Source organism: Ahaetulla prasina, chromosome 10 (genome assembly GCF_028640845.1).
Source record: "Ahaetulla prasina isolate Xishuangbanna chromosome 10, ASM2864084v1, whole genome shotgun sequence".
NCBI lineage: Eukaryota > Metazoa > Chordata > Lepidosauria > Squamata > Colubridae > Ahaetulla > Ahaetulla prasina.
The window spans coordinates 16,688,490-16,824,232 of record NC_080548.1 but is presented as its reverse complement, the minus strand read 5'-3'; the positions used below and the strand labels follow the sequence as shown (position 1 = coordinate 16,824,232).

At 42.7% G+C, this 135,743-nt stretch overlaps 3 protein-coding genes across 6 annotated transcripts in view; all 3 read right to left on the bottom strand.

Moving 5' to 3' along the window:
• Positions 1 to 16,868: 16,868 nt before the first annotated feature.
• Positions 16,869 to 58,083, bottom strand: FAM76A (family with sequence similarity 76 member A). 4 transcript variants are annotated; one of them, XR_009156605.1, is made up of 10 exons: positions 57,919 to 58,083; positions 54,476 to 54,540; positions 50,393 to 50,447; positions 48,973 to 49,125; positions 46,290 to 46,447; positions 44,928 to 45,014; positions 29,749 to 29,884; positions 25,184 to 25,285; positions 23,443 to 24,221; positions 16,869 to 21,607 (listed from the first exon to the last, which is right to left on the bottom strand). XR_009156605.1 is itself a non-coding variant. In XM_058195777.1 (9 exons), the coding sequence occupies exons 1-9, from the start codon at positions 58,066 to 58,068 to the stop codon at positions 24,135 to 24,137; spliced, it is 993 nt and encodes a 330-aa protein (XP_058051760.1). In that variant the 5' UTR covers positions 58,069 to 58,083; the 3' UTR covers positions 16,874 to 24,134. The 4 variants fall into 4 exon arrangements, 3 of the variants coding, with proteins under 3 accessions (XP_058051760.1, XP_058051762.1, XP_058051761.1); XM_058195777.1 differs by having other exon boundaries at positions 16,874 to 24,221; XM_058195779.1 differs by having other exon boundaries at positions 16,875 to 24,221; positions 57,914 to 58,068.
• A 2,302-nt stretch (positions 58,084 to 60,385) lies between these two features.
• LOC131204677 (digestive cysteine proteinase 2-like) lies at positions 60,386 to 76,624 on the bottom strand. The gene is made up of 10 exons (XM_058196178.1): positions 76,552 to 76,624; positions 76,322 to 76,414; positions 73,662 to 73,834; positions 72,256 to 72,496; positions 70,560 to 70,761; positions 68,464 to 68,657; positions 67,476 to 67,567; positions 64,863 to 65,024; positions 62,275 to 62,464; positions 60,386 to 61,009 (listed from the first exon to the last, which is right to left on the bottom strand). The coding sequence occupies exons 1-10, from the start codon at positions 76,577 to 76,579 to the stop codon at positions 60,822 to 60,824; spliced, it is 1,563 nt and encodes a 520-aa protein (XP_058052161.1). The 5' UTR covers positions 76,580 to 76,624; the 3' UTR covers positions 60,386 to 60,821.
• Positions 76,625 to 108,323: 31,699 nt separating this feature from the next.
• LOC131204679 (digestive cysteine proteinase 2-like) overlaps positions 108,324 to 135,743 on the bottom strand; it is a 68,716-nt gene continuing 41,296 nt past the window's right edge. The window contains exons 6-11 of the mRNA XM_058196180.1: positions 126,599 to 126,794; positions 122,587 to 122,780; positions 119,834 to 119,925; positions 115,207 to 115,368; positions 112,847 to 113,036; positions 108,324 to 110,243 (exon numbers count right to left, since the gene is read on the bottom strand). Of these exons, the coding sequence (XP_058052163.1) occupies positions 110,056 to 110,243; positions 112,847 to 113,036; positions 115,207 to 115,368; positions 119,834 to 119,925; positions 122,587 to 122,780; positions 126,599 to 126,794 (1,022 nt within the window). The 3' untranslated portion in view covers positions 108,324 to 110,055. The remainder of the gene's footprint in view (positions 110,244 to 112,846; positions 113,037 to 115,206; positions 115,369 to 119,833; positions 119,926 to 122,586; positions 122,781 to 126,598; positions 126,795 to 135,743) is intronic.

The window sequence follows — 135,743 nt, the reverse complement described above, 5'->3', positions numbered from 1 at the left end:
TGATTGTTTATCCCTTCAAGGGCTGCCTCTCCCTCGCTCTCGAGCGTGCATTCACACATAGAATAGAATAGAATTCTTTATTGGCCAAGTGTGATTGGACACACAAGGAATTTGTCCTTGATGCATAGGCTCTCAGTGTACATAAAAGAAAAGATACCTTCATCAAGGTACAACACTTACAACACTTAATGATAGAATAGAATAGAATAGAATAGAATAGAATTGAATTGAATTGAATTCTTTATTGGCAAAGTGTAATTGGACACGCAAGGAATTTGTCTTTGGTGCATATGCTCTCAGAGTACATAAAAGTAAAGATATGTTCGTCAAGAATCATAAGGTACAACACTTAATGATAATAATGGAATGGAATGGAATAGAATAGAATAGAATAGAATTGAATTGAATAGAATTCTTTATTGGCCAAGTGTGATTGGACACACAAGGAATTTGTCTTGGTGTATATGCTCTCAGAGTACATAAAAGAAAAGATACCTTCATCAAGGTACAACACTTACAACACTTAATGATAGTCATAGGGTACAAATAAGTACCCTGAATGCTGGTGCGGAGGGAATATGTGTGTGTGGGGGGGGAGTGTTGTTTGCTTCTTCAGGGGCAGGTCCGATGCAGGTTCAGCAGGGAGAGAACTGTTCGCTTAACCTCCTTGGCCTGTTGAACTATTCTACTGAAATAAAAGAAATGTGTCTTCCGTGTAATTTAAGAATTCCATGTAATTTAAGAAGCCTTTGTTTATGGGTTTTTTTAATCCTGAGAAAACCATAACGGGAGAGAAGGGGATTCATAGTCACAGACTGATATATTTAGAATGTACTAAAAAGCAGAGACATCACCCTGTCAACAAAAGTGCGTATAGTCAAGGCTATGGTGTTCCCAGTTGCAATGTATGGCTATGAAAGTTGGACCATAAGAAAGGCTGAGCACCAAAGAATTGAGGCCTTTGAACTCTGGTGCTGGAGAAGACTCCTGTGAGTCCCTTGGACTGCAAAGCGATCCAACCGGTCAGTCCTAGAGAAGATCAACCCTGACTGCTCTTTAGAAGGCCAGATCCTGAAGATGAAACTCAAAATACTTTGGCCACCTAATGAGAAGGAAGGACTCACTGGAGAAGAGCCAAATGCTGGGAAAGATTGAGGGCAAAAGGAGAAGAGGACCACAGAGAACGAGGTGGCCGGATGGAGTCACTGAAGCAGTCAGTGTGAGCTTAAATGGACTCCAGAGGATGGTAGAGGACAGGAAGGCCTGGAGGAACCTTGTCTATGGGCTCGCAGTGGTTCGGACACGACTTCGCAACTAACAACCAAAAATAGTTAAAATATTGGATAGGAACATTTTTTTAACCTGAAATTCAGTGGAAGACTTTAGATCAGGGTCCTTGGTGCTCTCTTAAGCTTGGTTGTTTTCTTGCATGTTACCTATTTTGGGTAATGAATTAGGGCATCTTTTGGAACTTCATGTGCAAGAAACCAACCAAGCTCGAATAGCACCTAGGATCCCTCATTTCAACCCTGAGCTACAAATATTCTCCTTTATTGGGACTTTAGATCAATGACTGTTTCTCAGCCAACCCACCTCACTTGGTGGTTGTGGAGATAAAAGTAATAGTCCTACTGATGCAGATTGCCTGGAGCTCTCCAGAGAAGTGGTGAGGGAATAAATCCAATGAATCAATAAAATGCAATTCAACGTTTGTACAATGTCTATTCAAAGGGACAATCTATATATATAAAAGAAAAAACCACTCACACATTAATCACGAAATCTCCAGAACCGTGAAACCTACAAACTTGAAATTTGCCACATATGTTCCTCTTGGCTTCTAGGTGCTCATTAAGAAAGGATTTTTCAAAATGACCATCAGATCATTCGTATTTTCTATACTATTATAACACGCTCTGATGCTAATTAGTTAGATGTTCTACTCTCCCTCCCAACTTGAAAATAACTCTGGAGAGAAGGAGAGAGGAGAGGCCAATCGATAACTACTTTTTTCAAGCTACTATTTTCTGCTACTAGTAGAAAATAACTACTATTTTCAAACTCTGTGTCAATTTATCAAGCCCGATCACATAGTTTCATAGCAGAGCACGGGTATTCAGCTAGTCTGGTTATAAATTCAGCACAAAAGTTCTTATACCACCAAAATATCTACATTAAATTTTTGGTACAGGAGTGCAATCTACATGGGGTGCATTGTGTATTAAGCATACAGAATCTCATTCAGTATGCTTAATTCGCAAAATGTATCAAAAAGAGAAGATGTGGCATGATTAATTCTGCTAGCAGTCTTGCATATTTAAACCACCAGGGGGAAATGTGTTGGACAAACTTATCAAAGATCAAGGAAAACAATTATGTGGAGCAAATCAAGCTGGTTCTCCACTAGATACTATAATCACTCTTTTTTTAAATATATATATATATATATCTAGAATATCCTTAAAATCTTAATGGAAAATAATATGTGGAATTACTCAACATTGAGGTCCATTTAGCATAATGGACTTACACTTTAATCTTTGATTTAGAGGTGGGTTTCAACAGATTCTGTCCAATTCTGGAGAACCGGTAGTGGAAATTTTGAGTAGTTCGGAGAACCAGTAAATACCACTTCTGACTGGCCCAGCCCCCATCTATTCTCTGCCTCCCAAGTCCCAGCTGATTGGAAGGAAATGGGGATTTCGCAGTATCCTTCCCCTGGAGTAGGGTGAGAATGGAGATTTTCCCTGTATCCTTCCCTTGCTACGCCCACCAAGCCACGCCCACCAAGCCACACCAACAGAACCGGTAGTAAAAATTTTTGAAACCTACCACTGCTTTGACTGCAACTATAATTTGGGGTAATATTCCTAAAAGTGTGAGCTTTCAGGTTTGTAAATAAAACATAATTGAAAAGCAAGAGCAATTATATTCAATAAGACTTCCATTTTGCCTTTGGAAGGATACTGTAGTATGAAATCAAAATGTTTGCAAATGTATGCTGTATTAATAGAATAACAGAGGTCTAGTGGTTAAGGCCCCAGGCTAAAAATCAGGAGATGGTGAGTTCTAGTCCCATGAAAAACAGTTGGGTAAATTTGGGCCAGTTCCTCTCTCTCAGCCCAGTCTACCTCACAGCATTGTTGTTGTGGAGAAAATAAGGGTGTTATGTAGGTTTGCCCCCTTGAGTTACTTCTAAAATAATAAAAATCAGGATTTAAAAAAATAAAATAACCATGTCTAGAATTGTGCTATTACTCCAATAAACTAGAAGAGATAAGGAAACACTATATAAATACACAAGGAAGAATCTCACTGCACAATGTATTTTTTCTGGGGCAGGAAAACAAAAACAAAAAAAGATTTTTTGCAGTGATCCAAGTTATTGACACAAGCAAGAAGAATCTGGCATCTATATGTCATTTGTGCCAAGTTTAAAATCTGGTCAACAGATATTAAAATGTCATTTGAAGCAAAAGGCATTTAAAGAGAACAAGTCTTAAATGTGCCAGTGAGCTGCCATTAAGTTGCTTTAAAAAAAAACTAAAATAACATTAGTTGCCCAATGAGTACTAACTTACCTGTGTTTAAAAGATAACCTTGCTAACTTTGATAGAGTTTATTTGTAACAAATGCATATTATTTCATTGCATGCTGGTCTAAGATTGTAATAAAGCTATATGGCAATTAAATTCTTTAATATAGTAATCTTCATGGTTTTGGGGAGAAACATACACCTCCAAGGTGTTTGCTGTAAGATTCAAAATTTAAATGCAGATTAATATAGAAAATGTTTATGATGGCTATTTTCAGATAATATGCCAACTCATGGTTAATCTAAACATAGTTTGCTCAATAATTTGTCTGGATTTGCACAACAATAGATTAATCACACAGACTGGGTGCTTGAATGGGTTGATAATTAGCTTGGCAATGTGTGGTTTGGGGCACTGTGTGAGCAGTCTTATTCTTAATACAGAATCAGCCTAAATGACAATAATTACCATCATAGAATAGAATAGAATAGAATAGAATAGAATAGAATAGAATAGAATAGAATAGAATAGAATAGAATTTTTTTATTGGCCAAGTGTGATTGGACACACAAGGAATTTGTCGGTGCATATACTCTCAGTGTACATAAAATAAAAGATACATTCATCAAGGTACAACATTTACAACAATTGATGGTCAATATATCAATATAAATCATAAGGATTGCCAGCAACAAAGTTACAGTCATAAGTGGAAAGAGATTGGTGATGGGAACTATGAGAAGATTAATAGTAGTGCAGATTCAGTAAATAGTTTGACAGTGTTGATGGAATTATTTGTTTAGCAGAGTGATGGCCTTCGGGGAAAAAACTGTTTCAGAAAAGACCACACAAACCCATGAATCTGGTCTTCACTTTTTGCTTTGATGACATTGATTCACAAATCAATTTAAGAATTGCAGGTAAGGTGGACTGTTCTGTCCCTGCTGTGCATGCCTTGGTGACCTTCAGCTAGATGCCGACGTACCTTGGAAAAAGATAAGTGGATATTTCTGGCTTAATATCAAGGAAAGGCCAAGTTGGATTGGTTGCTCACTTGGTCTACATTGGCTGCTGATTTGCTCTGAATTGAAAACGCTGCCCTATACTTTAAAACCTACAGAATGTGGTATCATCATGTTTGAAGATCTGTCTTCATCCTATATAGCAGGGGTCTGCAACCTTGGTCCCTTTAAGACTTGTGGACTTCAACTCCCAGAGTCCCTCAGCCAGCAAAGCTAGCTGAGGAACTCTGGGAGTTGAAGTCCAAAGTCTTAAAGGGACCAAGGTTGCAGACCCCTGCTATATAGGAAGCCTATGTCACATACTGGGATTTTTCTCTGATATGCCACCCTTGAAAATATAGCTGGCGTTGAAGAGACAGGGCCTTTTTAGTAATTGTCATCACGTTCAGTGAGTTTTCTCTATTTTCTCTCCCTCTCTCTTTTAATGGAACACCTTCCTTCCTTCCTTCCTTCCTTCCTTCCTTCCTTCCTTCCTTCCTTCCTTCCTTCCTTCCTTCCTTCCTTCCTTCCTTCCTTCCTTCCTTCCTTCCCTTCCCTTCCCTTCCCTTCCCTTCCCTTCCCTTCCCTTCCCTTCCATTTTAATTGTCAGGGATGGAGTTCACACTTCCCATTTTCTGCCTTTTAAAAATATTTTTTCTTTAATTTGCAGCAGTCAGATTGTACCTGCTTTTATTATGTAAACTGTTTTGAACGATTCCAGCTGCAAACATTGCTTGACAAGTGAAATAAATAAAAATAAACCTAAATGTTCAAGCCTTAAATTGTACAACCTGGTCTTAAGTGGAGGTATGCAAGACTGCATCCTGCGGAAATTCTGAGTGGTTTGAAATGCTCTATGGTCCAACATGTATCTACTCAGGTAAACTAAGTAGGATAGGCTCCTAATTAATTACATATTAGAACACCAGTTTTATTCAGCCGAGATACAATTCAGTAGACTCTTACTTAGCAATCAGCATTTCCTAAACTAAGGTACTTACTTCTGAGTAAGCATGCACAGGAACTGAATTGTAACAGCCTGAACCGCAACTCACTCTCTGCTACTGCTATCGCTCTACACATGGACTTAATAATCTTCCCATATTGCTTTGCTATGACTCAGCTGTGGATAGAGATGTTTTTGCAAGTGACAAACAAAATAGGTGTCTCTTCTTCCGTTCTGTTTCTGAGATATGCTAAGGAAACAAACATAGACAGATCATACGTGTACATGTGTTGGGACAGTCTTGTCTGTGGAATGTGAAAAACAAGTGCAATGGGGCAAGAGGGATAAAGGATATGAAGAGAGAGGCCAAAGGTTCTTTTCCTCCAATAATATTTGTTCATGGGGAGTGCTAATTCCAGCTCATAAATTTTGTCTTCAAGATAGGGAATGCTTAAAAAACCCACATTTCTGCAATCCCAGGAAACAAGTAATCAAGTTGTGTTCTTGACATCCGTCATTGTTTATGAATCACAGTTTGGTTCTTTAAAAAGGTTCTTCCAGGAGAAGGACAAGTTTCATGGTCTTCAGTTCCAGTTCTTCTGAATAAATTGAGGATAAGAGATGACCAGCTTTAAAAACAAAGGGTGGAATGAATTCCTGTTCATAATTATAATCATTCTAAGGTCCTATTGGAATAGACACCTTCTACACAGGCTGCCTGGAAATGAAATTAAGATAAAAGTTTGGTTAATCTTTTTATGTAGGGAATACCACAGTGGTGCTGAGTGCCATAGAAAAGGCCCAGGGGATTGGGACAATCTATTAAATGGTTTACAGGGGGTAAAAAAAATCCAGTATTTATTTTATTTCTATCTGGTCTGAAAAAGGGTTCTGGGTGAGTAATAAGATAAAACAACACAGTACAAAAAAAATGTAAAAGAGGTTAACAAGGCACCAATAACAACGAAGAGCCAAAAGCACCCTTAGTCAAGATGGTCTTAACTTTTTGGTAATATTGGGGCAGGATTGGGCCATCTGTATTTTCAGGAAGCATGATTTACAGAGAAGATGGCTTTAACAAGGCTAGCTGTTGATCGATACTCTACGAACCTCACAAGAAGGAGACCTTTTATAAGCCTTTTGTAAATAAATGGCTGAGTCCTAGCGGTAAGTGGTATATCTTGGAGCTGTATTTTATTGATTTGGAAGTTTAGTGGAATTAGCAAATTTGGCAGCTCAAGAATTGGGATTACAGGTAGTCCTCGACTTAAGGCCTCAACTGAGCCCAACATTTCTGTTGCTAACTGAGACATTTGTTAAGTGAGTTTTGCCCCATTTTATGACCTTTTTTGCCGCAGTCGTTAAGCGAATCACTACAATTGTTAAGTTAGTAATATGTTTGTTAAGTGATTTTGGCTTCCCCATTGATTTTGCTTGTCAAAAATCACAAAAGGTGATCACATGATCTTGGGACACTGCAACCATCATAAATATGAGCCAGTTGCTAAGCATCTGAATTTTGACCACATGACCATGCTGCAATGGTTGTAAATGTGGAAAATAGTCATAAGTCACTTTTCTCAATGACATAACTTTGAACGGTCACTAAACGAACTGTTGTAAGACAAGAACTACCTGTATGCTACGCTGGTGTGGTATTGAAGATTTATTCCTAATGTTTTGGACCTGAATTTCATTATGAGAGTGCCACATTTTGCACTACTGTATTAGGAAGCTAATCCACGAATTCTGGATTTAGCACTGGTTAAAAACTGTGTTTCACTGGTATAACATCACTTTAATATTTGCCGGTTTTCCTCTTCTACCTCCCCACTTTTTAAGTTTCTAATCTAATGAGGTTTTGGTAACTCAAAACCTTCAGGCAGTTTAAATACATTGTTTACCAATGGCAACCTTGGATTAAGGCTTTTTCCCCCCTGAAATATAACTGGATTGGCAAGATTAAACAAAATACAATCATCTGCTTTTATTCGCTCGTGACTCATCAGATTGAAACTCTCCTGAAAGTGGATATTTACAGATAGATTAAAAGGTAATTGTGAGCTGCTAAAACAAATTTAATTCCAAGAATGTAGAGTCAGATAAGTATAGTCGGGCACTTCTAATGAGATTAAGAAATCAATCATCATTTTTTTAAAAAAGGCACAAAGAAGCCATAACTGAGAAGCTATGTTTAATTTTTTTATCATCTGTACTCAAGGAAGATGTGTTTAAATGAAAAGAAGTGCAATGTGGGAATTACCTAATTTAAGCTTGATCCTCTCTCATCCCACCCTTTAGTAAGTAATAGAAGGTGCTGAAGCATTTCGGGTGGGGTACTCAGCAGAGGAGAATGGGGCACCCAACCCCAATGTTGGGATGGGATGGTCAACATGACCTTGGCTAAACAGGGGTTGATCCTAGTTAATACTTGGATGGGGGAGTTGGGAGTTATCCAGTGGTGGGATTCAGCCAGTTCGCACCACTTCGGGAGAACCAATTGTTAACTTTCTGAGCAGTTTGGTGAACTAGTTGTTGGAAGAAATCATTAGGGCAGAGAACCAGTTAAATTATTTGAATCCCATCACTGGGGTTATCCACAAAAACAGGGCTGTAAATTAGGACTAGAAAGATGAGAATGGATTCTGAATTAGTGGCAAAATAAATTCATATCACTGTTAAGTGACTGGCATGAACACATGAGCTGGGTTCAACCTGAAGGCACCCAGTGCTCTCCTACACCAGATGACAGGGTTTGTTTTCAAACATGTATTTTGTAGGAGCAAAGAATTTCAGTGAAATTCACAGAAGTGGAAAGCAATAGGCGTGAATTTCCCTAACAAGGTGGTCACGGCTGTGTGTGTGTGTATTTGTGAATGCTTTCTTCTTCATTAGACAGTTCTCTACCCCTTGCACCAGAGGTGAAATCCAGCAGTTTATGACAGGTTCTGGAGAACCAGTAGCGGAAATTTTGAGCAGTTTGGAGAACCAGTAGCAGAAATTTTGAGCAGTTTGGAGAACCGGCAAATACCACCTTTGGCTGGCCCCAGAGTAGGGTGGGAATGGAGATTTTGCAATACCCTTCCCCCAGGAGTGGGAATGGAGATTTTGCAGTATCCTTCCCCTGCCACACCCACCAAGCCACGCCCACAGAACCGGTAGTAAAAAAAAATTGGATTTCACCACTGGTAATATCTTGAGATAATTTGGAATTGTGCATATCAGTGTATCAATGTACATTGGTCAGGCTGCTATTTCATGAGAGTCCCAAGTAATTTCTCCAGAAATGTAAATTACACACATCTCTGCAAGCAGTGCAAAACTATTTTGTCTCTCCAAAATAAGGGTGGGTGTAACTGCTCCATTTTGATTCCAGAAAATTATGGTTAGAAGAAGCAGCAGCAATAAAACGCTACTAAGCTTGGCTTTTGTCATTCCCAGCTACTCTGACAGTGTTGTGTCTGGGCTGCGAAAACCCAGATGGCCACCAAGAATGAGAATTTGCTTTTTCTCTTTGGCGCCACCTAATGGTTATATGGATTGTTGCAGCTTTGACACCGTTAGCCCTATTTTAGCTTGCGCTTCATTTCATCAGGAGGAAAAGGATTTTTAATCGGGGCAACGCCCTGATAACAAGTTCCGCTTTGTGATTTTTAAGAGCTCTATGCAGCACAGTCCGTAAAGCAGAAGCTGTAACTAGTATTTCAGTGCCTTTTTTTTTTTTTTTGGCTTTGCTCAGCAACAGCCTTTCTCCATATATGAATCAAGCCAGTCTGCCAATTAGAGCAACATGTCTCTGTATCTTGCCTTCCTGCTTTGCAGCAGAGCCAATGAGTGAGCAGTTGGGAGCAGACGAGAGGTAGAGGAAGACCCAAGGTCTATGGACAAAGGTGGGCTTTCCCTCCAATCTGGGCAAATCACACTGCAAAGGGGTAATGTGTGTGCGTTTGGGTACAAGGAAAGGGGCAGGAGATGGGATTTGTGGTTTAGCTGAACCTGGCTTGTCCCTTGAACGAACCTTGAATTATTGCTGTAGCAGCAAGGACAGAAGAAAAAGTCTCCCCCACCCTTCTCTCGCTCACACACACATCTACCTAAGAGCTATTTTTAACCACAGTTCACCATTACTCAACAGTGGCTCAATAAGGATTTACCAACATAGCTGGAAAAAGAACTTGTTGAACCAGTTGCTGTTGTTGTGAACTGTCTCAGGGAGATTACTATCGAGCAAGGTTGAACTGTTGGGGAGTGCTGGGTGGGGGGAGGAAATGAGGACTTCTGGCACCAGATAGATTGTGGACTAGGTATTTATCCTGACCGTGCTGCTTTAAATCAGCGTTCTAGTGCAGCAGACACCGACCGATGGTCCATGGACCCACTGGTGGTCCGCAAGAAAATTTTGGTGGGCCACAGAAAAATTATTTGCATTTTTTATATTGCACTAAATTCTCAAACTACGGCCCCTGGGACGGATACGTGCAATGAACCTTTCTGTTGCTGCAAAGAGTCTCCCCCTTTGGGGTCTTTTTGTGTGGGTTGGAGGGGGGCAGAAATTCTGACTTGGGGTCTGCTTCGGCCTCCTGGTGCGGGGCTTTGGGTGAAGGCTGGAGGGAAGCGCCACTGATGGTGAAGAGCCAGAGGGCCTTGTTCCAATGGACTGCATCATGGCCTGGAACTGGCTGACCATCTCAGCCCGCTGAGCCTCCAGGCGCCTGTACCTGGCCTTGTATTCCCACAGGTCTTCCCTATGCTCAGTCCTCAGTGAGGTGCTTCTGCTGAGTCTCCTTCTCAGTCAGATCCAATTTGAACTGAGCCAGCTGTTTTGCCAAGTCTTTCTCATGGTGGCTGCTTAGCTCCAAAAACTGCTTCCTGTTGGGGCACTAAGGAGCCTGAGCAGGGAAGCGAGGAATGGCTGGGAAGGGAGGGGCGAGTAGAGGCTGACGAGGTGCCCCTCGATGTGAGTCACATCAACTTGGCCACTCCCACCTAGCCGGTCATTAGGCAGATCATATTAGTGGTCCGCAGAATTTCAAATTATGAATTTAGTCGTCCCTGAGGTCCGAAAGGTTGGTGACCCCTGTTCTAGTGGGATCTTTTGACTGGATGCAAACACATGGATGCATACGAACACACAGGGGGCAAGGGATAGCCAATACTTTGGCTGATCTTGAAAAAGTGAAGGAGGATTGGAGCCGATTTCAACTTGGATGGAAGTCAACAAAAAAATAATAATTCCAAGGCTATTAGTTAAAAAATATGTCAATAGGAACCATGGAAAATCACTTCCATATGTTTGTTGAGGAAACTACATGGACGTACCCAAATGTTTTTAGGGGCCAAGTTCAACTTGACAGGTTTCACCAGATGAATAGAATAGAATAGAATAGAATAGAGTAGAATAGAATAGAATAGCTTTATTGGCCAAGTGTGATTGGATACACAAAGAATTTGTCTTTGGTGCATAAGTATACATAAAAGATAGTCATCATAAATACATTCATCATGAATGTAAGATACATCACTTAGTGATAGCCATAAAATACTAAACAAGAGATGTGTGTACATATGTACACACACACACACATTAGCATATAGATGTATACAGAGATTGCAAACATCTCGGAAGAACCAAACAAGGGTTTACCAAGGAAATTTATTAGAGTTCATTTGAGAGTGGAAACTTAACCACAAGCTCTCCAGAAGCTGAAGCAGATGCCAACACAATGGCTTCTAATTAATGTGCATTATGCTTAGCCATCGTTTCTTTGGTTTTGACTCTTGGGCAGTCTGCAAGCCCAGCTATTTCTCACACACCAGCTCCTTTATTTGGTAAACCATGGATTATGGTTTAGCTTGATACAAGAATCCAGAAAGAGATGACAGTAACTTTATAAGGCAGCCTTTCTTGACCAGATGTGTGCCATAGATGATGTTCAGCAGCTCCCATAATCTTCAGCCAGGCTGTTCTAAGTCACAACAGCTTCCTCTAAGGTTACTATCCTCCGGGAGGGTTGTTTGACAGGTCTCATCATGCAGTTAGTAATGCCCGCTGATCGTGCTCACGCTAGAGATACTCCAATGTTCAAGACTTTACACTGGGGAAGTCTGTTTAGCACAGGAGTCTCCAACCTTGGCAACTTTAAGACTTTGCTGGCTGAGGAATTCTGGGAGTTGAAGTCCACAAGTCTTAAAGATGCCACGGTTGAGACACCTGGTTTAGCAAACCATTTTCAGAAACCAGTTCAAAATTAAACGGTTGACAAGGTGACCAACATTTTTACCATGAATACACTATAATATGATAAATGCATAATAAAAAACATTTGTAACTAACATTTTATATTATAATTATGCTTACATGCCTATTAATTATTTAAATGAGTACTTTTCCATTGAATAAATAAATTTATAAATAAAATTATACATATTTGGAAATTATTAAATAGATAATGAATTAATAAAATGTGAATTATTGTGCTCACCTGTGTATGATTGAATAGAATAGAATAGAATTTTTATTGGCCAAGTGTGATTGGACACACAAGGAATTTGTCTTGGTGCATATGCTCTCAGTGTACATAAAAGAAAAGATATGTTCATCAAGGTACAACATTTACAACACAATTGATGATCAATATATCAATATAAATCATAAGGATTGCCAGCAACAAGTTATAGTCATACAGTCATAGGTGGAAAGAGTTTCTCTGAATTGAACATTCAGAGAAAGAAGTGAGTCTAATGCGTGTATGCGTGTGTGTGTGTATGCCGTGTCGTGTTTCGGTAAGAAGTAAACAAAGTAACTTGCGCACGGCACACTCTCTCAAGCCATTTCTCCTGTGCGGAGTGCATGCATCTCATAATCGCGTCTCGCCGCACTGTATCAAGCCTTGACAAATCGTCATGTCAAATACAAATATGTCACATCACACGCAACGGATCGGATCGGCATTGATTGAATACGGAGATTTCCAGATTAGTCTTCAAATATCGAAAAAGAGGACATGTAGGAGGACCCTTTTCGAGAGAGGACAGAACTTACAAAAGGAGGACTGTCCTCCCAAAATAGAATAGAATAGAATAGAATAGAATAGAATTTTTTATTGGCCAAGTGTGATTGGACACACAAGGAATTTGTCTTGGTGTATATGCTCTCAGTGTACATAAAAAAAAGATACCTTCATCAAGGTACAACATTTACAACACAAATGATGGTCAATATATCAATATAAATCATAAGGATTGACAGCAACAAAGTTACAGTCATACAGTCGTAAGTGGACGATTGGTCACCTTATTATACATTGATGAGCACATCAATTTGTTTGCACAGACTTAGGGTCGGTAGTACATTATCATACATATTTCTTTTAAAGGAAAGTGTAGTTCCAGGATGGCGAACCTGTGGCACGTGTGCCACCTGTGGCATGCAGAATCATATCAGTGGGCACGTGAGCTCAGATCCCATACGCATGCGCGCCCTGGCCAGTTGATTTTTGGGCCTTCTAGGTCCACCGGAAGTCAGGAAAAAGGCTGTTTCCGGCCTCTGGAGGGCCTCCGAGGGGGTGGGGAAGGCTGTTTTCACCCTCCCTAGGCTCCTAGAAAGGCTCTGGAGCCTGGGGAGAGTGAAAAACAGGCCTATTGGGCCCATCATGCCAAAAGCGTGCAAGCGAGGGGGGGGGGTGTCTCGCACACATGCATGGGGGTTGGCACGCATAGAATTATGGGTGTGGGCACATGCGCCCACAATCCCCCCGTAATCCCCCCACTTTTGGCAGGCGATGGCAAAATGGTTAGCCATCATTGGTGTAGTTTATTAAATTTCAGCTGCCTAGCTGCACAAAAGCTTACTGTTGTTGTCACTTCAGTTCCTCCACTACCTACCACACACTGCGTATGTGAATCAAGTTTAAAAAGAGACATCACCTCACAGAAGAACTCGCCCGTTATAAATATCAGCTTCTTAGAAGTCAAACGCCCCACATCGAAAATGGAAAGGAATGATCTAATTTCCACATCCATCCTGCTCATTCAAGTAAACAGGCATCTGATACAGGGCCTTCTATCTTGTCCTGGCCTCTGCTTTCAGGGTCAGCCTGCTCTGTACAATGGATATATGGGCCTGCAAAAGACTGGTCCTTCCTAAGGATCTGGTTTCTTTCTTTCTTTTTCTTTCTTTCTTTCTTTCTTTCTTTCTTTCTTTCTCTTTCTTTCTCTTTCTTTCTTTCTTTCTTTCTTTCTTTCTTTCTTTCTTTCTTTCCTTCCTTCCTTCCTTCCTTTCTTTCTCTATCTATCTATCTATCTATCTATCTATCTATCTATCTATCTATCTATCTATCTATCTATCTATCTATCTATCTATCTATCATCTATCTATCTCCCTCCCTCTCCCACACACACACACACATATGAAAAACACCAACTAGCTTTTGGCTGGGAAGTTTGGGAGTTGAAGTCCATACATCTTAAAGATGCCAGTGTTCAGCATATTTTGCTTCTGGAAATTCTGTGCAAGGAGCTAAATTTTGAAGAATGGAAAACTACACTTTTACTACACTCTCTTGCAGTTTTTTTTTTAAATAACACAGTAACTTGGATTGTTGAACCTTAAAGGGGGAGTATAAATACTGAACATAAAACAAACAAACAAAATAAAAAAAAAATGTTAGAAGGGGACTATCCTAAGGGTTAAATATCAACTTTCCCGAGTGCCAAATAAAGCTAGGTGAAATATGCACAATTGTGTCATACAGTGATACCATGTATTGGTGGTTCATACTTAGGAAAAAACAGCCTTACTTAGGAAAAAACAGTGGCTGAATTCACAAGATGCTTTTGATCTGCTTACTCAAAATATTCATGTTTTGTAGTCACACCACTGTCCAAATAGACAGGGTTTGCACAACACACTAAGCCACAAATAAATCTAACCAAGTTTAGCTTCTGCAAAACAGCTGCTAGATCTATAACTCAGCTTTTAAGTAGCTGAACATATTGCATGGACTCAGCCATGGAATAGTTGCTATTTTTTGCTCTACACGGAAACCCTGCAGGAAAAGTTTCCAGGCCTGGCTCTGGAGAGGCTCATCTACAATAAACGAGGGGTGGGGTGGGGTGGGGGGAAATAAACTTTATTTCTTTTTGCGATTGTCTTCTTCAATTTTCTTATCAATTCATTATGTTCTGTACTGTGAATTCTTGGCTCAATCATGCAAACAGACAAACTGGAACAGACCATTTAGTATCTTAAAAATATGCGAGCTTTCCTTTGGGAAAAAAATACTTCTACAATGAGTGCTGGCAATGAATACATGTGGCATATGTGCAGTGCCTAATGAAGTGTGTACCTATAGACTTTATTCTATATAATCTTGCTGTGAATGGTCCAAGAACATCTGTTTTTCATCGTTTCAGTTCCAAGCTCTAGGTTCTCTCTCACTTGAAGCAAGAACCAGGGAGTGGTCATTGGCTAAGCACCTCTTGGCCTTGAGAAATCTCTAGTCGGGAACCAAAGAAAACAGGATGTGTAACTTCTAGAGCAGGGGTGTCAAACTTGATTTCATTGAGGGCCGCATCAGGGTTGTGTTTGACCTCGGTGTGTGTGTGTGGGTGGGTGGGCATGGCAAGCTCGACTTCGTGTCAGGGGCGTCTGTGGTGGCCCGAGCGCTCTGCCAGCAAAAACTGGTTCCCAAGTTTGCGATAGTTCTAGATACTTTGCTACTTTGGAATCGTTTTTTTTTTTTTATTCAAAAAGTTTTTATTAGTCAAAAAAAGGTTTATACAAATACATATCAGGTATGGTAAATTTTCATTTTTCTTATCTAAAATAAGAATTTTACTCAAATTTTTTAACACATACAACAGCCATATGGCAAGCAGGTGACACGAAGTAGCTAAGTTTACAAATTTTAAATACGTAATAAAGAAGAGTCAAGAATAAACAGAATATCGTACAAAAGAGAATAAGGAAAACCAACACAATCCCAAATATCTTTATCACTTCCTAGTTTTGGATCTCAGAACTCTGGGTTCAGCCTGACCCAACTCCAGGGCCGCAACAGCGGCAGCCGCTTCTGCCCCATGATCTATAACCTCCCCTTCTTCAATTCCTGGGTCATCTGATTCCAGGAGGGCTTTGTGTTCCTCCACATAGGCCGTAGCCTCCGCAATTGTACTGATTTTTTTCGTAATGCCCTCCCGGAAAATCATCAATCCCTCTGGCATCAGCCATCTGAAGCCCACTCCCTTCTGGTACAATTTGCTTGACAAAAAATAATATTTCTTTCTTTTTTCACGTACCTGTCTGGGAATCTGCCTCAGAATGGCTATCTCCCTGCCCCTGTAAATCAGTGCCCCACTCCTATGTTTTCTAAAATTTCATCTCGTCTCTCTTCTCACAAATTTGACATGAACCTCTCTGGGAACTGCATGCGTGCGTGCATATTGCAATTAACTCTATAAACTCGATCCACATCCCAATTCATGAAATCAACACCTCTCCCAAGAAATTCTCCCAACAATTTAGTCACAACATCTCTCAAGTCTTCTTGGTCCACTTCTTCCAAATTTTGAAACCTAAGGAAATAAGACATTTTATCCATCTGTGGTCAAGCACAGCATTGCCTGTCGTCTCCTCTCTTTTCTGCACTGCCGCATCTCACCCTCAAACCTTCCACTTTCTGCTTGTTTTCTGCTGAAACTTGTTGAGTATCCTTTAAATCCTTTTGGATAGTCACAATTTCTGCTCTTATTTCATCAATTTCTTGTCCATATTAGATAACTTTTCCAAAATTCTCTCCATCTCTCCAGCAGTTGGTCTCTGACCTTTTGCCATTAAGGAAAAAAAATACAAAATCCTCAGGCAGGCACAGTATCCTTGTAATTTCCTCCGGATCCACCAGGGGCACTCACAGGAGCAACGAGTCCAGAGTACAGTTAGTCAACCAGGAAGCCGAAGGAAGTGATGTCATCAAAATTCTCATAGTGAAGGCGGAAGCTGGGCGCCACCACTGTTCCCCAGAAGGAGGGGCCTCAAACCTTCCCTCCTAAATTTCTCCATCACCTCTTCTCTCCAGAGCTCCACAAAACCGGTAATCTTCTTATTTTAAGTTCTCCTCTCTCCAGAATAACTCGTGCTCCTTCCAACCGCAGGGGAGAAAACCCCCGCACTCCGGAGCACTCCACCACGCCACCGATATTCCTTCCCTTCTCCTCCTCAATTCTTCTCCGTTCCTGTTCACCACCAGGCTGCTGCAGTTATAAATCCAATGCCCGGTGTCACGGGCACAGCGGCAAGCGGCGACCAAAATAATGGCGCGGCCTGTGGCCTCGAACCCCGCCAAGCCTAGGACGCGCCAGCATCGGTCCCCACAGTCCTGTATGTCGGCTGGGAGACCCCTGGCGAGCCGTCCGTGCGGCAGGTGTCCTTTTCGGAACACCTGGCCCCTGAGGGCCTCGGCGGCGGCCGGATTCGGGCGCTGGAGGCAGGAGAAGCCTTCCAGACGTCCGTTGCCGCTGGACACCGGAAGTCGTCCGGAATCGTTTTTTTAAATTCAAGCTAGAATACAAGGTTACCATCAATTAAGGTCTGCAAATGAAAACTCCAGGGTGGTGTTTTATGATTTAATACGTTTTGTTATTTCTGCTCTCTTTAACCTGTACGCCCAGTTTGCTTATTGCAATCTTACCCATAAGCACCACGTCCATCTCTTTGAAAGGACAGCGTTTGGACTCATCAGTGGGACAAGCATCTTATGCAGTTCCAACACCAGAACTTCTGAAGAACATCTGTTTTCCAGACCATTTTAAGAAAGACCTGAAGGATGGGGAATAGAAATCAGTACCCTGGTGTCCATTGCCGCTTCTTGGCTCTTTCCTTCAATCTCAAGAGGATGACCTGCTTCATAGAGCTTGAAAAGCCCAGTTAAGACCTCAGAATTGGGCAGAATGATCACACTCTAGAATTTTTTTCTCTTTTAATGACCCTATAATCCCTTGCATCGGGGTGGAGTTGAGGCCATTGAATGGAGCTGAGCATTTACTGGCTGAACGCCCTTCCTGATGCCTATGCAGAGTTCACAGCAGGTATTTTCCCTTTGCACACAGAGAAATATCTGCTGCTGCCCGAGGACCGAACTCTCAGCCTCCTGATTGTGAGGCGAGAGCTTCACTCCTAAGCCACCATGCGGCTTGGTCACACTCTTGAATTAAGGGGCACTATATTCCTTTAATGATTACCCCTCTATATTTTTTAATCTTCTGGATGACTCTCACACTTATCGTTTCTTTGTAACCGGACAAGTCAGCTACTAGACAGTACAGTTGGAAGTGTATCCAGCAGACAGCTATTTACATGCATGCCATCCTTTCCCAATGAGCTCACCGCCCTAATCCTGCTATAGCATGGGGCAGACTGCAAAGCTAAGCAATCACAAAAAGCCAGCTCTTGCTGGCTAATGCAACCCATCCTGTCACTGGACGAGAGAGCCAGGGAGCTGCCAGTTGTGTGACAGGTGAAGAGGAGTATACCTTAGCTCAGGCATGATGGGAACTGTAGATTTATTGGTTCAGAACTTATGGAGATGAAAAAAGTTAATCAGGAATAGATTTCTCCCCCCCCTAAATAAGTTGTAGTTCTTTGCTCTAATTCCTGGATTCTGAAGATGTTAAGTAGAGTAGCAATTATGATTATATACAGATTTCTTTAAAAGTCCCTGACTACTTTGTTGAATATTACTATAAAATGATTAGCACAGAGTAGCAAAATAAACAAACAATTCCGTTCAATTAACATTAAGCAAGCATAAAATGGGCTTTAAAAAGTTACTGGGTTTTATGTTAATTCATGTGAATTTAAATAGGCATAATTTTTCAAACAATTGGCACCAGCTAAAGAAGCTTTAATGATTAATGATTCTCTTCTGCACAAGATTAAAAGAGGATTTAAGTCAGGGCAATATTTTCTGCTCTCATTATTTGGTAAAATAGCTTAAAATGCCTTTTCCTCTAAAATTCTATGTTATTCCAAGCACCCCAATATATTACCTACTTGATTTCGTATTTGGCAAGTTTCCTTCAATTATATACAGTGATAAATAGATTAGGTTGACCACAGAATATTAATAAAAACATGAGAGATGTTTAGACATACCCAATTTGGAATATTATTTTGTTGCTATGAAAATGAAAAATGATTACATATTAAAATAATAATTAAAGGATAAATACATCCTCCCTCTGGATTTGATTAAAGTGATACTGTTTCACCTGAATACAAAGACATTAATTATCTACTATCTCAAAATCCTCAAATATTATTTAAGAAGTCTGAAAAGGTAGAATCTATTAATAGCACCTGATATTTTCTTATTCTCCAATAATTCCCTTCTCAACTATGAGGATAAATTTACTCAGCACAAGGAATGGGGATTTTCTAGAGCAGAAGATTATGCTGTTACTTCGAATATACTTTGCAAAAGGATTGGTCACAAGTTTTAAATTGGCTACAAATAATCCAAGTTCAGTCATTCTTATACAAACTCTCTAAAGCTCATCAATTAAGACCATTAATATTTGAACAATGACGTACATCAACTTCATTTAATGCCAAAAGAACTTTGTCAGTGATAAATAATTAGTTAAAAATGATATATCCTCTTGAAAGTCTTTAAAAAAAAACTCTTGAGACACTGATCTGAAGTCCAATGAAGCTTGCTCAAACTCTTTGCAGTATGCAAATTCCTTTTAAATCTGTTTCAGCAAATCATCAAAAAGTGAGGAAAAAAAGAATTGATCAAGGTAATAATCCATAAATGGCACAATGCTCCATTTAAGTGTATTTATTTTTTGGACTGTGTTAGTGATAATAAACACAAATGGAAACAGCCTGAAGCAACTGTGAAAACAAGTAAGCATCCAACATTTCATTATGAATTCTCATTTTGGTTTTTTATCCACAATTCCTTAAGCATATAAATATAAGAAACAGTTCAACTTTTTTTGTTTGTCTTCACAAAATACTGGAAAGCTAAACTCCATTTTTCAGAGGTATTTAAGCGTTATAAATGGTTTTTGCTAAAAAGGTAACCAAACAACAAGTTTAGAAAACTTTACAATGAAGGATACATTATATTCAAATGGTGTCCTTTGTTAACTACATTAACCATTGCCATCATCTGTAAAATATTCTGAACAGAACCGTTGGAAATAATTAAAATGCTGGCATTTCTCCTTAAAGTTATGCTTCAAAATCCTGTTTTTCTATTTCAATCTATTTTTAAATTTTTTATCTTTGTTCGTGAGAACAGAGCTCCTTAATTCTAAGACATCAACCATTTGCACTAACTTCCCACAGAAAGATTTCAGGGGTCATTCTTTTTTTTAAGAAACAAAAAGCAAAAACAAACAAAACCACCAAAGCAAATCTCATAAACCTTACCTGCCCCTTCCTGCAGTTAGGATGCACCAAATATGCCATTGCACTTGATATGGCAAGGAACACGTATAAACAGGCAAGAATGTCCCTAGGTTGAGGCACCTGTTAATTACCTGAGTGCTGCAACGTAGCTTTCTTAGCAACAATACAGAAGTGAGCTTCCTGCTTCAGGGGTGCATTTTAACTTCCCAGTCTAGTCTGCACACACCTGGGATTTTGTGATGGTCTGCCATCAAACTCCCATCAAGCTACACCTCTGCCTAGGTTTTCTGACCTCAACTATAGTAGCCTCTATGCAATCACCCGCTATGACTAGGGACAAAGAACTGTCACTGCTAACCAGTGGTGGGTTTCAAATTTTTTTACTACCAGTACTGTGGGTACTGGTAGTAAACCACTGCTCTAGGAATATGTAATACCAGTACTGTGGGTGTGGCTTGGTAGGCATGGCAGGGGGAGGGTACTGCAAAATCCCTATTTCCTTCCGATCAGCTGGGACTTGGGAGGCAGAGAATAGATGGAGGTGGGGCCAGTCAGAGGTGGTATTTACCGGTTCTCCAAATTACTAAAAAATTCCGCTAACGGTTCTCCAGCACTGGTCAGAACCTGCTGAAACCCACCTCTGCTGCTAACCTATAATCACTCTAGGACCATGACGAACTTATGGCACGCAGAGCCATCTATCTGGGCACACAAGCTGTCTCCCAATTCACCTGTAGCTGCACATGTGCACGTGCCCCAGCTGGTGTTTGGGCCTCCAGTGTGCATGTACGCAATTCAGGTGACCCAGCTGGTCTTCGGAGCTCTCCTGTGCAGGTGCGAGCATTTGTGCGCAAATGCACAGATGGCATTTGTACCAATGGTGAAATGTAAAATTTGTTACTACTGGTTCTGTGGCCATGGCTTGGTGCTGGGGTAATGTGACTGGGAGGGCATGGCCTTTTTTCCCCCCCCACTTTTAAAAGCATTTTTTCTACAACCTCTTTGGACAAAGAGGTTGTAGAAAAAATGCTTTTAAAAGGCTCTGACGATCCCAGCTGAGCTGCGTGATCATCAGAGGCTTTTTTTTTTACTTTTAAAAGTAGAAAAAAAAACCTTCTGATGATTGTGTGGCTCAGCTGGGCACAGGGGTTAGGGAGTTTTGCTACGGGTTCTCTGAACCACCTGCTACCATCGCTACTGGATCGGGCGATCCGGTCTGAACCGGGAGCATTTCACCCCTGATTTGTACGCATTGTTCATGAAAAAACCATGCACATGCGCAGATGGAACTGCGCGTTAGTGCGAATAGCGCGCACGCAAGCGAAGTGTGTACCTGTTCGCGCTAGTTCGCACCTGTTTTACTCGGCGAGTAAAATGTTTGCCACCACTGCTCTAGGAATATGTAATTTCTTTTTGATGGCCCCCACAATTTACCATATCACACAATTTTTCTTCATTTGGTTGGCAAAGGTGGGGACAGCTACTCATCAGTTGTGGACGTCCTGAAAGAGTAAGGTGATGAGGGTATGGATTTCCCTCAGGAACTGTCATTTATGCCCTTCTATCATACTTGCGGCTATCTGCTTCATTCATGAAACATCACTCTGGGCCTGGGGCGTGTGTGATGGGAAGAATGCTGATCAGGAAATGTCACTGTCAAGCTTTGGAAGCTTCATAAGCCAAACTGAGAGACTTTTCAACTGTAGTGCTGGTAGGAAACAATTCAGTCTATTAAAATCCCAAGAAACTTTTGCCATTTTTTTTTAAAGCAATAACAACAGTTACAGAGATAGGCGAAGAAGATTTAACAGGACACAACAAACAATAAATCCTAATTATTAAAAAAAAAGTTTTTAATTTGCTACAGACAATTCCACCCTAACACCAAAGCTCTTTGTGTTTCATGAGGATAAAAAGGTAAAGGTAAAGGCTCCCCTCACACATATGTGCTAGTTGTTGCCGACTCTAGGGGGCGGTGCTCATCTCCGTTTCAAAGCCGAAAAGCCAGCGCTGTCCGAAGACGTCTCCGTGGTCATGTGGCTGGCATGACTCAATGCCAAAGGCACACGGAACGCTATTTTTTCTACTTGCATTTTTATGTGCTTTCGAACTGCTAGATTGGCAGAAGCTGGGACAAGTAACGGGAACTCACCCCGTTACACGGCAGCACTAGGGATTTGAACCGCTGAGCTGCCGACCTTTCGATCGACAAGCTCAACGTCCTAGCCCCTGAGCCACCGCGTCCATGAGGATAGCCATGCCTAAACCAGGCCCAAGTTCAGAGAGAAAGAAAATAAAAGCTTATTTTGTCTGGGCCAATCCAGAAAGCCACACACAAAATATCCAAAACAAAATGCTGCTGCTGTAAGATTCCCTCTTCCCCCAGATGCATATTTTAGCATGTCTTTTGTACAAATAACTTAATACATTCCAGAAAGAACAGTATCACAGCAAAGCACCCACTTTAATGCATGATTGAACTGTCACAACGAAGGGGGGGGGGGAAGAAACACACCACACACCTAAATTGTTCCAGAAATATCATTCTCTTCTTAATTGAGTGGGGTGGGGGAAAGATTGATAAAAAAACAACCCTACTTAAATCTCTATGGATGAATTCTTCCTAAAAATATATATATATATATTTATTAAGTATAAAAATTAGGTTCTATTTAGTATGCTCTTTCTTAGGCAGTGGATTCTTACCAGAAAGAGCAAACAAGATTAAAAAAATAAATAACCTGAAGTACAGCGTCAATTTCTGCATGCTTCCCAGTTCAAAGTTGTCTTCTTTTTTTTAAAGAGATGGGCATCAGAAAATCAACAGCAGCACAGGTTTTTTTTCTCTTGATTTATATATAAAAAGGTGATTAATTCATCTCAAATTGCTGGGTGAGGCATTTCTTTGCAATGATTTTCTTCATTCCCCCCTCCCCCCAATTCAATCAGCTTGGAGCAAACTGAAAACACACTAGCAGCTTCTCATTGCTTTTGAACACTTACCATGCCCCAGAAAATTCAGCCAGGGATCAGAGCTGAAAAACTCATTGAATTCTTTTCATTTCTACCTTTATGGGCATTAAGAGTTCCCTCTTAGCACTTAAAGCCGTCTCATTTTCTTGCCAGCCCCATAAACCTGACTTGAGGGTGGTCTTGGTGACGTTTAGACGAAGTCTCATTCGTCATCTTCAGGTTTCAGCTTTGTGCTTCTGGGAGCAATTGCTCCCAGCACATTGCTCCCAGAAGCACGAAGCTGAAGCCTGAAGATGACGAATGAGACTTCGTCGAAACGTCGCCAAGACATTTCCAATTTTACGCGGGAGAAAACCCGAATAACCAAAGACCTACATACAAACACCCGCGAAAACCTCAGAAAACAAATATATATATATATATATCTCAAGATTTCAGAAAACCTGTCCTCTAGTTTCAGCATTTCCCCCCGAATTCCTTTTATCCTGCTGCCAGGGAAGTCAAAATGATTTTATTTTTCTTCAGAAAAACTGCATAGATGTACACTTGTTACTAATTCGCCTCATGTACCTGAAAAAGTAATTTTTAGCCTGCTTCCGATTCCCGATATCACTCCAAATGGAAGGATCTGTCGAACCGGCCTAAAAAGCTATGCTACCTAAAGAAGCATAAAAAACGTGAGCAAAACACTAATTTGTAACTGCTGGCTTCCATACGAGTATATTCAACTATAGTGCCAAGAAACTCTTGAATTTTTAGAAGCTGGAGAGAGAATTGCTGACTGAAACTCCGTTCTCAATTTATAAACCTGTGAGAAAAAGTCTCAAGCTGTCCTTAAGAATTGAGGGGTAGACACATCCCCAATTTCATTTTAAAAAGGCTTTAAAAATTGCTTTAAAACCGGCTCTCGCCACTTTAGGTCTCTTGTGTAGTACAAAAGCAGAATCCTGTAAAGGATCCAATCAGCAAGGAGGCCCTTTTGCTTCATCAGTCCCCAAGGCAGTGATGGTAAAAGTGGCTGGAGAGAAATATCGGAGCTAAACAGGGCTTGTTCTTGAGCTTGGAGGACCAAACCTCCATATCATTCTCATCACTGTACTATGACAGAAAGAGGAGGTTTTATAAACCAGCACTGGGGCACTCTATTGATTAGCCAACCTCAACGGATTCTGTCACATGCACAAAGAGTAGCAATCCATGTGTGGTTCTGGAACCATGGGGTTTTAAACCCCAGACATCTTAGGGCAAGAGATCTGATGAATTTAAGGGGAAGTTATTGCCCCCGATTTCTCTGATTTTTTGCCCTTGGATAAAGTTGCAGCTTGCTTCAGGAGCTCTCGGTTCTTGGCCTGGCAGGGAGAAAAGGAAGAGAGGTGTGAATAAAATGTGCATTTCGGTATGCTAAACCATGATTAACTACCCTGGAGTAAGCCTAAATGGCTGGATTTGCATACTGCTAATCTGCGGTTTAACACTGCTATGGTCTCTTAAATCAAACCTGATTTCTGATGAATGAAGGCAAATACAGATATCCTAGGACTGTGATGGCAAACCTATGGCATGCGTGCCAGAGGTGGCACACAGCGCCCTCTCTGATGGCACATGAGCCATTGCCCCAGTTCAACTCTGCTGTGCAGGCCTCCTACCAGCCAGCTGGTCTTTGGGTCTCTGCTGTATATGCACGGGGTGTGTGCGGGGAGAGCGCACGCATGCAGGGGAGCACGTGCTCATGCAGGGGGTGCATACCTAGGGCCACACGCGCATGCAGGGGGCCACGCACACATTGTATTTTGGGGGTTCGGGCGTCCTTTTTGGTCCATAAAAGGTTAGCCACTGTCCTAGGATAATGTTGGAGGATCCAATCTAGCTCAGTCACCAGGACCAGAGGTTTAATCTTCTGAGTTTTTAGACTCCTACTGCAGCCCATCCTCAGGGAATTTCTCATTCTGGTGAGAGAGAAGTTCTCTGAAGACGGGCTCCAGCATGAGTCCAAAAGATTGGAAAATTAAACCTCTGGTCCTGATGATTGACCCAAATTGGATCCCGATTCCTAGTGACCGCAGGAACAAGCCCATGCTGGCTGGGGAATTCTGGGAGTTGAAGTCCACACACCTGAGTTGCTAAGACTGGAAACACTTTCATAACACGGGACATTATAAACCACAATGGCTGGGTTCATGCAGTGCATTGAATATCAAGCCAAAACTGAGGAAAAAACAACAACACGTTTTGGCACAGTGTGGTGTAGCAGCCAAGCCTACTGAATCATATGAATACTCATTAAAAAGTCCCTTAATGAAATCAAGGTTACCTGCAAATGTTCTGTAACTTCCTTGTGAGTTTTTTCCATCTGGTTCATTTTCACCCTCATTTGGGATTCCTGGTATTGCAGGTCAGCCTTCAGTTCTGTTATCTGCAAACCAAAACAAAGAAAATAGGGCTGCTGAGATACATTTGCATTGAAGTGATCTAATATAACTTGTCATCCCTCCCCAGGGGAACCGACTAAGTCAGTTCCAGGCTGAAGAATAACAGGGGGTGTTTTATTAACCTCTTAGTATTTTTTTTTTTGAAAACTGAAAACAGGTATCTAGCCTAAAAGGTAAAGGTAAAGGTTCCCCTCGCACATATGTGCTGGTCGTTCCCGACTCTAAGGGGCAGTGCTCATCTCCGTTTCAAAGCCAAAGAGCCAGCGCTGTCCGAAGACGTCTCCGTGGTCATGTGATCGGCATGAATAAACGCCAAAGGCGCACGGAAGGCACCTTCTCACCAAAGGTGGTCCCTATTTTCCTACTTGCATTTTTTACTTGCTTTCGAACTGCTAGGTTGGCAGAAGCTGGGACAAGTCACGGGAGCTCACCCCGTTACGTGGCACTAGGGATTTGAACCGCTGAACTGCCGACCTTTCGATCGACAAGCTCGGCGTCTTAGCCACTGAGCCACTGTGTCCCTTGTATCTAGCCTTGTTGTTAGTTGCGAAGTCATGTCCGACCCATCGTGTCCCCATGGACAACGTTCCTCCAGGCCTTCCTATCCTCTACCATCCTATCTAGCCTATATCCTATCTATCTAGCCTATATCCTACATCCTATCTAGCCTGTATCTAGCCAATTATAGTGGTGGGATTCAAATAATTTAACAACTGGTTCTCTTCCCTAATGATTTCTTCCAACAACCAGTTCACCAAACTGCTCAGAGAGTTAACAACCGTTTCTCCCGAAGTGGTGCGAACTGGCTGAATCTCACCACTGGCCAATTCCCTTCTGATATCTTTCAGACCGGCAGAACACAAGCCATTTCCTTGTCTCTTTTAATACTACCATCCTATTGAGAACAATGGACTTAAAAATTTTAAACACTAGAAATAATTATGAACATAGTATCTGATGGCAGAAAAGTGGGGGGGAAAAGAAGCGGAGTTTGGATTGGTTTGTTTCTCAAAAGTGCCTTAGTTCCATTCCTCTAATCTGTATTTTGGAGCGATAGTGAAAAAATAATCCATTTTGTTATCACTTTCCGGGAACTGAATATTGCCTCTGTCCTTGGGCAGTGCATCCGTGAAATATGTGCCTAAGACATGACGGAGCACCCACACAAAAAGTTAAGAAGTAACAAGAGATAAAGAAATGGCTACAGTGGTGAGATGCCTGTGTATTTTGTTACAGTAAATCATTTTTCAAACACATGAAATATACTAACACTGGAGCCTCATCCTGCTAAATGTCCACTGAAATAATAACACTATATATTTAAAAAGAAGAAGAAGAGGGAGAGGAAGAAAAGAACTTCAGAAGAATGATCTTATCTTATACTGGATATTGACGACTATCAGCACTATTCTAGCCTGTATCTATTTGTTATTTTGAGTTACTGTCCAAAGAAAGGACATGTTTGCTTTTTTTTGCCAAACCAGGCAGATAAATATGTCAGCCAGAATATGTACCATTTTTGAGTGCTGCATTCCCATGATTCTACTGAATCAATTAGTGCTGATTTCAATCCATAAACCTCTTTATGGATGGGTGCCTGGTTACCTGCAGGACCACGTCAACTTAACTCAAGTCAACTTCAATCATGCTGGGACAAGTAGCGAGCTGCCCCCCATTTTTGCAAAGCCCAGAAGTGTTATTCCATGATGGGGCAGGACCTCTGAAATTATCTCCCACCGGAGATTCATCTATCTCCAAAATTGTCTTCCAGAAAAAGTTGAAGTTACAATTTTTCTGAGGAGCTTTTGAGGCCTAATGCCATGGATTGTGTTTAGGGTTTATTCTTAGTCCTGTGATTGCAATGCGAGATAGATACTTAGATACCTGGATGGATGGATGGATAGATAGATTAGATAGATAGATAGATAGATAGATAGATAGATAGATAGATAGATAGATAGATAGATAGACAGACAGACAGACAGACAGACAGACAGACAGACAGACAGACAGACAGATATATAATCAGGATTTTTTGGGTGTATTATATGTCCTAAATAGAGTGATATGGTAGCCTAGAGGTAGAGCTCTCGCCTCACAATCAGGAGGCTGTGAGTTCGATCCTAGGTAGAGGCAGGTATTTCTTTCTGGGCACAATGAGAATGTATCTGCTGAACAAAGCTCTGCATTGGCGACAGGAAGGGCATCCGGCCATTAAACAGTCGGCTAGCAGCTCCATTCAGTTGCCCAGACTCCATCCCACAAGGGATTATCGGGTCTTTAAATGATGATGATGATGATATTAAATATTCCTATTTCTTTTTTTTTTGGATATTATTTACAACTTCTCCATCTTTCCCATACTATGGAGGACTATCACGTTTTGTTCATGTTCAAAATGAGATAGTTTTGGTCATCTTTTGTAATTCAGCATTTCAAAGCTTCTATTTTTCTGTCATTTTGGTCCCTGTTCGTATTTCTACCCCATAGAAAAGAACTGGCAAAACACAACCCAGTGTTTTGTCTACCAATAAATTCCAGCTTTAAACATCAAACACGTTTACTTATTTTTTGGACAATGATCTTGCCTGTTCAATCCTATTCTTTTTTCCCCCACATCGTGATTTCATCAGTCATTTCAATCATCTCACGCAAAGTGATGATTTAAGAGGAAACAGGGAAAAGATAAAAACCAACTTCAAATGAAGCTAGGCTCCTGGTAAATTTATGGACAAGCCCCACATTGTTTTCTTGGCAACAATATAGAAGAACAGATAAAATAGTAATAAAAACGATCGAGGGAAGAAAGGAAACAAAGACATCAAAGGAAGATTCCCCTCCCTGAAACGTGCCCTCCTGGGTTTCGACCGTGACACCAACCTTGACTCTAGGGCAGGGATAAGGGTGTGACTGTTGTCATTTGTGAGTCACTGGCGGCCACTAGGCACAAGAGATTGCTGGGATGTGAGACCTTCTTTGTGAGGTTGGGCCAAAGGGATCTGTGGGGATTGCTGTGCACTTACCTTCCCTCCCTGCACTGTAGCAACATCCTTGCTTGTGCTCCTGGACTTTGACTGGGCTAGCAGTGGAGTTCCCCAGATTTATGGTTCTGGAGGCTTAAATCTGCCTTCTCTGGGCCAGGGAACTGAAGTGGTGCAAAAATTAATGGCCACTGTGCATCTCCAACACAAGGGTGAAATGCTCCCGGTTCGGACTGGATCGCTTGATCCAGTAGCGATGACGGCGGGTGGTTCAGAGAACCAGTAGCAAAAATCCCTGCCCCCACCCCATGCCCAGCTGAGCCATGCGATCATCAGAGGGTTTTTTTTTTAACTTTTAAAAGCATTTTTTCTTTGTCTGAAAAAATGCTTTTAAAAGTAAAAAAAAACCCTCTGATGATTGCGCAACTCAGCTGGGATTGTCAGAACCTTTTAAAAACATTTTTTCTACAACCTCTTCGGGTGAAGAGATTGTAGAAAAAATGCTTTTAAAAGTTAAAAAAAGAAGTTGGCCATGCCCACCCAGTCACATTAGCCCCCCACCAAGCCACGCCCACCGAACTGGTAGTAAAAATTTTTTACATTTCACCACTGCTCCAGCACCTCTGTTGTGCAAGCTGCACCGATTCCAAATTTTATTCTGGGTAGAATTCAAGGGGTTGGTTATTACTTTTAAGCCCTACATGGCACAGAGCCAGGTACTGGAGGACTGCCTCTTCCTAAGGATATTCATCAGTCTTATCAGGTCAAATAGGATGGGCATGTTCCTATTCCATTTCCTTAAATGGTGCAATCTTATGGGATTTAGGAAGTGTGATTTTTTTTTCTGTGACAGCCTCTACTTATGGAACACCTTTCCTCTGAAATTCGGCAGTCCCCCATCCTCCTAGTCTTCCAAATGTGGAACAGGATGAGAGTGATGAGAGTACTTAGTGATGGACTGCATGTGAAAGTTTAACTTTGGTGCTAGGTTTTTAATGTTTATTGTTTTAATACTAGATAGATAGATAGAATTCCTCAGTCAGCAGCATAGCTGGGTTATAATTGCTTAAGGTTGAGAAACACTGGCTTAGAGCAGTGGTGGGTTTCAAATTTTTTTACTACCAGTTCTGTGGGTGTGGCTTGATGGGCGTGGCATGGCTTGGCGGGCGTGGCAGGGGAAGGTTACTGCAAAATCCCCATTTCCTCCCGATCAGCTGGGACTTGGGAGGCAGAGAATAGATGGGGGCAAGGCCAGTCAGAATTTTTACTACTGGTTCTCTGAACTACTCAAAATTTCCGCTACTGGTTCTCCAGAACTGGTCAGAACCTGCTGAAACCCACCTCTGGCTTAGAGTCTCATTGAGATGCTAGAAGATCCTGACCCCTCCTCTTCAAGTAACACTGGGTGAGCAGGACAGCAATACAGGAGAGTCTGCTGTAAAGCAAAAGGAGCTCCATGGGGTTACCTTTTTTTCTTTCTCCAGGATCATCTGATCCTTCTGGTGCAGCATCTTCTTCAAAGTAGCTACTTCTTCCTTCAGCTGGGCTATGATGACAAAATGATCGGTGCCAGGGGAATCCAAGGCGAGATCTGGAGAAAAACTGAAAGAGACCACTGGAGTGACTTCACTGTGCTCATTACTATAACCCAATATCCATCGCAATGGATCCATGAACAAGGGAGAGTTGGACCCATAAAGCTGTAAGTTTGGAAAGTCACCCTTGAACACTGGGCCCTATCTAGCAAAATGAAAATTCAATGTAGAGAAAAGTGAAGTCTTAACACTCAGGCAAGAAGAGCCAAAAGTACACAAAGCTAACCGGAAACATTTTTATTAGGAATCTTTACAAGACCATATGCCAAAGAAATAAAATATTTGATTCTACATATTATAACAGCTGCACGAATAACTTATGCACAAAATCGGAAACAGGAAGAAATAACAACAGATGAAGAAGTGATAGGGGAAGTTTTAAAAGTGTGCCGAAATGGAAAAGCTAACAAAAGAAATTAAAGAGAAAGAAGAGACAGATTATTATACAATCTGTATGAATGGCTTGATACCATTGGTATGAATGGTATGAATGGCTTGATACCATTCATACCATTTATACCATACCAGGAGAAAAATAAAGAAGAAAAATAAAGGGGAGAAATTAGAAGGTACAGAATGTATTAGGAATGTATAATATGTAAATAATAAATATGTAAGAATCTAGAAAAGTAAAGCTATTAATATTAGATAATTTAATGTAAATAAAGAAAAGGGGATAAGAAAGAAAATAAAATAACAAATGTGATATGGGGGAAAGGCATAAAACTGAGAGAAGACCACTAAGAAACGCTGTTTAGAAATAGGAAATATTTATATGTTATACGCTGTGTATCTGTCAGATTGTGTAAAATAAAAAAATAAAAAAATTGAGAAGAAAAGCCAAAAGTATACATATAGAGTGGGTGAAACCAGGCTTAATAGCAGTTGAGGGGCTGCCACAGAGAGGAAAGGGGTCAAACTATTTTCCAAGGCACCCAAAGGCCAGACAAGGAATAATGGATAGAAACTGATCAAGGAGAGATTCAACCTAGAAATAAGGATAAATTTTCTGACCATGAGAACAATCAACCAATGGAACAGAAGTTGCCTTTGGAAGTTGTGGGAGCTTCATCACTGGAAGCTTTCAAGACGAGACTGGACTGCCATCTGTCAGAAATGATGTACGGTCTCCTGCTTGGGCAGAGGATTGGACTAGATGATCTATAACAGGGGTGTCCAAACTACGGCCCGCGGGCCAACTGCGGCCTGCGGGTCAGTTTTTATTGGCCCGCAGCAAATTCTGAAAATATAATTGAATATGGCCCGCCGCCTTCACCATTCTGCCCGGCTTTCCAGGTGGGGTGGCCTGGTGCAATAGAAGGTTGCGCAACGTCTCGGGTCAGTTTTTATTGGCCCGCAGCAAATTCTGAAAATATAATTGAATATGGCCCGCCGCCTTCACCATTCTGCCCGGCTTCCCAGGTGGGGTGGCCTGGTGCAATAGAAGGTTGCGCAACGTCTCGGGTAAAATATGTAATAAAAATCGTAGATGGCTCCTGTTTCTGTACGTGACTCTTCCGTCCCGGCGCGGGGCTGTTGCAAAGAGGGTTGGGGCAGTTCAGCCGCCGAGCAGCAGGGGGAGCTCGCGCAGCAACGGAAAGGTGGCGCCTGCGTAGCTGCGCCGCCAAAATGGGCGACTCTGAGGATGAATTTCGGTGGCGGGATCCGCTGGGGCGGCGGCGGGGGGAAGCGGCGCGCGGGATAGGCACAGGCGCTGCTCCCGCCGCCCCCCCGTCCCCCCGGAGTGCGGACTGAAGCGAGGCGGTGCCCCTCGGCTGCCCGGGAGGAAGAGGCAGCGGGAGGCGGACGGAGAGCCGCTGGTGGTTCCGGCCAAGTTCCGCTCGGAGGCCGGGCCAGGCGGGAGGCGGCCCAGGGCTGGTGAGTCAGGCGGGAGGCGGGGAGTGGGGGGGAAGAGGCTGAGGGGATCGCCGCCTGGGAGCCACTGACTGCCACCTGCTCTCCGCCTAGAGACGAAGGGCCACGGGAGGCCGCCGCCCCCGCTGCTGCTTCAAGGGCCGGAGGACGCCAGCCGCGGACTCAAGGTCCGGGCGGCCCTACTGCTTTTGGAGGCCCCGGCCGCGCCCCGCACGCCCACCAGCTGCTGGAAAGGGGCCCCGGCTAATGCGAGGCCGGGCTGGCTGTGGGAGCTGAGCTCGTTGACGGGCACCCCGGCCGTAGCTCCTTCTCCGGGCTCTTCTCCGGGGTCCTCCCTTCCCCTTGGGGGCAGCTGAGCCGTCGCTCTTTTGCGGCGTTTCTGTCCCCGGAGCATCCCGAGGCCGAGTTCGCCTTCAATCCAAAGGACAGCATCACTGCTCCCACTGAGAGCAATGTTCTTCACATTATAGGTGAGTTAGAAATACACACAGTAATCATGTGTCAATATGTCACCTCTTGTGTGTGGCCCGGGCCACACATGAATTTACTAGGCTGTTTGTTGTCCAGCCGCATGCCTTTCTGAATAATTATATTTAAAAATATTACATTAAAAATCAACATAACACAAACACACACGTACACAAACATAGAGATACACATGCACATATATATAACTCACACACATATAGTATACTTAAGCCTAAACTGTGCATAGGGACTACCCAGACGGCTGAAAAAAGTGATTTCTGACAGGTTCTCACACTTTTGACTGGTCCTCACACGTACAACTATCTTTACATTTTGCACCCTATCTTGTAACCGTGGTGAAGAGAAGCAGTTGTGAAATGAGTGATATGGTTGTTAAAAATGCTGCAATGGGCATAAATGTGAGGATGGTCATAAGTGTGAGGACTGGTCAAAAATTACTTTTTTTAGCCCTCTGAGTAGTTTCTATGCCCATAGCCACATCCACTCAGTCACATGAGCAGTTAGCCACGCCCACCAGTCACATGACCACCAAGCCACACCCCAAAATAAGCCACGCCCATTCCCCCCCCCCCCCGGTGGCCCGGGCCTTTGCTTATTTTTCTGTATTTGGCCCTCACTCAAAAAAGTTTGGACACCCCTGATCTATAAGGTCCCTTCCAACTCTTGTTAATCTGAAATCTGAAATCCTGGTTGCCATCCATCATTGAGTTTTAACGCATTTCTTAGGGCATAATTTCCACACCTCTTATTCAATTGCTTCAGAGAGCATCATAAAAAAAAATAATAACATAAATGAGTTGTGCTGTTCAGGCCCATGTATGGTATCTGGTACAATCTTTTATTTCAACATCTGCTCTAAATAGAGAATCCTCTTCTCTTCTCAACCATTGCTTCTGCAAAGCAAAACTGTGTTTTGCATTTCTGTAACATGAGGTTAACGTTTCAGTGACGCACAGCAAGCTGCTGCAACTCTTAACAGTCTAATAACATAATCCTGAAACTTGATGGTCTTCACAAGACTTCATAAACAGGCATACTGAGTTATATGCATCTAGAAGATGCAGTAAGGTTTCTGGTGAGGATTAAGAGTGGTTTCAACGTCTTCAGGGAGCAGAGACAGTATTTCAGCAGAGATCAGCACCCGGAGGCACCAAATTCTCTCCAGACAGAGAACGGAACAACCCATTTGACTCCGGACAGATGCTCCTATAAGTTCCATATTTTTCGGAGTATAAGATGCACATTAGTTTTTGGGGAGGAAAAAAAAAATTCTACCTCTGCCTACCAGAATCCATCGGTAATCATCATTCTTGCAGCAAACAGCCTGTTCAGCTTCAGTACGTTATCGCCGCCTGATTTAGCACGAACAGCTGATTGGCGGTTGGATCGGCCTCCCAGAATACTGCCAATCAGCTGTTCCAGGCTGTGGGGATTGCTAGAGCCCATCACCGCCTCCTCACGTCCCATTTTTGGCCTTCGTGCGTCGCATTTTTGGCCAGTTCCAGGTGGCGGGGAACAGCGGTGGCGAAGGGCGGAAATGGCTGGCAGGCGGGTGGGCGGGGCTTTGGCAACATTTGGTGTATAAGACGCACTGCAATTTTCATCCACTTTTGAGGGTGGGTGGGTGGAAGTGCGTCTTATAGTCCAAAAAGTACACTAACTGCAAAACTGGAAGCTTTTGCAATTTGGTTGTGAGTTGAGTGGTTGGGAGGTGTGGGATTCCATCTAAGTTCACAGCTGTGGAACAGTAAAAAAAATGGGCAAAACAACCAGCCAATCTGCATTTCTTAATCACATGTTGATATAATTTCTGTACAGTCTGAGAGAGATTCCTTTTCACAACAGATAAGGACTTATCTTAGTGATTTTTGGCAGAAAGCTTAACGAGGGATGATATAAGTAACTTTAAATCGGATGAAGGGGAAAGTTATCTGGAAAAGATGAATCTTCCTATACAACTGCATTGCCAAAATCCTACCTGAATTAAATAATCTACTCAGACCTTCTGTGGGAATGCTGCTTGCTTTGCGCTAAAAGATTCCCGATAATGGGTTGAATTTACAAACCAAACTTATGAAGATAACTTGGATAGACTGAGTACTTGATGGTAACCATGGAGATGCAAATATGACATGTGTTTGCAATTACAGCTTTAAAAGACATAAGAGTGACTGAAGTTTGTTTATTTATTTTTATTTTATTTATTTATTTATTTATTTTGTCACAACAGTATATATAAGCATAAGCATGAAAGTAACTATATAATATATAAGCATATATATGTATATGTATATGTATATGTATATGTATATGTATATGTATACCGGCACCCCGGTACAGTCAGTTGCAGCTGCGGCTGACTGTTGGGGGCGAGTTACTGGCCCCGATGGAAAGGATGCGCAACTTGGGTGTTCTCCTGGATGGACGGCTGTCCTTTGAAGATCATTTGATGGCCGTCTCCAGGAGGGCTTTTTACCAAGTCCGCCTGGTTCGCCAGTTGCGCCCCCTCCTAGACCGGGGTGCCCTATGCACGGTCACTCATGCGCTCGTCACATCTCGCTTGGATTACTGCAATGCTCTCTACATGGGGCTCCCCTTGAAGAGCATCCGGAGGCTTCAGTTGGTTCAGAATGCAGCTGCGCGGGTGATAGAGGGAGCCCCTCGTGGCTCCCATGTGACACCACTCCTGCGCAGACTGCACTGGCTACCTGTGGCCTTCCGGGTGCGCTTCAAGGTTTTGGTTACCATCTTTAAAGCGCTCCATGGCATAGGGCCGGGTTATTTACGGGACCGCCTACTGCCACCGACTGCCTCCCACCGACCCGTATGCTCTCACAGAAAGGGACTCCTTAGGATGCCGTCCGCCAGGCAATGCCGACTGCCAACACCCAGAGGAAGGGCTTTCTCTGTGGGGGCCCCCACCCTCTGGAACGAACTTCCCCCAGGACTTCGCCAACTTCCTGACCTTCGAACCTTCCGCCGTGAGCTTAAGACACATCTATTTATTTGTGCGGGGCCGGCTTAGAGTTTAGTTTTAAAATTAGTTTTAAATGGGGTTTTGTAGTATTCTAACGATAGTTTTAAATTCGGCCTAATGTAATAAGTTTTTTAAATGTTGTTTTAACTTGTATTTATTCTTATGTTTTTATAAGGCTGTGAACTGCCCTGAGTCCTTCGGGAGATAGGGCGGTATAAAAATTTGAATAATAAATAAATAAATAAATAATAATAAATATATATATAAGCATAAGCATGCAATAACTATATTAATTGGATATAATGAAAAAAAAACAATAGGACAGGAACGGTAGGCACGTTTGTGCTCTTATGCACGCCCCTTATGGACCTCTTAGGAATGGGGTGAGGTCAATAGTAGACAGTTTTTGGTTAAAGCTTTGGGGAGTTTGAGAAGAGACCACAGTCAGGTAGTGTGTTCCAAGCATTAACAACTCTGTTACTGAAGTCATATTTTCTGCAATCAAGATTGAAGCGGTTAAGTTTAAATCTATTGTTTGCTCTTGTATTGTTGTGATTGAAGCTGAAGTAGTCTTTAACAGGAAGGACATTGCATCTTCTTTAGCATTTTCATTTTTAAATAAGGGTGTAGGAAACAAGCAGGCAGAGCTGGGAGTGGAATTAAACAAGCCATTAGCCTAGAATCATTACCTTCCCTCAAATTTGAGGACAATCTGGGTCCTCAAATGAGGACCCAGATTGTTGGGGGGGCAATAAGTTGACTTTGTAAAATATACAAATAGAATGAGACTATTGCCTTATACACTGTAAGCCGCCCTGAGTCTTTGGAGAAGGGCGGGATATAAATGTAAATTTAAAAAAAAATAGTCTAAGTCCAACCTCTCTTGAATTCTGTCGATCCTTATCTGGTACGCAATTTAGGATTGAACTTTAGTTGACTAGATTCTTAGCAAGGATTGAGCAATAAATCTTCTGAACTGCAATCTAACCTAAGGTCCTGATTACTTGTGCTTAACATAACAGGCGGGCTGCAAGATTAGAGTAGAAGAGTTTTCTTGGAACAGCTGGTCAAGAAAGATGATAAAGCAATTTGAGTTTACTTCACGGAATGCTCGATCAATTAGGAACTAAACTAGCTCCATCCCTTGAATTCAAATGTATAGCCCTTGAAAAAAAGATGGATGAAAGGCTTGATAAGATGGAAAATTCTGTAAAACCAATGTCTGAAGATATAAAACAAGTTAATTTGGCTATGGTTTCAAAAGCTGAGATGTTATCAAAGACTTTTTCTGATCATTACCCTGTGAGTTTGGCTGATAAAAGGAAACCTACTTCTTTCAGATGGAAATTAAATGCAAGCTGTTATAGAAAGAGTTGATAGTAGAAGATTGCAAATGGAGAGTTTTTATAAATAAATAAGGTTACTAATTTAAGAATGATTTGGGATACAAGAAAACTTTCATCACATGTTATTTCATATCATTCATTGGCATCCTTCAGTCTCAAAAGACTATGGTATCGTGCTCTGGAAAGAGATCCTAAAACAGCATCTAGTGTGGCTAAAAAGGCCAATTCGAGAGTGGCGATCCCTTCCACACTTGAGGGCAGATACATTCTGTCCCCTGCCCAGCCCTCAGATTTCGCTGGTTCTGGGTCTGCTTCTTTGCCTCAGCCTGCCGAACAAATGTCTCTTCTACTTGGAGAAGGCCATGCTGCGTCTATAGCCTCCAAGCTGAACGATCGGAGGTCAAGGTTTCCCAGTTGTTAATGTCCATTCCCAGGGTCTTTAGGTGCCTCTTGCAGATATCCTTATATCACAGCTGTGGTCTCCCTCCCAGGCGCTTATTATTTCATATAAAATAACACTAATCTTACAAAGACGACCCAAGAGAAAACAAAGGCTATTTTGGATGTGATAAAAAGAAAAGAAAGAATTTGCTAGAGAAGTTAAGCATTTCACATCAAATTAAATTTTTAAAGCATCACTTGTCAACGTTAACTCTAAGAGAAATGGAAATAAAAATGAGCTATGCAAAGCAAAAGAATGTTGAATTTGCAAATAAACCAGGGAAATGGCTAGCATATAAACTAATAAAAGAGAAAGAAAAGAAAATGATTTTGAAGCTTCAAGACGGACATACTGTATAATGGACAATGCAGTGATACAAAAAACATTTCCTCATTATGGTATTTCTTTGGAAAATAGATAGTGCTTAGAAAACCAATGTTTAACAAGGTTTACAAAGAAGCAAAAACAAACTATGAATTAATCCATAAAAATAAGGGAAGTTTCTGAAGTCATAAAAAAGATTAATCCAGGAAAAGTACTAGGACCAGATGGATTATCGGATTCCTATTGCAAATCCTTTGAGGATTAACCTTTACAACCTCTCCAAAAAATGATGAATTCTATTTTACAGGGAGGAAAGATGCCAGAAAAGAGGCTAATGTAGCATTAATCCCTAAAGAGGGGCAAGATCTAACTCTAATAAGAAATTATAGACCAATGTCATTACTGAATAAAGATTATAAATTGTTGACAATGATTTCAGCAGATCGACCTAAAATAATTTCTTTATATATTTCTTTTTGTCACTTTTTCTTTTTTCTGCACTTTTCACTTTTTAAATCTTAAATATTATTTTCTGATAGTTTTTATGTTTGTTGTTCTAAATTCTAATAAAAAAATAAACAATGCAATGAGATTATCTGGAAAATATGAAACTCATTTTTTTTTCTTTCCTAAGAACGAATACTGTATTTTTCAGAGTATAAGATGCAAAGCTGGCTGAGGAACTCTGGGAGCTGAAGTCCACAAGTCTTAAAGGGAACAAGGTTGGAGACCCCTGCTCTGGAGTATAAGCTGCACCTTAGTTTTTGGGAAGGAAAATAGGAAAAAAATAATTTGCCTACCAGATATCCATCTGGCTAGTGTCTTTAGCCTGGTCAGCTCCAGCACATTAGTTTGCTGGTTGTGAGCACACGCCTCATAGGGGCTAATAAGTAGCTTCAAAAACACAGCTGATTGTCGGAAGGACCTCCAGTGAGTCAAGCAGGTAAAGTGTGGAAGCGGTAAGACAAGGCAACAGCTGTTCCGGGTTGTCAATTTGGGCTGTGCGCCTCGCATTTTCCGCCTCCAAACGCTCTGTTTGAGAGCCGTTCAAGGCTGTGGGGGAATCACCAAAACACATCGCTGCCGATCGCCACCTGAAAATGCGACGCACAGAGGCAAGAAAACAGGGCGTGTGGAAGCCTAAAACGCAATGCGCAGAGGCTGAAAATGCAATGTGCAGAGGTGGCAATCGGCAGGGATGTGCTTTGGCGATCCCCACAGCCTTGAACGGCTCTCAAACGAAGCGTTTGGAGTCTAAAAACGGGAAGCACGGAGCCCAAAAACGCAAGCCATTGTTTGTGGCAATCTCTGCAGCCAGGAAGAGAATGCACAGAGGCCGAAGAAAGGGTGGGGGCCAGTGGGTGGGCAAGGCTACATTCAGAGTATAAGATACACCCAAATTTTCAGCCTCTTTTAGGGGAGGGAAAAAATGCGTCTTATACTCCGAAAAATACAGTACTTAACTCTCCAAAATTTCTGATTCTTTCCATCAGTTGGATGGCTCTGCCTGTACTCAAAAGTAATAATCCCTTGGCACACCATCAAACAGATCAGGTGCTTTCTATTTTGAATTTTTCTGAATTAATTAATTGCAGACTCCAAAAATCCTACGAGGCAAAAAGGATAATCCTACATCTTATAGCAGCTTCCTTCAACCTAGTACCTTCATTAGAAGTGCGAGTTGCCAGAAAAACTTAAATCAGAAAAATGTCTAGAGAATAATTCAAGTATGATTCAAATGAGGATACAGGTAGTCCTCAACTTACAACGGTTCATTTAGTGACCGTCTGAAGTTACAACGGCACTGAAAAAAAGTGACTTATGACCATTTTTCACACTTACGATCTCTGTAGATCAAAATTCAGATGCTTGGCAACTGGTTCATACTTACGACTGTTGCAGCGTCCCAAGATCATGTGATCCCATTTTGCAACCTTATGACAAGCCAAGTCAATGGGGAAGCCAGATTCAGTTAAACTACTAATTTTACAACTGCAGTGATTCAGTTAACAAATGTGACAAGAAAAGCCATAAAATGGGGCAAAACTCACTTAACAAATTTCTCACTTAGTAACATAAATTTTGGGCTCAGTTATGGTGGGGGATTACCTGTATTTATCTTCTTTTCATTCCAACTTTGCACAAGTACTGACCACATTATTAGATTAAAAATAAACCTGCCCTCGTCCTGTGAGATTTGAAAATTACATATTTGTAGAACATGCTTTGATGTGTGGATAGAAATATTTTTACTGGAACGCTGAAAACTCTACCAGTCAATAAGCAACAGAACAATACACAAGTGCAACATAGTTCTAGTTTTTTGTTTTAGTACAGTGACCTGAGAAGCAGTTTGGAGCCTGTCAACTTTATCTGAAGTAGAAAATGTTCTTACACTCAGCAGTAAACATAGCAGGATTATAGCTGGGTAAGATAAACTATAGCTACCAATATATAACTCTTGCTTGCTGGCTATTTCAGACTTGTACATAAACCCTCTAAAAATTATGACTCTCTGGGACATTATGGCATGCTAGCAAAAGAGGAAGACCTCCACTTACACAGCCCAAGGCAATTTAAAATGGCCATGATAAAGAAGATTGCAACAATCAGGGTGATTTCTCTGGTAGTTAGCAAAGAAACATAGAATAGCCATTTCCTTCTCTACCCTGGTTCCACTTGTTAACGCCTTATTGTCTACAGATATCAGAGAACTACATGTAGTCCTCAATTTACATTCATTTAATGATTTAAACAATACCGTCAAAAGACAAACATAGGTAGATGCAAGCATTTTGGTCGCCACAATGTAAAAAAGATGTGGAGACTCTAGAAAGAGTGCAGAGAAGAGCAACAAAGATGATTAGAGGACTGGAGGCTAAAACCTATGAAGAACAGTTGCAGGAACTGGGTATGTATGTCTAGTTTAATGAAAAGAAAGACTAGGGGAGACGTGATAGCAGTCTTCCAATATCTTAGGGGTTGCCACAAAGAAGGGGGAGGTCAAGCTATTCCCCAAAGCACCTGAGGGCAGGGCAAGAAACAATGGATGAAAACTAATCAAAGAGAGAAGCAATTTGGAATTAATGAGAAACTTCCTGACAGTGAGAACAATTAATCAGTGGAACAGCTTGCCTCCAGAAGTTGTGAGTGCTCCAACACTGGAAGTTTAAAAGAAGATATTGGATAACCATTTGTCTGAAGTGGTGTAGGGTTTCCTGCCTAAGCAGGGAGTTGGACTAGAAGACCTCCAAAGTCCCTTCCAACCCTCTTATTCTGTTATTTTGTATTGACTCATCAGTACCTACATTAAAATAACATGATTAAAATCAGCCTCAAATATAAGATCTAGCAAGAGCATTAATTAATTAAACCTATAATGTATGCAGGAAAGTAACCAATGGCAAGTCTTTAATGATTGTTCAATGTTACAATGGCACTAAAAAAAAACAAAACCCAACTGGATGGTCCTTGCACTTATGACAACTGCAGCATCCCGAAAGTCACATGATCAGCATTTAGGCACTAGACAACTGGCATGTATTTACAACGGTTGCAGCATCCTGTGGTCCTATGATGGCCACCAGCCGGCTTCCAACCAGCAAAGTCAACGGGGGAAGTAGGATTCACTTAACAAGTGCTTGATTCAGGTAACTGCAGTGATTTGCTTAAAAATGTATGCAAGGAAAGGTAAAGGTTCCCCTTGCACATATGTGCTAGTCGTTCCCAACTGTAGGGGGTGAAGAGCCAGTGCTGTCCAAAGACGTCTCCGTGGTCATGTGGCCGGCATGACTCAACGCCAAAGGCGCACGGAACGCTGTTACCTTCCCACCAAAGGTGGGTCCCTATTTTTCTACTTGCATTTTTAGAACTGCTAGGTTGGCAGAAGCTGGGACAAGTAATGGGAGCTCACTCCATTACGCAGCACCAGGGATTCAAACCACTGAACTGCCGACCTTTCCATTGACAAGCTCAGCATCTTAGCCACTGAGTCCCTAAGTTGAGGACTACCTGTACTTAAAAACAAGGCTGGACTATTCTGCTTAAATGAAGGCTTAAATAAACCTTCTAAGTTTGCCGATCTGATGAAAATCTGATGCAATTTCCTGCTGTATTAACCTCCATATCACAGACAGATCTGGGACTGAAATCTTGCACACCGGAGTGCAAGAATAGTTGCAGTCAGATTCCTGCTGGCTCATCTTTGCTTGACTGCAAGCCAGTACTCGATTTACAGCAGTTCATTTAGTGACCATTCAAAATTTCAACGGCATTGAAAAAAGTGACTTAGGACCATTTATCACAGTTACGACCTTTGCAGCATCTCCAGGATCAGGTGATCAAAATTCAGATGCTTGGCCACTGGTTCACATTTATGACCGTTGTTGGGCCCCAAGGTCATGTGGTCCTCTTTTGCGACCTTTTGATGAGCAAAGTCAGTGGGAAAGCCAGATTTCACCTAACAACCAGGTTACTAACTTATCACCAGCAGCGGTTCACTTAACAGCTGAGGCAAGAAAATGGGACAAAACTCACTTAAAAAGAAAAAAAGTGAGACTGAGGTCGTAAGTCGAGGACCACTTGTAATTTCTTTCTCAGTTTATTCCTGCCCTCCAGTGGCTATGTATGAACACTGCAAGGACTTCCAATCAAATTTATGTGTGTATAAATTAGATTATCCTGCCTTTATTATTTTATAAATAATTCAAGTCAGTGAACTTACATAATATTGTAATGTCAGTGAACATAATATTACATAATATTGTAAAGTCAGTGAACTCACATAATCATCAGTGCTTGGAATACTTTACCTGACTCTGTGGTCTCTTTCCATAATCCTAAAAGCTTTAACCAAAAACTGTCTACTATTGACCTCACCCCATTCCTAAGAGGACCATAAGGGGCGTGCATAAGTGCACAAACGTGCCTACCGTTCCTGTCCTATTGTTTTTCTTTTCTTCTTCCTATATATATATATGCTTATACCTCCTTATATTTACTCATATATATGTTTATATACTATATAATCTTTTTGTATGATACCTACATATATTGTTGTGACAAAATAAAATAAATAAAAATAAATAAATAAAATAAAATATTCCTCCCTTCTCTTATTTTCCCCATAATAACAACACTGTGAGGTGACTGACGGGCCAAAAGTCACCCAGCCCGCTTTCCTGCTTAGAACTGGAACTCACAGTCTCCTGGTTTCTAACCTCATGCCTTAACCACTAGGCTAAGCTGGTTCTCGTTTTCAAATCTCCCCCAAAAGTACTCTGGAAATTATAGGGATATTAATAAAGTTGAAAATTTCAGATGCTGCAAAACATTAAGAGGTACCTCTATAATTTAATAGAGGTTTGAAATACTTTGGTTCTAGATAATTTAGATTAGCAATTGGTTCCCAAAAACTATGTTTGCTTAAATAAACTGAAGAATATTTCTTGAGTCCCAAAGGTGCTTTTTTCAAGAGGCAACTGGACTTTCTTGAAAAAGCACCTTTGGGATAATCATGACCTGGATGAATCTCCATAAATATTTCTTGGGGCTAGCTGCAATCTGATTATGCCATCAAGTAGTTTTTGACTCCTGGTAACCACATAGATCTTCTCCAAGATGATCTATCCCTAATCTGTTTTTTCATGTCCCGCAACAGTCCAATCATTATCTCTGCAACTGAGTCCATCCACTTTGCTCTTCTTCTCTTTCCTTCCATCTTTCCTAACATTACAGCCTTCTCCAGAGAATTGGCCCTTCATATACGTAATTGGTCCAAAGTAGGATGATTTGAGCCTGATCATTTGTGCCTAAATACAAACCTCCAAATTTGCAGTTGAATATGGTACAGCATTAGACCAGTGTGTGTCCTGGGAACCCCTTCATTCAATTCTTGCATCCTGAATGTCCACCCTTGGTGGCCACAGGCCAAGTTCCCCCAATCAGGTATTTTTCAAATATGTTGTGATTACAACACCAAGGGCTCTCCACGTAGACTGGAGGTCATGATAAAGAAGGATTCCAACAGAATAGCTTTGCTTCCTCAGCCTTCATCCTTGCCCTGAAATTTGTGGATAACAATACTAGACTGCTTGGCAAGTTTTAATTTAACAATTAGAAACAGTCCTTTCTTAATGCCTGCCTCGTTGAATGACTGAAGTTATGATGGTGTTAAAAATAGCTTTTTGAATAATCTTTGCATTTACAATCACTGCACCAACCCTCAGTTGAATGATAATCATTTATGTGCTCTGCAACCAGTTTGCAACAAGTAGAGTTTATAGAGAAGGGGAAAATAAAACCGTAAGTTGTGGTCATGTGATGTTTCCCTTAACCCAAGGGGAAGTGAGTTTATAAGTCTTTCATGGCCGTATGATGTTTTGCTTAGCAAACATGTTTAGCAATGGAATAACTGCTCCCAATTATGGTCACTAAAAGAGGAGTAGCTGTGCTGAGTTGCTATAAATAAAATAATTTGAGTATCTGAACTACAATATACAGAGTAAAATAAACGTTATATTAATATGCACATTAAGAAAAAATCATGGCATTCGGCCCTCTCAATTCCTGGCAAATAGATGGGGAAGAAATGGAGGTAGTGACGGATTTTATTTTCCTGAGCTCCAAGATCACTGCACATGGGGACTGCAGCCAAGAAATTAAAAGACGCTTGCTCCTGGGGAGGAAAGCTATGGCAAATCTAGATAGCATACAAAAAAGCAAAAACATCACCCTGCCAACTAAAGTGCGTATTGTCGAGCCTATGTTTTTCCCAGTTGTAATGTATGACTATGAAAGTTGGACCAAAAGAAAGGCTGAGTGCCAAAGAATTGAGGCCTTTGAACTCTGGTGCTGGAGAAGACTCCTGTGAGTCCCTTGGACTGCAAGGCGATCCAACAGGTCAGTCCTAGAGGAGATCAACCCTGACTGCTCTTTAGAAGGCCAGATCCTGAAGATGAAACTTAAATACTTTGGCCACCTAATGAGAAGGAAGGACTCACTGGAGAAGAGCCAAATGCTGGGAAAGATTGAGGGCAAAAGAAGAAGGGGACGACAGACGAGGTGGCTGGATGGAGACACTGAAGCAGTCGACGTGAGCTTAAATGGACTCCAGAGGATGGTAGAGGACAGGAAGGCCTGGAGGAACGTTGTCCATGGGATCGTGATGGGTCAGACACGACTTCGCAACTGACAACAACAATACGCACAGTTTTATTATATAAATAGAAAGACTGAACAAGACTGAAACCATAAAAGATTGGAGAGAGCACATTGCATTAATTTTTTCTATATCACAGGCCTATTGAAAACCCTACTTTTAAATTGCTTGCAAGCCAATGAGAATCTCCCTAGGCAGAGGTAAAGAGCAGCTCTGCAGGAGACGTAAGTGTGAAATTGTGGCATGAAGGGGGGTGGGGGCAAGTGGAGGAAGGAGAAAGAGAGAGATGTCCATCTTCCTTTTCAGATTGACTCATTTTGAGGGCAGTTTGAGGAACTTCTAATTTTCATCCGTAAACACCAGAATGTGTATTCAAATGCTTTCTTTTCTTTCTTTTTTAAGCAAAGACAAAATCCAATAGCCCTTTAAGTAGCTTACCTGTCTCCATTGGCTAATATGGCATCAAACTTGGGTTTTTTCTTTGGGAGTTCATTCTGAATAGAAGATGTAGATAAGGTTTTCTGGCTGCAGAAAGAGCACAGAGGAGAAATTAACCACAGCCTGGAAAACTGGCCAACTCGAAATCCACGATTTTAAAATTTTCAGCCGTTACCAATAAAGGAGGACGCCTGAAGCTCAGGGTTGAAATGAGGGGTCCTTGGTGCTCTCTGAGCTTTGCTTTTTTCTTGCAGACATTTCATTACCTGAACTAGGTACCATCCATCATTGCTAGGGGGAAGCTGGCAGGAGTTCACGAATGGTGATTGTGTGATGTTGTGCTTAACTACCCCACAGTATTTGCTTAATGATGGTAAGTGAAACTGTCACAATTGTTGTAAGTTGACGCGGTCACATTATGTTGTATTTTACAACCACATCACTTAGCAATGGAGTTTGCGGTACCAGTTACCATTATTAAATGAAGACTAGCTATACTTAAGCAAACCTTGGCTTAGCCCATGGGTGTCAAACTTGATTGTGTCATATGACGTATCATGACGTTTTCGTAACTGTCTGGTTTGGTTCTGCAACCCAACAAGTCAGACACAGACTTCAGTGAATAATTAGAATTGCAGAAAAAACAATGGCTACCAACCTGCCTTCCACTGAAGACCTGTATACTGCACCAGTCAAAAAGAGGACTGTGAAAATATCTACAGACCCCTCACATCCTGGACAGAAACTGTTTCAACTCCTACCCTCAAAACGACACTATAGAGCACTGCACATCAGAACATCTAGACGCAAAAACAGTTTTCCCCCCGAATGCCATCACTCTGCTAAACAAATAATTCCCTCAACACTGTCAAACTATTTACTAAATCTGCACTACTATTAATCTTCTCATTGTTCCCATCACCCATTTCCTTCCACTTATGAATGTATGACTGTAACTTTGTTGCTTGTATCCTTACGATTTATATTGATGTTGTTTCCTGATTACTTATTTGTAGCCTATGACTATCATTAAGTGTTGTACCTTAGAATTCTTGATGAACGTATCTTTTATGTACACTGAGAGCATATGCACCAAGACAAATTCCTTGTGTGTCCAATCACACTTGGCCAATAAAAAATTCTATTCTATTCTATTCTATTCTATTCTATTCTATTCTATTCTATTCTATTCTATTCTATTCTATTCTCCCTTTGCGGAGCCAGGATGGGCGTGGCCTGCCTGTGATGCATCCAGCCTGCGGGCTGCCAGTATGACACTCCTGGCTTCGCGTAAGTCAGCAAGATCATTGACTTAAAAAAAAAGAACGAGCAGCTAGAAAACAGCGTGCAAAGCAAAGATACCTGCTATAGTGGATGCCACAGTTAAGTCGGCCATATTGCTCCTTTTCCGGCAAGCTTGTCCGAGAGGAGGTGTGTAAATGTTTACGCTGTTCTTTAGTTTTCTGTAGCACTCGCTTATAGGAGAGCGTGCAAAGCCAACAGAGTAACTTCCCATCTACCTGAAATCAAGGAAAACAACAGAGAAATGGGTTTTTGTTAACAGATTTGGTCAACAGATTCATGTGGAGAGAGGAACCAAGCTGCATATTATTGTTGGTGTATAAAATGTCACATATTTTTTGGAGTATAAGACACACCTTCCCCCCCACAAAAGAGGGTGAAAATTTGGGTATGTCTTATACACCAAATGTAGCTCTACCCAGCCTCTCAAATGGAGGTTTCAGAGGCTGAAAAAAAAAAACAAGGCGCAGAGCTCACAACCAACAAACCTGTTGCTAAAGTTCACCTCTGGGAACAGCTGACTGGGGGTATTCCGGGAGGCCGATCCACCTGCTAATCAGCTTTTTTCTTATTTTCCTCCCCAAAAATTAACGTGCGTCTTATACTCCGGTGCGTCTTAATAGTCCAAAAAATACGGTAGTTTGCAGCTTAGAAATGTACATCAAAAGGTCATTTCAGAGAAATGAATGCAAACTTTAATGTTGCCAAAACAGGATGGAAGAGGCATGTGAACCCAACAGGAATCAGAAATAGGCTCCTCCATCTTTCCCAAAAACAATCTCCCCATTTTGAAACCCAATGAATTAAAAAATTTTTTTGCTGTTTAATACAGACCAACACTTCAATTCCTCCCTCCTAAGGAAAATGATATTTTATTCAACTGATACCTTATTGGGAAAAAAACCCCAATGTTTAACCTAGACAGGTTTTTCCCCTCTAAAACCTGTAAAATTTGTTATTCATGATTTCAGTTCCGTCTCAGTGACTGAGGTGCAGCTAGAAATAATGGCTAGCACCAAAGTCAGCTGCTGCCAGGATCCTGGCAGGTACAATAATATGCTTCAAGTCTACATATAGTAAAGTATCCATTCTATACAGGTAGTCCTTGACCTATGACCACAGCTGAGCCTCAAATTTCTCTTGCTAAGTGAAAGATTTGTTAAGCGAGTTTTGACCCATTTTATGACCTTTCTTGCCACAGTTGTTGTTAAGCGAATCACTGCAATTGATAAGTTATTAACCCAGTTGTTAAATGAATCTGGTTTCCCCATTGACTCTGCTTGTCAGGCGGTCGCAAAAGGTGATCCCAGGACACTGTGACCGTCATAAATATGAATCAGTCGGGTAAGCGTCTGAATTTTGAACCCTAACCATGTGGATTGCACAATGGTTGTTAAGTGTGAAAAACTGTCATAAATCACCTTTTTCAAAGCTGTTGTGACTTCAAGCAGTCACTAAACAAACGGTTGTAAGTTGAGGACTACCTGTAGAGACATGAGCCCTTTTATGTGTCATTTACGATGGGAGACATCATCATAGGTGACCCCTGTGTATCACATGACCCCAGGACACTGCAACGGTCATAAATATGAACCAGTTGACTAAGCACCTGAATTTTGATCATGTGACCTTGGGGATGCTGCAATGGTCGTAAATGTGAAAAACAGTCACAAGTTACCGTATTTTTTGGAGTATAAGACGCACCTTCCCCCACCACCCAAAAGTGGGTGGAAATGTTGGTGCGTCTTATACATTGAAAACAGCCATTTTTAGGAAATATATTGTGTAACCCTGAAAGTGTAAAGGAATTGTATTAATACTGGGACTGTAAAAATTGCATTATAAAAAAGGAATTATTAGAAAGGGGAAGTTGAAATGATTGAAAGGGAAGCTAGGTTTATTTAAAAAGGGGGATACAAAAAATAAATATGAAGAATTTGGTGGTTAACAGTTTTTGGTGAGTAAATGGTAAAATGATTAATTTTTAGACAAAGATGATGTTAAACTAATATAAAGAAATATATGTTTTAGGGTCCATCTTTGGGAAACAATGAAACTAAGAAATAACTGTGAAAAAAGAAATGATTGAATGTGTTTAAAGTTTCAATAGATTTATTGAAAAAATGTTAAGAACATATATGATAATGAAGAGAACAATCTGTAATAGGTAAAGATAAAGCGGTGAGGGCGGATGGTAATTTTGACTATATATTCTATAAAAAATAAAAATAAGAGATAAAAGGGGGAAAGTAGAATCTTGGCAGAAATTGGAATTTATATATAGTAAATATTGAGAAATTAAGCTGTATGAATTTTTGACTTGGTCAATACTCTATTCAGAAAATATGCATTATATGTTTGTGCGTCTTAAAAAAAGATTGTATATATAAAAAAAGAAATTAGCCATTTTTGGCCTCCCAAAGCCCCACCTAGCTCATTTCATTCTTGTGAAAAACTGTCCCGTTTCTGCCCTCCCCTAGCCCCCAGGAGCACTCTGCAGGCCTCCCAAACCCTCTGGCACCTCGTTTTTGCAAAAGAGGGTTTGGGAGGCCTGCAGAGTGCCCCTGGGGGCTGGGGGGGGGAAGGGCAAAAACTTTTTTTTCTTACCTCTTTGAATTCTTGGTGCGCCATATAGTCCAAAAAATACGGTACTTTTTTTCAGTGCTGCTGTAATTTTGAACGGTCACTAACTGAACTGTCGTAAGTCGAGGACTACCTGAACAGGACATACATAGATACTCACTTTTTTCCTATCATCTTTCCTGTCGAAGGCACACTGTTGCTTACACTGTTCACATGAATGGGGTGGCCCATATTTCTTCTCCGAGTTTGTACACCGTTGGCACTTGTTGCCAATAAATGCTGCGATTATGTTGCAGTACTGGCATGGCTTTGGCTTAAATAATAAAGAAGATGAAACAACAAAGGGATTAGCATCACTTTGGAATATATTCCCATCTGCTCAAATGCTTCTAACAATGCATTCCAAGCTTTTTTCCAATGAAATAATTGAGTAGAAGTGGGTGGGGGGAGAGAAACTGATAATGACACAAGTATTTAACGTCTCTATAGTTGTTACTTTTCTTTGATCAACCGTGGAAAATAATCCTCTTATATACTGAAACAGTATTATAGCCCTCACACAGCTTAATTTTTTTTTTTAAAAAAAGTCTTATTTTAAAGTGTTTTAAACTTACAAAGCGAGAACGCACATTATAAGATCTTTAGGCACTTGAAATGTAACAAATGTACTTAAGAATGCAACTTCAATTAATGCTCAAATGCCTTAGCTGGCTTACATGGAGACATTCTTTGGGACAACCTCATCTGTTTATCAGGAACTAGGCCAGTGATGGAAAACGTACATCAGGAGCCAGTCATTCTGAGCCACTCTCACTACAAGCTACATGAGCTATAGTGGTTTACCAGAAATCACTGAGGGTTCTACTATCTACCATCATCGTATTTTTCAGCTACAGCAACTTTGAAATATGTGGACTTCAACTCCCAGGATTCCCTCGTCAGCATTCTGCTTAGGGCAAGGGTGTCAAACTCAAGGCTCGGGGCCCAGATCTGGCCCGCGGAGTCCTTAGATCTGGCTGGTGGGGCCGCCCTAGAAATAGTAAAGGACAGGCCTGCGATGCCTCTGCCAGCGAAAACGGAGTTTGCGGCCCTCACAAGCTCCGTTTTCGCTGGCTGGGGGTTGCAGGAGGCTGTCCCAGCGGAAAACGGAGCTCAGGAGCCTGTTTTCACTGGAAGAGCACTCGGGCCACCACAGCCCCCCCAAGTGACATCATGCTGGCCATGCCCCCTGGCCATGCCCCCCTCAGGTCAAACCCAACCCTAATGCAGGCCTCATTGAAATCGAGTTTAACACCCCTGGCCTAGGGGAATCCTGAGAGTTGAAATCCATGTATCTTAAAGTAGGTTGAGGTTGAGAAACACTGCACTACCAGACTATCAACCCATTTCAGCTAATCCTTAAGTTTGTGGGGAATTGGGCAGCATACGACTTTAATACCAATTTATAATAATAATACACATTTCCATGAATGAGTTTTTCCTCTGCTACTGCTTTATTGCTACTTCTATTAGGGATGGTTTTATATTATCGGTAACCATTCCAAATTGCTGAAGGGAAAAAAAAAAGTTTTGATACATACCGTCCCATAAAGTTTCACATTCTGAGCACACTTCTTGCATATTGTATTGGTTTTACTAGCAAAAGAAAAAAACAGAGTATTAAAAAAAATGAAATTGGACAATGCGGCTTAGGGCCATGCAGCTATTCAGATTCCATCTCCAAAGGATGGTTTAAGGCAGGGGTTTCAAACTTTGCATCGTATCGAGATTATGGGTCGCGAGTTTGACAGCCCTGTTTTAAGACATACAGGAGTGCAAATTTAGCATCTGTTTGCAATCCCTTAAAGCTGCTACATTATTCTCTTGGTATTCAGCAGCAACTGCAGAAAAAGATGAAGGTGCTTTAAGGGGTGCAAATGGAGTGAGCTATGTGAACGTTGGAGATGAGTTACAAGACGTAACACTGGTTTTGATCCTGCTCTCCCTTTTGCAGGAACAGCTACACTCTGCGAAGAGGGAGGCCACGAACTGTGTGTTGTCATTCCTGGGAATGCGATATTGTGCTCCACCAGAGAAGGAGGTTGAGTTCATACCAAACAGTATTGGGGGAAAAAAAAACTTTTGAAATTCTGCAAAGCGGCAAAAGGCACCCATTTCTGCCATTACACTAGACTAGAGCAACCCGTGATACAGCCTCTCTAATGAGATATTAAGACTTTTAAGGCATCATGTCCTTGCTGAGAAGCTCAAAAAGAAAGTTAAACAGAGCTGCAAACTGAATTATGGCAAAGAGACTGACCTGCTTGCTATAGAGCCAAAGAATCAAAGATTTGGGAAAGGTGTTACTTCTAGATGTGACTATGCAGAAAAATCAGACTACATTCATAAAATCAATGAGCTGATTCATAAAGCAGCCAGTTTGCAGCCAGGGCTTTGTTCACCATAACGACCTCTAGCAAATGAGCACATTATTTTGCACACATATTATTTTGATTTTTTTTCTCTCTTTTCTTTCTTGGAGAGCTATTTCTTGTAACTTATATAACTGGGTTTCTAATGTCAAATGGGGGAATTGTTGTAATACCTGTTCAGTGTTCAAATGCCTTGGAATATTTCAAATTTTTATTTCTGTTGTCTCTTAGTTGAAGACATGGACTGATGTACAGGTTTTAAAATAAAAGTCATGACCTCTAATGTCAGTTGATTTAAAAGAATTTTTATTTAAACAAACGGTAATTTTAAAAAGGGATTGCAAATAGATGTTAAGCACCTTTTGGAGTTTATAGCTGAACAGCTGCACAGCCCCAATGTATGCTGATCAAATATAGAAGGCAGAATTTTAAACACATTTGTGGCTTTCACATTATGTTTTATCTTATATCAGGGGTTTCCGGTTGGTTAGACTTCATTTTTCATTATCCCTTAATAATTATGAATCAATTCATCATGGGCAACATCTGGAAATCCACAGGTTTACTGTGCCCTTCATTATACGGTTCTTGGATGACTTATGCCTGAGGTCCAGTTTTTAGATGTAAAAAGTGTAAATATTCTCCTAATTTAAGAACTCGATACAAAGAGAAGGCATTGCTTGTTGAAGTATTCATATTTAAATTAACTGGAGCTGCTCACAAGTTCCCAAAATTACTATCTAGAGCAGTGATGGCAAACATTTTGGGCACTGAGTGCCCAAAATGGAATGTGTGTGCATGCGCATGTGCCAGAGTGCTGGAAACCTGGAGACCTGGCCGGTGCGTGCATGCCTGTTTTTTGGCCATTTTTGGCCCAAAAACAGGCCTGAAAACAGGCTGAAAAATAGCCTGAAAACAGTCTGAAAAATGACAGCCTGTTTTTTGGCCATTTTTTTGCTGTTTTTCAGACTGTTTTCAGGCACTCTGTCACCTGCAAAACCAGAAGGCACATGTGCCCACAGAGAGGGCTCTGTGTGCCACCTCCGACACGCGTGCCATATGTTCCCCATCATGGATCTGTAGCATACAGCAATCCTATCACAAAAATAATTCCCACTTAGATCAATATAACTGAAGGAACAATCCATAACCCCTTTCCCAAGAAGTCCCACTGAACTCAGGAATGCATTCTTCTAAGCAATCTTAAACAACAGAGGGGAATTACTGCAAAAATCTCCATTTACAGATAGTCCTTGACTTGCAACCATTTAGTGACCTCTTGAAGTTACAGCAGGCCTGAAAAAAGTGACTTACAGCAAGTGCTCATTCCAGGATCCCTCGCATCCTGGACATAAACTGTTTCAAGTCCTACCCTCAAAACGACGCTATAGAGCACTGCACAACAGAACAACTAGACACAAGAACAGTTTTTCCCCGAAGGCCATCACTTTGCTAAACAAATAATTCCATCAACACTGTCAAACTATTTACTGAATCTGCACTACTATTAATCTTCTCATAGTTCCCATCACCAATCTCTTTCCATTTATGACTGTATGACTATAACTTGTTGCTGGCAATCCTTATGATTTATATTGATATATTGACCATCATTTGTGTTGTAAATGTTGTACCTTGATGAACGTATCTTTTCTTTTATGTACACTGAGAGCATATGCACCAAGACAAATTCCTTGTGTGTCCAATCACACTTGGCCAATAAAAATTCTATTCTATTCTATTCTATTCTGTCTATTGCAGAACTTCCAAGGTCACATGCTTACTATTTGGGCACTTGGCGAATGGCACATATTTATCACTGTTACAGTGGGGTCAAATGATTGGGATTTGTGACCTTTCCAGTCATCTTCCTGCAAGCAAAGTTAATGGGGGAGGCAGGATTTGCTTAACGACCTCCTGATTCACTTAACAGGCAGGTCATAAAAATCAAGCGTGACTTACCTAACAAACGTCTTGCTTAGCAATGGAAACTCTGGCCCCAATTGTGGTTTAAGTCAAGGACTAACTATATTTACAAATTACTGTAATCTTGCTGGCTGCCATTGTTCATACAGTTCAAGCATACAGATATGGTGGATTTTAATTCCCTTCTGGCCAAAATCTGGGGTCCAAATCACAATACCTATTTGGCATATTGAATGTGCAGAGCTGCCATAAAAAAATTCCCATCTGACTTCATTGCGGATGCAGCATTATATGTGGGAATCCCAATCCTGTAGTTACTGCCAATGCTAGTGGCACTTCCATAAAGTTAGAGCTGGCACTAACAGCATCCCAGGGAGCTACTAAAGGAAGTAATGAGTTGTTCTAGAGTCATGACTAGCATTACAGCAGCAGTGGAGAAGAAAATATTTTGATTTCATTTTTTTCATAATAGCTACCATACACGGATAGAAGACAAACGGTACTTTCCATAATTCTTTTCTCTTGGAAGTGCTCTCTCTTTCAACAGAATTTATTTCTAAACTGCTACAAGCATAATTTAGAACACTAGTGTGAAGTGTCTGTTCTTCTGCATGGCTGAACATTAAGTCATAAAGCATTTTGAACTATTTACTGGTATTCAAAACACATTGGAAATAAGAGAACAGTGTAAAAAGTTTTTGTGTGGAAAACATCAGTCAGATACAGATTAACCTATGGCACGCGTGCCACAGATGGCACATGGAGCGATTATCAGTGGGCATGCAAGCTCAGCTTCGGCGTGCATGCGTGGCCTTCTGGGTCCACTGGAAGTAGGGAAACAGGTTGTTTCCTGCCTCCGGAGAGCCTCAGGGGGGTGGAGAAGGCCCATTTTTCGCTCTCCCCAGGCTCCAGAGCCTTTCTAGGAGCCTGGAGAGGGCGAAAACGGCCTCTCCTCTCCCCCAGAGGCCCTTCGGCAAATGGGTTGTTTCCAGAGGCCTTCAGCGTGTGTGAGTGGGGAAGGCTGTTTTCACCCTCCCCAGGCTCCTAGAAAACCTCTGGAGCCTGGGGAGGATGAAAAATGGGCCTACTGGGCCCACTGTGCCATTGTGTGCCAAAAGCAGGGGTTGCACGTGCATGCGCAGGGGTCAGGGTGCATAGAATTATGGGTGTGGGCACGCACATGCGACACCCCCCCCGCTCTCCCCACTTTTGGCACGCGATGGCAAAAAGGTTAGCCATCACTGTTGTAGGCCAGCTACTTCAAACCCCTCACCCATACCATTCCATGTTGCTACTTCTTAATAATTTATCATATAAAATATTTACCTCTCCTGCTGGAATTCAGTTCTACAGTAGGTACATTTAACAATTGGGTGTGCAATTCGACATTCCTGAAAAAGTAAGGATGTGTTAAAAAGATTTGAAATGCATGCAAACTCCCAGAGAAAAGCATCAGCAGAAAATTTTACTGTAAATAGCATACAAAATGCCCCATACATCTACTGAATTCAGCTGTTATTAAGAGTAATAACAAGGGCTCTCTCTAGGAAGCTACCACAGCACTTGAATCACTGTAGCAACATAACGTAATACTATCCAATGCAATTTAATGGTTCACTTAAAAGTCCTGTTTTGCCCACAAGGATTCTGAAATAGTAATCTTCTCTCTAATCAACATTATTTTTTCCCCATCCTTAAATTGCTCTCCTGGAGCCTTTTCTCCTCCAGTTTAATTTAATCCAGAACAACAGACAATATTGTCCTTCTTACTCTTATCTAACTGGATTCAACCTCTGCAGGATACTTATCTACAGTATTAATTTTATTGCCTAGATCTTATTACTGTATAGACTTTATTGTACACCAGTTTCAAACAGGAACAGTTTAGTACAAGGATGGTATACAAAAAGGTAATAACTCACAATGACTATACCCCAAATCTAACTTAACAAGCACCATTCAGAATTTATTTTGCTAGATACACAACTTAATTAAATCAGTGGCTAATGAACAATAAATGCATGGAGGAATAGCTAAAACTATTAAATGGTCATAGGGTTAAACCCACAAAGCATCTGTTTATTCAATTCCAAATTATCTTTCCAAGGTACATTTCTCATCATCCATGGCCCAACGAATCAATTTTTTTTAGAAATAAGTATTGTTGAAATCAGTGGAATTTATTCCCAGGTAAATACACATACTTTTGAATTCTGAGGGCCATTTTCTCACTAGTAAGTTATATTGCTATTAAACACCATTAAGGTGTGTGGTTTTTTTAAATTCTATCTTCCTGATTATTATATGGGCACAATGATGGTTGGATGACTCTAGAAAAGGGGTGTCAAACTGGTGGCCCATGGGCTGGCCATGCACACCCCGGCTGTGCGAAGGGGGAAAAAAATCACGATATGTCACATGACACCGCAAGTTTGACTCCTGTGCTTTAGAAAAGGTTAGAAATCAGGATTGGGGCACACCTCTTCTGCTTTTCAATACATTTCCTCCTTAGAGATATGAAACCTGGAGAACCAGTGCAGCACAATAGTCATATGAAGTTGATTTCATATATCATTAAATCATGCTTTCATTAACCAGGATTTGTTGATTCAACTATAATTAGCTAGGTGTGTACAGTACAAATCTACAAACCATTATGACTGGTTGACAAGAAAGGTTAAATTTAAGATAAATCTCAGCACAGTTCCATACAGCTTTCCTAAACCTCATGCCTCTAAATATGCTGGATTTCAGTTCTCCAAAATGTAGTTAGCAAGTATAAAGGAAGGGCAGTAATACAGAAGGCTGAAGTGACCAGAGTCACATTAACCAACCACAGAGGCTTAGACTACAGTCTCCACTCACTGGTGATGTTTACACAATACACTTAATCAGGTCACACTTAACCAGTTCAGATGGGGAATTGTATTAGTCTATATGTTGTCAAAGACAAATTAGAAGGAATCAATAGCACCTTTTCTGATTTACATATTTTATGTGTTCAGAGGAAAATCCCTCTGGTTCACTTCCAAGCTGGGAGAGAGACCCTGGAAACATGGAGGTCAATTGGAAAGATGGTTTATGGATGAAACAAAACCACATGTGATTCTGGGCAGCTGACAAAATGGAGTTGAGAGTGGGTGGGTTTTTACACTTTCTTTGGGCTTTGTATTTGAGCTTCCTGTGCAAGAACATATCCTTTAATATTCTATTGGCTGTCGTGGGATTCCTACAGGGGTCATGTAGGGGTCATGGCTGTCTCTATAGGCAAAAGGGGAAATGCAAATCCTAAGTGTTTGTCTGAGCTAATTTTGTCAACCTTTTGTTTGTTGCTTATGTGAGTTTCTCTCTTGACCTAGTTTTTCCGAATGGATTACCACATCTACATTTCTAAAAGCTGGCCTCCTCAGTTTCTGCTGGAAACTGGGGCTGGTTTCTGAATAGGCTGGCCCAATCTTTCTTAACTGGCAAAAAAAATATCTGTTGGGGGCTGTTAAGAAATACTGAGTCTGCTTTCTGTCTTTAAGAGCATGTTTTCTCAATTTCTCCTTTAGGAAAATATAACATTCTTCCTTTTTAATATTTCCCAAAATATTTCATTCTTTTAGGGGGTAGGTGCTGACTTGCTACCTATGTAAAGGCAAAAGATTTCAAGAATCAGTTTTCTTCATCAAATGCAGCTCCCAAAAGCTTCTGCCTTTTTAATAAAATCTGTTACTGTATCAGAAAAGATGTTACCAAAGGCCTGATTTTCAGGTCAGATACAATACACTGATACAATGTATTAAACTTGATCAGTGTTATTGATTTTTCAGCATTTAGTGTCTTGTACAAACAAAACAGGATTAAATCAACAACCAGGTTTTAAATGCACTGCCATAAACATCACTACTCTGAAGTTCGGAGCTGGAATTGAAGTTAAATAAGATGACATTTACTAAATTTTTACTAAGTTATATTAGTAAACGTATCTTTTCTTTTATGTACGCTGAGAGCATACGCACTCAAATTCCTTGTGGGTCCAATCACACTTGGCCAATAAATTTTTTAAATTCTATTCTATTCTAAACGTTAACTTTATCCTACAAAAGAGCCGTCGTGTGAACGAAATGGGGACGAGCCTCGTTTATACTCACTTCCCTGATTGATTTTATTCTATTTTAATGCAATTGACTGAAGGCGAATCAAAATATGATTTCTTGAACGGGCAGTAAATAAATACCTAACACACCCTTACAGAACAATTTCATCCTTCTATCAGCGATCCCAATTATTATAATTGGCTTTTTATATATAAATAATTGAGTGTACCACCTAGTGTTAGATTTTTTTTAATCCAGTCTTATTTATTTATATAAATAAAGGCGGGATTTATAACTGTAAGTAGTATACTCGAAGTGGCGACCTACTCGATAGCCTTACTCCTATTTTACCCAAAACAACAACCCTGTGAGGTGGGTTGGGTTGGGGGGGGGACTGGCTCCAAGTCACCTCTTTGGATAGCCATTTTTTGCCTAAATACCGCAACAACAACCCTGCGAAGGAGGCCACAGTGCTGTTTTGTTTCAAAATTCAAGGCGGCGACGGGCAGCGCCACCCCAAGAGGCCTCGGCCTCAGCCCGGATGGATTCGGGGGTGGGAATCGAACCTACATTCATACTCATAATTTCTGTTTACAAACTTCCCCACCTTCCCCTCCGTCCCCCCCTCCGCCCTCCCCGGCTCACCCTTCGCCTTTCCCCGATCCCCACACCCGGCCCTGACCTTACAGAGCTGCTGCCCTTGGCTGAGCGCCTCGAAAGGGAACCGCTGGTGGCACTTGGTACAAGCGTAAAGCGCCGCCATTTCCGCCGCCTCCACCGACAAGAGCAGCTTTCGTCCAACCCGACGTGGTGTCCCTTCCCTCCTCTCGATGTCATTGGCTAACGTCGACGCTATTCAGCCGCCGTGAGGCGGGCGCTTTGGCCTTCTCTGGAGGCTCATTGAGTCTCTCCGGACGTCACTCCGAAGCGGGAGGCGGGGCGCGCCGTCGGTATTTGGGGAAGCGGCAAGGGAAAAAAAAACAGGAGCGGCGCTCTGACGTCACGGGAAGGCGCCAGCCGGGGGGAGGGTAGGGGTGGGGCTGGAGGTATAGATGTCAGGTGGCCCGCGTCGAGGTATCTTTTTTACCATAGAGAGCAAGGAAGAAATGAGGCTAGAGCAGGGGTCTCCAACCTTGGCCACTTTAAGACTTGTGGACTTTAACTCCCAGAATTCCTCAGCCAGCTTTGCTTTGCTGAGCTTTGAGCTTTGCTGGCTGAGGAATTCTGGGAGTTGAAGTCCACTAGTCTTAAAGTGGCCAAGGTTGGAGACCCTGGGCAAGAGTCCAATTTTAACAGATTAACAGAGTTGGAAGGGATTTTGTCGGTCATCTAGTCCAAGGGTCTCCAACCTTGGCTACTTTAAGACTTGTGGACTTTAACTCCCAGAATTCCTCAGCCAGCAAAGCTCAAAGCTGTCAACAAAGCAAAGCTGGCTGAGGAATTCTGGGAGTTGAAGTCCACAAGTCTTAAAGTGGCCAAGGTTGGAGACCCCTGATTTCTAGTCCAACCCCATGCCCAAGCACGAGACCCTACACAGGTTCAAAGCGAGATGCCGGAATAACGGATGGCTCGAAAAGAACAAAAATTTTGCGTTGCGTCAAAAGAGACAAAGCGGACCGAGCCGTATCCGCGCTTCGGCTGGGCTGTCAACCGAATGCTAACAGTCATCTCTCGAGGCGAACGGGGGACGCCCCGTGTCTTGGCTAGCAAACGGACGTGTCTTTCTACTGACCCTAAATCTCATCTCGGGCTGGGCAGAATGGGGACACTGTGCGGCGGCAGCAGCGTCATCTTTCTCCTCTCCCTTGTTCTTGCTCCTTCCGTGTTTAAGGGCGTGCAGAAACCGAGCCTTAGAATCACAGTCGTGGAAGGGACCTTGGAGATCCTCTAGTCCACCCCCACGCCCCACCTGAAGATATTACTTAACCTATCCCTTGAACGTAGTCACTGTTTATTGCAAAACATAAATGCAAGCATAAACTCCAGATCTTAAGGTAGAACAGAACAGAACAGGAATAGGAATATAGAGTAGAGTAGAATAGATATTGGAATGCAGAATAGAATGGAATAGAAATAGAATAGAAATAGAATAGAATAGAATAGGGATATAGAGTAGAGTAGAATAGATATTGGAATGTAGAATAGAATGGAATAGAAATAGAATAGAATAGAATAGGAATATAGAGTAGAATAGATATTGGAATGTAGAATGGAATGGAATAGAATAGAATAGAATAGAATAGAATAAGAATAAGAATAAGAATTTAGAATAGCATAGCATAGCATAGCATAGCATAGAATTTTTTATTGGCCAAAGTGTGACTGGACACACAAGGAATTTGTCTTGGTGCATATGGTCTCAGTGTACATAAAAGGAAAGATACCTTCATCAAGAATCGTAAGGAACAATACTTAATGATAGTCATAGGCTACAAATAAGCAATCAGGAAACAATATCAATATAAATCGTAAGGATACAAGCCACAAAGTTACAGTCATATAAGTGGAAGGAGATGGGTGGTGGGAACAATGAGAAGATTAATAGTAGTGCAGACTTAGTAAATAGTTTGACAGTGTTGTGGAAATTATTTGTTTAGCAGATTGTTGATGGCGTTTGGGAAAAAACTGTCCTTGTGTCTAGTTGTTCTGGTGTGCAGTGCTCTAGCATCATTTTGAGGATAGGAGTTGAAACAGTTTTATGTCCAGGATGTGAGGACATAAATCTTATATCATGAGCTACATTTTTCTTAAGAAAAAGACAAGATCAGTCATATAATTCAGGTTTTTTTTATTGATTTGCTTCAGATATTACACTACTATTTGTTTAGCCATGGTTCATAAATCTGTCATAATTGGCTAATTTTGCAATGTGTCAAATCCTCATAAGTAAGGCATAGTTTACAACCGCAATGGCAAGGCTAAAACAACATAGTAACCAGTGGTGGGATTCAGAAATTTAACAACTGGTTCTCTGCCCTAATGATTTCTTCCAACAACCAGTTTGCCAAACTGCTCGGAAAGTTAACAACCGGTTCCCCCGAAGTGGTGCGAATCGGCTGAATCCCACCACTGATAGTAACATAGTACTTGTATAGGACCTTCTAGTTGTTTCCATTAAAATGCAAAGGTACAAAGAAAAATAAAGCTGCTTCATTGGAATTGATAGAGAATTATTAGCTTTTTGCATAGTAGCCACCTGAACAATCTTATTCAGGGATCATTATCAGTGCAAATTTGTTTGCTACATGAAGTTCTGGGAAATGGATTTTATGATGATTTAAAATATTTTCCCTTCCATTTTCTGTCCCAGTAGTCTGAATGGTTGTGATTTTACACAAGTGTGTGAATGGCTGTATTACACACTATACGGTGGTCTCAATGATTCAAAAAGCTGGGGGTGGTGGTGGTAGGTTAGGTTAAGATAAGTGCATACAGACACATGTTCAAACTTCAGTTTCCACCTTACAGTGCAATAGCATTTTGCAGCATGAATGGTGACTCAGCTGAACAATCTGTAAAATGAGGACCTTTTGGAATTTTCTAATGCAATACAACCAGATGTCTTTTGCTGAACATGACAGCCGTTGTTGTTAGGCCAGAATTGGATAGGTGGCACTAGAAGTCACCCCACAGTTGTTTTCCTTCATGGACATGAGGATGTAGCCATCATTGCCCCAATATGTAGACCAAGAGTTCTTAATGAGCCAGTAGGGTTCCCCCTGGAGGTCTCCGTAGCCTACAGCTAGGACAGCATGATCTAACTCCATGGTTTTATTTCCTGGAAGAATAAGTGTAATAATTAACATCATCTCCTCTGACAACTATATATATGAAGAAACGACAGGTTTAAAGGTATTTCTGATTTTTCCCCCCCCAGAGAGGTAGATTCTCATTTTCTCTATTGCTGTTTTGTTTTTGTTTTTTGCTGTAAACAAAAGTACCTAACTCAGCACAACTTGCCTTCCATTATCTTGGTCCTTTCAGAATGAGACTGGTTTGATTAGAATGCAGGGATTCAGTCTGAGTAAATTTCATATCTTAATTAAATACAAGAGGTTCACCATCAATTCTCAATTATTATGTCCCAGTGGGGTAAAGGATAATGAATTGTTCAATCTTGGGGAGAGGAAGAAAATATAATGATTACTCCAAATACGACTTTCTCATAATTTGAAAGCCCCTCGTGTAATATTCATGAAATCGTCTTAGGGTACCCATTCAGTCTTTTTGAAAGTTTCTAAAACTGAAACGGGGAAAAGGAAGTTAGCACACTGAACTGTGCCAGTTTGGCCTAGTGATTAAGGCACCAAGTTTGAAATAACCACCTTGGGTTATTTGTAAAAATTGTAAAGGTGGGAGAAAAATAAGAGATAGATGATAGATAGATAGATAGATAGATAGATAGATAGATAGATAGATAGATAGATAGATAGATAGATAGATAAGAAAGAAACTGTCTGGAATGATTTTTACTTCCAAGAATTAATAAAAATGGCAGCTGGCTAGTGTGCATTATTATCTTTTTCCTAGACAATTGGGTGCCTGCCCAGAGTCGGACATCGGTGAGGCAGAGGAACAGGGGGAGCCTGTTCCTAGTACACACATGCGCAGAACTTCCACAAGGCAAGAACAGTTAAGACAAAAGGGACGACTCGGGAGTAGGGATTGGAGATGATTGGCCCCTCCCATAAGACTTAAAAGACGAGCAAAGGCACATGAGCCTTTGCAGGAAGCAATGTTGTTCTGGTCGGTTTAAATTCTGAAGCTCCATTTTGACTCTGTGTGGCCTTAGAAAGCTAATTGTCCAGTTAGCGGGTCAAGGGAGATAAAGGTGGGTGCTTATCAGCCTTATCCCGAAGGACTATGGCAGACTTCTGTTGGACTCTTTACCAACTCTTTGTGACTCATTACGGGCTGTGAACGAACAATAATTCACAGCCGTTGAAATAAAAAGAGGGGTTTTGGGACTAATCGTGTGCTTTTTACTGTCTCAGGAAGCCTAGGTCAGAACAACCACGAATCAAGAAGTGAAAGAAAACTCACCACAATTAGGCTCATAATAGATGCCACTGGAGTAGAAGGCAAAGGACTTGTGGGAGGCATCGATGTTCACTGCGATGGGGCCATGCTTATACAAAGCAGCTTTAAGGTCAGTGATGTTTTGGGAGGTAATAGCTATGAAGCCGGTGATGGGTGCCATCAGCTCTGATTGATTGTAGTGGCAGTAGCCATTCTGTGGGGGCAGAAGAGACAAGGTAGCCCCATTCACTTCACAGAAGTTACATTAATTTTGGCCACTAATGTGCAGCTTGGTTTATCAACCTAGGAAGCTACCAGATCAGATCATTTATTTATTTTATTTTATTTGTTGTTTAAATTTCTATACTGCCCTTCTCCCAAAGGACTCAGGGCGATTTACAGCCAAAGTAAAACAATTAATACAAAAATTAAAACCAGTTTAAAAAGGAAAATTTAAAATTGGCTGAACACTTAAAACCAATAAAAAACCCATTATTAAAACCCCATTAGGCCAGTCCTGCACGATGGAACAGAAATGTTTTCAGCTCGTGTCGAAAGGTCCGAAGATCAGGGAGTTGGCAGATACCTGGTGGTAGCTCGTTCCAGAGGGTTGGTGCCCCCACAGAGAAGGCCCTCCCCCTGGGTGTCGCCAGCCGACATTGTCTGGCCGACGGCACCCTGAGGAGACCCTATGGGAGCGCACTGGTCAATGGGAGGTCGCCGGTAGCAGCAGGCGGTCCCGTAAATTTATCCATCTAGCTCAGGGCTCCCCAAACTCTTCAGTTCATTGACTCCTTCATGAAGTTTCAGATTGTTCATCAATTCCCAAATGCTTAATAGTATGAAAATAACTTGATAAAACACTACTATGAATAACATCGATGACATCAACCCTTTGGATTGTCCCATTGACCTTTGGGGGTTGGTATTGACCATTTTGGGAAACCTTGATCTAGCTCTCTACTCTCAAGGCTGACCATCAGCAGCTCTTCAAGATTTCAACCATCTCAAGCTGGACGCAGCAAGAATTAAAACCCTTACTACAGCATCTATTGTACGCACAAAAATGGAAGGACACTTTGATTCCTACCATGGACCAATGGTTGCAGAAGTTGATGGAGTTGGCTGAAATGGCAAAATTGGCCACTTTGATTAAAGAAAAGAACATAAGTCCTTTTGTTTTCACATGGAAACTGCTTCTGAACTTCATGCTTGATGTGGAAGAGTTTGGGTTTTACAGATTAGATTGACTGGGTTTTACAGATTAGATTGATAGATCTTTATAGAAACGGTTTGTTCATATGATACTATTGTGGAAAAGTGAAAAGTTGTGATTTGATGTTAATGCTTATTTTACTGTAACAGAGAGTCAGAAGTCAGTGCTTCTTTTTCTCCCCCCCCCATCTTTCCTCACTTCCTTCCCCCTCCCCCCACTGCTTTTCTATTTACTTTTGTGTTCTGTATTTTATAATACTTTATAACTCAATAAAAATGTTAAAATAAAACCTAAACCCTTTCTGTGTATAAAGAAATATTCTATCTCCCAAGTTATTGTTTTTCCGATAACTAAAGTTTCACAAGATAATAATAATAACAGTAATAGAGTTGGAAGGGACCTTGTAGGTCATCTAGTCCAACCCCCTGCTACTTATCTGTGAGGAAAAACATGCACTTGTTTTTGGACCGCACTTTGTGCAGTAATTGAACTAGATGCCTTTGAACAAAGTTGGGTGTTTTGTGCAAAATTAAGAAAAGAGATAATTTGGCAGGAGGAGGCTAGAATCCACATCTTAAGAATCATGGGTGGTTTTTGTCTTTAGAGAAGGAAGATCTTATGAATATAAAATTATGCTCAGAAAGCAGAGCAATCTAAATCAATCTAGGTCTGGCATGAGATTCATAACTGCATTTATTGGGCATATTTTGGAGCTTTTGTGCTGCTTTTTCCAATGGAGGAAAAATGATAACAAAATACAGATAGTCCTTGACTTGCAACCATTCCTTTAGTGACCATTCGAAGTTACAACCGCACTGAAAAAAGTGACTTATAATTGATTTTCACACCTATGACCATTGCAGCCTTCCCATGGTCACATGATCAAAACATGTGCACTTGGCAACTGGCATGTACTCATGACAGTTGCAGTGTCCTGGGATCATGTGATTAACATTTGTAACCTTCCCAGCTGGCTTCTGACAAGCAAAGTCAATTGGGGAGGCCAGATTCACTTAATAGCCACATGATTCACCTAACAACTGCAGAAATGTGCTTACCATCCCAGGATAAGGACGACCAGGAGAAACATCTCACCTGAGGGATACGGGAGGAATATCTGCAAAACTGCCCTAGATTTACCTGACCCAGAGGTGGGTTTCAGCAGGTTCTGACCAGTTCTGGAGAACCGGTAGCGGAAATTTTGAGTAGTTCGGAGAACCGGTAGTAAAAATTCTGACTGGCCCTGCCCTTATCTATTCTCTGTTTCCCAAGTCCCAGCTGATCAGGAGGAAATGGGGATTTTGCAGTAACCTTTCCCTGCCATGCCCACCATGCCATGCCCACCAAGCCACACCCATAGAACCGGTAGCAAAAAAATTTGAAACCCACCACTGACCTGACCCATATATGGCCCATAGGCCTCAGCGGTGGCAATCCCTCCGTGCTTCATAATCCATTCAAATGCCTGTGGTTCCTGGCCCCCATCACAAGCACGGTTTCCAAAACCCCAGGAGCAGTCGATCAAGATTTGCTGAGATAGTGGGGTAAGCACTCCTGTCTGCATGGAATGAACAAAAGAGAACCGCTCTCTGGTTAGAAACCAACTACAGGTAGAACTTATGACAGTTCATTTAGTGACTGTTCAAAATTACAATGGCATTGAAAAAAGTGACTTATTATTTATTTATTTATTATTTACATTTCTATACCGCCGTTCTCCGAAGGCTCAGGGCGGTTTACAGCCAAGTTAAAAAGACATATACAAAAATTAAAACACAATATTTGAAATTTAAAAATCTGAAACCATAAGGCTGAATATTAAAATAACAAGAAATAAAACCACTCAATTAAAAATTACTCTTAGGCCAACCCTGCTCGTTGAAACAAAAAAGTCTTGAGCTCACGCTTAAAGGCCCGGAGGTCGGTTAGAAGGCGTAGCCCCAGAGGCAGTTCGTTCCATAGGGTACGTGCCCCAACAGAGAAGGCTCTTCCCCTGGGGGCCGCCAGCCGACATTGTTTAGCTGACGGCACCCCGAGGAGACCCTCCTGATCTTATGACCTGTTTTCATACTTACGACCTTTGCAGCATCCCCATGGTCATGTCCAGGGGTGGGATTCAGCCGGTTCGGACCAGTTCGGGCAAACCGGATGCTAATTTTTACATCTGATTCGTCAAACCGGTAGTTGCAAGGACTGGCTGGCTCCAGCCACCCCACCCTGCCCCTCCCATGAGTCTCCACGCAGCCCAGTTTGGATGACAGGTAAGTGTAGGGCCCACGCAGAGGCTCTGGGAGGGGGAAAAATGGGCCTACTGGAATTACTGGAAGTCGAGAAACAGGCCCGTTTCTGGCCTCCAGAGGGCTCTAGAATGGGTGAAATCCAGCAGGTTCTGGAGAACCGGTAGTAGAAATTTTGAGTAGTTCGGAGAACCGGTAGTAGAAATTTTGAGTAGTTTGAAGAATCAGTAAATACCACCTGTGGCTGACCCCAGAGTGGGGAGGGAATGGATATTTTGCAGTATCCTTCCCCTGGAGTGGGGTGGGAATGGAGGTTTTTGCAGTATCCTTCCCCCAGAGTGGGGTGGGAATGGAAGTTTTGCAATATCCTTCCCCTGGAGTGGGGTGGGAATGGAGATTTTGCAGTATCCTTCCCCTGGAGTGTGGTGGGAATGGAGATTTTACAGTATCCTTCCCAAGCCATGCCTACCAAATCACGCCCACCAAGCCACGTCCACAGAACCGGTAGTAAAAAAAATTGGATTTCACCACTGCTCCAGAACCCTGGGGTGGCCATTTTTGCCCTCTCAGAAGCTCGAGGAAAACCTCCAGAGCCTGGGAAGGGGGTGGGGGGCAAAACAGATCTACCAGAAGTACCAGAAGTCTGGAAACAGGCCCATTTCCGGCCTCCAGAGGGCCTCCAGACCCTGGGGGGGAGACCGTTTACACCCTCCTGGAGGCTCAAGGAAAGCCTTTTATGATCCACCTACAGTTTGTATGCAGCTGGCAGAGCCATATTTTAGAAATAGGAAGATTTGGTCTTAAATGTAGACCAGCATCGTTTTTTAAAAAAAAATTTAAATTATTATCTTTGAAAAAGTTAGGAGTAGATAAGCTAAATGCAAGTGTAGTCCCCAAAGAACAGCTGGCATCACAGCAGAGACTGATTTATTTTATCATTTTTATTTATTTATATTCTGCTTTTATTATTGTTTATAAATAACTCAAGGCAGCAAACATCCCCAATATTCTCCTACATTCCCTGAAACAACAACCCCCCTGGGTGGTCAGTTGGGCTGAGAGAGACTGATGGGCCCAATGTCACCCATCCAGCTTTCACATCTAAAGCGGGAGTAGAACTCAGTTTCCTGGTTTCTGTCTTGGTGCCTTAACCACTAGACCAGAGGTGTCAAACATAACTTCCGCAGGCTGCATCCGGCCCGCGATGTGGTCGGATCCAGCCTGCAGGGCCATCCTGCAAAATGTAAGGGGCCGGCCTGCATCGCTTCAGCCCAGTCTATCCAATGCAAAAAGCAGACATTGGGCCAACATGGCTTCGGCCCGGTCTACCCAGTGCGAAAAGGAAACTTGCCAGCAGTTTGGGGATTTGGGGTCAAGCTTGCCACGCCTACCCATTTGGCCACGCCCAGGGGTGAAATCCAGCAGGTTCTGACAGGTTCTGGAGAACCGGTAGCGGAAATTTTAAGTAGTTCAGAAAACCGGTAAATACCACCTCTGGCTGGCCCCAGAGTGGGGTGGGAATGGAGATTTTGCAGGATCCTTCCCCTGCCACGCCCACCAAGCCACACCACGCATGCCCACCAAGCCACGTCCACAGAACCAGTAGTAAAAAGAATTGCATTTCACTACTGGCCACGCGCACTCATTTGGCCGGCCGGCCGAGATCAACCACAGCCCAGATGGGGCCCTCAATGGAATGGAGTTTGACACCCTTGCATTAGACCAAACAGACCAAACTGTCGACTATCAATCTGCCATTGGGGGGGTCTCACCTTGAGAAAGAGGGCTCCTTCCAGAGCTCCTGTTGTGGCAAAACTCCAGCAGGATCCACACACTGCCTGGTCTTTAACCGGTGTCACTGCTCCTTTATTGAGAAGGAGAGGGAAGGAATGTCAAAATAACAAGGAAACACCAGCATTCCAAGTACCAGCAGCATGCAAAAGGCATTAATTTAAAGAAAAATTCTCTGGGCTGAAATTTAAACCAAAGTGTGGATTTTAATGGGCTGAAACCCAAAAGGAGGCCTTAGACAGAACCATTGTGGTCTTTAAGGTAAAGGTAAAGGTTCCCCTCGCACATACACGCTAGTCATTCCCGACTCTAGGGGGCAGTGCTCATCTCCATTTCAAAGCCGAACAGCCAGCGCTGTCTGAAGATGTCTCTGTGGTCATGTGGCCGGCATGACTCAACGCCAAAGGCGCATGGAAGGCTGTTCCCTTCCCACCAAAGATGGTCTCTATTTTTCTACTTGCATTTTTTTCCGTGCTTTTGAACTGCTAGGCTGGCAGAAGCTGGGACAAGTAACGGGAGCTCACCCCGTTACACAGCACTAGGGATTCAAACCGCTGAACTGCCGACCTTTCTATCAACAAGCTCAGCGTCTTAGCCACTGAGCCACCACATCCCTTCATTGTGGTCTGTGGAGGATCCGAATTCTATTCCTCGGATAGAAACAGGACTTTAGTTTCAGAGGGGAAAATCTTATGTCACAAATCCTCTTTTGTCCCAGCCTGCAGTTTCTTGTTTAACATTTTTGACTGAGCTATAAAATAAAACAAGATACAAAACAGGAAGGTAAATAGGAAAATGTTGGGGTAGGAAGAGGGGGAAGAGAAGTGAGGGAGGGTAAGAAAAAAAAGAAAGAAAAAGAAACATCCACGCCCCCCAAGAAGCCCCCAAAGACAGAAAGCGCAGTTGCTTTGTTAGTTGTTGCTGTGTGGCGCATGAGCTGAGCAAAAGACACTTGGACATCACAATTACCGTAAAGCCTCCAGTCTAAGCTCTCCGGCAAGGTGAGATCACTGTAGCGGTCAGATGGGAACTCCCACCCTTTCCTGGGTCCCTCAGTCTGTAGCCTCCCCCTCATCACGGCTATCTCTTCCGATGTGAGATCTGCCAAGTGGTTTATTGCCAGTTTGAAGGAGAGGTTGGCTCGGTTCTTGGAGTGGATATATCTGGAAGAACATGGATAAAGAGAAGATGATGCATTCTCACTTGAAAACGAAACAAGCTGGTCTGTTGTCTGGACTGGACCTATTTAACCTCACTAGTGTTCTTAAGGGACGTGGTGGCTCAGGGTTTAAGACAGTTGAGTTTGTCGATCGAAAGGTCGGCAGTTCGGCGGTTCAAATCCCTAGTGTTGCCGTGTAACGGGGTGAGCTCCCGTTACTAGTCCCAGCTTCTGCCAACCTAGCAGTTTCGAAAGCATGTAAAAATGCAAGTAGAAAAAATAGGGACCACTTTTGGTGGGAAGGTAACAGCGTTCCGTGTGTCTTTGGCATTGAGTCATGCCGGCCACATGACCATAGAGACGTCTTCGGACAGTGCTGGCTTTTCGGCTTTGAAACGGAGATGAGCACCGCCCCCTAGAGTTGGCAACGACTAGCATGTATGTGCAAGGGGAACCTTTACCTTTACCTTAGTGTTCTTAGAGCTCCAAAGAATTGAGCGCCAAATTGAGGAGAAGACTCCTGCGAGTCCCTTGGACTGCAAGGCGAACAAACAAGTCAGTCCTAGAGGAGATCAACCCTGACTGCTCTTTAGAAGGCCAGATCTTGAAGATGGAACTCAAATATTTTGGCCACCTAATGAGAAGGAAGGACTCACTGGAGAAGGGCCTAATGCTGGGAAAGATTGAGGGCAAAAGAAGAAGGGGACGGCAGAGAATGAGATGGCTGGATGGAGTCACTGAAGCAGTCGGCGTGAGCTTAAATGGACTCCAGAGGATGGTAGAGGACAGGAAGGCCTGGAGGAACATTGTCCGTGGGGCCACGATGGGTCAGACACGACTTCTCAACTAACAAAGTGTTCTTTTTTTTCCCCCTGCCAAAATCCTGCCTAATCTATTTAAATATGGTTGGATAGGGTTGTGAAAAGAGATTCATGTGGTGGGTCTCTTGTTTTATTCTGACACAGATAAAACCGAAGCGAAACTGCCTTGTATAGCTGGGATAATGTGCATTTACTCTGCCCTACGCATGGAATTTTACAGGGATTGCTTTCCGCGGTTGACTTCCAGATTTTCTTTTAATATGTTGTAAGGAGAAGCTCTTGCGTTTCATTGAATTGATGCTAGGAGATGTTCCACGGGAGACATCTATTCCCACTCTGAGTAAAAGACAGAAGCATTAAATTGGCACGAATGAACAGAATAGTAACTAAATGTTTAAATGTGAATTAACTGCTGGAATCCAAGAGCCAAATGCCAGAGGTTGCGTTCCATCGATCTTATTTGACAGATAAAGGAGCTGACATGCTACATTTATTTTTCCTGCATAAGTTGAAGAAATATAAGAGAGTGGGCGGCCATATCAATCTTCTAAATAAATAAATCAATCGACTGGGTTCATCCTTCACAGTTAACTGTATTGTTGTTTATTTATTTGGGGCTTAGCATGTAATTACTTAACATGTAAATGTACTTGACATGTAATTGTTGAATAAGCCACAGAAAAGACCTCAAACTATAAAATTTGGATCTTGACCAATAAGAAGTCGATCCATCCTCCTTTATTGTAGAATCTGCTTAGTGACCAAGTAGCAGAATCTGGAAAATTGTAGAATTCTAGCTAATTAAATTTTCCTGCTCTACATCTGAGCTCTGGTGGCGCAGTGGTTAGAATGCAGTATTGCAGGCTAATTCTGCTGACTGCCGGTTGCCTGCAATTTGGCAGTTCGAATCTCACCAGGCTCAAGATTGACTCAGCCTTCCATCCTTCCGAGGTTGGTAAAATGAGGACCCTGATTGTTGGGGGCAATAGGCTGACTCTGTAAAACCACTTAGAGAGGGCTGTAAAAAGCACTGTGAAGTGGTATGTAAGTCTAGGTGCTATTGCTATCTCTGCTGGTTCCTTTACCTCATATTGTGAATGAAGTTGTGTCGCCTGTGCTCTATTTCTTTTTTGTTCTTGTAGGTCTTTCGGAATTTTTTCTTGTAGTGATGAAACAGATGTTCATGGTGTAGTCTGACTTCTCCACTTCTCCCAACGAATTCCTGCATTGGGTTGGCCAAGATCCTGTGTTCTGGTCCTATTCCTGGCCAGTATGCACACTTAATGCCTATGAGAAGGAAATCAGAAAAATCAACCAAGTGAAAACATGCCCTCTGAGAGAGTTCTCTGTTGCCTGCTATGTTCCATGTCGAGAAGACCGATATTAACAACAGGTTGTTTCAAGATATTATACTTAGTAGAATCTTGTGATTTCATTTTGACATCGCCATAGTCTGGCCATTGAGAAGGTGGTGGGAAGTGGGAAGGCCTGGAACATGAATCACAGGCACTCGGAACGACTTCAGAATCTTCGGCTTGGAGGCCAATTTAAGAGGTCAAATTGGAAGGCCATTTGTTATGTGGGTTCGGCCTAATTTGTTTTTCGAATGTGTTTTCTCCAACACATTCTTCCTTTCCCAGGTTGAGTGGTTTTCAAATTTGAAGGTGTCAACTCTTAGAATTCTGAGCAATGGCGAGAATGGCTCACATTGACTAGGAAATTCTGAGAGTAAAACATCTAGAGAACCTTCGCTTGTGGAAGAACAACTTAACCCCTGCAAAACCTACACATTCCTAAGCTAAGGATTTATAAAGATGCCCAGGGTTCTCTTCTCCATGTGATCCTGAAGTTTTGGCCTTTGAGGAAAGAAGAGCATTGTCTTCACTGATACATCTACAAGTGTTTTAATTAATAAGGAGGGTAGAATATTTTTCCCTGTTACAAATTTTACATATTTTAAATTCCTATAATACTTTTAACTGTTTAATAAATGTAATAAAATACAGAGTGATTTGGGCTAAAGGGAGATGGTTTTAAAAACAAACATCTAAGAGGTAGCAAGTAACATTCCTTTGCATAAGACATTATTGCAACTACATAGTGGTGGGATTCAGCCGGTTCAGACCGGTTTGGGCGAACTGGTTGTTAAATTGCTGGCTGGCCCCGCCCCTTCCATCCTGCCCCTTCCAGGAGTCCCCACGCACCCTGTTTTGGCTCCCAGGTAAGTGCAGGGAGGCCTACTAGGACCAAAACAGAGTGCGGGTGGGGGTTTTGGTGCATTTTTGCTCCCAGGAGGCTGCAGCGAGGCCTACTAGGCCCAAAATGAGGTGCAGGGGGATGAGGCATGCCCTCACCGCAACCCGTTTTTGCTCCCAGGAGGCTGCAGGGAGGTCTACTAGGCCCAAAATGGTGCACGGTGGGGGGGGCATTTTTGCTCCCAGGGAGATGCAGGAGTTGAAGTGCTGCCCATGACACTCTCTGACCACGCCCACCATGGCCACGCCCACCCTGCTGGTCATTAGGGCAGAGAACCAATTGTTAAATTATTTGAATCCCACCCGTGCAACTGCAATATCGGTCCCTTAGAAGTAGACTCCACCAGCTTATCCTCATTTGATGCTTCCCAGACTTTTGGGGTTTCAGCTTCTAGAGTGTCTATTCACCTGCAGACAGCTGGATCAGGGAAATGGATAGACTGGAGGATGCTGACCAATGCAATAGATCAGGAAGAGGAGTCCAGATATTGACAATATTCCAGAAAATGTTTTCGTGCATACTTACCAGGAGGGAGAGTGAAGATGCTGGACGAGAAACTGTGAGAGTAGCTGGTATAATCTATTTCATACTTGTCATAGTGGGAACCCAGGAGAGTGTTGTAGCCTTTCATTTCATAATGGACTGGCACAGGCCCACGGGAACCATCTGTCATCCACAACTTGTAGGTGTTCTTCTTCTTGCCCCAATAGGAGACACTCTCCAAGACTGTGCAATACTTTCCGTTGTAATGCTCATGCTGTACAGGCTAGTGGGTAAGAAAGCAGAATAGAGGGAAAGTTTGCCAGTACATTAATGGAAGAGTCAGTTTTTTAAAAAAATGTTTCTGTTCAGCGCAAGTATTTAATCTCTACACAATATGTGGGGCTTTGTGTTGTGGCCCGCCAGCGATTGGCGGTGCTGGTAGCCGATTCGGACAGTGAGGAGGTTGGGGAGGAACATGGGCCAGTCCTGGAGTCTGGGGAAGGCTCTGATGAGGGCTCTGCATCGGAGGCAGAGAGGGGGCCAGGGCCCTCTGACAGTAGTCAGCTGCCTTCGGAGTCAGACATCAGTGAGGCAGAAGAATAGCTGGAGCCTGTTCCCAGTGTGTGAATGCGCAGAGTTGCCAGATGAAGGGAACAGCTAAGGAACAAGGGTTAACTTGTAAGGCCACAGGTGGACAATGAATGGCCCCTCCCATAGGGAATAAAAGGGGAGGGGTGTTTGCAGAAGACAATTAGTTGGCTTAATTGGTTCCTGACTCTCAGAGACTCCTTGCCAAGTTTTGAAGATATCAGCCTCGCAGCTCTCCAAGCCAGATAAGGTCTGTGACTGTAAATTCTCCCTTGAAAGATTTTGCTGAAGGTGAATGAGAGGAATTCACAGTAACTTAATAAAAAGGGATTTTTGTCGGGTTAAGGAGTCTGCTTCGTGGTTTGGGAACGCCTAGGTCAGAACATTGTACAGCAAAATTTTTCAGTGCAACTATGGATAACTATACATAATTACGTGGACTTCAATCTGGCATACTCCAAAATCAGCAGGTATAGACAGCCTTAATTCATGATTTAAAAAAAAAATCTTTTAAGAAGTTGTCCCCAATGAAATGGGATGCACATACCCCACCCCAGCCAGGCTTATTAGAAATGTCATGATAGGAGACACATTCACTCGTCTCTCCCATTTAGGGGAGCGGCTCATTTTAGATTTCACTGTTTTCATACTTCATTGAAAAACTACAGGGTGGGGGGGGGAGTTTGTGGCAACCTGTGCAGATGGGCACTGAGCTGGTGGGACATAAAAGCAAATGAAGAGATCTAGCTATGATTTCTGGTGCATGCCTTAAGTGTAGTTAACATAATTCAGGTTTGATGGGATACATGAAGAACTCAGAAAGATGAGAAGATGGCCAACCCCCCCCCCGTCCCGCTCACCTGGAAGTCTGTTAAGTTAGGAAACACGCTTTGAGGTGTAACGGGATTCTCAGACGTTCCATTGATCTGAAAACATTCCTTAATATTGATCTCTGTTTCAGTGGTTTCTGGGGTTATCTTGAAGCTGGCTCCAAAAGGTTTCACATAGCCTAACTGGTAAGTGATAACTTGGCCTGGAGAAAAGAGAAAAGCAGAATTAGACCAAATATTTGATTGCCGCTGACAGCATAAGGTAAAGGTAAAGGTTTCCCTGGCATATATGTGTTGGTCGTTCCCGACTCTAGGGGGCAGTGCTCATCTCCATTTCAAAGCTGAAGAGCCAGCACTGTCCAAAGATGTCTCCGTGGTCATGTGGCCGGCATAACTCAACGCCAAAGGCACACGGAACACTGTGACCTTCCCACCAAAGGTGGTCCCTATTTTTCTACTTGCCTTTTTTTTTCCCCAATAAAAAAGTTTTATTTTTACAATCATATCAAACAGCTCATCCAATGTACAGTTATATACAATTAGTCGGGCTTGCCCAGTCACCACCCCCCTTTTTAACACTCTTCCCTCTTCTACCTTCTTTTACTTTCCAGACCTTCCTCTCCTTCTCTTATCTACATCCTCTCCTCCCTCCACCCTACACCTTCCTTCTCCCTCTTCTACCCCTCTTCCTTCCTCTTCTCCTCTTTCCTACCTCCTACTCTCTCTTTTCTCCCTCCCCACCGTTCTAAAATGGTAACTGGGCAGACCCGACCCTACATTAATTATATTTATACATCTTCAATAATCCCTGTACATTAACCATCACTCCATCTCTACCTCAACCCCCAATTCCCTCCCCTTACCCCCACCCCCCACTCCGACTTCCCAGAACAAAATGCAGGGTATCAAAACTAACAATCATAATCCAAAATAATTCCTAAATTATAATCTCTAGTCACTCCACACATAATCACACTCTCAATTCCCCTCTCCTTCAGAAATATATCTAATACAAAATATTTCCTAAATTTACTCATATGCTATTCGATATTTTTTTATCTGATACTTATTTTGAATATAATCAATCCACATTTTCCATTCTAAAATATATTTTTCTTGTGTATAGTCTTTCAAGTAAGCAGAAATTTTTGCCATTTCTGCCAGATTTGATACTTTAAGTGTACATTCTTCAATTGTAGGTAATTCTTCTTCCTTCCAATATTGAGCAATCAAAAGTCTTGCGGCTGTTATTAAGTTCAAAATCAATTTAGTCTCTATAGCTGTACAATCCATAATTATTCCTAGTAGAAAGAACTGCGGAGTAAACTTAATCTTCTTTTTCAAAATATTCTGCATGATCCACCAAGCTTTAATCCAAAATGCTTTAACTTTTTTACAAGTCCACCATGTATGGTAATAAGTGGCATCTTCACAATCGCATCTCCAACATTCTACTTGCCTTTTTTACGTGCTTTCGAACTGCTAGGTTGGCAGAAGCTGGGACAAGTAACCGGAGCTCACCCCGTTATGCAGCACTAAGGATTCAAACTGCTGAACTGCCGACCTTTCGATCGACAAGCTCAGCGTCTTAGCCACCGAGCCACCGCGTCCCTTTCTGACAGTATAGCCCCTTCTTATTTCATTAGGATAACTGTTGCTGGCTCTGGGTGCCCAGAAGGTATGCTGGGACCACAACTCCCAACATTTCCAGAAGACTCTTGGCTGTCAGAATGCGTTAGCGTAGGCAGTGCATTCAAACGATCTCTATAAGACAATGCATGTGGCATGCATGTGAACAGAACAGATGGGAAGGAAAAATAGGTCAGTGGTGGAGTAGATGCTTTGGAGAAAGGCCCAGGGCTAGAGCCTGGCAGCTAACTTACACCACAGAATTCCTGTACAAATTTAAAAAGTAATGGGGTATGTATCTCTTAGCTACTTTCTTTCCTTGGAGATAAGATGGAATATAAAATAAAAGTAATGATGACGATGATGATGATAATCTGAAAGGTGCTGTAGAAAGCAAAGCAGGTAATATGAGTCTGTACCAGCCCTCCCCAACTTAGTACAATTGTGAAATGGTGCAATTGAAACTCGACTCATCCAGGCAGTCCAAGATACAGAAATTACAAAATTTGGGAGTTGGAAGAGGGCCTTTGAGGTTTTTTAATCCAATCCTCTAATCAAGCAGGAGACCCTCTACCAGTCTGGGCAAATGGCTGTCCAATCCCTTCTTAAAAACCTCCAGTGATGCAGCACTCACAACTTCTGGAGGTAAGCCGTTCCACTGATAAATTTCACGGTCAGGGAATTTCTCCTTAGTTCTAGGTTGGAGCTGTCTTTAATGATCTTCCACCCATTACTTCTGGTCCTGCTTCTCCTCAGCTGCTTTGGAGAATAGGTTAACCTCTTCTTCTCTTGACAGCCCCTCAAATATTGGAAGACTGCTATCATGTCATCCCAACCCTTCCCTCTGTTAGCCTAGACCAGAAGTCCACAAGTCTTAAAGGAGCCAAGTTGGCCCACCCCTGGCCTAGACATATCTAGTGCCTGCAAGAAGTACAGTCTGTATGTTTGGACTTACTTTTTACCATTTCTTCCTCCCTGAAGGGCTATCTACATTCATGGTGAAAATGCCATAAATCTATTCACTGGGCGATCTCACCACCATGGTATCAAATGTGGATTACCGTCATAATATTGAATCCGGCTTTTCCCTCCAGTCTTGTTGAACCAGGCTTCAAACGGTTCTTCTATTTCAGCATAAGGCAGTTTAAGTATCCCTGAGAAAAAAGAGGCAAAAATAAAAAAACAAGCAACAACAGAAAATATTGATTGAGATCCCTTTTATTCTGAACAGTTCCACCACTAGATCTTTGCGGACCACTTCTTTGTGAATCTTGTAATGGGTTCACATTACCTGTAACATGATAGACATCCCCTAACATGGGAAGCAACTGCAATTGTTTGGGTGACTCTGCACCGTTCCCCACTGAAATGCAAAAACCAAGAAGATAGATTGATAAAATAGTATAGTATAGTATAGTAAAGCATAGCATAGCATAGCATATATAATAATATAATATAATATAATAATATAATATAATATAATATAATATAATATAATATTATAATATAATAATATAATATAATATAATATAATATAAAATAATATAATATAATATAATATAATATAATATAATATAATATAATATAATATAATATAATATAATATAATATAATATAATATAATATAATATAATATAATATAATATAATATAATATAATATAATACACCTCTCAGCAATAGTAACAAATGGAAAATCAATAAAGAGTGTTTAAAGTTTTGCAAATTTTCAAAATGGACTGTGATCCACAAAATCTGAAGTGGCCATCAATATATTACTTTTTGTTTGTTGACGATTGATTTAAGAAAATTAAGAGAGTTACAGTACCTCCCTCGAAACTGTAAGATCACATAATAATATCCTGTGATGTTTTCTTTAACACTATAAAACAACTTCTGCCTATCACCTATCCTAGGTCATTGGGAAGAACTTGATAGATGGATAAAAATGCCATATCCAGTTTAAACATCTGGCTGACTGTGTGTCCCACCATAATAATAAGCATTTAAGATCAACTTACCAAGGAAACGGGTTGCCCATGTTAGCAAGAACAGCTTTTCCATTCTTCTCCCAAGCCAGGGTCTCTACTATTCAGAGGCACGAAAAGCAAGTATCTTATAAAGTCAGCAATGCTCAGCTAACCAATGGATAAACCCGGACCTCCCAAATGGGTGGGATTAGAAATGCAATGGATTGCAAGAATTGGATGAAACAGTGTCTGATCTGATTTGCCGTATGCTGAATGGCAAGAAAATATCCAATAATACGCTAAGATAGTTGAGTGTGAATTTATTCTTGGAAGTCAGTATTGGGAAAATGAGCTGAGTAGGCAACTCTGAAGCCTGTAACATCTCTATCAATTGCATAAAAACTGGAATTATTATTCCCAGGCTGTTTCTATTCTGGCTATTCTGCCAGCAAACATCCATCCATCCATCCACCCACCCACCCACCCACCCACCCACCCATCCATCCATCTATCTATCTATCCAACTTTTTACCAGTCTTCAGACAATAAAGTATTCATAGAGGATCTTACAATATAGCCAATGTAACTCTTTTCCTTCCAAGTCCATGCCATGACACAAAAAATGACAGAAATGAACAGGTTCAGCATAATTCTCATAAACCTGTCTCACTTGGCTTCTTTAGAAGGAAGGAAGGAAGAAGAAAGAAAGAAAGAAAGAAAGAAAGAAAGAAAGAAAGAAAGAAAGAAAGAAAGAAAGAAAGAAAGAAAAAGAAGCAGCCTTTATTATCATTTTATTTCCAAAACTATCTCTGGACATTCTTAGAAACTAAGCTATATAAATAAAATTAGTCTTAGAAAATAAGCAGTGGATGGCTATGGTATTATATTTGGAAATGTGCACGTCTACCCTCCTCTTACCCCACCTATCAAAGGCAAGCTGGGGTATCTCAGAGAACTGTGCTAAAGCAAGGAAGAAACATGCCTGAATTTGGAGTTGGAGAGTTGGAGTGTGATATTGTGGTTTGAACCTCCTCTTGAATTTGGGTAGAATCATTCAGAAGATGGAAGAAAATGGTCATCAGCCAGCTGCACAAGGCCAAGTCTCCAATTCTTGCTAGCTTCAGCTCCGTTTTTCTGCGTTGAAAGGTCACTGATAAAGCTGTGTTCTTCCAATTGTATCATCTTGGCGGCAATGCAAGAAAAATAAAACGTTTAAGAATTGGGCCAATGTTATCTTCTCTCATTTCTCTTCCTCCTGCAACTCTAGCTGGTTTCTATCCCAAGGTTGGATCCAGTCTGCACTTATGTCAGTATGTTCTTTTGGAAGTCAAAACACATCTAGCGATGCCGCCAGCTCTTTCAGACAGATTCTGTATGAACTTGTTAATAAGAATTCTGTCTTGGCTTCCATTTGGCCCCTTGTTACTTAAAGTTGTTTTAAGAGACAAGTTAGCTTGTAAAGAAGAAATACCCTGAGAAAGCACAAGTATAAAATTATAATAGCACTTAATTCTACGGACTTCGAACGTATGAAAACTAAATACGCAAATCTAAATCAACCATTAAAAAAATAGTGGCAGACTTGGGAATTAAAATATTGTCTGAAAAGAAGTTATCGACCAATCAGTCATAAAACAATTCTTTTATTCTTTATTTATAAATACATAAAATTCTTTTATTTATAAATCTCACCCCACTGGGATTGGCCCCTAGCACTCTGCCCCCGCTCTCCCCACTTTTTCTTAGTTTTTAATCTTTTGTTGTAATTTATTTAGGTGTGTGTGTGTATATATATATGTGTGTGTGTGTGTGTGTGTGTGTGTGTGTGTGTGTGACTGTATGCCACCCACTTACCTTGTGGTAAGATGGGTGGTTAATAAATTTAATAAATAAATAAATATATGATAATAGAAAAGTCCTATCCATGTCTACTCAAAAATAAAGGTAAAGGTAAAGGTTCCCCTCGCACATATGTGCTAGTTGTTCCCGACTCTAGGGGGCGGTGCTCATTTCCATTTCTAAGCTGAAGAGCCAGCGCTGTCCGAAGACGTCTCCGTGGTCATGTGGCTGGCATGACTCAACGCCAAAGGTGCACGGAACACTGTGACCTTCCCACCAAAGGTGGTCCCTATTTTTCTACTTGCATTTTTTACGTGCTTTCAAATTGCTAGGTTGGCAGAAGCTGGGACACGTAACGGGAGCTCACCCCGTTATGCAGCACAAGGGATTCGAACCGCTGAATTGCCGACCTTTCGATCGACAAGCTCGGCATCTTAGCCACTGAGCCACCGCATCCCTACTTTACTCAAAAATAAGCCCAGGTAAATTTAAAACAGTTTCTTTCCAAATTGTTTTCCTTAAATAATAATTTTTTTAAAAGTTTTCATTACAATGATAAAATACAAATTAAAAAGTAAAAGAATGCCCAAGAAAGCGAAAGAAAAAATAAAAGAAAAAGAAAATCCTGAGAAAGAAACTTTTCATCCTCATTACAAGTATAAATAATGTCTTAAACTCTTCACCTTCTCTTAATTAACAGATATAAAACTCTTCATCCCATAACTTCATCTCTTAATTATAGGCAAATCCAATAAATAAAATCTCTAGGACAGGTTTCCTTCCAAATTTGTTCAGCAAATCCCATATTTATGAAGGCCGTGATCTAGCTTCAGGTATCACATTAAGATGTAAGGGATGCAGTGGATCAGTGGCTAAGACACTGAGCTTGTTACCTTTACCTTTTATCACATTAAGAACTCAGTAACTCAGTTTGTTTTGTTATTGCTAGCAAACCATGGTTTAAAACAATTTGTAAGTTAGGTCTCAGAACAAAACATATTTGTTAAATTGATAGTTTCTATATAATGATAATAAACCTAAACTATTTTCTATAACTTGCCTGAGATGGGATATCTATCTTGTCATCATGACTAATCCATTTTCCTAATTATAACTAAATATAATGCAAGTAGACCTTGACATACGACCACAATTAGGATCAGAATTTCTGTTGTTAAGCATTGTGGTTGCTAAGGGAGTCACACCCAATTTTACTACCTTTTTGCCACGAATGTTAAGCAAATCACTGCAGTTGTTAAGTGATTTGCGCCGTTGTTAAGCAAATCTGACTTTGACTTTGCTTTTTGGAAGCCAGCTGGGAAGGTCACTAATGGCCCCAGGATGTTGCGGTTATCATGAATACATGCTAGTTGCCAAGCAACCAAAATTTGATCATATGACCCTGGGGATGCTACAATGGATGTACTTAAGTGCAAGGACCAGTTGTAAGTTACTTTTTTCACTGCTCTTATCATTTTCAATGGTCACTAAATGAATGACTGCAAATCGAGGATTAGCTATATTTATCAATATTTCTTAACCTGCATCTGAGTGTTCTTATCAGTTTGAATCCATCATGTCATAAACTTGTTGAAAAGTTATCTTATGTTATTTTAAAAATAGCCTTCCCAGTTTTGTACCTTCCAGATATGTTGGGACCCACAGTGGTTACAATTTCTGGCAGTACGGATTCTGGAAATTGTGGGCCAGTTCATCTGAAAAAGACCAGATTGGGACGGGTTGTTTGAAAGGTATATGGCTTTAAAAAAACAGCAGTTTTACCTGTTCAAAGCTTTGTGAAATACTCTATTTTTAGACTATGCATGAACATGATGGCCAGTTTAATGTAATAGTGAAGGCACCAGGCTAGAAACTGGGAGACAGTGAGTTCTAGTCCCAATTTAGGAACAAAACCAGCTGGGTACCATTAGACCAATCACTTTCTCTCAGTCCTAGTGTTGGAAGAAATGTCCATCTGGGTTCAGTTCCAAGTAGGGAGAAAGACACCGGAAACATGAAAAGATGGTTTAATGATGGACAGGGCAAAAAAGCATATGGGAGAGAGAGAGATTTATATCCTCTGTTGGGCTTTGAATTTGAGCTTGGTTGTCAGAATCCCATGGGGCCATGCAGGAGTAACTTTGTAATGTTGTCTTTTGAATCCCAGGCTTGGTTGAGCCTTGCTGGGTGATGCAATCTCCCCAGGTAGCATGTGGTGAGTTCTGCTGCTAGATGGGTAGAGGGCTAATCCTACCTTCATTGGATCTTGGGAGAGTGTATTTGCTTATGAATAGACCCAGCTATCACTTTATCTCTTAAGTGCTGACATCTGCTGTGGGCTATTGAGGAAAGTGGGGGCTATTAGGAATGAGTCTGCTTCCTCCCTTAAAAAAACACATTTCTCCATTTCTCATCCAGGGAGGTATAATATTCTGTCTTTTTAATATTTCCTAGAATATTTCATTCTTCTAGGAGAGAGGTGGGGTGCTAACTTCCTACACTAGGAAAACCATTTTTAAAAAAAACTGCCAGGGAGACTGTAGGGACTTGTCCAGGCAGTCACCCAGAGTAAACAAAAAACAAAAAAAACAAAAAACACAGATCCAAAGAGACCTAAAATAAAGAAAGAACACAAACATGTTCTTAATGTGAATTAGGTAGTGAGCAACATCAATTCAGCTGTAATTCTAAGGACATCTTTGCCTTTAATGTTCTTTTGGCAATGTGCTTTTCATGAATGGATTCCCAGACAGTTTGTGGAAAGGGTACATTTTTCAGCAATTTTTGAGAAACATTTAGCCAAGGACATGAACTAAATGAAAAGCAGCAAAGGCATCAGTACCACCACTCCCCCCCCCCCCAAAAAAAAAGGTAGAGAGCACACTGTTAAAAGAATCCATGAATTGCAAAGTCAGATGCTGGAAGAAAGAGAAATTAGGCCAGAAGTGAAGTTACCATCAGCTCAAACCAGGGTCAATTTTAACAGCAGCCTTATAGCCACAACATCACCATTCCAGCATTTTTCTGTGGAACAACTGAACAGAATGAAGGATAAAGGCAGACTGCAATCTCTACACAAGGTCAATAATTTCCAGTTTTTGCAGGCTTGCCAGAAAATGCTGCTTCTCTCATAAAGAGCAATGCTTTCCGTGAATGCAGTACGTTAATTGTTTTAATTTCAAAATGTGTTCTTTGATGGATTAGCATCGCACTAGTTTATCGTCCATTTCTACAGAGACTAGAGCGGAGAGGCAGAGTGCCTTTTAAAATCCAACCGTTAACTTCTCCTTGTGTATTAGTCCTTCGATCTTTTCTTTCAGCTACGCAACTGACAACTTACTAAGTTCTTCTCGAGCCACGATGTCCTGCTGTTTTCCAATTGGTCGCGTGGCTGTGTTGCTGACTTATTAAAATTTTGCTAAGGGGCAAAGGCTTTACGGTGACTTCATTAAAACGTAACACGACAGGAGACCAATTTCACTATAAAATAAGTTCCTCCGAAACCATCACTGAATCAGTTCAGATTATGTAACTTGGCACAATAGAAGCAAATAGGAACCAGTGGTTTTTCCTCTGTTGGAAGAAATATCCATCTGGGTTCAGTTCCAAGTGGGAACAAAGACACTGGAAACATGGAGGCTGCTTGGAAAGATGGTTTAATGGTGGCCAGGATCACATGGCTTGAGTTCCTGAACAGAAAAGGGATGAGATCCTGTGCGCTCCCTAGCTTTATGCTTTTTCTGAGCTTTGAACTTTCTGGGGCACAGGAAGAGTACCCTGATTGGCTGTCAGACTCCCAGGGGGTGGGGGTCTTAGCTAGCCTTGTTGGCTGATGTAATCTTCCCAGGTGTCATGTGGTGAGTTTCAGTTGCTAGATGGGTCCTATTGTGTTGCAGATGATGATGGCCCATTGACAAAGGTGGGGAGAATGAGTTTCTACCTCTGACCCATTGACAAAGGTGGGGGGGAGTGAGTTTCTACCTCTGACCCATTGACAAAGGTGGGGGGGGAGTGGGGAAGCTGCTTTGTCTTTAAAGCATGTTTCTCCATTTCTCATCCAGGGACATATATTCTGCCTTTTCAATATTTTCTAAAATATTTCATTCTTCTAGGAGGGGGGTGGGTGCTAAATTCCTACACCCCGTATTCTTGCAATCAGGAATTGGAATAAACGTACCGTATTTTTCGGAGTATAAGACGCACTGGAGTATAAGACGCAGCTTAGTTTTGGGGGAAGAAAATAGGAAAAAAAATATCTGCGCACCAGGTATTCATCTGGCTAGCGTCCTTAGTCCGGTCAGCTTCAGCACATTAGTTTGCTGGTTTTTTATCCCTTGCTTGGGGATAAAAGAACAGCTTCTAAGGCACAGCTGAGAGGAGCAGCAATGAGAAAAGATGGCAAAGCCCTGGGGAGATACTTGTTAGCGCCTCCTTAGGGCTGAAAAAAAAGCTTTGAAAAAGCTACATTGGGAGTGTAAGATGCACCCAAATTTTTAGCCACTTTATTTATTTATTTATTTATTTACATTTATATCCCGCCCTTCTCCGAAGACTCAGGGCGGCTTACAGTGTATAAGGCAATAGTCTCATTCTATTTGTATATTTACAAAGTCAACTTATTGCCCCCCCCCCCAAAATCTGGGTCCTCATTTTACCTACCTTATAAAGGATGGAAGGCTGAGTCAACCTCGGGCCGGGCTTGAACCTGCAGTAATTGCAGGCTACTGTGTTCTAATAACAGGCTTTACCAGCTTGAGCTATTACGGCCCTGGGGGGAAAAAGGTGCATCTTATACTCTGAAAAATACGGTATTTAGTTTTAAATTGGCAAAATGTCTAATATATTATCAACCGCAAACCAGGAACAATGGCTTAATATCAGTGGTGGAATTCAAAAAATTTTTTATTACTGGTTCTGTGGGCATGGCTTGGTGGGCGTGGCAGGGGAAGGGTACTGCAAAATCTCCATTCCCATCCCACTCTGGGGCCAGCCAGAGGTGGTATTTGCCGGTTCTCCGAACTACTCAAAATTTCCGCTACCGGTTCTTCAGAACCTATTAGAACCTGCTGAAAGGCACCCCTGCTTAATATTTGTCTGGTTCACATATTATGCCCATTCCCGATGAGTTTTCTGGAAGATTTTTACCTGACTTGTTTTCTCACTGGCTCTGCCAAGATTGAATATAGAAAGCCAGTCTGTTGTAGTGGTTAAGACACCCAGGCTAGAAATCTGGAGACGGTGACTTTTGGTCTTGCCTTGGGCACCAATTGGGTGACTTCCGGCCAGCTCTTGGAAAAGGCCAGTCATGCTCTCGCAGCTCTTGGAAAAGGAGGTCCTTGCAAAGGGGCAGCATCGGTTATCTCACTTTGATTCAAGTGTTCTGCAACTGAATGGTTTCCTGCATTTTTTTGGGTGACTACAAAAAAGCAACTTACTGTGTCACGCCCTTGAACTTTCTGCTGGAAACATGTTCCTGGAAATGGGATTAAGGATCTGGAGAGCTGAGATTTATTGCCTGAATAAAAACTCTGGGAATCAAAATATGCAGTATTTCCGAACTGGAAAGTTAGTTTCTAAATAGGGTGATAATAATACTCTATTGGCCCAGAGGTTTATTTCCATCTTGTTAATACATACAACCTTTTAAACATGTTTGTGAAATTACTGAAAAATTTGGTGAGGTGCTTCGTCTCCTACTCTTCATTTCTATTAAGTTCAGTTGGGTCAGTGGAAGTCTTAAACTAGTGCCTGAGACCAATAATTGGTGGAAAACCAGTGATGGATTTCAATTTTTTTTTACTACGGGTTCTGTGGGTGTGGCATGGTGGGTGTGGCAGGGGAAGGATACTGTAAAATCTCCATTCCCACCCCACTCCAGGGGAAGGATACTGTAAAATCCTCATTCCCTCCTGACCAGCCAAGACACAGGAGGTAGAGAGTAGGTGGGTGCGGGGCCAGTCAGAGGTGGTATTTACCGGTTCTCCGAACTACTCAAAATTTTATTTATTTATTTATTTTATTTTATTTTATTTTATTTTTATAAAAGTGCGGTGGGAATGGAGATTTTGCAGTATCCTTCCCCTGCCATGCCTACCAAGCCACGTTAAAAAATTTTGGATTTCACCACTGACCTAAAGGTAAAGCTAAAGGTTCCCCTCGCACATATGTGCTAGTCAGTGGTGGGATTCAAGTAATTTAACCACCGGTTCTCTGCCCCAATGATTTCTTCCAACAACCAGTTTGCCAAACTACACAGAAAATTAACAACCGGTTCTCCCGAAGTGGTGCGAACTGGCTGAATCCCACCACTGGTGCTAGTTGTTCCTGACTCTAGGGGGCGGTGCTCATCTCCGTTTCTAAGCCGAAGAGCCAGCACTGTCCGAAGACGTCTCCGTGGTCATGTGGCCGGCATGACTCAAGGCCAAAGGTGCACGGAACGCTGCTACCTTCCCACCAAAGGCGGTCCCTATTTTTCTATCTGCATTTTTTACGTGCTTTCAAACCGCTAGGTTGGCAGAAGCTGGGACAAGTAACAGGAGCTCACCCTGTCAAGCGGCCCTAGGGATTCAAACCTTTCTGATCAACAAGCTCAGCGTCCCCATTTTTGTGACCTTAGGAGGACAATATTCATCCTATTCTGAGCAAGATGGCTTTCCTCCCTAAAGAAATAGCTTGTGTTCGCACAACACTCTAAAAGTCGCTTACAAGCAGCTGCATTTGTACAACATGTTGATTTTGTTTTAACACAGCTAACGTGATCATGCCATACTCAGTTTTATTCTAGAGATCTGGGTACCTTTGATAGATGTGATGGTCTTTCATTAATGCATAGGAACTGCAGCTTCTCCTTACTTGACATGCTAGGTCACGTTTGTCTATCTTCTGGCTGCATTTCAGGTAGCCCTTGAAAACCATTTGGGAGATCTGATCAATTCAAAAAGCATTCTGGCTGAATTCTGGGCATTGACACCCATACGTTTTAAAGTTGCCAAGTTTGGAGAGCCCCGAAATAAAAGTAGTCTTTCTTGCCTTGAAATATAAATACATATCTACCGTATATACTCGAGTATAAGCCGAGTTTTTCAGCACGTTTTTTGTGCTGAAAAACGTCCCCTCGGCTTATACTCGGGTCTATACGGCTTATACTCGAGTTTTGTTTTTTTTTTTAAGCCCCTCGGCTTATACTCGAGTATATACGGCTTATACTCGAGTTTTTTTTTTTTTCTTTTTTTCACATTTTACCGGACGGCGCGGGGAAGCCCTGCCGGTGCAGTGAGAGGGCGGGGCGGGGGAGTTTTTGGGGTAAAATTGGGGACCTCGGCTTATACTCGGATCGGCTTATATTCGAGTATATACGGTATATCTAATCTATATCTATATATAAGAAATATATAAGAAGGACTAGGGGTGAGATGATAGCATTGTTCCAATATCTCAGGGACTGCCACAAAGAAGAGGGAGTCAAGCTATTTTCCAAAGCAGGGGTCTCCAACCTTGGTCCCTTTAAGACTTGTGGACTTCAACTCCCAGAGTTCCTCAGCCAGCTTTGCACAGGTACAGTATATGATGTGGTACCTCGCTCAATAGTAGTAACTATGAGAGGGATCTTGGAATCCTAGTGGGCAATCATTTAAATATGAGCCAGCCATGTGCAGCAGCTGCCAAAAAACCCAACACAGCTCTAGGCTGCATCAACAGAGGGATAGAATCAAGATCACCTGAAGTGTTAATACCACTTTATAATGCCTTGGTAAGGCCACACTTGGAATCCTGCATTCAGGTTTGGTTGCCACGATGTAAAAAAGATGTGGAGACTCTAGAAAGAGTGCAGAGAAGAGCAATGAACATGATTAGGGGACTGGAGGTTAAAACATACAGAGAATGGTTGCTAGAATTGGGTATGTCTAGTTTGATGAAAAGAAGAACTAGGAGTGACATGATAGCAGTGTTCCAATATCTCAGGGGCTGCCACAAAGAATTATTCCATAAGCAACTGTTTACCAGCCCCAGTGGCTGGAGTTTGTACTAATCATAAGCTAACCATACAGACTAGGTTTATACATTGCACAAGGCTGATATGGAGCCGGCAGATTGATGGCTCGGGGTATTGTGCAAACGCAGTTATTTTTGCAAATTAGTATATTTCAGCGTGTTCTTGTCAACTGACCTGAGAGTTCTGCTGAAGGGCAATATGTGGGAACAAACATTTCCAAGTAAAAGAAGTCCTTGTGCAACATTCTGGATCTTCCTTCAAAACTTTATCAGTTCCAAAAAAAAAAGAAAAAAGAAAAACGAAAAAGAAAAACCTCCAACACAGCAAAAAATAGATTTTGACCCTGAATTAGCCCGAGGACTCTTTCATTGGTTCCAATAGAATAGAATAGAATAGAATTTTATTCGCCAAGTGTGATTGGACACACAAGGAATTTGTCTTGGTGCATATGCTCTCAGTGTACATAAAAGAAGGAGATATATAACTTCCTTTCATCCTCTATTTTAAAAAGTTTATCAATTACTAAGTTTAATAAGTCCAGTTAGTCTATCAGCAAATTCTGATAGCAACACTGAGAGGGGCAGTCCTAAATATGGTAGGTAGGTAGATAGACAGACAGACATGGATGGATGAATGGATAGATGAGAGAGATAGATGATAAATAGATAGACAGACAAATGGAAAGAAAAGAAAGAAAGAAAGAAAGAAAAAGAAAGAAAGTAAGAAAGAATCTCATTAAATAAATAGAAAGTAATCAAGGAGAGAAGCAACTTAGAACTAAGAAGAAATTTCCTGACAGAACAATTAATCAGTGGAACAACTTGCTTCCAGAAGTTGTGAATGCTCCAACACTGAAAGTTTTTAAGAAAAGATTGGATAACAATTTGTCTGAAATGGTATAGAGTTACCTGCCTAAGCAGGGGGTTGGACTAGAAGACCTCCAAGGTCCCTTCCAACTATTCTATTCTATTCTATTCTATTCTATTCTATTCTATTCTATTCTATTCTATTCTATTCTATTCTATTCTATTCTATTCCTATTCCTATTCCTATTCCTATTCCTGCCCTGCTTCTACCTGTACCTTGATTTATGATTAGTCACTTAGGTCTGCTTCTATCTATATAGGAAGTCCTCGACTTATGACTGGTCACTTGGTTACGACAAAACTACTGGGGGGGCTACTTACGACCTGGATTTGAAGCTCCAATGGTTGCCCACATCCACAGTCCCATGGCCGCAGTTCATGTGCTTAGCAATCCGGCTGCACCTATGGCTGTTTGCAGCGTTCCTCTAATCACATAACAAATTTCGCCAAAACCTGGCATTTACTTCCGGGTTTTGGCAAAAGCGGTCCACAGTGGGGTCGCTTAAGGACGGTGGTGTTCACTTAATCACTGTGTTTGCTTGACAACTGCTGCAAACAAAGATAATAAAATACACCTATTATGACTTATGTCCATAATGGGCAGGCTCTATTATAGTTGTAGCTCAAGGACTACCTGTCTAACATTTCTTTCTCCCAACGTTCTTGTTGTTGTGACCCGGGCCCAGGTAGGTAGTAATAAACTTAGTCTGTGGAAAAAACAAACTTTATTCGAACAGCTGGGAATTACTTCATTCCCAGCGTTGTTCAACTCAAAGTAAAAACAAATGCCTCCCAACACAAATTCCTCAGTTATCTCACAAACCTTAGTCCAATTAGGCAAACTGCCAAAGGCCCTTCCTGGCAAACATCCAGAAGCTACAAAAAGAAAGATGTACACGAAGCAGAGGACGAAGCAGAAGAAATAGCTACAACGTTGTTTTCTGGCAAAGCTGAAACACCATTGCTGGTCTGTTTTAAGCCTTATGGGAGAGGCCAATCATCTCTTGGCCCTACTCCTGAGTTGTCCTCTCTGCTTGAGCTGCTCCTGCCTTCTGGCAGCTCTTCTCATGCGTGCATCAAGAACAGGCTCTTCCTGTTCCTCTGCCTCACTAGTATCAGTCTCTGGAGGCTCTGGAGTCCGCACCTCATTTCCCGATGGCCCTGGCCTCACCTCAGCCTCATCGCTGTCCGATTCCGTTGCCAGCTCCGTAGGCTGCTGACAGACCACAACGCTTGTCTTCTAAAACTTGAAATCCCAGATTTCTCCACAATAGTCTTATCAAACATCGGGGAGGGCAGCCAGATTGGACAGCACATACTTTGGTTCTTCTGTCCCACAAAATAGCTTTGGAGTTCTTAAAAGAAGAAGACAGAGACGACTTAAGCACATTGGCTTTTGTTGCATTGTGTCTTTTGAGTTTATTTTTACTCCAGCATCTGTGTGCTTGGGAAGTCATCTGCAACTGTTTATAAATACTCACCTCCCACGTCTTGCCCAGAATCTGTTACAACGAATCTGATTCCCTAGGTAATGTGTTGAGATGCATCAATGTTCCATATGGCGATATCCCTGCCTTGAGATGATCTTCACGAATGGACCTATGGTTGTGAGCACCGATGCCTCCCCCAGATAATCTGTATTTGCTGCTTATGGCATCTATTATAATCCTGGAGGCAATGAGTCATCAGACTACCCAATGACAATTTATGTGACAATGAAAGACTTTCTCCAAACTTTCTGTTTCTTCCACCTCCATCTTCTGTAGCATGGAAATACAGCCATGATTAGCAATTGCACATAGACGTATATGGTGCTTTACACAGGGGTGGGCTTCAAACATTTTAGCAAGGGGTTCTCTGCCTGGTTGCTGGGTGGGCATGGCCTAGTTGGCCTCCTGCACACAGCAGGGGGGGATTTTTGCCCTCCCCGGGTTCCGGAGGCTTTTCTGGAGGCTCTGGAGAGCAAAAATGGCCTCCACAGGCTCTGGAGACCCCCTGAAGGCCAAAAACGGGCCCATTTCTGCCCTTTCCGAACTTTGGGTAGGCCCTCCCTGTGCATGCCCTGCACTTACCTGCATTCAAAACGGGCAGCGTGGGGACTCTTGGAGGAGCAGGGTGGGGTAGGTGGGGCCATCTGGGAGTGAGATTTGGGGGTTCTCCGAACTGCACAGAATCTTAGCTAGAGGTTCTCCGGAACCCCTGCGAACCCCCAGCAGCTCCACCCCTGGCTTTACACCATGGTTTGCCCCTAACAATCTGGGTCTTTATTTTACTGACCTCAAAAAAAGATGGAAGGCTGAGTCAACCTTGAGACGATCAGGATCGAACTCCAGGCTGTGGGCAGAGTTAGCCTGCAATACTGTGTTCTAACCACCGTGCCACCACGGCTTTCTGATATATGTTTCCCCCAAATATTTTCAATTTGTGTCCCACAAATGACTGCAATGATTAAAAGACAGTCCCCAAAACTAGCTAGAATATATTCTAAGTGAATTGTGATGCCAGCAATCACCTCCTTTAAGATAATAGCAAAGCAAGGGCATCATAAGCCCTACTGCCATTTACTGAAAAGAAAAACCTCTTGGGTCAACAATTTTCTGGAGTCAACTGAAGCTTTACGAAGTCTAGCAGGCTCAATGACCCAGTAGCTCCAGTTCTACTTGATGGAATATTGCCTGTTCCTTAAAAAGATTTAGGACACTTTAGAAGCCTCAAATGTCATGGCTGAAGTACTGTGAAGTTTCTATAGTCTACAAAGAAGAGTAAGACTGCATTCTCAGACTGAGGAAAGGCCTTTTGTTGTTAGTTGCGAATTCGTGTCTGACCCATGGACAACGTTCCTCCAGGGCTTCCTGTCCTCTACCACCCTCTGGAGCCCATCTAAACTCACACCGACTGCTTCAGTGACTCCATCCAGCCACCTCGTTCTCTGCTGTCCCCTTCTTCTTTTGCCCTCAATCTTTCCCAGCATTAGGCTCTTCTCCATTGAGTCCTTCCTTCTCATTATTGGCCAAAGTATTTCAGTTTTATCTTCAGGATTTGGCCTTCTAAAGAGCAGTCAGGGTTGATCTCCTCTAGGACTGACCAGTTGGATCATCTTGCAGTCCAAGGGACTCGCAGGAGTCTTCTCCAGACATGCAGATGATACCACTTTAATGGCAGAAAGTGAAGAGGAACTAAAGAGCCTCTTGATGCGGGTGAAGAAGGAGAATCCAAAAGTTGGCTTAAAACTCAACATTAAGAAAACTGAGATCATGGCATCTGGCCCTCTCAATTCCTGGCAAATAGATGGGTAAGAAATGGAGGTAGTGACATATTTTATTTTCCTGGGCTCCAAGATCATCGCAGATGGGGACTGCAGCCAAGAAATTAAAAGAAATTAAAAGGGCCTCTGGTGGCTCAGACTGCTAAGATAGTCTGTTATTAACACAGCTGCTTGCAATTACTGCAGGTTCAAGTCCCACCAGGCCCAAGGTTGACTCCGCCTTCCATCCTTTATAAGGTAGGTAAAATGAGGACCCAGATTGTTGCGGGCAATAAGTTGACTTTGTGTATAATATACAAATGGATGAAGACTATTGCTTGACATAGTGTAAGCCGCCCTGAGTCTTCGGAGAAGGGCAGGATATAAATGCAAATTAAAAAAAAAAAGATGCTTGCTCCTGGGGAGGAAAGCTATGGCAAATCTAGACAGCACACAAAAAAGCAGAGACATCACCCTGCCAACAAAAGTGTGTATAGTCAAGGCTATGGTTTTCCCAGTTGCAATGTATGGCTGTTGGACCATAAGAAAGGCTGAGTGCCAAAGAATTGAGAAAAGGCTAAGAACACCTTTTAAATGGGCAAATAGGGACTACAATATTCAGAGTCTTTTCCAAGACATTGCTGGGTTCCTGACTCTAGCAACATGGCAACCCAAGGCAGTAGGAGGTTGGGTTAGAAGTTTTCTGTGTCCTCTATGCCTCTAGAATTTATACTTTGTGATGTTCCTTCTTATTTTTCTCTTAGACTTTATACAGCCTAAAGATGGGCAGAGATAGCTTCTTGGATGCTCATTGAAACGGGGGTTAGATTTGGTATAGGATCGTTAATAGCAACAGCACTTAGACTTATATACCACTTTACAGTGCTTTACAGCCCTCTCTAAGTGGTTTACAGAGTCCGCCTGTTGCCCCCAACAATCTGGCTCCTTATTTTACCAACCTCAGAAGGACGGAAGACTGAGTCAACCTTGAGCCTGGTGAGATTCAAACTGCCAAATTGCAGGCAGCCGGCAGGCAGCAGAAATAGCCTGCAGTACTGCATTCTAATCACTGCACCATCATGGCTCAATCATATGTTAAGCTACATATGAATGATTAGAGCCCTTTCGAAAACACCTTCAAGAACATGGACGTAACCACATGTAGGCATTTAAATATTCTTAATATAGAGTATGTTCACATTACGCCCTCAGCTATAAATCAAGATTAGCAAAATCTCAAGGTGCTAAATTAAAGCAAATAAACCTCATAATGATTTAACATGGTGCATACAATATGATAAGATAATGACTGAGGACATAAAAGATACTGAATCACAAAGTACCCAACCTATAGTTTATAGTTTACTTTATTGTCATTGCACATGGTACAATGAAATTAAACGCCGTCTTCATTATAACTATAAACATAAAAGCACATATATCCTTTACATTCTATATAATTGAAATTGAAAACCTGATGTTGCACTATACCGTAGAATTCAATATGGTTATTGCCCTGGAATAGAAGCTGTTTTTCACCCTATTTGTCCTTGTTTTTATTGACCTGTACCATCTGCCAGATGGTAATAGTTCAAAAAAAGGGTGCCCAGGATGAGATGGATCTTTAAGAATGTTTTGAACTTTCTTAAGGCAGTGGGAGCTATAAAGCTCTTCCAAAGAGGGGAGAGGGCAACCAATGATCCTCTGGGCAATGACGTTGACCCTCTGGAGTGCTGTCCTATCTGCCACAGTGCAATTAGCAAACCATACACAGATGCAGTAAGTTAAAATACTCTCTATGGTGCAGCGGTAGAAGGTCACCAGCAGTTTTTCATTCAGTTGCTGTTTCCTGAGAAGTCTCAGGTAATATAATCTCTGCTGGGCCCTTTTGACCAGTGCTGCAATGTGAGCGCCTCAGGTCAGCTCCTCTTTTATGATAACACCCAGAAACTTAAAACTGGCCACTTGCTCCACTCGGTCTCCATGGATAAGCAAGGGCTGGATGTCTGATCAGTTCCTTCTATAGTCTACTATAAGCTCCTTGGTGTCAGCATTCCAGAAAAAAACCCAACTCCAAGTAAAAACTTTGAAGCAAGCATATTTCAAAGTTCTATTTACTAGGATAGGTAAACTGGCACATCTGGGAAAACCCGAATCTGAGAGTTCCGGGTTTTCCCTCAGTAAATCAAACCCCCCAAAACTATCCCGTCAATCACTGCTTCGGCCAAAGAGGTTGTAGCAAAAAACTGCTTTTAAAAGTAAAAAAAAACAACAACCTCTGATGAGCATGTGGCTCAGCTGGGCGGTGGGTGGGTGGGGCGAGCAGGGATTTTTGCTACCGGTTCTCCAAACCACCCGCTTTTATCACTACCGGATCAGGTGATCTAGTTCTGAACCGGGAGCATTTCACCCTGATTCCCAGGCTTGGGATGGGGAAAAGAAGAAATCAGTCATGATCGCCATGACTGATTTAAAATTAAAAGCTTGCAATGAAAAAAAAAAACACTATTTAGCATAAAACTTTTAATTTCCTTCAGGTTTCCTACTTCAGAAATAGTCCGCAGGTCTTTTTAGTCAAATCTACATCACCTGGTTCTGCTTTTTTGGCAGCAATTTCATTTTGGAAGAAGAAGGATGTTCAATACAGCTGTAGGCGTTTAATTCCTTGCTGAGTTACAACGGGGTTTTGTCACAGCTTGGTCACGAGGTGGCGACAGCAGACCATTCGCCTCTCTCGAAGCGAATCTTGCCATCCACCCATCTTCCAACGCAGACAGGAAAAAAACAAGGCAAACTGCGTCTCTAGATTGCAGTCCAGTTAAACGCTTGCATGCTCTTCTCGTTGGCAAGTCCCATCGCAAGCATGTCTTTCATTTCAATGAATAGCAGCCTCCTGGATGTTCTTAACAGAAAAATTTAAAAACGCCGTGCTGGTTGTGCGGCTGTGGTTTATGTATTGGTTGCGGACTAAGGTCTCTGCCGAAGAAAGATAGCTGCTAATCAAGAATTCTGCTCCTGATATTGGAGTAAACTGAGCGACATCCTTATATCAACCAAGGAGAAATTTTGTACGATGACCGATGCTGACAATTATCCCATTCTAGGATAAGGCAATAAACAGAGCAGAAAAGTAGGCTATCTCATCCAAACCTTTGTACTATTAATAGCAGCTGGTGCGAACGGAAAACAGCCGGTGAGGAAATATCATTACCACCTAATGTTTACATATTGCTTGGCCGTGAAATGCAGAGCCGCAGAGATCGGCGAAAAAGCATTGGACTCAATAGATCTCACTGCTAAGAAGAAGAAGAAACAGATGTATACATCTCGATTATGTTTACAGTTTTGGTTTTGCCCGAAGTTGCTCTGTGGCCTTTTGGGTTTCCTGCTTTCTTCATCTTTCCACGGTATCATTTGCCCAGAGATACGTTGCAGTCGAAAAATTGGGACTGGTAGGGTGTTGGAAGAGAGCCTTCTCCGCTGTTGACCCCACTCTGTGAAATCACGGAAGAACAGAATTGGAAGGGACCTTGGACGCCTTCGAGTCCAACTTAAGCAGGAAATTCTATACCAGTGATGGCTAATCCTTTTTGCCGTCGCGTGCCAAAAGCGGGGGAAGCAGGGGGGGAGTCGTGCACATGCATGCCCACACTCATACTTCAATGCCCTCTGTGCCCTGCCCCCCCACGCATGCGCATGTGACCCCCCCCTGCTCCCCCCGCTTTTGGCATGTGATGGCAAAAATGTTACCGGTGGGCTCAGTAGGCCTGTTTTTCACCCTCCCCAGACTCCAGAGGCTTTCTTGGAGCCTGGGGAGGGCGAAAACGGCCTTCCCACCCCACCAGACGCCCTCCAGAGGCCAGAAATGGCCCATTTGCCAACTTCCGGTGGGTCCGGAAGGCCCATTTTTCACTTTCCCCAGGCTCCAGAGGCTTTCTTGGAGCCTGGGGAGGGCGAAAATGGCCCCACCGGAGGCCTTCCACAGGCCAGAAACGGCCCGTTTCCTGACTTTTGCTATTCCCAGAAGGCCCAAAAATCAGCTGGAGCTGAGTTAGGGCAACGTTCTTGTGCCCACAGATACGGCTCTGCATGCCACCTGTGGCATGTGTGCCATTGGTTCGCCATCACGGTTCATACCATTTCAGACAACTAGTTGTGCGATCTCTTCTTAAAACCTCCAGTTTCGGAGCCCTCACAGTTTTTGGAAGCAAGTTGTAGGAAGTTAGCACCCACCCCTCTCCTAGGAAAATGAGATATTTTAGGAAATATTAAAAGGGCAGAATATTTCCCCTAAAAGGGAGGCAGAAACTCAACACCCCCCTTTTGTCAATGGGCCATTCAGGCCTGGGCCAGTCTATTCTACATAAAAAAGATCTACCTCCTTCGGGCAGAGCCATAGTAGGAATTGCCCAAAGCCCTTTCATTACATCATCACCCAGCAAGGCTCAACCAAGCCTGGGATTCAAAAACACAACCTAAAAAGTTACCCCTGCATGGCCCCATGGGAGTCTGAGAACCAATCAGAACACAAGCTCAAATTCAACAGCCCAGAGAGGGTATAAAACCTAGGCACTCTCAGCATCTCTTCCCTTTTTTCTCTTCACCCAAGATCTTCAAAGACATGTGATCCTGTCCACCATTAAAACCATCTTTCCAAGCAGCCACCGTGTTTCCAGTGTCTTTCTCCCTACTTTGGAACGGAACCCAGATGGACAGTTCTTCCAATGAAGCTGCTCCACCTTAATTGTTCTGACTGTCAGGAACTTCCCGCTTAGTTCTAAGTTGGGGCTCTCTCCTTGATTACTTTCCATTCATTGCTTCTTGTCCTGCCTTCAGGTCCTTTGGAGAAGGTTGACCCCTTCTTCTTTGTGGCAGTCCCTTAGATATTGGACACTGCTATTAGGTCACCCCCCCCATTAAACTGGACATGCCCAATTTCTGCAACATGTTTTAGCCATAGCAATAACACTTAAACATACATACTGCTTCACAGTGCTTTAACACCCTCTCTAAGTGGTTTACAGAGTCAGCATCTTGCCCCCAACAATTTGGGTCCTCATTTTACCGACCTTGGAAGGATGGAAGGCTGAGTCAACCTTGAGTTGGTGAGACTCGAACTGCCAAACTGCTGGCAGTCAGCAGAATTAGCTTGCAATACTGCATTCTAACCACTGCGCCACCACGGCTCTTAGCCCCTTGTCCCCTAATCATCTTTGTTGCTCTTCCCTGCACTCCTTCTGGAGTCTTAAAGATCCTCACAAAGGATCACCAAGGATATGGAATTATGGGGTTGGTTGATGCCATTGATGGACCTCCCTCCGTTTTTTCCAACTACTTTTAACAGGTTTAAGCTGCCTTTTTCTCTTTTTGTCTCTCTGACATTTCTTAGAACTTTATAATTTAAAATTTTTAAAATCTTAAATTCATGTGAGCATTTTAATTTTATATCCTGCCGATGTTGTCCTGTACACTTCCCAGAGCCACTCCTTGAGGAGATGGGTGGTCTAGAAATGCAAAATTAAATCAATCAACCAATCAATCAATCAATCCATGCGTCCATCCATGCATCCATAAATCCATCCATCCATCCATCCATCCATATATACATACATACATACCATGAAAGTGCTCTTTTAGTAGCATTATAACATTATCGGTACAGGAAGTATTAAGCCCAGGCAATAGTTGGTATGGTTTCAGGGAGTAAGAGAGAAGTCCTGTGTCTTTTTACAACACTCCTCTTTCTCTTCTCCTCCCATCATTAAATACATTAGGTTACCTGGGCTAAGGTGAGATTAATGAAGCATAAGGAATCATCAAGAATTTCTAATGGGTTTCATTCTCATTAAGGCTCACTTCAAGTATTAGCCTAGTCACTGGAACGAGTAGGTTATCAGCAGTCTTATCTGTTAGTGCCACCTCCATCCTGGTGCTTCCACATGCTTTAAACATTGTAACTCATCATTGATGTTGACTGGGGGGGGGGAAATCTGTGTTTTTGTGTATCACACCTGGAGAAGACCAGGTTGGGCAAGGTTTGTGTTTGTGATATGAGTTATGTTTCTTTTAACTCAGTGTAAAACATTAGGAACCAGAGAAGACGACACTTGATTCAGGATGTGAATTTGAATGGTCCAAAGAATGCCAAAGTTGAGCTTCTGCACTTTAGGTTCCAATGCTTTCAATTTCTTTAGACCTGACCAGGGGTGAAATCTAGCAAGTTCTGACAGGTTCTGGAGAACCGCTAGCAGAAATTTCGAGCAGTTCAGAGAACTGGATGTGTGGGTTAATTTAGAAGCGAATCTAGAAAATGTAATATGGCTTAGGACCGGGCTATCTATGGGACCGTCTACTACCGGCCTCTATCTCCCATCGTCCGGTGCGTTCCCACAGAGAGGGACTCCTCGGGGTGCCGTCAGCCAAACAGTGTCGACTGGCGGCCCCCAGGGGGAGGGCCTTCTCTGTGGGGGCTCCGACCCTGTGGAACGAACTTCCCCTCGGACTTCGACAACTACCTGACCTTAGGACCTTTCGCCGTGAACTTAAAACGTATTTATTTCGTATGGCTGGACTAGCTTGATTTTTACCTTTAAATTTTAATTGAATTTGATGGGCTTTTAAAGTTTTATAATTTTAAGGGGGTGTATGTTATTTTAATATTTGGGCAAATTTAAATCAGTTTTTTAAGGGATGTTTTAACTACTGTGTATATCTGTATTTTATCTGCCTGTTCACCGCCCTGAGTCCTTCGGGAGAACGGCGGTATACAAATTAAAATATTCATTCATATTCATTCATTCAATAATCTATGGTTAAACAAATAAAGGCTGAAAATAATGCAGAAAAGCCAGTTATAAATGGAACAAGTGCAGAGAGACTACCAGAAGCAAAATATATGCATCAAGACTACTGGTAATCCTCCAGTTATAACCACAACTAAGCCCAACATTTATGTTGTTAAGTGAAACATTTGTTGTGACTTTTGCCCCATTTTATGACCTTTCTTGCCACCGTTCTTAAGTGAATCACTGCAGTTGTCAAGTTAGTAACACGTTTGTTAAATGAATCCGGCTTCCCCATTGACTTTGCTTGTCAGTAGGTCACAAAAAGGGGATGACATGACTCTGGGACACTGCAACCAACGTAAATATGAACCCGTTGCCAAATATCTGAATTTTGATCATGTGACCTTAGGGATACTGCAATGGTTGTAAGTGTGAAAAACAGTCATGTCACTTTTTTCAGAGTTCCATTGGGACTTTGGTCACTAAATGAACTGTTGTAAGTCAAGGACTACCTGTATAAGAAACTTCAACAAATAGCAATCGCACTGAGACTTGTATACGGCTTTATAGTGCTTTCCAGCCCACTCTAAGCGGTTTACAGAGTCAGCACATTGCCCCCAACAATCTGGATCCTCATTTTACCCACCTCGGAAGGATGGAAGACTGAGTCAACCTTGAGCTGGTGAGAATCGAACTGCTGGCAGTCAGCAGAATTATCCTGCAGTACTGCATTCTAACCACTGCACCGCTGCTGCTCATTGTTGGTCCTTTTGGTTGGAAATGATGAAATACAGTTGAGTAAGCAAGTTAAGAATGATGGGAGCTGCCTTGCAAAGTCTGGAGGCTGGGGAAGAAGAACGATTTCAGTGGCCAGACTGATTTGTTCAAGAGGAAAGCAAATGTTCAGTCCTCCCACAAACGACGGTGATTATAGACTGAAACTCCACTATCTTCTCCATCAACCCCAAAAACGAATCAAGGACTTGTTTTGTGGGAGGGAAGCACCAAACGTTGCATTTTGTAGGAAAACTTCCTTCTTCCTAACACTGATTTACTGATACACTGATACCTTTTCCTCCTGGCAAAAGTGACTCAAATGGGCAGCAATCCAACTTTGGGACACAAACACAAAAGGAGGAACTACGATCTTGCAGCTCTGTCTATGGAGATTCTCAATCATCCAGGTCATGGTTGTCCCAACGGTGTTTTTTCCAAGTGGCAACTAGGCTTTCTAATGTTTTTCCTTGAAGATGTTTCGCTTCTCATCCAAGAAGATTGAAACTGAAGAAGTGTCTTGGATCAGTAGTGAAATGTCTTCAAGGAAAAACAAGAGAGTCCAGTTGACTTTGGACAAAACGCCTTTGGAACAACTTTGCAGTTGGGCTTTTCTGAACCAACCTTCCTTCCTTCCTTCCTTCCTTCCTTCCTTCCTTCCTTCCTTCCTTCCTTCCTTCCTTCCTTCCTTCCATCCATCCTTCTTTCCTTCCTTCCTTCCTTGGCACATGCTGCTCAATTCCCAAGTGGCTTCCAGATGATACATAAGTAAGACAGAAGTAATTAAAAAGTTTGTTTTTTTTAAAAAATCTCAACTTCCTAAGCATTGACATACCAAGAAAAGAGCAAAAATCACTTACAGCAAGATGGCGTTTGCTATACCACCAACTCCCAAAGATTTTGATGGCTTTCCTGAACACCTACGCAGATGATGTTGTTGACCCGAGATGCAGTGGTACGTTCAAAGGAGAAGGGCAGGTGAAGAGAGAGCATGGCTTTGTGGTCTTTAAGGATGGCAATATCTCACGGATGGGACTCCAAACTTCTCTGAAAGTTCTCGTTGTCATCTACAGCAGGTGTTTCCAACCTTGGCAACTTTAAAGCTTGTGGACTTCAACTCCCAGAATTCCCCAGCCAGCAAAGGAAAGCTGGCTGAGGAATTCTGGGAGTTGAAGTCCACGAGTCTTAAAGTTGCCAAGGTTGGAGACACCTGATCTACAGTGTGTAGGAACAAAAACGTCTTCCTTATTGTCAAAAAGTGCCATTTTGGTTTCCCAGCCCAAGGGCCACCCTCTCAGTGGCAAGCCAGATCCTTCAATTAAGGTAGCAGAGTTAGGATCTGGGTTGGTTCTAGGGTAAAATCTTAATTAGATTTCAGTTAACAATTGCACGGTAATGACAGCTGAATTAATAAAACAGCTAATGTGATCACTCCCTGTGCCATGTAATAATCTCTGCCACATTAAAAAAAAATTAGTTGTATTAAAATTATGATTAGCAGCTGTTTCTGGAAGGGATGTAGGAGATACACACCCAAGGGAGGCAGGGGGACACTTTGCAGCTGATTCCCAGAAACTTCTGTTTGTCAGGACTGGGAACATGAAACACACTGAACATAAAAGTGCACTCACCACCCACACAAATGTTTCCAGGGCTTTATGAAATCTTCTGGGGCTTCAAATCCAGCTTCGCTTGAAGAAGCAGAAGAAAGAGGCAATTCTTGCATGCAAATGAGGTCGTGTTTTTTTTTATTATTATTCCTCAAAATGCAGGGCCTTAAACTGTCCAGATCAGTGATACTGAACCTCCTGTGACATATATGCTAAAGGTGACATGTTGTAACATTTTGGATGACATGCTAACGTTCACCAACCCCTGACACAGGGGTAAAATGCTACTGGTTCGGACCGGTTCAGCCAAACCGGTAGTGGTGGCAGCGCAAGGCTCCAGCCACCCGCCTGGATGTCAGTCAAAACCATAAGTAACTTGTTTTTTACCCTCTGCGCATGCGCAGAAGGCTTTGTGCATATGCAGAGGGTCCAAAATCGTGTGTGATGCACACAGAGCATGCACTTCTGAACCGGTAGGGGACGTAAATAGATTTCACCCCCACCCTGACAACAACTATTCTCCAGTGTTCACCCTGTTCTCATGTGATTTTCAGGGGCTGCGGAGACCACACAAGAATGGGGTGTGCTCCTGTGCAGCCTCTGGAGTGGAGGCAGCCATTTTGGGGGGCAGCAGTGGAACTAGGGCTGAAATCGAAGACCAGAGTTGGCCCTACTGCCAACTGCCATTGTTCAGGGTGGCCTAGTTTGGAGATGGGAGATAGACCTCTTCTGTTCGGGAGAAAAAGGCAAAAAAATATCTATTTTTTATTATATTGTAAGCCACCCAGAGTCTCCTCAGACTGTGAGATGGTCAGCGTATAAACTTAACAAAAAAATAAAATAAAAATAAATGTGTGTGTGAGAGAGACACCCCTGCAGAGTCAAGTTAGTCATCTGAATTTTTTTTTTAATTGAAAAAGTTTTAACAAACAAAAACATTTTTCCCCCTTTCCCCCCCTCCCCCAAAACCCCTTCCCCTTCCTCCTCCCCGGCTTCCCGGGTCAATCACAAGGTATTGTTATACATAAACCAAACATAGAGTAAAATTTTCCCTTCCAATCCAATTAACCTCATCCAAATCTTTTCATCTCCCAACGCCCCCCATTACATAAAATAATACTTCCTAATTGTTCAAAGGCAATCTGATATTTCTTAATTTGATATCTGTTTTGTAGATAATCAATCCATTTTTTCCATTCTATTAAATATCTTTCCTGCATATTGTCTTTCAAAAAAGCTGAGATTTTAGCCATCTCAGCCAAATTAATGACTTTCAATATCCATTCTTCTATTGTAGGTAACTCTTTTTTCTTCCAATATTGTCCAATCAACAGTCTTGCTGCTGTTATTAAATTCAGAATCAATTTAGTCTCAATCCCTGTACAATCCGTTATAATTCCCAAAAGGAAAAATTGTGGCAGGAACTTTATCTTCTTCTTCAGTACATTTTGAATAATCCACCAAATTCTTATCCAAAAGGCCTTAATTTTCTTGCAAGTCCACCAAATATGAAAATATGTAGCATCATCACAATCACACCTCCAACATTTCGCTTGGATATCAGGATACATACATGATAATTTTTTGGGATCTAAGTGCCATCTATAAAACATCTTATAAAAATTTTCCCTTAAATTCTGTGCTTGTGTAAACTTAACATTTCTAACCCAGATTTTCTCCCATGTTTCCAACATTATTGGTTCCTGAATATTCTGTGCCCATTTTATCATACAGTCCTTTACCAAATCCTTTTCCGAATCTATTTCAAGCAACACATTATACAATCTCTTTATATGTTCCTGGGTCTGATTTCTAATTTGCTTTATTAAATTTTCCTCCTTTTGCATTATACCAATTTTTTGATCTTCTTTCCATCTAGCACTTAGTTGCCCATATTGAAACCAAGTATAATTCCTCCCTTCTTCATTTAATACCTGTAATGATTTTAATTGCAATGTACCTCCTTCAGCATACAAAAGTTCTTTATAAGTAATCATTTCCTGTTTCTGTTCTATATTTATATTCTCTATTGCATGTCTGGGGCTCGCCCATATAGGAATCTTATAGTCTAGTTTATAAGAATATTTTTTCCAGACCCAGTCATCTGAATTTTTGACATGCTGAGCTTACAACGTTTGTCATCACTGGTAGATAAACAAGAATTTAGACCTTACATTGGTGATTATGCAGATAGTGTAAAATCAGGCTCAAGTCACTTTCTCAGCTTTCCAACTTTTATAGTTTATCCCTCAATATTCCATGTTTTCTCCCAAACCAATTCAATAATTATATCAGTGGAATGATTTGCCTCCAGAAGTTGTGAACGCTCCAACACTGGAGGTTTTTAAGAAGAGCCACTTGTCTGGAATGGTATAAAGCAGGGAACTGGACTAAAAGACCTCTAAGGTCCCTTCCAACTGTGTTATTATGAAATTCCCTGTTCCATGATTTTAGTTTTTGTTGTCTGAAATATGCGTGAATTCACTATTGTTATCACTACTTGTATCAGCGAAGGCAGTGGTGGGTTTCAAATTGTTTTACTACTGGTTCAGTGGGTGTGGCTTGGTGAGCGTGGCATGGCTTGGTGGGCATGGCTTGGTGGGAGTGGCAGAGGAAGGATACTGTAAAATCTCCATTCCCACCCCACTCCAGGGGAAGGTTACCACAAAATCCCCATTTCCTCCTGATCAGCTGGGACTTGGGAGACAGAGAATAGATGGGGGCGGGGCCAGTCAGAATTTTGACTACCGGTTCTCTAAACTACTCAAAATTTCCACTACTGGTTTTCCAGAACTCGTCAGAACCTGCTGAAACCCACCGCTGAGCGAAGGTGGCTTTAATGCCTGGGACAGTCATTTAAAAGTTGAATCTCACTGCCGTTTTTCTTCTAATCTCTGGGATTCTTAAGGACAAAATCTACAGCTGTTAGATTTCCCATCCACCCACCAAAATCATTCTTCACTGCCCACCTACACAGCTCCACAGTTAGGAATGATGAGATAATTTTTAATATTACATCTGGTTTCATGAACTGAATCTGATTCTAATGTGCTTTCTGACTGGACAACCATTGATAATGTCAGACCTGCTGCAACTTGTACTTATTTGTACCCTATGACCATCATTAAGTGTTGTAAGTGTTGTACCTTGATGAAGGTATCTTTTCTTTTATGTACACTGAGAGCGTATGCCCCAAGACAAATTCCTTATGTGTCCAATCACACTTGGCCAATAAAGATTAGATTCTATTCTATTCTATTCTATTCTATTCTATTCTATTCTATTCTATTCTATTCTATTCTATTCTATTCTATTCTAAACTTAAACCTCTAAATAGAAATGTTCCTTGGCTCCATTTGTTGAGGAAAGGCATAATTTTTATTAGAAGTCAAGTGTACTGCGGTAGTGCCTAGCCGGAACTGAGAATTGCGCACCAAAATCCCCAAGTTCAACTTTTGCCTTCCTTAGCTGCCTCCCATCAGAGGCCCCCTGACCAATCAAGTTCAAGCAAGATGTTTTGAGAATTGTCACTTCAGGTGTAGGTTGATATGCAGCTGCCTTCTTCTCCCAGCCGGATGACCTTGAAGCAACATCTCGGTGAGATACAGCAATTACTTTCATTTTCCTCCAAGCATCTCCCCTCCCATCTACCATCCCCATAGTTCATGGCAGGCTGTCACTGTGTGATATCGAAGCATTAGCGAGTGTGAGGTGGCAGCTGACAGATGACATGATCTGCTCCTACCGTAATGCGGGATGACTAGATAGAGGTGAATTTGCACTAGAAATTCAGATAATGAAGCTCTTCGAAGCCTCTCTAATTCCTTGACTGCAACGTTCTGTGTTGAATTGTGGCATTTTATTATTTATTTTTTAGATTTATGTGCTGCCCATTTTGCACAGAGGCGATCGTTTTGGAATGCTTTCATTAAATGTGCGTGCACTGAGCAGAAATTTTGTTGGAAAAGGAAAAACGAAAGAAACTCCAGCAGAGAACCATCTACCCTGCTTTGAAAAAAAAAATTGCAGGAGCTTCTGTCAAGTATCTAATGCACCAGATGAAAAGACTAAGAATCAAGTTTGGCAGCATCACCTAGCTAAGGGATGCACGCACCAATAAACTTGCCTTCGAAAGCATCCAGACGAAAATTAAGGTTCGGGCCTAGCAATTTCAAATGATTGTGCCTCTGAGCATGTTTAAGGAGACTTTGTTTCCCCAATAGTAGAGAACTCTTCCTTCCTTCCTCCCTCCCTCCCTCCCTCCCTCTCCCACCAGGATTTGGAGTGATGTTGAAAGGAGGGCTTTTTCGGAGATAGCATTAGCACCGGGGATGGTATTCATTTACCTTTGCTACTGGTTCGCCAATGGGAGCGTGCATTCATGCGCAGGACCTCCACACATACGCAGGGCCTTCCGTGCATGTGCAGAGCATCAAAAACAGGACATGATGACATCCAGCTACCGGTTCACGCGAACCGGATAGAACTGACTGAATACCACCACTGAATAGCATTTAGAGTTATATACCACTTCATAGCTGGCTGGGGAATTCCGGGAGTGGAAGTCCTCCAGGCTTACAGTTGCCAAGGTTGGAGACCCCTGCTCTAAAGCACTACAAAGCGGTTTACAGAGTCAGCCTATTGCCCCCATCAGTCTGGGTCCTCATTTTTCCCACCTTGGAAGGATGGAAGGCTGAGTCAACCTTGAGCCTGGTGAGATGAACTCACTGCTGGAAACTCAGCCACCAGAGAACCTTCGGCGCGAGTCCCAGACTCTGGACTGCATTTGGTCTCAACTCTTGGTATTTTTGGCAAATGGCAACATGGTGTTCCTTTTGCCAATTTTTTTTTTTGATTACCTTAATTATATTTATTTTAATTTCTGATCTGGATAATTGCTTTTGACTTCATAGTTACGTTCTATAGTCTATATTTTTAAAATTGTTGTGAAAGCGCCTGAAATGTCTGTGTTAAAAAAAAAAAAAGCAGAAAGGGTGTAAACAAATGATGTGTGAATCAGGATTTTGTTATTTTAAATGAGATGGAGCCGTGTCTTTGGAGTTTATTATATAGGATAGTTTTGAAGATCTGATGTTTCCAAAGCAATTTGTGCCAATCCAACCTCTGGAGTTTCCTTTTTGAAATGATTCAGATCAGTGGTGGGTTTCAAATTTTTTTTACTACCTGTTCTGTGGGCGTGGCTTGGTGGGCGTGGCAGAGGAAGGATACTGTAAAATCCCCATTTCCTCCCAATCAGCTGGGACTTGGGAGATAGAGAATAGATGGGGGCGGGGCCAGCCAGAGGTGGTATTTGCTGGTTCGCCGAACTACTCAAGATTTCCGGTACCAGTTCTCCAGAATTGGTTAGAACCTGCTGAAACCCACTTCTGATTCAGATGCTGGAACTGATAAGGAAAGCACTCCCCTCATCCCTCACCCCTACATGGGAGGATCCCCGAGAAGCCAGAGTGCCTAGAATGACACAACATGGTAGACTTCTTGGTTGCAAGATAGATGACACTATTGTAGTTCCTACAATTCAGCCTCTTCCAGATGTCTTAAGCAGTAGTGGGTTGCTACTGGTTTGCCCTGGTTCGGGTAAACCTGTAGCAGCGACGGCAGGAAGCTCCGCCCACCCGCCCAAACGTCATCAAATACGCTCTGCGCATGCATGAGCGAACCGGTAGCAAAGGTAAGTGAAATCCACCACTGGTCTGAAGGCAAGAATTCTGATAGTTGCCATCCTACCTCATCTGCAGAGTAGCAGATCTAATGGCACAAATAGTTCTCTACTTACAACCATTCATTTAGTGACTGTTTGAAGTTACAATGGCACTGAAAGAATCGACTTATGACCATTTTTCACACGACCGTTGTAGCATCCTCATGGTCATGTAATCAAAACTTGGATACTTGGTCACTGGTTCATATTTATAACAGTTGCAGTCCTGGGGTCACGTGATCCCTTTTTGTGACATTCTGATGAGCAAAGTAAATCAAGGACTACCTGAACATGGAAATGATTTTGGGAGACAGGAGAGAGACTTTCAGATGGGACCACCAACATGTAAAATATATTTCAGCCATAGAAGGAGGTGGGCACAGGAAACTTTTCAGAAGGGAAAATCCTTAGTTTTTTTGGAGAGTAGAAGGGAGAAATACCTGTTAATTCTGTTAATGTAACCTTACACTAAAGATGGAGTTAGTACACCTAGCTTTTTGTTTGGAGTACCTTGCAGGCAGGGGTGAAATCCTGCAGGTTCTGACAGGTTCTGAGAACCGGTAGCAGAAATTTTGAGTAGTTTGGAGAACCAGCAAATACCACCTCTGGCTGGCCTCAGAGTGGGGTGCGCTTGTGCAGAGTGTATTTGATGACATCCGGGTGGGTGGGCGGAGCTTCCCGCCACCACTGCTACAGGTTTGCCTGAACCGGAGCGAACCGGTAGCAACCCACTACTGCTTAAGACATCTGGAAGAGGCTGAATTGTAGGAACTGCAATAGCGTCATCTACCTTGCAACCAAGGAGTCTACTATGTTGTGTCATTCTAGGCACTCTGGTTTCTCGGGGATCCTCCCACAGTGGGGTGGGGGATGGGGGAGTACTTTCCTTCTCAGCTCTAGCATCTGAAACAGAGGCTGGTTTCAGCAGGTTCTGACCAGTTCAGGAGAACCAATAGCAGGAATTTGAGTAGTTCGGAGAACCAGTAGTCAAAATTCTTACTGGCCCCGCCCTCATCTATTCTCTGCCTCCCAAGTCCCAGCTGATCAGGAGGAAATGGGGATTTTGCAGTAACCTTCCCCTGGAGTGGGGAGGAAATGGCGATTTTGCAGTATCCTTCCTCTGCCATGCCCACCAAGCCACGCCCACAGAACCGGTGGTAAAAAAAAATTGGATTTCACCACTGCTTGCAGGGCTAACACATGTTGGGCAAGGCTGCTGTACAGCATGCGTTTCTCCATGAAGAAGATGCTAGGGACATGGATTGCACAAAAGGAGAGTCAACCAGTCATCATCATCATAAGGTGACTCTGGCTAGGTGCTTCTAACCTTCACTTCCAGCAACTGTAGTGGAATGTAGTCTGGATTCCCAGGGGGGAGGGGCAGCATTCCAGAGGAGCAAGAGGCAGCAAAGTTTAGGTAGTCTGGCTGGGAGAAAGAGAACCAGGAAGGTCTTTCCCAGGAGTTCTCAGAGTATATCTTTAATGGTGCAAGTAGTTTGCTTTAGTTTGGAAAGATTTCTGTCTACAGGTGAGGAATTGCTTAGAACAGGGGTCTCCAGCCTTGGCAACCTTAAGACTTGTGGACTTCAACTCCCAGAGTTCCTCAGCCAGCAAAGCTGGCTGAGGAACTCTGGGAGTTGAAATCCACAAGTCTTAAGGTTGCTAAGGTTGGAAACCCCTGGCTTAGAAGAAACTGTGTGTGTCCTTCTTGGTCTTTGAGCTGACATCCTAAGACTAAGCTAAGCATGTACCAAGCTTTACATGCTCTGAATGTACCGCAAAATCGACAAGAATTTGTTGATTTTGGGGTACATTTTCATATTCATATTTTAATCAGTCCAAGCTGATAAAACAAAAAACGCAATCGCTCCTGTGAAGGTGACATGTTCCTGGTTGGCTCAAGTCAATCATCATCAAGAAGATGATTAAATCTTCTTGCACAACCTCCATGTGTCACCTTTTTTTTGACCCTGACCTTTTGATTCCAAAAAAAAATGAATCCTCCTTTGATTATTATTCAGCTACACCATTAGAAAAGGCCTGGAATATGAGCGTAGGTAGTTTCAACACTTGTGTCTTTGGGGATTTGGTTCACCCCTGTGCCTTTCTTCCCAGGCAAATTTCCGAAGACTGCTGATGAAGGAGAATCTGGTGGTGTGTTTTTTTGTTTTTGTTTTTTTTTAAAAAAAACCTAGAATAGCGTTGTTCTTTTCCAAGTGACAGTCACACTTCTGAGCAGCTTGCCAGAAACCACACGAAATGTTTACATGGATATAAACTTGGTTTTATTTAAACACATAATGAAAATTATATTAAATTAGATCAATTACAGTAACGACTTATTTCCACGTTTTTATTTCCCCACCCACCCTTCTATTAAAAACTACAATTTAGCAGCAAGTTTTAGATAATTTTGCAGGTCATAGCTAAAGCTTTGGGGAATAAATGCAGCTCGGGGACTTTAGGCTATGCCATTAAAAAACAGATAGGCTTAAAAAAATGGCAGCATTTCTCTGTCTGTAATTGGTTTCAACAATAGACCTGTTAGCCAGTTAGCTAGTTAGTTAGTTGGTTAATAGATAGGTCTGGTATTACTCCAATGGAAGACCACAAGGACATCCAGGGATATAGGCTAGATTGGAAGAAGTCAATGGGAATCCCTTATCTATATCACGGCTCAGGAAACAACCTGCAAACATCAGAGGAATGTATATTCATTCCTATAAATATAGAATGAATTTTCCTTTTCCATATTTTTGGGAGAAAGTTTTAGGAAGATTTGGAGATATCTAAACTATTGGGGGGGGGGAAAGAGCTGAAATCCTGCTTACATTTTATTTTGGTGCTGCCAAGAAGGATGGACGTGGCGATTTTATTTATTTGGGGCACCCCTTCCCAGATTTTCAAGGCAAAACATCCATTGCAAAATGGCCTTTGTTGTCAAAAAACCCATCAAGGATAGCAACTAAGTTGTTCTAAAAAAAAAAAAAAGTACCTCTTGACTGGATGTTGAGGCATGGCAACTGGACTTCTTTCCTTTTTGGTTTGAAAGGTTTCACTGCTTCTCCAAATAGCTTCTTCAGTTAGATCAAGTTGGTTAGGGGGATCCCATATAACTGTGATGGCGAACCTATGGCATGCGTGCCACAGGTGGCATGTGTATCCATATCGGTGGGCACGTGAACTCAGCTCCTGATTTTCGGGCCTTCTGGGCTCACTGGAAGTAGGGAAACAGGCTGTTTCCTGCTTCCGGAGGGCCTCAGGCGGTGGTGGGGAAGGCCTCTTTTTCCCTCTCCCCAGGCTCCAGAGCCTTTCTAGGAGCTTGGGGAGAGGGAAAATGACCTTCCACACACCCCGGAGGCCCTCTGGAGGCCAGAAACGGCCTCCTGTCCCACCTCCTGTCCCACCAGAAGTTGGCAAACAGGCTGTTTCCAGCCTCCAAAGGGCCTCGGGGGCGGGGGGGTTGATAAGGCCATTTTCGCTCTCCCCAAGCTTCTAGAAAGGCTCTGGAGCCTGGGGAGAGAGAAATCGCGTGCCAGGAGCAGGAGGGGGGGTGTTGCACACGTATGCACAGAGCACATAGAATTATGGGTGTGGGCACGCATGCACAAGACCCTCCCTCCCCCCCTGATCCTGGCACACGATGGCAAAAAGGTTAGCTATCACTGCCATATAAGTTAGTTCGTTGGTTAATTAGAGGGGCCAACCTAACCAACTTCCTCAGGCCGAAGAAGCTACTTGGAGAAGCAGTGGAACGTTACAACCAGAAGGAAAAGAGGTCCAGTTGCCATGACTCAACTTCCAGACAACTCTACCTAGACGACCAAGAATTTTCATTGACATGTATGTCTTGAGTTTCTTCCAGTTCGATGATTTGAGATGAAGTCCAGGAGATGAGAAGAATGTGGCCCTGCTTCAGTAAAAGTAGGAAGAAAGGTCTGGATTTGCATTTTCTTTGAAATTGCCTGAAGGAATTGGCCAAGTCGTGCGCCCGTTAAGCAACAATTGGGAAAACAGCATCAGTAGTAACACCGCAGTTGTTGTCTTTCATGGACATGAGGATGTAACCATCGTTGCCCCAGTAGGTGGACCAGGAGTTCTTGATGAGCCAGTAAAGCTCTCCTTGAAGGACACCATAACCAACAGCCAGGACAGCATGATCTAGCTGGCCCCTCTTGTTTTCTAAAAAAAAAAGATGGGGAAAAAAAATAATCGACTCAGAACAAAATGGCGTCCTGATATGTGTACTTAGGGAAAAGAATGCACCACAGCTTCATTGAGGTTACATAGTGACCCAGGCTGGGACTTTTGAATCCTGGATTTACAGAACTTGTGAAGATTAAATGGTCCTGTTTATTACTGCAGTTATGAAAATGCAGAGTGCAGGCTTCACAACCGCAGTAATCAACAATGCAATTTCTCTGCTTCCCTCTCTCTCTCTCTCTCTCTCTCCCTCCCTCCCTCCCTCCCTCTCTCTCTCTCTCTTTATAGCTGTTCCGTGATTCACAATATTATCTTTTAGGGTTGTGAATTACAGTTAACCAATTGAGAATTCGGGAAACGTCAGTGTTATGACCACTGGCATCAAATAACGTCCATCAGCATTCTTTCTGCAATCCAAAATCTTTCTGCAAACACACACAAAACATCTACATATTCACTCCCCTCCCACCCCCAAACCAACATGCTTCTAAAAGTTTTATATAACCAATCATAAATGTCATTTTAAAAAAGAGTTTCCATTGGGAAATTTTACATTGAAAATTATTGGAAATATATAACGTTTCAAACAAATAGTTGTCCAATCTCTTCTTAAAAACCTCTGTGTTGGAGCACTCAAAACTTCTGGAGACAAATCTTTCCATCGATTAATTGTTCTCACTGTCAGGAAATTTCTTCTTATTTCTAGGTTCCTTCTCTCCTTGATTAGCCTCCATCCTTTGCTTCTTATCCTATCTCCAGGTAAGTTGATCCCCCTCTTCTTTGTGGCGGCTTCTTAGATATTGGAAAACTGCTATCATGTCACCCCTAGTCCTTAAACTAGACATAACCAATTCTTGTAACTGTTCTTCATATCTTTTAGCTTCCAGTCCCCTAATCATCTTTGTTGGTCTTTTCTTTTTTTTTTTTCTCTTTCTAGAGTCTCAACATCTTTTTTTATATCATAGTGATATCATAAGCTTAATGTGAACCGCTCCAATCTTGGTTGCAGAAAATATGACTTCAGTAACAGAGTTGTTAATGCCTGGAATGCACTACCTGACTCTATGGTCTCTTCCCAAAATCCCCAAAGCTTTAACCAAAAACTATCTACCATTGACTTCACCCCATTCCTAAGAGGTCTGTAAGGGGCGTGCATAAGAGCACCAGCATCCCTGCTGTCCCTGTCCCAATGTCCCCTTTGATTGTATCCAATTCGTATAGTTATTTTATACTTATGCTTATATATATGCTTATATATTGTATAGTTATGTCATGCTTATGCTTACATATACTGTTGTGACAAATAAATAAAATAAAATAAATAAAATAAGATGGCCTAGCTAGTAGTATCAGTTTGAATCTATTCTGGATTGGTGAGTGAGGAATGGGGAAAACCCCATTGGTTATACCTGCATTTGTTGTTTCTTAAGCTCTTTGGCACATCTATAACTAGACTTTTGAGAATGAATGGGATAATGGATTTACATATTGAAAAACAGGACTGTATCATCTGGAGAGTAATAGTCATAATTATGCTGCATACATAGCCAAATGAATCTTTAACACAGATCATTGGGTAGGTGGTCCGGCAGGACAATTCTCCCTTCTCAACCACCCTTGCTCAAGTTAATGCAACTGGGTATTCTTCAAAACTGGCATCTTTCTTTGCCCCACCCCCCCAGCTTGGGATGTTAAGGAAAACGGTAGTGATTTCATTCACAAAAGCAAGACATGCCATGTGTAATAAATTTATTATAACCATAATGAAAAAAATGAAAGCAAATAGCTGGAATGGCAGGGGAACGACTGCTGGCAAATTTTCTGCTAGACATTCTTCTATTCCCTGAACACATTCCCTGTAGACATTTTGGAAAGGGAGGGGGGGAGGAAGGAAGGAAGGAAGGAAAAATAAAGGGGGAGGGAGGGAAGGAGGAAAGAAAAGGGGAGGGAGGAAGGAAGAAAATGGGGAGGGAGGGAAGATAAAGGGGGAGAGAGGGAGGGAGGAAAAAAAAGAAAAAAGAAGAAAATGGGGAGGGAGGAAGGGAGGGAGGAAAGATAAAGGGGAAGGGAGGGAGGAAGGAAGGAAAGATAAAAGGGGAGAGAGAGAGGGGAAAGAAAATGGGGATGGAGGGAGGGAAGGCAGGAAGGAAGGAAGGAAGGAAGGAAGAGTTTTCTTCCTTCAGAGTGGAACCCAACTTAGCTGTAGAAAAAGGAAGGATCTGGCTGAAATATGACGCAAGTCGATTTCTCCTAAGGGCAGAATTTGGGCCCACTTCCTGCTAAGTATGAACTGCTCTTGGAATGTCATTTCAAAAATGCATCTTGATTTACCAGTTCCACCACATTAATATGGCAAGCTATGGATACTTCCACACAGCAATTCTTTTCGCTCCATCAATGTATTTAAGTCAACTGTGTCATTACGTCATTTTTGGTTTGCTAAACCCTGCTATAAATCTATAATAAAAATACATTAAAAACAACAACAACAACAACCATCAGAAGAAAATTGGCTCAGTCAGAGGCTTAAGGGAGGAGACATTGTGGAGGTCAGGCTGAGCAGGGGCTGCTCGGAAACTTACTGCATTTGGGCTCGTAGTAGACTCCATTAGAATAGAAAGAGAAGGTCCTGTGGGAGGCATCGATGCTGACAGAGACAGGACCGTGCTTGTAAATGGCGGCCTTCAGAGCAGTGGCGTTCCCAGAAGTGACATTGACGTAACCTGAGAGCTTGCTCACGAGGTGAGTCTCGTTGCTGTGACAGTAGCCATTCTGGTAGAAAGAGAGCAACACCCCATAGTCAAGTTTCCATTGGCTGTATTATTATTATTATTATTATTATTATTATTATTATTATTATTATTATTATTATTATTATTATTATTATATTCGCGGCGAAAGGTCCGAAGGTCAGGTATTTGGCGTAAACCAGGGGGAAGTTCATTCCAAAGAGTAGGAGCCCCCACAGAGAAGGATCTTCCCCTGGGGGCCACCAGCCGACATTGTTTGGCGGACGGCACCCTGAGAAGTCCCTCTCTGTGAGAGCGTACGGGACGGTGGGAGGCATGAGGTAACAGCAGGCGGTCCCGTAGCATCCATCCCACTTGACTTAGGGGCCTCTGGAGGCCCTCTACAAATGCAGGCAGTCCTCGACTTACAAACGTTCATTCAGTGACTGTTCCAAGCAGTGATGGGTTTCAAATTTTTTTACTACTGGTTCTGTGGGTGTGGCTTGGTGGGCATGGCTTGGTGGGCATGACAGGGGAAATATACTATAAAATCTCCATTCCCACCCCACTCCAGGAGAAGGATATTGTAAAATCTCCATTCCCAACCCACTCCAAGGGAAGGATACTGCAAAATTCCCATTTCCTCCTGATCAGCTGGGACTCGGGAGGCAGAGAATAGATGGGGGTGGGGCCAGTCAGAATTTTGACTACCGGTTCTCCGAACTACTCAAAATTTCCACTACCGGTTCTCCAGAATTGGTCAGAACCTGCTGAAACCCACCTCTGGTTCCAAGTTACAACGGCATTGAAAAAAGTGAAACCATTTTTTCCCCACAGTTACTGACCTTTGAAGCAACCCCATGATCATGTGATCAAAATTCATATGCTTGGCAACCGGTTCATACTTACGGCCGCCGCCGTGTCACAAGGTCACGTGATCTGCTTTTGCGACCTTCTGACCAGCAAAGTTGGAAGGGGAAGCCAGATTCCCTTAACAACTGTCTTACTAACTTAAAACGGAGGCTGTGACTCCCTTAACAACTGTGGCGGGAAAAGTCGTAAAATGGAGCAAAACTCACTTAACAAATGTCTCACTTAGAAACGTTGGGCTCAGTTATGGATGTAAGTTGTGGACTAAGTTTAAATAAATGCATAAAGATGCATCGACAAAAGCGATAGGGAAAAAAATAAATCCATGAATATCTATGCATACACAGATACATAACAGGATACATGCATGTCAGAATTAAATGCAGTCAGGTCATGGCATGAAAGAAATTAAATCTGGGTCCATTGTCACTTAGAACTCTCAGCATGCAACTGGTCATAAATTGAGGACCATCTGCTAAACAACTAATTCCCACAACGCTGTCAAACTATCTAGAAAGGCAGTATTACCATCATTATTCTCATCCTTCTTATTACCTATCTCCTTATCTTCTTCTGACTATAACTTTGTTGCTTGTATCTTACCACTTATATTGTCTACTTAGTATCCTGGTATGATTTATGTTGATAGCTTATTTAGTATCCATGAGTGTCACTAAGTGTTGTATCTAATGTTTTATGATGAATGTATTTTCACAATGACTATGCTAATGATCTGTCACTATTGTTGTATGAACCCTGAGAGCTTATGCACCAGAGACAAATTCCTTGTGTGTCTAATCACACTTGGCCAATAAAGAATTCCATTCCATTCCATTCCATTCCACTTCACTCGTCTAGTCTCGTCTAGTCCAGTCCATCCCATTCTCTCCTCTCCTCTCCCCTCCAGTGATGGGTTTCAAATTTTTTTACTACCGGTTCTATGGGTGTGGCTTGGTGGGCGTGGAATGGCTTGGTGGGAGTGGCAGGGGAAGGAAACTGTAAAATCTCCATTCCCTCCCCAGTCCAGGGGAAGGATACTGCAAAATCCCCATTTCCTCCCGATCAACTGGGACTCGGGAAGCAGAGAATAGATGCGGGTGGGGTAGTATTTACTAGTTCTTCGAACTATTCAAAATTTCCGCTACCGGTTCTCCAGAACTAGTCAGAACCTGATGAAACCCATCTCTTCTCCCCTCCCCTCCCATTCTATTCTAAGCTGGAAACAACTAGTTGCAACCAGCATCTCTTTCAGAGCAACTCTTAAGTCACAGCAATCTTTTCCACACAAGCAGAGGTCTTCTGGATGCCCCCTCCCAACTAACAGATGGGCCTCCGTTACTCACTTGTCCTTTGTAGGGCCCATAGGACTCAGTGGTGGCAATGCCGCCATGTTTCAGGATCCATTCAAATGCCTGCCACTCCTCACCACCATCGCAGGCGTAGTTCCCAAAACCCCAGGAGCAGTCGATGAGGATTTGTTGAGAGAGCGAGATGAGATGTCCCGTCTGGAGAAGAGAAGAAAACATAGTTTGTTCAGGCTTGGTTGCATTTCCTGGCAAGGGAGCAAAGCTTCCAATTGAGGTTCCTCACTGCATCAGAAAAATCACAGGGAAGTTTGTGTGTATAAGGTATTTCTTCTTTTACAGATAGCAGCCTCATCCTTTTCATTATAGCCCAGATAGTCCTCAACTTACAGCAGCTCATTTAGTGAGCGTTTGAACCAGGGGTGAAATTTTTTCCCTACCAGTTCTGTGGGTGGGGCTTAATGGGTGTGGCAGGGGAAGGATATTGCAAAATCCCCATTCCCTCCCTAGTCCTGGAGGAAGGATACTGCAATATCTCCATTCCCCCTCCACTCCTGGGGGAAGGATACTGCAAAATCTCCATTCCCACCCCACTCCTGGGGGAAGGATACTGCAAAATCCCCATTTCCTCCCTAGTCCTGGGGGAAGGATACTGCAAAATCCCCATTCCCTCCCTAGTCCTGGAGGAAGGATACTGCAATATCTCCATTCCCTCTCCACTCCTGGGGGAAGGATACTGCAAAATCTCCATTCCCTCCCCACTCCTGGGGGAAGGATACTGCAAAATCCCCATTCCCTCCCCACTCCTGGGGGAAGGATACTGCTGTATCGCTGTGCTTTGCAAAACAATAATCTTTCTTTTCATGAAGGAGGGTCACTCTAGTGCAGGGGTCTTCAACCTTGGTCACTTTAAGACTTGTGGACTTCAACTCCCAGAGTCCCTCAGACAGCAAAGCTGGCTGAGGAATTCTGGGAGCTGAAGTCCACAAGTCTTAAAGTTGCCAAGGTTGGAGACTCCTGCTCTAGTGGCATCCTTTGTAATCCTGAACAGCACAGAGTTCTGTGGAATATGAATGACAAAATAAGGGTAAAAGCCGATTAAATTATTATAAATACCAGAACCACCATTGGCCCCAGAAATTAGGGAACTGATTTTTATTTTTTTTTCCCCTAGCCTTGGCCAGGAAGTGTGGGCTCAGCTCAGGAATTCGTTCTCTCTGTAGGAACAATTTTAATCTTTCTGGCTTTGTTCGGTTTGATTGCTAGAGCTGCTGCTTTCTTCTTTAAAAAGGGGGGAAATCTCAACGGTATAATTTAGAAGACTATAGCTGGAGCAACTTTTCAATAGTAACTTTTGAATATTACGTGGGGTAGGGGGTTTTTGGGTTTTGTTTTGGCTTTAAAAAAAATAAAAATAAAAGCAGTCCCCAAAAGCCTTACTCAGAACTCACCATGACATTGTTTGGTGTTTCTAAGGATCCTTAGAAAGTGTTTCTAAAAGGGCTGTGTAGTGCATCCAATTTGAAGAAATACTTTGGAACGTGTGTTTGGAATTACGACGAATGCGGCAGCTTTCCCAACTGAGCCCACAGTTCTGCAGTCGTTCGATGTCTTTTGTGCAAAATAACCGACGGAATAGAAATAGAGGTCATACTTGGTAGATTTGTTGGCTGTACCGGTAGTCCTCGACTTACGGCCACAACGGAGCCCAACGTTTATGTTGCTTAAGTGAGTTTTGCCCCATTTTATGACCTTCCTGGCTACGGTTGTTAAGTGAATCACTGTAGTTGTTACTTTAGCCACATGGTTGTTAAGTGAATCTGGCTTCCTCCTTGACTTTGCTTGTCAGAAGGTTGCAAAAGGGGATCCTATAAGCCAAGGATCTGTGACCATCATAAATATGAACTAGCTGCCAAGCATCTGAATTTTGATCACGTGACCATGGGGACGCGGCAACACTTGTGTTCAAAATGGTCATATTTCCAGTGTCATCGTAACTTTGAATGGTCATGAAACGAACTGTTGTAAGTGGAAGACTACCTCCACATAATGGAACACATAATGTTCTCTATAACAGGGGTCTCCAACCTTGGCAACTTGAAGACTTGGGGACTTGAAGACTTGGGGACTTCAACTCCCAGAATTCCTCAGCCAGCTTTGCTGGCTGAGAAATTCTGGGCCTTCAAGTCCCCAAGTCTTCAAGTTGCCAAGGTTGGAGACCTCTGCTCTATAAAATATGCCTGACAAGCCCCAGGCAAAATTAGAAGCAACCATATTATGTGTTAGTAAGCTCTATGACCCAAGCAGTTGGATTGGATTCTAACAGAGGTTGGCAACTATAGGCCTTTACGATTTGTGGACTTCAACTCCCAGAATTCCTGAGCCAGCCAGGAATTCTGGGAGTTAAAAGTCCATAGGTTGTTAAAGACCTGCAGTTGTTCAACCCTGGACTATAATGTTGATTCTCTGTTTTGGCTTACAGCAGTGCTTCTCAATTATTTTCTGTCATGCCCCCCTAGGAAGAAGAAAACATTTTTCGCGCCCCCCGCGCGACTGTAAATAGTATCATTATTAAAAAAAACTTTAACCTGCAAAACAAGGGTTTTGGACAGCCAATCAGATGCTCCCGTTGTTCTCTAATTGGATACAGAGACATAAACACGGGGCTTAGCTTGTTATGACAGTGTTTGCCGAGGTCAAACGCGCCCCCCTTTACGGAGCCTCGCACCCCCCCTGGGGGGCGCGCCCCACTATTTGAGAAGCACTGGCTTACAGTATTATGAGGATGGAGCCAGTCTCAAAATGCTAATCTTGAACTATGCTGTATAACCATTCTAAAATATTATTAGGTATTCGTAATTAAGTGCATTAGTCAAAGCAATTAAATTAGGAAGAGGAACTGAATTAATTTCTCTTTGCTTATGTAAAAACTAATGGTTGGAACAAACCATTTATGCTTGTTAAAACAAACTACTTAAAGAACTTAGTTGAAACAGTTTGGCAACTTTAGTTATGTTCCTCTGTAGATTTTTTGGGGGGGATTTTATTTCCTTCTGCAAACTTATTGATAAAAGTCATCCATTATTCTATATCCATGTTTAGCCCAGTTACTTATGTTATTTTTCTTTCGTTACTGATGTAATGCATAATGTTTATTCTGTAATTTCTAGTAGTGATATTCGTTGGAAACAAGACCAGGATAATAATTATCTCTGTCTCTTTCTCTATCCCTGTCTTCATCTCCATGTAAAAAAAATGTTCAGACTCTAGAAAGAATGCAGAGAAGAGCAATAAAGATTATTAGGGTACTGGAGGCTAAAACATATGAAGAACTGTTGCAGGAACTGGGTATGTCTAGTTTAATGAAAAGAAGGACTGGGAGAGACATGATAGCAGTGTTCCAATATCTCAGGGGCTGCCACAAAGAAGAGGGAATCAAGCTATTCTCCAAAGCATCTGAAGGCAGGACAAGAAGCAATGGGTGGAAACTAATCAAGGAGAGAAGCAACTTAGAACTAAGGAGAAATTTTCTGACAGTTAGAACAAATAATCAGTGGAACAACTTGCCTCCAGATTCCAGAAGTTGTGAATGCTCCAACACTGGAAGTTTTTAAGAAGATGTTGGATAACCATTTGTCTGAAGTGGTATAGGGTTTCTTGCCTAGGCAGGGGGTTGCATTAGAAGACCTCCAAGGTTCCAACTCTGTTATTCTATTCTATTAATATTAATCTAATCTATATCTATATATCATCTATATCTATACCTTTATATATCTATATCCCTGTATCTATATCTATCTATCAATATGATGACAGATATTGACAATTGAAGAACCAGTTTGGTATAGTAGTTAAGGTGCTGGCCTAGAAACCAGGACAATGTGAGTTCTAGTCCCTTAGGCATGAAAGCCAGCTGAGTGACTTTGGGCCAATCCCTCTAGCTCAGCCCACCCTATCCCACAGAGTTGTGGGGAAAACAGGAAGAGGAAGGAGTATTAGGTATGTTCACTGCCTTGAGTTAAAGGGATAAAAATAGATAGATAGATAGATAGATAGATAGATAGATAGATAGATAGATAGATAGATAGAGGGACGGACAGACAGGCAGACAGACAGACAAATAGTGGTTCTTTGGCACCCTACATGAGAAGTATGCAAAGCATTGGGGATGCAAAATTTTCCAGTCTTGAAACATTCTACTGCATGTTCAAGATCTCAATTCTCCCTTCCAAACAATTAGCATGAACGTATTTTGGAACAGGGTATTTTGAATTTGAAGTGTTTTGCACACTCCTAACCAGGGGTGCTATTCAGCAGGTTCTGACAGGTTCTGGAGAGCCGGTAGCAGGAATTTTGAGTAGTTCAGAGAACCGGCAAATACCACCTTTGGCTGGTCCCAGGAGTGGGGAGGGAAATGGGGATTTTGTAGTATCCTTTCCCCAGCAGTGGGGAGGGAATGGAGATTTTGCAATATCCTTCACCTGGTGTGGGGAGGGAAATGGAGATTTTGCAGTATCCTTCCCCTGCCACACCCACCAAGCCACACCCACCAAGCCACACCAGGCCCACCAAGCCACGCCCACAGAACTGGTAGTTAAAAAAAATGAATCCCACCACTGCTCCTCACCAACATCTTCCAAATCCTAAGGAAGGAAGCAGTTCCTACCTTAAGGAAGAGAGCTCCTTCAAGGGATCCTGTAGTAGAAAAACTCCAGCAGGACCCGCACACAGCCTGATCTTTGACAGGCGTCACTGCCCCTGGAAAGAGCAAAGAGAAATTTTTGCACGCTTGCCTTGCCATCCTCCTGCGCGCCTCCTGTTATGCTGTTGACCTTCAAATGCTGCCAAACAAGACCTGAATCCCATACCTTTTTTTAATTTTGCAATAGTAAAAATCCAAAGGATATCTAGAACAATGTTTAGCTTTCATTCACCCCAGGGGTGGGTTCTACTTATCTTTACTACCGGTTCACATTGTGTGTGTGTGCTCTTCTGCGCATGCACAGAAGAGTTTTGATGACGTTTGGGTCAGTGGGTGGAGCCTCCCGCCGGTTTTACTACCGATTCTATAGAACCGGTCCGAACCGGGGGCAACCCACCACTGATTCACCCACCCTGGAAGAATCAAGTTTTTAATTTTTGTCTTGCATTTTCTATCTATGCCATTTACCATTTGTACCTAGATCTACTCTTTGTCACATCAGGTGAGGACTAAGGCTATTTCTCCATTAGTGATTTTCAAAATCTTCTAGTATTCCCCAACTATCACTGGTGATTTGAAGCCTGTTCTCGTTATTGTTGTTTTGGTATAGTAATGGTTGAATGATTCTAGAACAGGGGTGTCAAACTCAAGACCTGCGGGGTGCTTAGATCTGGCCTGCGGGGCTGCCCTGAAAACCGTTTTCAGCCGGGGTGGGGGTGGGGGCCTCCTCCAGACCTCTGCCAGTGAAAACACAGAGGGCTATCGAAACAAACTAAAAAACAACACAAAAAGAGAAATGTTTCCTCTTTTGCATTTGAGCATGCAAGAAAGGACAGGAAAGGAGAAGGGGAAAGAGGAAGCTCAAGGGAAAAAGAAGGGAGGATGGGAAGAGAGCAAGGAAGGAAAAAGAAGGAAAGAGGGGAAGGGAGAAGAAAGGAGAATGAGGAGGGAAGGAAAAAGAAGAAAAGGAAGGGAGGGAGGGAGGGAGGGAGGAAGGAAGGAAGGAAGGAAGGAGATTATAATGAGAGTGAGGGAGGGCCTCAGGGAAGTCCTGCCTTAGCACTTGGCCAACATGGGTGTCCCTGACACAAGTGACATTGAGCTGGCCATGCTCCCGCCCCGGCCCCCTGAGGTGAAACAGAACCCTGATGCAGCCCTCAATGAAATTGAGTTTGACATCCCTGTTCTAGAACAGGGTTCTCCAACCTTGGTCCCTTTAAGACTTGTGGACTTCAACTCCCAGAGTTCCTCAGCCAGCTCACAGAGTTCCTCTGGCAGAGTTCCTCAGCCAGTCCACAAGTCTTAAAGGGACCAAGGTTGGAGAACCTTGTTCTAGAAGACACAATATCTGGGTGAAGACGTAGTCCAAGTGAACAATCAGCAAAAACACCCTATTATTAATTACAACTAAAAGGAGTAGAAGGAAAATTAGAACACTACTATACTGTAGTTTGGAAAGAAATAACAAAAACAGTGTCGGAAAAGGAAGAGAATCCCATCCCCTGAATGAAAACTATAATAAAAAAAACAAAACAAAAAGTCAGGAAACTGATTTATTCCTAACATCCAACCACACACGCTTGTTGGTTTCCAGCTTACAGTGAAGGACAAAGCCAAACCTTGGAGTTGGTAAATCATTCTTAATGGCTGTGTGATGTTGGAACGAGGCCACGATGGCTGAACAAGTAAGTGGCCTCGTGGCGAGAGGGGTGGCAATTTTTTTTACAATAAATAAAGAATATAAAGATTTATAACTGTCTATTTTTCACCTCAGGTGAATTCAGTGGCAATAGAGAAATAGAAGGTTGGCTAGAGATACAGGTGTACAGGTAGTCCTTGACTAACCATAGTTTGTTTAGTGACCGTTTGAAGCAGGGATGGTATTCACATACCTTCGCTACCATTTCGCAAATGTGCACACGCACCTTGTGCGCATGCGCAGAGTGTCCAAAATGGGACATGATGACATCTGGGCGGGTGGGTGGAGCCTCCCGCAACTGCCGCTACCAGTTCACCCGAACTGGATAGACCAGGCTGAATACCACCACTGGTTTGAAGTTACAACAGCACTGAAAAAGTGACATAACCATTTTTCACACTTTGAAAGTGTGAAAATACACTATGATTGTTGTAGCATCCTCATGGTCACGTGATCAAAATTCAGCAATTGACTCATATTTATGATGGGTTGCCGTATCCTGGGGTCACGTGATCATCTTTCGTGACTTTCTGACCAGCGGAATCAATGGGAAAGTCAGACTGACTTAACAACCGGGTTACTAACTTAAAAACTGCAGTGATTCACTTGCCACAATGGTGGCAAGAAAGGGCGTAAAATGGGCCAAAACTCACTTAACTGTCTCGCTTAGCAACATAAATTTTGGGCTCAATTGTGGCCGTAAGTCGAGGACTACCTGCATTGAAGACGAGGCAACATGGCTGAGAAAGAGGAAAAAGTTAGACAATGAGTCATGGTTGATGCAAGATTTAGAAGCTTCCCAGCTCCAGAATGACTCTGGATGACTTAAAATAGAAAAGTAATAAACAGAGCTAAGGGTTCAGACAAGCTACACAAAACCACCCATCCATGGTACCACCAAAACCCTACGCCAAGGTCTGGAAGACTCATCTGTGCTGCTTAATGACTGTCACAAAGATTGACTTGAGTTGACTCATCTTTTATTAACCAATGTTCTTCCCAAACCAGCAATATGTACCATAGAGTCGCCAGTCCAAACTTTCTGGCAAGATGAGCCCTGTGTAGATCTCCTCAGGGAAGGGCAGCCCCTTGTTGGGTGTCGTGCTCTTGAGTTTCCCCCTCATCACAGCCATCTCTTCCAGGGTGAGATCAGCCAGGTGATTCAGGGCCAGCTTAAAGGGAAGGTTGGCTCGATTCTTGGAATGGACGAACCTGGGGAAGGAGGAGGAAGGAAACAAGAGCTAAGCCAGGTACTATATATCATCTCACTTTCTGACCCTTAAAGCAGTGGTGAAATCCAAATTCTTTTTACTACCATTTCTGTAAGCATGGCTTGGTGGGCGTGGCAAGGGAAGGATACTGCAAAATCTCCATTCCCACCCCAGTCCTGGGGGAAGGATATTGCAAAATCTCCATTCCCACCCCACTCTGGGGCCAGCCAGAGATGGTATTTGCCAGTTCTCTGAACTACTCAAAATTTCCGCTACCGGTTCTCTGAACTGCTCAAAATTTCTGCTACCAGTTCTCCAGAACCTGTCAGAACCTGCTGGATTTCCCACCTGCCTTAAAGGTCCCTCGGTCCGAAGATCAATCTGGGTCGAGAGAGTCAACGCATAACGGACTCCCACTGAAAAGGCATTCTCTCTTTTCTTTCTTATACAAATTGTGCTTTCTTCACCTTCTTGATGAAGAAGAAACAATTGAAATTGAAGATATGGTCCACATGTTGGGCTTGTACCTTCACAAAATGGTGGACATGCTTTCTGGCTTCTCCTAGAACCCTTAGGGACTAGAAAGCAAATAGCAATAGCAATAGCACTTAGACTTATATACCACTTCACAGTGCTTTACAACACTCTCTGAGCAGTTTATAGAGTCAGCATATTGTCCCCAACAATCTGGGCCCCTATTTTACCGCCCTCAGAAGGATGAAAGGCTGAGTCAACCTTGAGCAGGTGAGAATCAAACTCTTGGCAATGGAATGGAGAGTTAGCCTGCAATACTGCATTCTAACCATCATACCACCATAGCTCTTAAGTGTGGCCCCACCACAATGGTGACATCCAATTTTTTTTACTACTGGGCGTGGGAGTGGCTTGGTGGGTGTGGCAGGGGAAGGATACTGCAAAATCTCCATTCCTACCCCACTCCTGGGGGAAGGATATTGCAAAATCTCCATTCCCATCAATGGTGGGTTTCAAATTTTTTTACTACCGGTTCTGTGGGTGTGGCTTGGTGGGGGGGTCACATGGCTTGGTGGGCGTGGCTTGGTGGGCGTGGCGGGAGAAGGATACTGTAAAATCTCCGTTCCCACCCCACTCCAGAGGAAGGATACTGTAAAATCTCCATTCCCTCCCGATCTGCTGGGACTCGGGAGGCAGAGAATAGATGGAGGTGGGGCCAGTCAGAATTTTTATTACCGGTTCTCTGAACTACTCAAAATTTCCGCTACCGGTTCTCCAGAACTGGTCAGAACCTGCTGAAACCCACCTCTGATTCCCACCCCATTCTGGGGCCAGCCAGAGGTGGTATTTGCTGGTTCTCCGAACTGCTCAAAATTTCCGCTATCGGTTCTCCAGAACCTGTCAGAACCTGCTGGATTTCATCCCCTGCCCCACCGATTTTCAGACTCTCAAGTATCCAGGCTTGACTTCTGGATGAGTTTTTTTCAACCTTCACTTTTGGTACCTTACAAGCACTTTTGGCACTGGTTCTAGGCCTTGTTCAATTGCTCCTTGTTTTGACAAGTGTTGTTTTATAATGTTCTTGATTATACATTTCAATCTCAGATGTAAACTAACGTGATACTAAAAGATAACAACGGATTGGTTTACATGCTAATGCCTCCAGTGAAGCAGAAACTCAAAACTTGGCTGGTGAGATGGGAGAAGAAGAGTTCACCTTGCTGCAAATGCCTTTGTACAAACGGCAATGAAAGCCTTTGAACTTGTGTTAAAATGGCACGGCAGAGCTAAAGTCAGAATATTAAGGAATAGTAAAGAGAAAAGAACGCAACCAACTATTTGTAGAATGTATCTTTCAAATCTTTCCTCTAATAATGAGCACATTTACCGATTATGGAGAAAGCTCACCTGATGTAGCCAAGATACCTGCATATGTTTTCTGTCAGAATACAGAATAACAGAGTTGGAAGGGACCTCAGAGGTCTTCTAGTCCAACCCCCTGCTCAGGCAGGAAACCCTACACCGTTTCAGACAAATGGTTGTCCAATCTCTTCTTAAAAGCCTCCAGCGTTGGAGCACCCACAACCTCTGGAGGCAAGTCGTTCCACTGATTAATTGTTCTGTCAGGAAATACCTCCTTATTTCTAAGTTGGTTCTCTCCTTGATTAATTTCCATCCATTGCTTCTTCTCCTGCCTTCTGGTGCTTTGGAGAATAGGTTTACCCTAGCCTGCAGATCTCTAATATAATGCCTCTCCCTTCACCTTACAACAAATGAAAAGGATTCATTTCTTTGAATTGAAAGGATTACTTTAATCTGAGCATGGATTCAATCCTGAATTCAATATTCCTCCTTCTTCCCTTTTCCTTATTAAAGGCTTGTTATTGTTGCATACCGTTCCATTATAAATGAGCAAAACCAGAAGTGGGTTTCAGCTGGTTCTGACCAGTTCTGGAGAACCGATAGCGGAAATTTTGAGTAGTTCGGAGAATACCACCTCTGGCTGGCCCTGCCCCCATCTATTCTCTGCCTCTGGAATCCCAGCTAATTGGGAGGAAATGGGGATTTTACAGTATCTTTCCCCTGGAGTGGGGTGGGAATGGAGATTTTATAGTATCCTTCCCCTGCCATGCCCACCAAGCTACACCCACCGAACTGGTAGTAAAAATTTTTGAAACCCACCACTGTTTACCTCCCTCTTCTTTGTGGCAGCCCTTCAAATATTGGAACATTGCTATCATGTCATCCCCAGTCCTTCTTTTCATTAAACTACTTCTTTTCTCCTCTGGCGCAGTGGTTAGAGTGCAGTACTGCAGGCTACTTCTGCTGCCTGCCAGCTGCCTGCAATTTGGCAGTTCAAATCTCACCAGGCTCAAGGTTGACTCAGCCTCCCATCCTTCCGAGGCGGGTAAAATGAGGACCCAGATTGTTGGGGGCCTTAGGCTGACTCTGTAAACCGCTTAGAGAGGCCAGTAAAAGCACTGTGAAGCGGTATATAAGTCGAAGTGCTATTGCTATTGCTATAAAAGGCCTGAAGCTGCCCATCGTTTCACTCCAAGGACCCTCAGCTCAGCCAGCCCTGAATATTGAAAAACACAACCAGAAAGCAGAAGACAATGACAACTGCTCAACTGAGAGAGCCCCCTCAGCAAAATAGATATTATGAACCGCAGTGGCGCGTGGTTAGAGTGCAGCACTACAGGCTACTTCTGCTGATCACCGGCTGCCAGCAGTTGGCAGTTCGAACCTCACCAGGCTCAAAGTTGACTCAGCTTTCCATCCTTCCGAGGTGGGTAAAATGAGGACCCAGATTGTTGGGGGCTGACTCTGTAAACCGCTTAGAGAGGGCTGGAAAGCATGTGAAGCGTATATAAGTCGAAGTGCTATTGCTATTGCTATAAAAGGCCTGAAGCTGCCCATCGTTTCACTCCAAGGACCCTCAGCTCAGCCAGCCCTGAATATTGAAAAACACAACCAGAAAGCAGAAGACAATGACAACTGCTCAACTGAGAGAGCCCCCTCAGCAAAATAGATATTATGAACCGCAGTGGCGCGTGGTTAGAGTGCAGCACTACAGGCTACTTCTGCTGATCACCGGCTGCCAGCAGTTGGCAGTTCGAACCTCACCAGGCTCAAAGTTGACTCAGCTTTCCATCCTTCCGAGGTGGGTAAAATGAGGACCCAGATTGTTGGGGGCTGACTCTGTAAACCGCTTAGAGAGGGCTGGAAAGCATGTGAAGCGGTATATAAGTCTAAGTGCTATTGCTATTGCTTTCCTGTCCTTCTACCAGCCTCCCTCCCTCCCTCCCTCCCTCCCTCTGCCTCTTCTCTTGAGGCTTTGCACACCTCATGTTGTGGGTGAAGGTGTGTTTCCGATGTTCCATCTCCTGCTCAGTGTCATAGCTCTTTCCAAAGCGTTTTCTGTAGTGGTGGAACAGACTGTGAGCGCGATCCTCCTGTCCACCAACGAAGTCAGCCATTGGATTGGCCATGATTTGGTGCTCTGTGGAATCTCCTGGCAGCTCATCACACAGTTTTGTTTCTAGGGAGGAAGAGCAACGTATACGTGGATGTCAGAATACTCATGGAGCACCAAAATGCAATAGTCCAATTCACAAATCCAGAGAAATATTCTGAAACCAGGGAATCCAAAGAATTCTAAGGGATGGCTTTACTACAGGTATGTTCACTGTCTTGAATTTTGTGTAAAAACGTGGGATAAAAAATTAAATAATGAGGATAACATGCAGCTTTAAGCCACATTGCTCTCTTTCGTAGGAATACATTATTCCTAGCTGACACGATCCAAGTTGCCAAACATCAAATCAATATAGGAACACAGAGAAGGGAAGGGCAAACAGCCCCAGGCCAGAAAGTCATTAAAAGATCATATAAATTTCCAAGTGCCTTAAGCAAGTGGCCTACGGAGAGGGTGGAAATTGTATCTGAAGCTCTGTAATACAAGCCATAAAATCTGTCCAAATTAACATCGTATAATATCCCTGTGAACTCCCTTGGCCCTGATAGGGTGGAATGCAAGAAGAAAGGAGAAGGAGAAGAAGAAGAAGAAAAAGAAGAAGAAGGAGAAGGAGAAAAAAAGGAGGAGGAGGAGGAGGAGAAGAAGAAAACAAAAAAGAAGGAGGAGGAGAAGGAGAAAAAGAAGGAGGAGGAGAAGGAGAAGGAGAAAAGAAAAGAAAAGAAAAGAAAAGAAGGAGGAAGAGGAGGAGGAGGAGGAGGAGGAGAAGGAGGAGAAGGAGGAGAAGAAGAAGAAGAGAAGAAGAAGAAGAAGAAGAAGAAGAAGAAGAAGAAGAAGAAGAAGAAGAAGAAGAAGAAGAAGAAGAAGAAGAAGAAGAAGAAGAAGAAGAAGAAGAAAGGGGGGAAAAGCCATAAAATCTGTCCAAATTAACATTGTATAATATCCCTGTGAACTCCATTGGCCCTGATAGGGTAGGATGGAAGAAGAAAGGAGAAGGAGGAGAAGGAGGAGAAGGAGGAGAAGAAGAAAGAAGGAGGAGGAGAAAGAGGAGGGAGAGGGGGAAGGGGAAGGAGGAAGAGAAGCCTTTTCATTTGGGTGTTTCAGTTTTGGCTTGTGCTGCTAGGAACAGGAGCCTGTGGAGGTGAAAAATGGCAATTGGAAGCCAATATAACTGTTGAGGTTTGCAAGCTCAAAGGGCCACAGAAAGAAATAAGGAAATTGTGTTATCCCAGTTCAGAAAACTGTCGGCTGTTTGCTGTTATTGCTATGCTGTTCCTCTTTTTAGAGGCAGTCTTCAACTTGTGACCTCAATTGAGATCAGAATTTCTGTTGCCAAACAAGGCAGTTGTTGAGCCATGCCTGATTTTACGATTTTTATTTTTTTTTGCTGTGGTTCTTAAACAACTCACTGCAGTCATTAAGTGAATTTAGCCAATCTGGCTTCCCCCATTGTCAAGAACAGGAGTCTCCAACCTTGGTCCCTTTAAGACTTGTGGACTTCAACTCCCAGAGTCCCTCAGCCAGCAAAGCTCTGGGAGTTGAAGTCCACAAGTCTTAAAGGGACCAAGGTTGGAGAGCCCTCGTCAAGGACATGCAACACACTCCAACTGTTCAATTATATAAAATAGAAAAGGCCATTCAGGAGGGATGTCAGCTGGTCAAGAGAAGAAGGCTCATCCTAAGAAGCTTCATCTTTAGAGAGCCCCATAGCTGGGCATTCTGAATCAGAAGTCTTCAAACTTGGCAGTTTTAAGACTTGTGGACTTCAAGAGCATAGCTGGCTGGAGAATTCTGGGAGTTGAAGTCCACAAGTCTTAAAGCTGCCAAGTTTGGGGATCCCTGTTCTAAATGATGGCATCACCTCCTATAAAATAGCCTGACCCCATTTATATGAATCACCATTTCTCGGATGAAACCATTCCCGCAGAGAAGTGAAGTGGGACAGAATATTTGGGGGAGATATTAAATTTGGGATCCGCCCCAGTTGGGTTCCGTCGATATGATTTACATTGTTTTCTCTTTGTTCCGTTGTTCTCAATCCTTATTTTTGCTCTAGGCTGTTCACAGCTGTTTCAAGTGGAGTGGCACAGAAATGTCAGGGACGAATAAAGAAACAAATAAGCAAGCAGATTAAAGAGAATTTAAAGAGCTATTGAACGCCCGGCATCCTAGCCACCCGAGAAATGGACCAAGTTAGTAAGCCCGCAAAGCTGGCAAAAAGATGTCCATTGCTTATGTTTTTGAGGACAAGAACTCAAAGCAGAGTTTGCTATAGACCAGTGATTCTCAAGGTTGGCTGCTTGAAGAGGTGTGGACTTCAACTCCCAGAATTCTTCAACCAGAACATGGATGCTGAAGTCCACACTTCTTAAAGTTCCCAAGGTTGAGAAACACTGCTATATAGGCCATGTAGAAATATCATCATCATTATCATCTTTTTTTAGCATTCTATTTATTTATTTATTTTATTTGTCGAGTACATATTAGATAATATATATAAGCATTTATTGGATACATAAAATGAATATAATTAAAGGGAACATTAGGACAGGGACGGTAGGCACGCTGGTGCTCTTATGCACGCCCCTTACAGACCTCTTAGGAATGGGGTGAAGTCAACAGTAGCCAGCCTAAGGAGGGTTTTGGGATGAAACCACAGAGTTTGGTAGTGCATTCCAGGCTTTGACCACTCTGTTGCTGAAGTTGTATTTTCTGCAATCGGATTTGGAGCGGTTCACTTTAAGTTTGTATCTATTGTGTGTTCGTGTATTGTTGTGGTTGAAGCTGAAGTAATCATTGACAGGTAGGACATTGTAGCAGATGATTTTATGAGCTATGCTCAGATCAGACCGAAGGCGGCCTAGTTCTAAATTTTCTAAGCCCAAAATTTCATGTCTGGTGGCATAAGGTATTTTGTTGCGAGCAGAGGAGTGGAGGACTCTTCTTGTGACATATTTCTGGACATGTTCAATTGTATTAATGTCCGATATGCAGTGCGGGTTCCAGACAGACGAGCTGTATTCAAGAATTGGTCTAGCAAATGTTTTGTATGCTCTGGTTAGTAGTGTAATATTACCGGTTGAGACAACAGGTTGGATTAGAAATGCCCCTACACCTTAGCATTTTACCTCATCTCACCTTGTCAAGCCATTGTATACTTTTGTGAGAGTCAAGACCATGGACCCTGTAGAGCAGGGGTGTCAAACTCAATTTCATTGAGGGCCGCATCGGGGATGTGTTTGACCTCGGAGGGCCTGGCGGGGAGTGATTTGGCCTGCAAAATGTTGCAGGAGGCTCTGGAGACTGAAAATGACCAGCAGAGGCACCATGGGCCAGTCCCCTGATATTTCCAGATTTAAGCCTTGAATTTGACACCCCTGCTGTAGAGTGATTGTCTACTCTTAGAACAAAAAGCATTTCCTAAGACTGAGCAATACCTGCAGAGGTGCTCTTGCTAATTCTACTGTGCACTTACAATGGTTCATTTAGTGACAGTTCAAAGTTACAACAGCACTGACGAGAGTGACCGTTTCTCATGCTTATGACCCTCGCAGCATCCTCTTGAATGATGCTGTGATCCAAATTCAGAAGCTTGGCCACTGACTCATGTTTATGACGGTTGCAATGTCCCAGGGTCACGTGATCCCCTTTTGCGACCTTCGAACAAGCAAAGTCAATTGGGAAGCCAGATTCGCTTAACAACCATGTTACTAAATGAACAGTTGCAGTGATTCACTTAACTGTGGCAAGAAAGGTTGTAAAATGGAGCAAAATTTGCTTTAAAAACTATCTTGCTTAGTGACAGAAAACTTGGGCTCAATTACGGGTTGTAGGTCGAGGAATACCTGTTATTTAAGATTTCACAAGGCTCATATTCTGGCAGACACATAAAACAACAACAACAAGAAGCCAGGCTACCTTATGCCAGGTTAGACTACAAATGGGTTTTAGAATGATGGTGTCGTGTCCCACTCCTCCGCTGACGACCGGGTCAGGGAAATCCGAATCAGGCGTGCCTCTGCAGCTCTGCCAAAGTTCTAGCAAAGTTATCAAGGCAGGCAGGAGACCAGAAAGTGACTTCAGCAAGATATGTTAGACTTTGCTTGACTCAGAGAATGCCAGAAAGCAGATCCTTTATATAGGCCATGGGGTGTGGCTCCATGACTCAGCACTTATCCAGGCCTGCCCCTCCCTTCCTTCTGTCGCCGCCGCCTATCAATTCTTCTGAAGCAAGGGCCACTCCAGTCTGCAGCTGTTGGTAATTGACCTTCCTCAGGCTCACATGCTGTGGGGGAGGGGGAGGGGTCTAGTTGCTCCGTTTGCCTGGACATGGAGCCAGAGCTGGGGGCTGGAGGTACTTCTTCCTCCTCAGCCTGTCTGGGCATGGAGCCAGGGCTGGGGCCGGGAGGCATGCTAGGACATTCCTCAGCGTTCGGAAGCAGATAAGAAGGCCCCGGCTGCAGTGAAAGCGGGCGAGACACAACAGATGGAATTATAGAATCAGAATTGGAACAGGCTCAGAGATCATCTAGTCCAGTGATGGCTAACCTTTTCCGGAGCGAGTGCCTGAATTGCACAGGCACAAATCCATGCATGCATGCACGAACCCACAAAATGAATGCGCGCGTGGCCCCCTGCATGCCCCCTGCCTCCCATGCATACGCGCGAGGAGCCCCGCACATGCCCCACCTCCAATGCATGCATGACAGTGACCCAAAGATCAGCTGGCCGGTGGGAGGTGTGCGCGTATGTGCGGCGGAGCTGAACTGGGGTGACAGCTCAAGTGCCCACAGAGAGGGTGCTGCGTGCCACCTCTGGCACGCGTGCCATAGGTTTGCCATCACGGATCTAGTCTAATTGCCTGTGCAATGCAGGATCCATTATAAGATTTTATGCAGATGACAATCAAGCTTCTGCTTGGAGACTTCAAACATAGTTGACTAAGCCATTAGTGGGCGTAAAATCAGACAATAGAAACCACAAGAGCTTGTTTCAAATCTCACATACAAGCACACATATCAGATCATAGCTTTACATCACGTGTGAACAAAACCTCTCCTTCTGTCAGTTTTTCAAGGTAAACCAAACAAGGAAACCAATACCATGTACAGTAGTGGCCAAAATTGTGGAAACCTTTTGGGGAAAGTATATTTTTGAGGTTTGATGGCTAATAACACCACTTTTTTTTTTGAGTTTCAAGATAATCATATTCCACTGCTGGAATGGTCTGGAAATAGCCCAGACCTTAACCCAATTGAAAATCTATGGAGGCGACTAAAGAAACTTGTCAGCCAGAAGCGACCCAGCAATAAAACCCAGTTAATAGAAGCAATCATTCAATTTCGGTTTCACATTGTAACAGCTGCAGAACTAAAAGACTTGGTTCACTCCATGGAAAGATGTGGTAAGGCCGTAATTCATGCTAAAGGTTACCCAACGAAGTATTAACTGACATGGTGATAATTTTTGTATATCTCGTTTTTTCTACGTGTTTCACTTTTCTTCTTTATACTGTAACTGCTATTCTAATAGCAAATCCTTCATAAAAGTTATTGCATTACATTCTTGATTAAATTATCTTTCCATTGATATATAATTCTATGGTAAGATAAAGGTAAAGGTTCCTCTCGCACATCTGTGCTAGTCGTTGCCGACTCTAGGGGGCGGTGCTCATCTCCGTTTCAAAGCCAAAGAGCCAGTACTGTCTGAAGACGTCTTCGTGGTCATGTGGCCGGCATGACTCAACGCCAAAGGCGCATGGAACGCTGTTACCTTCCCACCAAAGGTGGTCCCTATTTTTTCTACTTGCATTTTTACGTGCTTTCGAAACTGCTAGGTTGGCAGAAGCTGGGACAAGTAATGGGAGCTCACTCCATTACACGGCAGCACTAGGGATTCGAACCGCTGAGCTGCCGATCTTTCGATCGACAAGCTCAACATCCTAGCCCCTGAGCCACTGCGTCTACTACTCCCCCCAAAAAAGTGGTATTCTTAGCTAGTTTTAGAAAATACAGTTTTCCCAAAAGATTTCCACAATTTTAGCCACTACTGTAGGTTGATGTTACTTTTATTATAAGGCTCTAGTAACATGACTTTGCACATCTATATGTGTTCCATCTTTTATCTTCGTCTGAACTAACACAGGGGTGGGGGGGTGGCGGTTGGGATTAGAGAGAGTCTGGAGCCGGGGGAGACCACTGTACCTCAGATTGCCGGGTGCGAATCCCTCTTGGTGAGATGGGGTCATAGGTGTCAGATGGGCTTGCTGATCACGCACCTGGCTCCTTGCTGCGTGACAGCTGCCCTGCCCGAGCTCCTGGAGGTGCTGGCCGGGGTGGCAGTTGAGACCCCCAGACTTTTAGTCATGGGGGACTTTAACTTGCCATCTTCCGGCTCGTCATCAACAGCAGCTCGGGAGTTCATGGCTTCCATGACGGCCTTGGACCTGACCCAAGTAGTTGATGGCCCTACTCACATTGGGGGTGGCACTCTGGACCTGATTTTTGTCTCTGGTCAGTGGTTGAGAGATCTGGACTTAAAGGAAATAGTCACTGAACCTTTGTCATGGTCAGATCACTCTCTCCTTCGTCTGGACTTTCTGACCGCCATTCACCACCGCAGGGAGACGGAGCCGATACGTTGGTTCCGTCCCAGGCGCCTGATGGACCCGGAGGGGTTCCGGACGGAGCTTGGGCCATTTCCTGAGGGTCTGGCTCACGGCTCGGCTGAGGAACTTGTTGCGGCCTGGGAACGGGCCGCGGCGGGGGCCTTAGACCGTGTCGTGCCTTTGCGCCCTCTGACCCGGCGCAGGCCCCAACCGGCTCCTTGGTCCTCCGAGGAGCGGAGAGGGATGAAGCGCCGGAGAAGACGCCTAGAGAGTTCCTGGAGGTCCAGCCGTTCAGAAGCTGATCGGACACTAGTGAAGTCCTATACTAGGGCTTACCTAGTGGCATTGAGGGAAGCGAGGCGTAGCTACGCCTCCTCATTGCATCGGCAGATAACCGCCCAGCCGCCCTGTTTGGGTGACCCGCTCCCTCCTACACCAGGGGAGCGGATGACCCGCTGCAGGGACGTGCTGAGGAGTTTAACGGTTATCTATACGATAAAATCGCTCAGCTTCGGGATGGTTTGGACCAAGATTGCGTGATACGGGTGAGACGGCTGAGGGTGGCCAAAATTGTGGAAACCTTTTGGGGAAAGTATATTTTTGAGGTTTGATGGCTAATAACACCACTTTTTTTTTTGAGTTTCAAGATAATCATATTCCACTGCTGGAATGGTCTGGAAATAGCCCAGACCTTAACCTAATTGAAAATCTATGGAGGCGACTAAAGAAACTTGTCAGCCAGAAGCGACCCAGCAATAAAACCCAGTTAATAGAAGCAATCATTCAATCTTGGTTTCACATTATAACAGCTGCAGAACTAAAAGACTTGGTTCACTCCATGGAAAGATGTGGTAAGGCCGTAATTCATGCTAAAGGTTACCCAACGAAGTATTAACTGACATGGTGATAATTTTTGTATATCTCGTTTTTTCTACGTGTTTCACTTTTCTTCTTTATACTGTAACTGCTATTCTAATAGCAAATCCTTCATAAAAGTTATTGCATTACATTCTTGATTAAATTATCTTTCCATTGATATATAATTCTATGGTAAGGTAAAGGTAAAGATTCCCCTCGCACATCTGTGCTAGTCGTTGCCGACTCTAGAGGGCGGTGCTCATCTCTGTTTCAAAGCCGAAGAGCCAGTGCTGTCCGAAGACGTCTCCGTGGTCATGTGGCCGGCATGACTCAACGCCAAAGGCGCATGGAATGCTGTTACCTTCCCACCAAAGGTGGTCCCTATTTTTTCTACTTGCATTTTTACGTGCTTTCGAAACTGCTAGGTTGGCAGAAACTGGGACAAGTAAGGGGAGCTCACCCCATTACACAGCAGCACTAGGGATTCGAACCGCTGAGCTGCCGACCTTTCGATCGACAAGCTCAACATCCTAGCCCCTGAGCCACCGCGTCCCCTAATTCTATGGTACTACTCCCAAAAAAAGGTGGTGTTATTAGCTAGTTTTAGAAAATACACTTTTCCCAAAAGATTTCCACAATTTGGCACTACTGTAGGTTGATGTTACTTTTATTATAAGGCTCTAGTAACATGACTTTGCACATCTATATGTGTTCCATCTTTTATCTTCGTCTGAACTAACACAGGGGTGGGGGGGTGGCGGTTGTGATTAGAGAGAGTCTGGAGCCGAGGGAGACCACTGTACCTCAGATTGCCGGGTGCGAATCCCTCTTGGTGAGATGGGGTCATAGGTGTCAGATGGGCTTGCTGGTCGCGTACCTGGCTCCTTGCTGCGTGACAGCTGCCCTGCCCGAGCTCCTGGAGGTGCTGGCCGGGGTGGCAGTTGAGACCCCCAGACTTTTAGTCATGGGGGACTTTAACTTGCCATCTTCCGGCTCGTCATCAACAGCAGCTCGGGAGTTCATGGCTTCCATGACGGCCTTGGACCTGACCCAAGTAGTTGATGGCCCTACTCACATTGGGGGTGGCACTCTGGACCTGATTTTTGTCTCTGGTCAGTGGTCGAGAGATCTGGACTTAAAGGAAATAGTCACTGAACCTTTGTCATGGTCAGATCACTCTCTTCTTCGCCTGGACTTTCTGACCGCCATTCACCACCGCAGGGAGACGGAGCCGACACGTTGGTTCCGTCCCAGGCGCCTGATGGACCCGGAGGGTTCGGACGGAGCTTGGGCCATTTCCTGAGGGTCTGGCTCACGGCTCGGCTGAGGAACTTGTTGCGGCTGGGGACCGGGCGCGGGCGGGGGCCTTAGACCGGGCCGTCCCTTTCCGCCCTCTGACCCGGCGCAGGTCCCAACCGGCTCCTTGGTTCTCCGAGGAGCTGAGAGGGATGAAGCGCCGGAGAAGACGCCTAGAGAGTTCCTGGAGGTCCAGCCGTTCAGAAGCTGATCGGACACTAGTGAAGTCCTATACTAGGGCTTACCTAGTGGCA

What these genes read in the sequence shown, in the direction of transcription:
- LOC131204677 (XM_058196178.1), bottom strand. Translation starts at nt 76,579, where the DNA reads ATGTTAGGGGATGTCTATCATGTTACAG. An exon ending in CTTAGACTGGAGGCTTTACG is followed by an intron (nt 67,568 to 68,463) that starts GTAATTGTGATG and finishes TTCTCAATAAAG; the next exon opens with GAGCAGTGACACCGGTTAAA. An exon ending in CTATTATGAGCCTAATTGTG is followed by an intron (nt 61,010 to 62,274) that starts GTGAGTTTTCTT and finishes TTATTCTTCCAG; the next exon opens with GAAATAAAACCATGGAGTTA.
- FAM76A (XM_058195777.1), bottom strand. Translation starts at nt 58,068, where the DNA reads ATGACATCGAGAGGAGGGAAGGGACACCACGTCGGGTTGGACGAAAGC. An exon ending in CAGCCAAGGGCAGCAGCTCT is followed by an intron (nt 54,541 to 57,918) that starts GTAAGGTCAGGG and finishes TTACTTTTTCAG; the next exon opens with GAATGTCGAATTGCACACCC. An exon ending in ATATTAGCCAATGGAGACAG is followed by an intron (nt 29,885 to 44,927) that starts GTAAGCTACTTA and finishes GGTCTCTTTCAG; the next exon opens with TTTTTCTCCAGATCTCGCCT.